Here is a 144,179-nt window from a genome sequence, read left to right as displayed (position 1 = left end):
TTTTCTATTAAAAAAATAATCCATCTGAGAAATACCAACCAAAACAATTTTTTAAAATAAAATGTATTTAGGGAGAGATCTATCACAACTGCATACAGTGCTTGTGCATTGCCTGTGATGGGCCTCGAGGACGGGATGGAAGAAATGATGGGGTTACAGCAGTCCAGGATGGGCTGGGGCTAGGATGGTGCAAGACTGAGGGATGGGATAGGATGGGCTATGGACTACATTTCTCGATCATTTTTTAAAAGCTGAAAATGCAATGTTTCGTTTGGAGGACTACAAAATAGGTAGATGTGAACATCCAAAAGGCCACACTGTTAAAATGGCTGCATCAAAATATTTCCTGTCCATTCCACTAGGTAGTAATTAACAGCGGGACCACGCGGAGGTTGCAGTCCGGTCAGCAATAAGATCGAACTGACTCTCACCTGTGTTTTATTTCGCCCGCACAGCATTTTTCAAAAACCCTGATCACCATATTTTAAAAACGTGGCAGGACGGTGGCCATGGAAGTCAGAATCCGACAAGGGTGTGTAACAACTCACCTGCTGAATGAAGTAGCCCTGAAAATGGATGGCGCTGGAGCGTGGGGCCCTCACTCGCCATTGCTGGCAGTCCGAGAGCGCAGGAGAGGGTCGCGAGCGGCGATGCAGTATAAGACGCGCGGGGCGTAGGCGTCCTCGTGCGTGCGTGCCCCTCCCACCGCCGCCGCGGCTGCCGGAAGCCCCACGGAAGCGGAAGCTAGGCTGCCACTAGTAGGAGGGCTGCGGCAGTGAGCCTTGAAGCCTAGGGCATGGGCCCCAGGTGGAGCCACTGCAGGTGCAGATCTTGGTGGTAGGAGCAAATAAAAAACAATAAAAATTAAAATAAAAAATAAAACCTGTGAAGATTTCAATATAAAATTTGGATTTTAAACTTCTCTTGGAAAACAGAATATTGATACTCTGGGCCCTTATTCTCAGGTGACATTAATTGACTGGATCTGAGTATAGGCTGCCGGGTTTGGGTGGGGCATTCTCCCTTCATTCCACTAGGCACCAGGGCTCCATTTTGGCTCACTTCTCTCATTTCTGTACCTGCCTGCTTCTTCGAGGCACCTCAGTTTGCAAACACCTGCCCCGGAGCCTAGAGCCCTGCGGTGAGGGATGTAAAGATCCCGTAAAGTGAGGCAGCTGCTACTTTTTCCCAAGTATGTAACCATGTGATGGTTCAGTGATGCCACATCTTCCAATTTTTCAAGCAAAGCTGGAAATTTGTATTTTTACGCAAAGCCTTTCAATTTTTAAATACGAGTTCATTCTTTTCACGTTGACAACCAAATAAGACACATCTGTGAACCATCAGCCTATGCCTGCCGGCTTGCCATTCTTCCCTGAACCGTAGGACAGAAGTCTGCATCAGAAAGCCCATGATATTCTAGTTGCCCTACCTTCGCTCCATTTCCAGAAGTGCTGGTGTAGAAGTCAAATTGTGGTTTTCCAAGGGCAAATATAGTTCAACTGAATTCAACAGGCACATTTACCAAGCATTCACCGTATGCAAGGCTCTGAGCTAAGCACCATGAAAAGGGTAGATATACAAATGGAACAAGGCCACATACCACCTTTAAGGAGTTGTCAATCAACCACATCTTTGACACCACTGACAGATAAGTAGAGTGTGTGTCCAGCTACCTTGCTCCCTCATTCCCGTGTTGCTTTTCCCGTATGGAGCTCCCACAGATGCCAGCGTTCTCTGTTACTCTGGTGCTCCTTTCTAATGCTTCACAGCTATTTCTATTAATGCTGCGACTACTGCCATTAGCAGTAACCACTACAACAAGTATTACTACTCCTACAACTACTGTTACCATCGTATAGCGTGTCTTTGTGTTAAGCACTTTATATGAACAATTTCTAATGTTCACACAATCCTAGAAGATAGGTCCTATTAGATCCATTTAACAAACGGTGCAATTAAGTTAATCAACTTTCTTGAGGTCACACACAGTGTTACACTGTGATTTACAATAAGAAATAGATATTTGGTCTTCATCCCCATTCCTGGTACAGAGCTCCTAAAATCTTTCAAATTTCCTGTGATGAGAGCAATAAAAGTGGCTTTTGTTATGTGAAAGTGGTGACTTTTGGGAAGCACCTGAGGATGGGGCAGGTTGCCAGTGGAGTTAACCATGTGGTTAGAAGTTTGAAAATTTCAGTCCACCTCCCACCTGCCCACACAAGTTCTGTCACCTGGAAGGAGAGAGGGGCTGGAGATTGAGTTCAATCACCAATGTACAATGATTTAATCAATCATGCCTATGCAGTGAAGCTTCCATAAAAACCCAAAAGTACAGGTTTGGAGAGCTTCTGAGTGGGGGAAGACATGAAGATGCAGGCCCAGAGAGAGCATGGAATCTCTACACCTTTTCCTTGTACCTTGTCTTCCATATGGCTGTCCTTTTATAATAAGCCAGTAATCTAGTGAGTAAAATGTTTTTCTGAGCTCTGTGAGCCATCCTAGCAAATCAATCAAACCCAAAGAAGGGATCATTGGAACCACCAATCTACAGCCAGTGGGTCAGAAGCACAGGTGACAACCTGGATTTAGGATTGACATTTGAAGGGGGGGTGGCAGTCTTGTAGGACTGAGTCCTTAACCTGTGGGCTCTGATGCTATCTCCAGTAGATAGTGTCAGAATTGAGTTGAATTGTAGGACACCCAGCTGGTGTTTGGAATTGCTTAGTGATGGGGAAACCCCCCCACACACATCTGAATGTAATTGATGAACCATACCACAGTTAGTAATTAGCAAAAATGGACAAGTCTATTGGAGACTCCTGCATCTGAGTGTCAGGACTGATCTTTACAAAGTGGTCACTCTCTCTTGGTCAGGACTGAGATTCTGGAATCTTAGAATGTTCTCCTAACACAAGGGTGCATTAAAATTAACCCAATCACTTTCAGTGCCAGGCTCCACTCTCCTTGCTATAATGCAGCCAGAACGATTGTTGTGAGACACAAATCTGGTCATATCACCACTTGCCCTAAATATTTAACAGCTTCTCATTGCCTCTGTATACACACCTACCTCCTTCATATGGTTTATAAGTAGGCTGACCATATGACCCACTTTCCTGGAATAGCTTCAGTTTTCGCTTGCTATTTCAGCATAATTATTAAGTCTTTCACTCACAAATGTGTCCTGGTTGGTTGATAGATTGTAAGTTCATCCTATTTATAAGACTTTTCATTATTTGGGTTTTGCATATATCTCTAGTCTTATCTCTCACCATTTCCTCCTTAAATTCTCTGTCTGTCTCATTAAATGCCTTTCCATTCTCCTGACATACACTTTTTATCTTCCAGACTATTGCCCATAGTTCTCTCTTCCTGGGCCACTTTTCATCTTCTTTCAACACTGTTCATTCTTTAGGTTGCAGCATAGTTCAGTTACTTGTCTGTCTTGAGCACCAGTGGTGTCAGAGCACCAATATTCTTGCCCTCATGGTCCTTAGCACATTGAAGCTCAAGTATGTATATATGTGTCCGAACCCACCACTATACCATAAACTCTATGGTGGGGATCATGTCTGTTTTGTTCACGTTTTCCCCAGGAGTTACAGCTATCCCATTTACAAAATAGATGCTTTGTAAATATTTGATGAGTAAATGAGTGAATTTGGATATATGAGAATGCCTAGGAGAGTATCAACACATCTAGGCTCTCAAGTGTGGAGTGGGGATGTATAAGGGGTTTAATAGTCAGCAAAACAAGGGGCAGGGCCATCTGTGTCACTGTGAAGTGAGGTACAATGGACTTCACAGTGCCCTTCAGGAATATTTTTTCTCTTTCTGGCTGCCAAAAAAAAATTTTTTTAGTGTGATTTCACCTGTATCAACAAAAGACTGGTGGCTGAGGCATGAGCTCACAGGATACAAATTTGCCTTGCTCCTTTTCCACACCTAGGTCCCTTATTCTGCTAGGGAAAACTCAAAATGAGCACAAGGCATGTTTTATGTACAATTGTAAAGTGGTAGGTGACTTGGTGTTCTTGCACATCCGCTTCTCAGGTCCTGTCCATCTAGGGCACCAGGCTAAGCTTCTGAAAGGGATTCTAAATTTTCCATGAGGATATTCAGAGTTTTGCTAACTGGTTGCTCTCTTGGTTGTATTCTGAACACATTTTTCTTTTCCTTGATTAAGCATGGGTGGGTCAGGGGTCTGGAAACCATGGCCAGTAGGCCAAATCTGGCCTGCTGCCTGTTTTTGTAAATAAAGTTTTATTGGAACACAGTCATGCCTATTCACTTAAATTCTGTCTGTGGATACTTTCTTGCTATGATGGCAGACTTGAATGGTTCCAACAAAGACCCTGTAGCCCACAAAACTTAAAATATTTACAACCTGGCCCTTTACAATAAAACCTTGCTGACCCCTGGCCTTGTGCCCCAATCTGGGACACCTTGGGAAGAATCTAGGAGCTTGCTACTTCCAAGTGTGGTCTGTGAATCAGAGACAATTGCATCCAAAAACTTATTATGAATATAGAAATCTTGGGCCCAACCCCAGACCCATTGAATCAGAAACTGTATTTTAACATGATTTCCAGGTGATTTATGTGTACATCAAATTTGGAAAGCACTTATCTAGGTTCCTCTGGAGACTGAGGAGAACCCTCAAAGAACTCACTCTTGAGAAGACATTGCCTCTAAGATATGCAGAAAGTTTAGATGGTGGCCTAACGTTTACAGGTTTCAGGAGTATCCTTATGCTAACACGCCGTACTTCAGAACCTCAAGGAATAAAACCTCAACAATGGAATCTTAAAACTATGGAAACTGATAAGGTGAATATTTTGGAGCCAGAGAAACTCCAAGCACTCCTCAAATCACACTATTCAGTAGCCACATATTTTGACTTTGAAGGAGGCCAACCCTGAGCATTTTTTGAATCCAAGAGCAGCTCTGGGGGATTAGTGATGCTGGTGAGAAGCAGTTGCTGCTTTATTACATGCCTCAGTGCTCCATTTTATTGCAATGACAAAAATGCCCACTCTCTCTATGTCTATCTCACTGTTTCTGATTTCTTTTCCCCCGTGTCTGTAGTTGGTACTAACAGCTTTGAGGGAGAGAGACAAGGTGAATTTTTTTTAAGTTATTTGTTATCCAAAATGTGTTTTGGTGGCTCTAAAGTGAAAAAAAAGTCACGTGAAAAATGGCTATTTTTCTATTGCTCTTGAGACATCATGCTGGGGATAATTCCTGGAACCCTGTAAGAATCATATTGAGCTGTGAGACAGCGTGGCAGTGCCTGTTCCAACAAAAGAAATAGGTTGATTGCTATCAAACAATGCTTTTATGTGAATACCAGAGAAAGCTGTAGAATATTCTGTAAGTTACTTACTGGCAAGGCAATGAATGTCTCCAATAGCACATGGTGTTCCTCTTTAGAGCAAAAGATATATTGTCCCTCCCCAAACAATTCAAAATAAAATCTGGAGTCACGGACAGAGAGTGCTCTTTTGTTGTGGTAATTGGGCGGTTCTAGTGTGTCAACCTGGGAAATTTAATAAATCTCCTCATCAACTTCATCACGGTAACATTTTGTCACAGTGAGGAACACACAAGAAGTTTGTTTGGTTTGCCTGTTTTTGTTGCTGTTGCTTTGCCCAAGATTTTTATTTCACTAACCTTGGATTCGGATCCTTTGGTCGAAGAGAAAAGAACACTCTAAATTTATTAGCTTATTAATTTGGAAAAAGCACATTTTGTATATTTTGGAATCTGAGAAGAATAGTCCTAATCACTCTCAATTCAGCACTGTAGCATGGGACAGGGTTGGTTTAGAAACCATGCTTTTAATGTCATCTATTTCTGACATTACTGCACTCATTTCGATAGCTAGTCATTAATAAATTTGGTTGATTTTGATATTGTTTTCTTTATCTGACTTTACCATTTCCCTGATGCAGATTCAAATGAGTCAGTTAAAATAAAAATTGTGTCTAAAAGAAAAAAAGAGAAACAGAAGAGATTTGGATACTCCAATATTGCTGGTTGTATAGATTCATTGAAGCAGGCTTTCAGCTGGGCAGGGTTGAGGATGCTGGTCCAAGAGGGTTTACAGACCTAAATGTCAGTTGTGCTCCCAGTACCCTTGAATGACTCAGTGACCCTGGAGCCCAGACACCATATAAATGGATTTAAGATTCTGAACTATAGCAAGTTTTTCTCATCAAATCCCTTGCTGTTATAAATGCAGTCTCCATATCTAGGGAATGAGGACTAAATATTCCCCATGTCAAGGGAAAGCCTACCACCTCTTCTTGAGACAGGCTGTTCTGATCCAAATAAACTCTCTGAATAAGTAGAATTCATGTCTTTCCTTGTTTATTAATTGATTTTAAAAGTTTCTAAGATTCTAGTTCAGCAAATGGTACCTGCTCTGGGCCAGGTCCTACGTCAGCACATGTTTTTTCAGTTACTCCTTACAATTACCTTGTGGGATTAAATATATTGACTCCATTTACTGATGAGGAAACAGTCTCAGAGGGTAAGTATCCTAGCCACTACACCATGCTGCATTGGGTTATAAGTGGGTAAAAAGTCCTCCTTTATTAATTCATTGTCCATAAGTAATGACTAAGGTAACTAATATACATTGTGTCGGCGATACAAAGGTAAATGAGTCACTATTTTTGCCCTCAAGGGGACCCATACCAAATGGGAAGATATGGATTTCATTTTTCAACAAATTTGAGTTGTTGTTTTTGTTGTTTTGAATCTCCTTTATTGCTTTTGCTTGGCTTTAAGAGTGTACTTGCTATATGGCTCGTGCTGAGTAGGACCTGTGTGAATTGGCTTAGGCAGAGCCTTTGCCCTGAATGTTTACACTTCATGACAGATATAATAGACATGGAGATGACTGCACAACTGTAAGGCAATGACAAATGTGCTCATTAGCAACGAGAGCTAACTGAAGAATCTCAAGTTTTGAAAAATAACATTTATCCAATAAGTAAAAATAAACCTTTGAGTATCCAAAATAGAAGCCACTGAGTCTATTTACTAAAGCTCATGTGCTTTATTTGCAGGAAAACAATTCAGGCCCTCACTTTCAACCAGTTTATTCTTATCTCACACAGAATTTTAACACAATTGGATATCTGCTTGCAGCTTATAGTACATTAAAAAAGAAACTTGTTTATCTTTGGGCATTGGCTGAACAAAAGAAGAGATTAGATTATCCCCAAAAAACTTATTAATAATTTTGCTGAAGGCTGATTTTATCCACTGGAACTGGGAGATAGTGCAGAAAATGTATTTAAAAGAGTTTAAAACAAACACATTTGATTTGGCTTTCCCATGAAGTGCATGACTGAGTTTGTCTGTTTTCAAAACCACCATACCTTTTATTGAGAGTAACTGCATCCTTTACCCTTTTGCTCCATTCCCTCTCATTTTTCATTGGTTGGTGTGCATGGCTCTTGTGTGTTGATAGCCCCAGTCAATCATTAACTGCCGAGTTTCTGCAAACTCAATGAGAGTGGCTTTTAATCTTACACCCCCTCACAGTTTCCCATGGACTTGACGTGGAAAACATCAAGCTAGAGTTTCACCATCTTTTGGCAAAACAGTATTTCCTGGAGTCTTGCCTAAGTTGCTTCATGTTGTCAGTCACTAGACTAGGCTTCTCCAGGGAACAGCTACTCTAATAAGAAAGGAGGCCCGGGGCTTCCCTGGTGGCGCAGTGGTTGAGAGTCCGCCTGCCGATGCAGGGGACACGGGTTCGTGCCCCGATCCCGGAAGATCCCGCATGCCGCGGAGCGGCTGGGCCCGCGAGCCATGGCCGCGGAGCCTGTGTGTCCGGAGCCTGTGCTCCGCAACGGGAGAGGCCACAACAGTGAGAGGCCCGCGTACAGCAAAAAAAAAAAAAAAAAAAAAAAAAAAAGAAAGGAGGCCCTACAAGGCAAAAGGAAACAAATGGCCACACTACATTCAGGGACAAAATTGCTAGGCATCTTGGCAATGTGATTATGGATCTTGGCTTAAGAACTTCCATTTCCAGGTGGTACATGAGTTACTTTGTTGACTTGTGAAGTCTTTTTTTTTTTTTTTTTTGAGTATGTGGCTAAATATTTCTGAGAGTGGATTTATAAATAGTATCCGATGATGACTCTGTTCTTGAGAGGGAAAAAGAAGAAGTAAAAAAGGGTACCAGGAGGACTTCATTTTGTCATTTTGAAGAATTATAATATGTTAGTTACCTAAGGAAAAGTGGATCTTTGAAACTGAAGGTGAGATATCAAATATAAATTCTTGTTTTTCTTTGAATAGTGTAGGAAAGGGATGTGTAGTGTTCTTGTCACTTTTAAGAATTACGTAGGTGGACACAGAGTAATGCAGAATCTTGACCAAGGGTAGCAGAGTAAGACAAAAATGGGGAGAACCAGAAATACAACGCAGATCTCTTGACTCATGTTTACATGTTCTACAGGCTAGTCTTGTTTTTATAACTCGTTTTGATAAGTTGCCCACTCTTTAAAGGTTAACATTTTATGACCAAATGACTGAGAAATAGCTGTCTCTGAGTCAGGATGGTAAGAGAAGCCCAGTATGAGGGATACCACTAGATAAGAACAAGGCAAGGAATAATAGACTTGGTATCACTCTCAAAGAATCTCTATGTCTAATGAAAAAACTTATATTTGATTCTTTTTCAGTGCTTCTTCTTGAAATGAGATATTTAAATTTAATGTAATTTTGTATTTAAAACAATTAATAGAATTAGAGGTTTATTTATCTAGTGATTATGTCTAAGACACAAGTGGCCTTAAAAGTGATAAACATAGGGCCTCCCTGGTGGCGCAAGTGGTTGAGAGTCCGCCTGCCGGTGCGGGGGATACGGGTTCGTGCCCCGGTCTGGGAGGATCCCATATGCCGCGGAGCGGCTGGGCCCGTGAGCCATGGCCGCTGGGCCTGCGCGTCCGGAGCCTGTGCTCCGCAACGGGGGAGGCCACGGCAGTGAGAGGCCCGCATACCGCAAAAAGAAAAAAAAAAAAAAAGTGATAAACATAGATGAGACTTACATTACAAAGTTCCTCAGCTGAATTTCTCTTTGACCACTCTGTATAATCACATTTGTATTTTCTAGAATTTTATACAGTTTACAGATGATCCAGATATTTTTCCCTTACCTTTTTCTTTCATAATGTTCAGTTCATAAAATCATCATCATCACTACCACCACAACCACCATCAGCATCTTCATCACTGCCCTTATTATTATTGAGAAGATATTAAGCTCTTGACACATATTAGCTCATTGATATCTCCCAATAATCCAATGAAGTAGGTATTATTACTATCCTGATTTTTCTGATGAGGAAACTAAGGCACAAAAAGTAATTGGCACAAATTTATACAACTAGTATATATCATTGAGGACAGTCTTTTAAACATTATTCTATAATGCTTTAGGCCTAGTGAGACCTTAGGGAAATTTTAATTTAGCCCCTTATTTTGCAAAATGAGAAGCTAAGGACCACTGTGAACTGACTTTCCTTTGGTCAATTCTCGGCAGAGCTTTGATTAGTACGCACATTTCCTGATTTCTGGTACAGGGATCTTTCTAATATTATACTTTGCCCTTATCTTCAAGGTACTACAGTCTTCATCAGAATGTCTACTTCATAAGGGGAAAAATATAGAAACAATAGCACTTTGTGGGCTTCCCTGGTGGCTCAGTGGTTGAGAGTCCGCCTGCCGATGTGGGGGATGCGGGTTCGTGCCCCGGTCCGGGAAGATCCCACGTGCCGTGGAGCAGCTGGGTCCGTGAGCCGTGGCCGCTGAGCCTGGGCGTCCGGAGCCTGTGCTCTGCAACGGGAGAGGCCGCAACAGTGAGAGGCCCGCATACTGCAAAAAAAAAAAAAAAAAAAAAAGCACTTTGCTCTTCCATAAATAAAATGTTTGGTAGGAATGGAGACTTAGTCTATTGATTAAAATAGGATTCTTGGAATATTTTTAGACTCATTGCTACCTGTGAGGTCCTCTTAACCTGGATATTTCATGGAAGGCATAGAATATTAACCATTTTTAGCTTTTAGGGAAGCAATTTTTATCACCAGTGTCCTTAATTATGAAGGGTTGTAAAGTCCAGTTTTCTTATACCCATTCTCTGTAATATCATTCACAAATGAGTCACATTGAGTTACATTGTAAAAACACATAATATACATTTCTCATATCTAAAACAGTGAAGTTAAATAACCACATCCCTAGAATAAAGTTGAACAATACTTGAGTAAGTTTGAACGGGATTTGATTTACCTTCTTCTGTCCTTGGAGAATTTCATAACTATCCAGGAGTAGTTCTTTAGGCATAGGTAAGATAAGTGACTTCTTTTGAAAATGCAAAACTCATTGTTGGTTAATATCTGTTAAATACAACTAAAGATTCAAATACACTGAAGAACAAATGGAAAGCATGCTTTCTGCCAATTAATAGCTGGCATTCTAAAAAATCTGAAAGTGAAGGTCTTCTAGTATTTTGGAGTACTCAGTTGTATTTAATTATGAAAACTATAGAACATGATTCTTCTTATAAACTGTATTAATTACAGAACAGATTTCTGTATGAAATTGAATTAATTTTAAACCTTCTTTGTGGTAAGGAATTTGGATTATGAAGTACCCAAAGGACTTCATTATGAGGCAGCTTCATTTATAAGCAGGGCATCTACCTATTTTGTTTTTGAGCAAGACTCAAACTTATGGGTAAAATATTCCCTTGGGGTAAAGCAGATGCCTTCAGAAGCTGCATTAATAACTATTTGCAGTAACTGTTTATGATTCATGAGCTAAGCAGGGTTATTTTCCTATGGCTCACCAGACCATCTGTAAATTGGCCTGACACAGAGCTTCAAAAGAATAAATAGACAGTAAAAAATTCAGAGTTATAATTGAGGCTGTTTTCTTAATGTGAAATCCCAGTTGTTGCTGTTTTTAACCTAATCAAGTACTTTTCCTTTTCATTGAGGTCTAAATGTTGACTGTAGGTTAATTTCAGCATATAAGCCTTAACATATGGTAAACAAGTAAATATTTATTTTACATACACTTCCTAAGGTTTGAGTATATTGCATAAATTAAGTAAAAAATATGCATGTCATTTTAAAAATTGTCTAAAAATTAAAAATTGACAATAGAGGAGAAAATATGCATGTCCAGGAAACCCAGAAAAATAATAAAGTAATAATAAAATAATAATATATATTATAAAATAATAATATATATACAACCACCAGGTCCCTGACTTCTCCATTTTCTAAATATAAATAAGGTCTCAATGACTTTAATTATATGGATAATTGTTTAATTATCTAAATGTAAAGAGTATATATTTATGATAAATGTAACACGTGACCCTGTACAATTCAAACAACACAGAGATGAATAAAAAATGAGAGTGATTACCTACCACTAGCCTCTGTTTTTCAGGTATTTATAGAGTGTAAAATTCTAGGCTCTCCTTCACAAACACATCTAGATGTGTGCATATACATACACATATGTAGTCTTTGTTTTATAGACACTGGGACTTATTGTATGGTAACGTTTTTTAATCTTAAAAGTGAACAACCATGTATAAAGATTAATTTAAGTTTTTTAACAGCAGTGCATTATTCCATGCATTGCCTTTTAAAAAATTATTTCCTTGTTGATAGATATTGAGGTTACCTTCAACATTTTTTCTATAAAAAAGCTTCCTGTTGAAGATATCCTTGTAAATGTCCCAATAACATTAATCATTACAATTTTAATAAGTAAAATTTATTCTTGATTCAAATTTCAAAAGGTACACATGAGTATATGATGAAAAATCAATCTCTCTCCTACTACTATTTGCCAACTACTCAGTTTCCTTCCTTTTCTTGTGAATCCTTCCAGAGATTTCCTGTGTGTGTGTGTGTGTGTGTGTGTGTGTGTGTACAAAATTTCCCTCCATATATGCTATCATAATCTATATACTCTTCTATACCTTGCTTTAAAAAAAATTTTTATTGGAGTATAGTTGCTTTACAATGTTGTATTAGTTTCTGCTGTACAGGAAAGTGAATCAGCCATACATATACCTATATCCCCTCCTTTTTGGATTTCCTTCCCATTTAGGTCACTACAGAGCATTGAGTAGAGTTCCCTGTGCTATACAGTAGGTTCTTATTATCTTGCTTTTTAAATTCATAATAGATCGGTCTGTTTAAGCTGCTTATTTCTTTTTATTGACACTGAAGTATTCCCTTATATAGATTAGTGTAATTTATTCATCTTATTAAATATTAAGTTGTCCCTTATTAAGTTGTTTCCTATCTTTGCTATTACAATAAAGTGAATATCTTTATATGTATACAATTTTCACCCAGGTGATTGTATATCTGTAGCATCATACTTAAGTGCAGAATTGTTGGATCAAAGAGTATGAGCAATTTTATTTTGAAAAAGTTAAAATTGCAAGCCTCCTTTGTACAGAGATTGTATCAACATACTTTTCAACCAACAATGTATAAGAAATATACATTTTCATAATTAATTTTACATAATGTATTTTCCCTTCAACTCTGTCCAACATAGTTTCTCTTTCTCTCTCTCTCACCATGGCCAATATGGTAGATGAAAATGTAACCTCATTATGATTTTGTTTACTACTTTTCTTTTTTTGGCCACCCATGCAGCTTGTGGGATTTTAGTTCCCTGACCAGGGATCGAACTTGGGCCGGTGGTAATGAGAGCGCAGAGTCCTAAACACTGGACTACCAGGGAATTCCCTGTTTACTATTTTTAAAAAGTATCAGTGAGGCTGAACAATGATTCATATATTTATTAATCATTTGTATTATCTTTTCTATTAATATTTATCTTCCATTTCCCCCAATCTGATTCTTAGATTTTTCTTATTGAGTTACGTGAACTCGTTATATTTAAGGCTATTGGTTGTCTAATAGTGGTGTTGGTTGCAAATTCCCACTCTCTCCTCCCCAAAGTTATCTTTTGTCATTTGACTTTTGGTCATTATTGCAATGCAGAAAGTTTTCATTTATTTATTTATTTTATTTTTTATTTTTTGTGTTACGTGGGCCTCTCACTGTTGTGGCCTCTCCCGCTGCGGAGCACAGGCTCCGGATGCACAGGCTCAGCGGCCATGGCTCACGGGCCCAGCTGCTCCGCGGCATGTGGGATCCTCCCGGACCGGGGCACGAACCTGTGTCCCCTGCATCGGCAGGCGGACTCTCAACCACTGCGCCACCAGGGAAGCCCAAGTTTTTATTTTTATGTAGTAGAATTTATCATCTATTTTTAGTGGTTTCTGAGTTTTTTTTTTAACATTTTTTTGGAGAATAATTGCTTCATAATGGTGTGCCAGTTTCTGCTTTATAACAAAGTGAAGCAGCTATACATATACATATATCCCCATATCTCCTCCCTCTTGCGTCTCCCTCCCACCCTCCCTATCCCACCCCACTAGGTGGTCACAAAGCACTGAGCTGATCTCCCTACGCTATGCGGCTGCTTCCCACTAGCTATCTATTTTACATTTGGTAGTATATATAAGTCCATGCCACTCTCACTTCGCCCCAGCTTACCCTTCCCCCTCCCCCTGTCCTCAAGTCCATTCTCTATGTCTGCGTCTTTATTCCTGTCCTGCCCCTAGTTTCGTCCAAACCATTTTTTTGTTTGTTTTAGATTCCATATATATGTGTTAGCGCACGGTGTTTGTTTTTCTCTTTCTGACGTACATCACTCTGTATGACAGACTATGGGTCCATCCACCTCACTACAAATAACTCAATTTGTTTCCTTTTATGGATGAGTAGTATTCTCTTGTATATATGTGCCACATCTTTATCCATTCATCTGTCAGAGGACACTTAGGTTGCTTCCATGTCCTGGCTATTGTAAATAGAGCTGCAATGAACATTTTGGTACATGACTCTTTCTGAGTTATGTTTTTCTCAGGGTATATGCCCAGTAATGGGATTGCTGGGTCACATGGTAGTTCTATTTTTAGTTTTCTAAGGAACCTCCATACTGTTCTCCATAGTGACTGTATCAATTTACATTCCTACCAACAGTGCAAGAGGGTTCCCTTTGCTCCACACCCTCTCCAGCATTTATTGGTTGTAAATTTTTTGGTGATGGCCATGCTGACTGGTGTGAGGTGATACCTCATTGTAGTTTTTATTTGTATTTCTCTAATGGTTAGTGATGTTGAGCATCCTTTCATGTGTTTGTTGGCAATCTGTGTATCTTCTTTGGTGAAATGTCTATTTAGGTCTTCTGCCCGTTTTTGGATTGGGTTGTTTGTCTTTTTGATATTGAGCTGCATGAGCTGCTTGTATATTTTGGAGATTAATTCTTTGTCAGTTGCTTCATTTGCAAATATTTTCTCCCATTCTGAGGGTTATCTTTTCATCTTGTTTATGGTTTCCTTTGTTGTGCAAAGCTTTTAAGTTTCATTAGGTCCCATTTGTTTATTTTTGTTTTTATTTCCATTTCTCTAGGAGGTGGGTCAAAAAGGATCTTGCTGTGATTTATGTCATGGAGTGTTCTGCCTATGTTTTCCTCTAAGAGTTTTATAGTGTCTGGCCTAACATTTAGGTCTTCAATCTGTTTTGAGTTTATTTTTGTACATGGTGTTAGGGAATGTTCTAATTGTATTCTTTTACATGTAGTTGTCCAGTTTTCCCAGCACCACTTATTGAAGAGGCTGTCTTTTCTCCATTGTATATTCTTGTTTCCTTTATCAAAGATAAGGTGACCATATGTGTGTGGGTTTATCTCTGGGCCTTCTATCCTGTTCAATTGATCTATATTTCTGTTTTTGTGCCAGTACCATACTGTCTGGATTACTATAGCTTTGTAGTATAGTCTGAAGTCAGGGAGCCTGATTCCTCCCGCTCCATTTTTCTTTCTCAAGATGGCTTTGGCTATTCGGGGTATTTTGTGCTTCCATACAAATTGTGAAATTTTTTGTTCTAGTTCTCTGAAAAATGCCATTGGTAGTTTGATAGGGATTGCATTGAATCTGTAGATTGCTTTGGGTAGTATAGTCATTTTCACAATGTTGATTCTTTCAATCCAAGAATGTGGTATATCTCTCCATCTGTTTGTATCATCTTTCATCTCTTTCATCAGTGACTTATAGTTTTCTGCATACAGGTCTTTTGTGTCCTTAGCTAAGTTTATTCCTAGGTATTTTATTCTTTTTGTTGCAGTGGTAAATGGGAGTGTTTCCTTAATTTCTCTTTCAGATTTTTCATCATTAGTGTATAGGAATGCAAGAGATTTCTGTGCATTAATTTTTTATCCTCCTACTTTACCAAATTCATTGATTAGCTCTAGTAGTTTTCTGGTAGCATCTTTAGGACTCTGTATATATAGTATCATGTCATCTGTAAACAGTGACAGCTTTACTTCTTCTTTTCCAATTTGGATTCCTTTTCTTTTCTTTTCTTCTCTGATTGCTGTGGTTAAAAATTCCAAAAGTATGTTGAATAAGAGTTGTGAGAGTGGGCAACCTTGTCTTGTCCCTGATCTTAGTGGAAATGGTTTCAGTTTTTCACCATTTAGAATGATGTTGGCTGTGGGTTTGTCATATATGGCCTTTATTATGTTGAGGTAACTTGCCTCTATGCTTACTTTCTGAAGAGTTTTTATCATAAATCTGTGTTGAATTTTGTTGAAAGCTTTTTCTACATCTATTGAGATGATCATATGGTTTTTTTTTCCTTCAATTTATTAATATGGTGTATCAAATTGATTGATCTGCATATATTGAAGAATCTTTGCATTCCTGGGATAAACCCCACTTGATCATGGTGTATGATCTTTTTAATGTGCTGTTGGATTCTGTTAGCTAGTATTTTGTTGAGGATTTTTACGTCTATGTTCATAAGTGATATTGGCCTGTAGTTTTCTTTCTTTGTATCTTTGTCTGGTTTTGGTATCAGGGTGATGGTGGCCTCGTAGAATGAGTTTGGGAGTGTTACTTCTTTTGTTATATTTTGGAAGAGTTTGAGAAGGATAGGTGCTAGCTCTTCTCTAAATGTTTGGTGGAATTTGCCTGTGAAGCCATCTGGTCCTGGGCTTTTGTTTGTTGGAAGATTTTTATCACAGTTTCAATTTCAGTGCTTGTGATTGGTCTGTTCATATTTTCTATTTCTTCCTGGTTCAGTCTCGGAAGGTTGTGCATTTCTAAGAATTTGTACATTTCTTCCAGGTTGTCCATTTTATTGGCATATAGTTGCTCGTAATAATCTCTCATGATTCTTTGTATTTCTGCAGTGTCAGTTGTTACTTTTCCTTTTTCATTTCTAATTCTATTGATTTGAGTCTTCTCCCTTTTTTTCTTGATGAGTCTGGCTAATGGTTTATCAATTTTGTTTGTCTTCTCAAAGAACCAACTTTTAGTTTTATTGACCTTTGGTATTGTTTCCTTCATTTCTTTTTCATTTATTTCTCATCTGATCTTTATGATTTCTTTCCTTCTGCTAACTTTGGGTTTTATTGTTCTTCATTCTCTAATTGCTTTAAGTGTAAGGTTAGGATGTTTATTTGAGATGTTTCTTGTTTCTTGAGGTAAGATTGTATTGCTATAAACTTCCCTCTTAGAACTGCTTTTGCTGAATCCTATAGGTTTTGGGTCGTGTGTTTTCATTGTCATTGGTTTCTAGGTATTTTTTGATTTCCTCTTTGATTTCTTGGTTTTTTAGTATTGTATTGTTAACCTCCATGTGTTTGTGTTTTTTACAGAATTTTTCCTGTAATTGATATGTAGTCTCATAGCATTGTGTTCGGAAAAGATACTTGATATGATTTCAATTTTCTTAAATTTACCAAGGATTGATTTGTGACCCAAGATATGATCTATCCTGGAGAATGTTCCATGAGCAGTTGAGAAGAAAGTGTATTCTGTTGTTTTTGGTTGGTATGTCCTATAAATATCAATTAAGCCCATCTTGTTTAATGTATCATTTAAAGCTTGTGTTTCCTTATTTATTTTCATTTTGGATGATCTGTTCATTGGTGATAGTGGGGTGTTAAAGTCCCCTACTATGATTGTGTTACTGTCAATTTCCCCTTTTATGGCTGTTAGCATTTGCTTTATGTATTGAGGTGCTCCTATGTTGGGTACATAAATATTTACAATTGTTGTATCTTCCTTTTGGATTAATCTCTTGATCATTATGTAGTGTCCTTCTTTGTCTCTTGTAATAGTCTTTATTTTAAAGTCTATTTTGTCTGATGTGAGAATTGCTACTCCAGCTTTTTTTTTTTGATTTCTAATTGCATGGAATATCTTTTTCCATCCCCTCACTTTCAGTCTGTATATGTCCCTAGATCTGAAGTAGGTGTCTTGTAGACAGCATATATACAGGTCTTGTTTTTGTATCCATTCAGCCAGTCTATGTCTTTTGGTTGGAGCATTTACTCCATTTATATTTAAGATAGTTATTGATATGTATGTTACTATTACCATTTTCTTAATTGTTTTGGGTTTGTTATTGTAGGTCTTTTCCATCTTTTGTGTTTGCTGCCTAGAGAAGTTCCTTTAGCATTTGTTGTAAAGCTGGTTTGGTGGCGCTGAATTCTTTTAGCTTTTGCTTCTCTATAAAGATTTTAATTTCTGCATTGAATCTGAATGAGATCCTTGCTGGGTAGAGTAACCTTGGTTTTAGGTTTTTCCCTTTCATCACTTTAAATATGTCCTGCCACTTCTTTCTGGCTTGCAGAGCTTCTGCTGAAAGATCAGCTGTTAACCTTATGGGGATACCCTTGTGTGTTATTTGTTGTTTTTCCATTGCTGCTTTTAATATTTTTTTCTTTGTATTTAATTTTTGGTAGTTTGATTAATATGTGTCTTGGCATGTTTCTCTTTGGATATATCCTGTATGGGACTCTCTGTGCTTCCTAGATTTGATTAACAGTTTCCTTTCCCATATTAGGGAAGTTTTCAAGTATAATCTCTTCAAATATTTTCTTACTCCCTTTTTTTTCTCTTTCTCTTCTGGGACCCCTATAATGCGAATGTTTGGGCATTTAATGTTGTCCCAGAGGTCTCTGAGACTGTCCTCAATTCTTTTCATTCTTTTTTCTTTATTCTGCTGTGTAGTAGTTATTTCTATTATTTTTTCTTCCAAGTCACTTACCCATTCTTCTTTCTCAGTTATTCTGCTATTGATTCCTTGTAGAGAATTTTTAATTTCATTTATTGTGTTGTTCATCATTGTTTGTTTGCTCTTTAGTTCTTCTAGGCCCTTGTTAAACATTTCTTTTATTTTCTCTATTCTATTTCCAAAATTTTGAATCATTTTTACTATCATTACTCTGAATTCTTTTTCAGGGAGACTGCCTATTTCCTCTTCATTTGTTTGGTCTGGTGGGTTTTTACCTTGCCTCTTCATCTGCTGTGTGTTTCTCTGTCTTCTCATTTGCTTAACTTACTGTGTTTGGGATCTTCTTTTTGCGGGCTGCATGTTCGTAGTTCCCGTTGTTTTGGTGTCTGCCCCCAGTGGCTAGGGTTGGTTCTGTTGGTTGTGTAGTCTTCCTGGTGGAGGGGACTGGTGCCTGTGTTCTGGTGGATGAGGCTGCATCTTGTCTTTCTGATGGGGAGGAACATGTTGGTGGTGTTTTTGGGGTGTCTGTGACCTTATTTTGATTTTAGGCAGCCTCTCTGCTAATGGGTGGGGCTGTGTTCCTGTTTTGCTAGTTGTTTAGCATAGGGTGTACAGCACTGTAGCTTGTTGGTCATTGAGTGGATCTGGGTCTTAGTGTTGAGATGGAGATCTCTGGGCGAGCTTTCACAGTTTGATATTATGTGGAGCCAGGAGGTCTCTGGTGGACCAAGGTCCTGAACTTGGCTCTCCCACCTCAGAGGTGCTGGCGTGATATCTGCCCAGAGCACCAAGACCCTATCAGGCACACAGCTTGGGAATTTCCTGTTAGTCCAGTGGTCAAGACTCAGCTCTTTCACCGCCATGGCCCAGGTTCAATCCCCCATTAGGGAACTAAGATCTGAAAGCAGATGGTTTCTATAGTGACAAGATACATCCACACTGGTGTTGATTGAAAGGAACATATCGCAGAACTAACAGAGGCCACAGAGGATGGATATCCTTGGGAATCTTTTTTTTCTCCAACTTTTCTGCCCTTGGTCCTGGCTTTGGACCCTGCAGTGCCTTGTAAACTGGCTCTCATCCTTCAGCGTGGTCTGGGAGTCCCTAGAGAACACAGAGTTAGACCAAAGGATGAGAGTGCCTTTGTAGAAGTCCACAAATCCTGTAGCATAGTTCCAGCATAACAGGCATACAGCCCTTCATCTGCGGTTGGCAGCACGGCTTGCCGAAATTCGAAGTTCATGCATCTGGTGAGCTGGTGCAGCATCCAAGATATATTTTTAAATAAGCTAAAATAGGGACTTCCCTGGCAGTCCAGTGGTTAAGACTGGGTGCTCCCAGTGCAGGGGGCACGGATTCGGTCCCTGGTTGGGGAACTAAGATCCCTCATGCTGCATGGCATGGCCAGACACCGAATCTGCCATCTGCCAGCACCTTGATCTTGGACTTCCCAGCCACTCCCGTTGTCCATCTTTGGTCAGGCAGGGTGGAGACATGTTCCTGCCCCTATGGCCTGAGGAGCTGCACAGCGACTGCCTGAGTTTTGTTTGATAATTATAAAGTTCATGTCATCTTCCAAGTTGTTTAACAAAATCACTTGATGTTTTTAGCACTTCTACAGATTAATACTTTTCACATTTAGATCTTATGTCCATCCAGAAATCCATATCAAGTTTCAAATTTACTCATACTGATTTAATGCCCAACTTACATGACACAGACCCCTACTTAACTAGATTTGAGGACCTCAGCCACTGTGTTAGTGTCCTTCCGTTGTTTTCTGGATATTCTCATAGGGGTTATTTCATGAACCATCTGATATGAGGTAGGATAATTTCTTGGCTATAATTATAGCTTCTGGAATCAGACAGATTTTGATTTGAAATCTGGTTCTGCTATTTACTAGCTGTGGCATCTTCAGAAAATGTGAGTAGTTGCTGAAGGTCATAGCAGTAATAAGGCTTACATCATAAGATTACTGGGAATATTAAATGAGATGATACATGTCATCCTGATACACTTAACTGGCAATATTTGGAATGATTATCATCAGCAGCATATTAATGTGATTATTAATAATTAATAATAATGTTATTATCGTTATTATCATTAAAGTCAGTTTGCTGGGTAGAACCCCAATTGTGATAGCTTCCTCTGCTGATCTAGAGAGAGCCCAAGTGATGCCAAAGGTAAACATAGTGGGAATGTCATTGTTTAAGATAGTGTCTCTAAACATGCCACACTCCCAGAGCCACACGATTTTAGAGCTGGATTATATGGAAAAGCAGGTCTCCTAATTGTCGACTGCACATTGCCACATGGGCCCTGAAGAACCTGGCTTGCCCACCAAGCTTTTCAAGGAGGCTGAAGACCCACATTCATCTAATTATGAGATTCAAACCCAGACCAGTAGGCCTGGTGAGTAACCGGTATAAAAAATAGAGAAGAGGGACTTCCCTGCTGGTCCAGTGGTTAAGAATCTGCCCTCTAATGCAGGGGACATGGGTTCAACTCCTGGTCAGGGAACTAAGATCCCACATGCAGCAGGGCAACTAAGCCCACACACTGCAACTAGAGAGAAGCCCACGTACCACAACTACTGAGCCCGTGCACCACAACTAGAGAAGCCCTCATGCTGAAACTAGACAGAAGCCCGCACATCACAATGAAGACCCAGGGCAACCAAAAAAAAAAAAAAAGAGAGAAAATAGAGAAGAATAGTATATTTATAATCCTGAAAGAGGTAAAACTTTCCTGGGATTCACAAAATTCAGAAGTTATAAAGGAAAACATCAACTGATTTTAATATTTAAAAGTTCAGAATTTCTGTGCAATAGATGTCAAAATTAAAGTCAAAAGACAATTGTCAACCTGACAAAAATGTTTTGCAACATATGGGCATAAAATCATATCAGCCTTAATATCTAAAAATTTCATGCCAATTAAGATGGGAAAAAACAACGTAATAGAAATTTAAGAAATTACAAATGATTAATAAACATGTGAAAAATGTTCAAATGCAAATTCAAACAGAGATATATTTTTCCCTTAGTTAGACAAACATTTAAAATATTGGTAATAGCCAAGAGCATATAGGTACATTGCAGGTAGAATATAGTTTGGGAGTACCTAAAAAATTATACATTCACTTGAATTGGCAAATGCCACTTCTAGACATATTTTGTACATACATGTGTGCACTAAGGTATAGCATTAAGAGAATTAATTGCCACATCATAAAAAAATATAGAAACGATCTAAATATCCATCAATAGAAGAATGGTTGATATGGAATGCTATACAATGGTTAAAAATCATGTGGTAAATTCTAATAAGGAACAGTTTCCCAAACATACTGCTGTATGGAAATGCAAGTTGCAGAACAAAATATATAGTGTGATTCCAGAAGTGATAAGAAATCCTCCAGACAAAAGTATATATAGTGTATATAGCTATGTAGAAGAATGTTTGGAAAAGTCATACCTAAATGTTAGTTTAGTGTGTTTCTGATAAGGAAAGTGGGATCCTCTGAGGAGAGGGAGGTGGAGAGGTAGGGGAGAGAGTATGGGAAATTTTCGCTTTTCTTTCTCTATATCTCTCTGTGGTTTAAAGGTTTATGACTAGAATGTATTCAAGTACTTGTGTATCTGAAACTTAACAAAAATGACATCATGGTTATCCTTACACAGTACTGTTTGCTGCAAAGTTTAATGGAATAGTTACTTCTAAAATCTCACCTACGATGATTTATGTTTTCAGAATAGAGTTGGAAAACCAATTATGAGATCACAAATAATCAGGGTGTAGAGCAGGATTGCTCACAAAACACTAAATTTAGGACTGGTTTGCCAGCAGCACATGTTTTAAGATAAGGCCGAAATCCTTGTTAGAGCTGGTGCTGGTTATAATGAGGTGATTTTGCCGACAAACTGAACCCAGCCCCATCATACTAAATTCTGCACTGCAGCAAGTAGTGTCACATTCTGGGATGGGTTTTCTTTCTCTGCTGCAATCCTAATGGACTTTTGCTCTTTAACATATAAGGAAAACAGTGGCAGATGAAACTTCCCTGGTATCATTAAAATTGTGAAACTGACTTACAGTTGTTTGGCAAAGCCATTGCATAAGAACATAATTTTTTTGGAAATTTCTTGAGAAAAGACTTGATGCCCTAATAGTCATGAATTTTCTGCCTCTAAGAATGGCCTTTTTGGTTTGTCATTTGTTTTCCTGCTTTTGACAAAGACAGGGGTCCAAAAAATATTTCACTTTCCTCTTGTCTGTACACACTATCTGCATAAGCAAAGCAAGAGTGAAAACACCATGGTAAACAGCAGTGATATTCATCTGTAGTAGCAGGGAATGAAGAGGTCTGTGACAAAATAGTAAGTGCACGCCCCATCCAAAGAGGCAGCTTCGTTCAGTTCCAGCTGGTTGTTATCATGTTGGAATGGAAGTCCAGTGCTGCAGGTTTTCTAATTTTTAAGGAGAAGCCAAAAAAAAAAAAATTCTGAGTTTATGTGGTTATTAAATATTGGGAAATATAAACTATAAATACAAAATATAATGTGTAGCCAGCCCTGTAAAACATGAAAGGCAAATTTAGCTTGTGGGCCACCACTTTGCAACTCTGGATTCATGTCATTCTTTTTGTCCTGAATGCTCTGCCTCACGGGTTCCCAAACATGGCAGTGCAAAAGGATTCTCTATGGAAGTTATTAAAAATCCAGACTATCAGGCTCCATTCAGTGTACTAAACTTGTAATTACATTTTTAACAAGTTCCTCTATTGACTGTATACAGCTTGCCCAACAAGAGCTTTTGGATAGCTGCCTATCAGCTACAATTGGAAGAGCAGATGAAATCCATCTTGAATGCAAATTGCAATCCATTCATGGTAATTGCCCAGGGCACTGATTTGAGGAGGACCGTCTGAGTGTGACCAGGTTCAGTGGGGAGACTGATGATCTGTTAGTGATGTCTACCTTGGGCATAGACAGAGAGAAATGTGGTACATGTGCAGTTTCTTTGCTGACCATGACCAATTGGTTAGGATCTATGCTTTTAAAAATAATATTTAAGTAGTTCCATGATGTGGCCTCACCTTCTTCTCTAGTCTCATCATCTACTATATCCTGCCTCATATGTGAATCTCCAGTAACGAAGTATTTGTTGCTTCCCATATGTGTCGTTCTGTTTCACTGCTCTGTGGCTTTGCTCCTGCACTTTCCGTCCCTTACCCCCTCCTTTTCTGGCCGACTCTACTCCCTGGGTAGGGCTCAGCTTGGACATCTTCTTCCAGAGGAGGATTTTTCTGACTTCTTCTCCCTCCCCCTTTATTTCAGGATGGGTTAAGTGCCTTGTGCTTCCTCATATGAGTGTCCTAAGAATATCTCCATCATGGTATTTGTTTCATATTATTAAAACCATCAGCTTACACTTGACATTTCTTTCCCAAACTTGAAGCTTTCCCATCTTGAATATTTTATTCATATATGTATAAACACACAATGTATCATCAATTACATAACTAAACTACATCTGATATATCTGTAGTGCTGAATTAATGTTTATTAAATTGAACTTAGCCATTTTTACTATGGATAGCCTTATATTATATATATTTGTATTGGAGACTTATCTTTCTTGCTGAATCTTATCTTGCTTAAGGGCAAAGTACCTGGAAACATAGATGTTAAAAAATGTTGAAGCATAGAAGCGCCTTAGAAATTATCTTATTAATATATTTCTCTTGTAATTATACACAAGAGGAAAATGAGGTTAGGAGAGGAGAGAAGCCTATGTGGTTAAGCTTAATTTCTGAAATCATACTGTCAGGTTCAAATCCTGGTTCACCACTTCCTAGCTATGGGAACTTAACTGTAAATTCTGAGCTTCACTTTTTTTGATGTGAGGATGAGGCCAATAATATTAAGTCCCTAAGAGGGATAATATGTTGTTTCAATGAGAAAACCCCTTTTTTATGCTTGGTAAAATTCTTATCATGTTGCAAGCGCTAACTACATGTTACTTGTTGTAGTTTGCCCCTAAAATACATAGTAGTTAGTGAAGGAACCAGAAGAAGAACCCAAGTTTTCTGACTTTCATTCCAGTTATGTTAACAGTTTAATTAATCCTCTACTATGGCAGACTACATGTTTACCAGTTTTGGCACTGGCCTTGCTCCCCAAACACTTAATACTTAGCAAGAGGGCTAAGCAATGAGGGCTTTTTGCTGGAACCTTTAAAAGTAAGTGCAAAGTAAAGGGAAAGCATTCTTAAGCAAATACAAAACAAAATGAGAACAATGACAGAAATTTGGACTAGATGAATAATCAAATTCTTTTTCTCACATGTAATATATTATGCAAAACATCTACATAAGCCACTGAATACATTTCAAGTCAAGTTTGCTTCGGTGGTTTAAAAAAAATCATCCAAGGTGAGTTGAAGGGAAACATGTCTGGCTGTGTCCTCTCAATGACAACGTGCTTGTAAAATGGCAAGCATTTGGGAGTCCTTGACAAAATCATGACAATCCTTTGAGCCATAATCATAGTGAATAGTGTCAATAAATTATTCTTTTAAACATTGTCTGTAGCATTACATAATGTTCAAGTTCTTGTTTTTAAATCAATTCTACAGGATTCTCACTAATCTAAAGAAACCAAAAATATTTTACCATTGCAGTGGGACAACAAATTGCTCATCAATTCAGCTTTGTATAGAATATTCTCTTCAATGTAATGTCTGGCATCCATTTCCTTGCCTTGCCTGCAATATCCTCTATCAAGGCTTCAAGACATTATTTAATGTTAGCCATGCTCACTGGAAACTGGTTAGCTTGATCATATATATAACCAAATAATCAGTTTTTAATAGATGGTTTTAATGGATATGTTTTTAATATATATTATTTTAAAATTAATCTGTTTTAATATATAGCATCAAAAGTTTTTTGATAATTCCAATATTGAAGTTGACAGAAATCACTGTGTTTTTATTGAAAACAATAATGCTTAACTATAGATTTACATCAATATATCGTAGGAACCTAAATCCTTAAAAAAAAGGGGTATATGTTACCTGTGCAGAGTTGAGGCTGGCACAGTACCTTGGTTCTTTATGACAATGTGATCTACGAAACCAATGCTGAGACTGCCCACCTCCAATTCTTTTGTTAATGAGTAAGAACTGTGTCATATTCCTACCAAAGGACAAAAGGGAGTGACTTAGGCCAATGATAATTTATTCCACAGGGCTGGACACATTGCAACCAACAAATTAGAAGGAAGGGGATAATGAGCAATGGGGCAGTAACCAAAGGTGTGTGCTGCATCACCTCTAGAAATCAATTCGAAGAATAGATCCTATGCTAGGATGATGAGTGTTATCTCACACCACGATGGCATTCCTAATGATCAGGCATTCATGTTCATAAACAGCTTGGAGGATAAAGGTGTGCAGAAGTAATAACTAACATGAATTTAGCTGTGGTAGTAAGATACATACCATTTAAAAACTGCTCTAGTATCTATGCAAATATGATACATATTTAGGGAAACTTTTATTATTTCAGGCCACCAACTGGTGCTAGTTAATAAAGAGGTTTTAGTTAATAAATAAGATTAGTATTACACCAAGAGTTTCAGGAAATAATAGTTGTTCCCAAACCTGGCTATGAATCTGAATCCCATGGACTTGAGAAATTCCAAGGACTTGTGGGATAGGTGAAGAGGTGTTAGTATGAAAGGTGGAATGGTCCAAGGTATTTGTAATTTGAGCAATAAAAAAGCTTTGAGATATTCTGTGACCTATAGAGTTTAGAGTAACACCGTATGAAATAAACACGCCTGCCCTGAGCACGCTGGCATTCTTAAAAGGTGAATAAAATGTACTTAGGTGTGAATAGAAACCTTCATTAAAAAAAATGGAACAAACTCACTTGTGTTTGCCTCTATCCAGTGTTTCTTAACTTTCTTGGTTCAAGGGCCTCATTGAGAATCTGATCAAGGTTATGGAACACTTCCCAGAGAGATACACATTTACATATTCACACAATGCTTTGAATATTAATACCCCCTTCTCTAATGTTCTTGGTCTTATTAAAAAAACTGAAACAGCATAACTAATAACTAACAACAGATACAATTGATCAAGTCCTTACCAGTTTTCCAAGTTCTACCTAGGTCTACTGAATTAGAAGCTTCAGGGGCTCAAAAATATGTAATTTCATAAAGTCCTTTTGTTGTTTCTGATGAAATTAATTGGATCCCTCTTGATTAGTCAGAGAAACAAGGGCTTTAGAGTCCGACAAACTTGAGTTAAAAATCAAAACTTTACATTCAATGAGCAAGGGTAAGTCATTTAAACTCTGTCTTAGTCCCTCTCACCTATAGAATGTGAAAGGTAGCTGTCCTCACAAGAGTGTGGTAAAAATAATATGAGATAATGTATGACCGGCTCAGAGCATGCCCCTAGCATATAGTAAGCACTATATGCACCTTTTCTTTATTGTAGGTACTCATAAGGGGCCTGATTTGTTTGCAGTGAGGATATTGTCCTAATATTAAATAATTCCTTGAGATAAAAAATTCAGAAAACAGAAATCGTGATACTAAAACAAAGATAAAATAGCAAAGGCAAGAGCTGCAGATGGCTTTTATTTGAGTCACATAATGTATAAACATATTATCAATGCAGAGCTTCAGAAAACAAAGCTCATTGCTCCCCAGATGCAAGGTCTCATCTTTAACCTTAATTTTGCAAGGCTTTTGGAAGTTTTCCAACTCTTAAAGCTTTTAAATTTTCATGTCAATACAGTGAATTCTTGGTTGTGTGAAAGGAGACACAAGTGTTCAGAATGGTTCTGAATTGGGAAAAGGATAATATAAATCATGTTTTATGTCTAGCAACAAACAAATCTTTGAGCATGATGCAATAAACACTGTGAAGAAGAGTTAAGATTTAGAGATGTACCCAGATTGTTTGGTCAACCAAAAAAGAATATTCTTATTGGAAACATTAGCTTTAAAGAGGATAAAAATGGGGGGTCTGGGTTAGGCAAAAAAAAAAAAAAAAAAGAAGAACAGTAGCGGCATTGGGTGAAATAACTGAGAAAATGGAAAAGGAGGGAACAGCCAAAAACAGGGAGGCAGTGATGACTGCTGGCATTTTAGGAGAGATTTTAAAGTAATTTTGCATAGCTCAGTAACATACTTGGGAGGTTTTCTCTCGCTTCTTAGGTTAATGTATCTTTGATCCATCCAAGGATCTAAGAGATGGGTCAGGAGAGTTAAGGTCAATGATGGAGTGTCCCGAAATAGAATCAGATCACTAAAAGAGCTTAGTGACATTTAGTGACCCATGAGGCCACTATTGTCTCTTAGAGAATCAACATATGAGATAAATATTTGCCCTGAGCTGGTGAGTGTCCTCTCAAAATGTTGAGTGCGGAACCGTGTCTGTGAGTTAGTACTTTCACAGAGAACAGAGCCAACACGAGTTTGCTTTGTTTCCGTGGTCTTTATGTTTTCCACCCATGGACTTCACTGAAAATCTGACAAAAGATTTTATATACCCTTCCTAGAGAAATTGTTTACATTTATATATAAGCACAGTCTTTTGTTGTTTGATCACCACTTCTCTAATGTTCTTGGTCGTCTAGGGAAATATAAACAATGTAACAAGTAATAATACCTTCAATTATTAATTAAGCTAATAATAACTAATAGTTACTATTAATTAAGTCCTTAGTATGTTAAGGACATTGTGCTAAGCCCTTTATATGCATTACCTCATTTAATCCTCACCTTGACCCTCTGAATTAAATAATATTATGGACCCCATTTTATAGATGAGAAAACTGAGGCCTAGAGAACTTAAATAGCTTGCTTAAAGCTCTACAGCTAGCAAGTGGCAGAGCCTGGAATCAAACTGAGGTCCGTGGGGTGCCAGTGCATATAATCTTAAACACTCCTTCATAATACCTCTAATTTTTGTATAGAATTTTTTTATAGGCACTTAAGATCCCATATTCTTAAGATCCCATATTCCAACCTGGGCTCTAAAAGATTAGTGAACCTTCTGAATTTATACATTGTGTGCGTGTGTGTGCAATGTTTGTTTTTCTGGAGATCGATAGCTTTAAGCAGATTCCCTTAGGATACCTTATCTAAAACAGTAAAGAGTCAGTCATTTAGCTCTGTCAGATTTTAGCTGTGGATTAAGTTAGGCCATCATAGAGCCACATATTTGGGCCACACTGACCGTCTTCCCTCCACTTCTGTCATCTCACAGAATTGCTGTTACTGAGTTGTTTTTGGAATAATGCCCTAGTCTTGAATTGAAGAATATTGCCAGAAATAGATGTATAAAATCTATACTGCATTTGCTTTCGGAATATTTTTGAGTATATTTTAAATATACTCAAATATCTTAAATATTTAAACTGTTTAAAAATACCTCCAGTGTCTTCTAAACGAAACCTCAACCAACAAATTACTTTTAGAAGAGAGAATATACCTTCCTTATGAATAATAAAGAAAGTAATGATGTATCCCTTTACGCAAAAGCCAAAATTTCAGACTCGAATCTGCAATCCAACTTTAGTACTTCTGGAGGGGGTCTTTGGCTTGCATACCTGAATTTTATCTCACCCTCAGTTATAGTCATCTACTGTGATTTGTATTTTCCCTTGTTTTGTGTGTGTGTGTAAATAAATATATATATTTAATTCCATGAATTTTTGTTTTTGGCGGGAGAAGGATTTATTACTTGCAGCAAGTAGGGAGAACACAAGGGATCTTTCCTAAAGCAGTGTCTCCATTCCATGAATTCTTGTAAAGCATCTGAAATTCTTTATGGAACACTGAGGAATATAAATTAAAAATTTAAGTTTTCCTCCTTCTTCCTTTTCTATCACTTCATGCCTAAAAAGAGGCAGAGCTTTAAGACCTTGCAAATATTTGTTCTTTAATGCCTTAACCGACAAAGATCATTTCAAGGAAATGATCCCCAGTTAGAGCAAAATAGCAGATGAAAATAATACAAATGCCTTCAATGACAAACACTTTTCTTACTGATTAACTTAGCAGAGGACCATATTTTGCTACCCTCCTCCCGTACAAATATTTTCTCAGGCAAAAATGGATTGCTTTCATTCACGACTGGATTTTCTGAGAAGTAGCAGTATTGTAGCTATTTTGTGTTGTGAATCTAATGAAGCCACATGGTTTAAACCCAGATTTGAAGGGACAAAGTTTTCTTCCGGTTGTTATACTTGAATACCTGAATGTGAAGTCTAGCCCAGTGAAAAGATCAACACACCAGCTCAGGAGCTAGCTAATATGCTGGTATTTATGCATAGAGATAACATTTTGCTCAAGAAAGAACTTTGAATTTTCTGAGTCAGTTAAAACAAGTAATTGGTTAAGAGTCTAAACCTGGTGCCATAGAGCATGATTCTTGAAAACATTTTAGGTCAGGTTGAACCAATTATGAACTCTGCTGGGAGACTGTAAAAAAATCAGGAAAAACTTTAAGACAGCTACAGTGGGTGTCTGTTCTGAAAAAAAAAAGAATATAGAAAATTTTTTCCACTGCCTTGCATACCAAGAGGACTCTCAAATTTTTGCTTCTCACCAAGATCAATCTTATAAACCCTACACTTACATATCTCACTACTGGTTCTTCAGCTCTAATGCCTGTCTCATCATTTCGAACTCAGTATCTGAAGTGGAATTCATACACATCCAATATGACTCTTTTTTAAAGTATAGTTGATTTACAATGTTGTGTTAGTTTTATATGTACAACAAAGTGATTCAGTTATGCATATATATATATATATATATATATATACATATACTTTTTCAGATTCTTTTCCCTTATAGGTTATTACAAAATATTGAGTATAGTCCCTGTGCTATACAGCAGGTTCTTGTTGGTTATCTATTTAATATATAGTAGTGTATATATGTAAATCCAACCTGACTCTTCTCAGTGTTCCCTCTCTGAGTGAATGGCCCACCCAGGGCAGGCATCAGAACACTGAGGGATACATTGAATCATTCCTCTCCTTTCCTGTCTCCCCCTCCTCTTTCAACAAACTGCTCTTTTTTCTATTTCCTTTGTCAAAATTTGTTCCTGCCAAGAGTCTTTTTTCAGCCAGATGACTGAGCAATCCTCCTGGCTAGTGACCTAGATTTCTCTCTGGCCTAGGCACAGCCCATTTTCCGCATTAGAAGCTGGAGTGGTATTTTAACATTTCAATCTGATCATGCCATTCCCTTTGTTGAAAAATTCCAGTGACTTCCCATTACTTTAAAAATTAGGATCCAAATCCTTAATATTGCCTAAAAGGTGCCCACCTGATCTGAATACATCTTCAGACTCATCTCTAGCATTCGGATTTCTCTAAAACCAAGTGCCTACTTGCCTTGAGTCTTTCATACACACACACACACACACACACACACACACACACACACATGCAAGCACTCAATCCCTAACTAATTTCTATTCTACTTTCAAACTCTGCTCAACACACATTCTAACAGAAACTTTCCTTGCTACTTCTGACAGATTCAACCCATTGTAATTTTTAGAGTACCCTATATTTGCCCTTTCTAATACTTATCACAATTTAATTAATTCTGTAACTAGTTTTTAAGATCTTTTTCTTTTGTTTGACATAAATTTCAAAAAAGTAGATGACATTTTTTTTTACACTATATACCCAGTGTCTGAAATCAGTGCCTTGAACAAAGCAGGTATTGGGTGAATTAAGTAATAATTGGTGAACCACCTTGTGAGTTAAGTACAAAATGCCACTCTAAATAGTTAAATGATTTTTACCTTGTGGAAATTATTAAACATTAATGTTACTAACTATTCCTATTTCCTTTGGGAAGAAGTCAATTTTAAACACAATTTTTAGTAAAAACTAGGAAAGAAGATGATGGACATTTACATTGACTGAGTGCTTACAATGTAGCACAGCTTTAGATCATCAAGCGATACTAATTCTAGTGTAATTCTCACAGTTGCCCAGTGAGAATTCATGAGAAAAGAACAGAGACCCAAAGGATAACTTGACCATAGTTACACAGTTATCAAATAGCAGAGATGGCAATAATTCAAAGGTTTCAACAAAATAAGTCCACTTTTTGGAAATAACAGGTCTTCCAGAACCTTGAAGAAACAGATGAAATCAGTTGTCCACTTCTCTGCCTCTCTGGTATAGTCTGAGCTTGATCTCTTAATAGATAGCTGCAGCAGGGTAATGGGACAGGCTACCCTTTTCAGCGAAATGAAATTCATATTTGGTGCTTTTGATTGCAGACTTGACTGTCAGTCATCCACAAAGAGATACCTATGGTGCTGCAGTGGATTGGGTCCTTGCTACTCTGTGTGTGTGCACATGTGTGTGCACCTGAACATGTATCTCTTTTGGTGCTTTTGGTGCTTTGGATTCTGTTATGGTTCTCCTGTGAAGTGGTAAGGTCACACCTATGTGGGTGGAAGGAGAGTAAGTGGTCTCACTTTAAAGAGTTGGATATTACTGGAGTCAATGATGTGATGTAGAGGAGGATTCTCAGAAAAGAATGAACATTTAGCAGGTGGGCTTTAGAAAGGCAAGAGGGAATGTCTGTTGCTCTCTGGGGTCAGCCTCCCCCTAAATAAGATGGCCTCTGCTGAACAGGCCACAGGGAAATGAGTCTGGAGCTGAGGGGGGAAACGCCTCTCTAGGAGACCACAGGAAAGAACATGAACAAATAATACTTTATGAACTATGTTGCCTGGTCGTATGTTCCTATCTGGTTTGGTTTCCCTTGTTATTATATCTGAGCTTCAAGTGGAGTTTGTTTCACTCCTCCAGTCTTGCATCAACTCCAGGACTAGGAATTTAGAGAGCAGTTATGTTCCACATCAAGCTGTAGTATAACACGTGAATTTTTCTTCTATTTATGTCCCCATGTCCCCACTCTCTGGGCCCACATGGTGGTGGTAGAGTTGATTACTGAGTTGTTTATCCATCAACCTCTTGCCTACATGACAATATTCTTTCCATTGAAACCTCAGAAGGTATTAGACTTGAGTTATTGAGCAAGATTCTGGGCTCTTTAGAGGAATATCTTTAGATTCTTCTTTCTTGTAAGTTTCTCCATAGCCCTCAGATTTCCCCCTAATCATTGCTGTTTTCTGAAAGTCATGTAAGAAAAAATTTTTCTTCAAAAAAAAAAAACCCTTAAAGGCACAATATACAAATATACAGCTATATACTAGCCTGATAGAATTTTGTTCATTCTGAAATATAATTTATCAACCAATAACCATACAATTTCAGAACGTTTCTTCTTTGAGTGGGAGGAATGGGTGGGAGATTAGGAGCCCTTTGTGTAGGACAGAGGGGGCAAAAGAGGAATAAGAGAAGCTAGAAATAGCAAAGACCAGCTGGGCTTACTTTGCCTCTTTTCTTGGAGTGAGGCTAATTTACTTTCAACTGGTGGAGTCCATTTACTTTCAACTGGTGGAGTCCTTGTGCCCAGAGTGGGAAGAGATAAGCTATGAGCCAACTTGGTTTTCAGTGATGGACCAAGTATTGGGTGACTTTTTCCCTCAACCACAGCAGTTTCTTAAGAATCTGGTTTCCAGAGAATTCATAAATAGAAGTATCAATGTATTTTACATCTCTATACAATAGATAAGGAGAAGACGCACACCAAGAAAATAATGTACCCCATCTTCCAAAATGTCATGGTTTGCTGTATGTTTGATAATCCTAATGTAGGAGTCACCTTAAAGGAAATGAATGAGTTGATAATGACTTATTATGAACCTCTAAGAGGAGGACACACGTGGGGTCCTATCACAAGATAAGCACCCTACTTGGCAGCAGGTTAGTAAAAGCTACTGCGTCACATAGACAATCCAACAGGAAGTAATTGAGTTTGGATTATTTTTGAGATCTCCCAGCATCCTTCGCATCACTCTCAAATTTACTCCTCTGGTGCTTTGGGCAGTGATGCTTTCTATCATTGTTCTTTTTGGTTTCTTGTCCTGTTAGGTTATAGAAAAATCCCTGACTTCTCAGTTTAGCAACAAGGGTCTCACTCTTAGGGGATAGAAAGTGAGTACTTCTGATAACTATTTTTGGGCTTTTGTCATTGGCAATCTTTTTTACTTTGTGCATTTTATGTTTTACAGCCAAAAGTAAATAACTAAATAAATATTTTTAAAAACCTGATGCTCCGTTCCCAAGCCTTCCTTGAATCTACAGTTAGGGTGAAGAAAGCCACAGCTAGTGTTCAGATGCAGCAGAAGGAGAGATCCTACCAGAATCATCCACTGTCCAGCCTCAGGGTGTTGATGGTGTCAGATGCACTGTCTGTGCCCATTGGGGGACAGGGCAGAGCACTTCAAAGGCCAGTCCCCCTGGGTGCTTATTATGTGCCAAGTTAATTTCAGTTGCCAATGTCAGAACTGCCAGTGTTAGAACTAGTAATACGTCTTAGGTAGCATTCTGTTACATGAACACATTTGTGCTATAAAAAGATCCTTCTGGCCGAAGAGTCCATGAGAATAGATCGGAGAGGAGTGAATCCCAAGGAAGGGGGACCAGTTAGGAGGCATTTTTGACATTTCAAGTAAAAGAAGATGATGATTTGCGGTAGGATGGTCGCAGTGAGATGGAAAGAAGGGAAAAACTTTGAGAGATTTTTTATAAAAGTTAGAATCCATAGGAACTGCTGATTAACTGGATGTAAAAGATGAGACAGAGGGAGGTGACAAGGGGGAAAGAAACAGGGTATTTGTCTGGGGTTAAAAATAACTGTCTTTTTTGAGTGATTTACTCAGGAAGGGATGGATTTGTACTGAGTCATCTAACTCTCTTACCTCCTTGTAACCTCACTCTGGTGGAGTATAATTACAGGCCCATTTTAAGGAAATGATCCAAGTGGTGGAGGCTTGCTTACGTGGAACTGAATCTCTGACCTGCCTTTTATAGATAGAGCCTGTATTGAATGCAGCTAATCAGCTTAGCACACTGACATTAGCCAGTGGAAGAGAAAACAGACAAAGTTTGAGTTTGTTGAAAGACCATATTAATAGTATTAAAAGCATACAAAAATCAGTGAAGCGGGTGCAGTCATTTTGGAAGGTGGTGAAAACACCTAGTGTGAATACTTTACAAAGATATTAAGCTTTTAGCAGTGGCAGTCAAGCTAAGAAACTGTTTGATATCCTCCCATTATCCACGTCCACAGAGCAGGGTCATTAGTTTTCTTTTCTATGAGACCTGAGCTGTCTCATGAGGTATAGACACTTTGAAGGTATATATTGTAGAATCTCAACAAAGTTCCTAAAACACATGACTATTTTCATGGGATAGAATTAACAACAGACAAGAGAAGAAGAAGAACCGAAGTGAAACTAAAATTTCCCAGTGTAAAACTTTCTGGGATTAAGAGATGAGATGAGTGGAGATGAGTGTGTCATGCACTTCTTTAGAGAGAATGTGAGTTTAGGGAAGGAAAAACGCAGTAAAATGGGAAAAGATTAGACCTTGACAGTATATAGCAAATTATCATAGTATGCCTCCTCACCATATGCTTGTTCCATGACAAGTTCATGTTCCAAGATGAAATGAGAAATTAAGATGCATGGCATTCATGATTCTGGAAAGGGTAATAATAAAAGAAACCTGTACGATAAAAAAAAATCCTAAACAACCGCACCCAACCAATAGTCATTTTCAAAGTTCAGTTATTACACATTTACTTGCCTTATTCATTTGGAATGTTATTCTGAAAATGTATCAAATCTTTACAATTTATACCTGTTTCCCTGGTTATGTAAGATTTACTCACCCAAAGTCTGTTTTGCTGATGGGTTATGAACTCCTCAATTATTTGTTGTTTTTGTTTTCCTTTGATGATGAGAATCCAGGAGTCATGATGTAATGTTGCTATGGTAATGAATATGTACAAATAGATGATTAAGGGTGGGGGGAACCTTAAATCTTTAGAAACATATTTGCATGTAAATTTCTTTCCAGTGAAATTTTAAAAAATTTCACATGTAAATTTTTTTCTATGTACAAAAGTATGATAGATGTACTATATTATATCATATCTTGAACAATGCATTTGTGCTGCTTATATTAAGTAACAGGAGTCACTCACTATGCTCCAAGGAGTATTTTCTTAAGAATAGTTTATTTTTAAAGATATTGGATTAAAACTGGATTAATTTCCATAGGTGTGTTTATGTGTGTGTGTACAAATAAAGTATACTCTTAAGTAAAAATTGGGACACATTATAAGGGTGAAGCTCTTTTCTTCAAGCCTATCAGAAATATTTATAATTGCCTAAGAATATACTTTGCCAGCCATTGGAACTCAATACATGCTGAGTGGTTAACTTGTTACTTCAAAGCTGCCATAGAACTGATGTTGGAAGAAGAACATGAGCTTAGGACAGAGGGAAATGGTATTTGGAGATGTAGTTTAATATAATCCTACAAGTTAAGTATTTAGATTTTGACATATTAACCTTTTTTTGTTGTATCACAGAACTTTGCACCAAGATATCAAGAGTTGCTGCTTCCTTCATTGGCTGGCCACATGTTGACTGGCAAGGTACTTAACAACACTTGGCTTTTTTATACTGTGCTTAAGACAAAGGTAATGATCTTTTGCCATTTGAGGAGGATTCATTAGACCAGCACTGTCCAATAGAGATAGAATGCGAGCCACACATATAATTTAAAATTTTCTAATAGCTATATTAAAAAGTAAAAAGGAATAGGTGAAATGAATTTTAGTAATATATTTTATTTGACCCAATGTATCCAAAATATTATCATTTCAACATGCAAGCAATACAAAATTATTAATGATATATTTTATATTCTTATTTTGTAATAAGTCTTTGAAATCCAGCACGCATTTTATACCTACAGCACATGTCAATTTGGACTAGACACAGTTCAAGTGCTCACTACTCACATGAGGCTGGTGGATAACATAGCAGACCATATGCATCATTAGACTAAGAGGAAAGTGTTGAATTTGTTTAGAATATTGAAGTTATTCAGTATCAGACTTCTTGGCATAATAACCTTGCTTTCTTAGAAGATGAGAGCTTTCCAACTTGCAGGGAAATTGCTTACTGTATTCAAGAGACAAAATAAATATGTGGAGGGTAAATACCTGACATTAGCATAATGTCTTGGTTTGACAGTATGTTCACATTCACCACCTTTTTTAATCCTGTCGTGGTTCTGAGAAATAGGGAGGAACGAAGTTCCATTTACTTTTGAGGAAGGAGGCCCTGATCTTTAGGCTCCAAGTCTCATGATCCAGTGGTAGATCACAATCTAGGGTATAGTTACCAAATAATGAGCAAGCCAAGTCAGCCAGTTCTAGCATTTTCTTTTCTTTTTTTAAAAAAAGCATCTGTTTTGTGGGTGTCTGGAAGGGCTCAGGCTTGTCCCAGATCTCCAATTTTTTTTTTTGATTTATTTGTTTGCTTGGATCCAGAATGAAATGAGAACAAAGTCTTTTTATGCTTAGGAATGTTTTGATTCATACAAGGTGGTGGTGGTGGGGGTGAGATCCTCAAGACTGTCACTATCATGCATCAAAGTCCGACAAATATCCCACCCTCAATATCGTGACTCTTTGATTAAGTCAACTGCATACAGCATTTCACCAGAGGTCTTCCATAGATGTGCTATTTAGAGCTAAAGTAGGTGAAGAAGCAAGTAATATCTCTTACTGTCAAGCAATTATTTATATGACAATCACTTTTCAAAGAGGCCCCTAACAGCAGCAATAACACCAGCACTGGATTCTTGGCTTTTTGTGTTGTTCAGTTAAAAATAATCCCATTCAGATTGACATATACACACTACTATATATAAAATAGATAACTAATAAGGACCTACTGTATAGCACAGGAAACTCTACTGAATACTCTGTAATGGCTTATATGGGAAAAGAATCTAAAACAGAGTGGATATATGTATATGTATAACTGATTCACTTTGCTGTACACCTGAAACTAACACAACATTGTAAATCAACTATACTCCAATAAAAATTTTAAAAAATAATTCCATTCACTTTAATGTACAAGCTACATACCTGGATTGAATTTAGGCTAATTTCTATTAATTGGTAATGCTGCCCTTATATTTTCAAACGCAATCCACATGGGAAGCACACTCATTTGATAAGCCCCAGGGATTTAAACAATACTCAAAGTGTCTAATGCAGTACTTTCAATCATTCTTCACCTCCCCTTAAAGCTTGTGTATGATTCCAACCCGCCCCTCAGTTTTTCAACTGCTGAAATTGTACTTGCTAAGTATTTTGCATAAGACTGGTCCTCTACTTCCTTCTAAACCTGGATTCCACATTGCAGACGACCACATCACCTGGTGCAGGTAGTCCAGCTTCGGTCGCCATTCATAGAGGGGTGGGGGTCACTTGAAGGCATCAGATTAGAGATGAAGTTTGTTAAGCCAAAACTATAGGTAGCCTAGGCAACACCTGGTTATTTCCAGGGCTGGACAGAGAGGGCGCCCTTCCACAGACGCGCGCACAGCCAGGACTTGGCGGAGTGAGGAGCCAGGAGGAATACCCAGGATGTTTCAGAGCTCAGTCTAGTTAGAAAACCTTTGGGGCACTGGACAACAAATGAGTGTCGAGACCTGGACGCGTGGACCTTCTGTAGGAGACTATAGAGCGGAGCAACAGGAAGCAACTGCTGCAGGGTTTAAGTCTTCCTGAAGTCTCAGTAGGGCTTTCCCTCCTGTCCCGACGCCCTTCTCAGCGTATCCAGTCTTGGGGACTCCGCGCCACCCCACCTGCTTTCTTTGCCTCCCCCCTGCGCCCCCCCCCCCAGCCCCCACCTCTCTGCGATCTCACTGCTTCTCCTGCGGGCCGCCCTTGCCCGCCAGCCGGACAGCTGCAGGCCCCGTGCGGCTGCCGGAGGGCCCAGGGGGCGGAGGCGCGGCAGGGGCGGGCTCTGTCGCCCCCCCGCCCCCCGCCAGCCGGGCTGCCGGGGCCAGTGGCTGGAGCGCCGCGCACCGCCAGCCGCGGGGGCGGGGGATGGGGGAGGCAGGGGAGGGGGGCGCCCGCGCTGATTAGAGCCAACCGCACACTTCAAAAGGGTGTCGGGCAGTGCTTCCCTCCTGCGCCCCGGGAACTTCAAAGCGGCCCGCGCTGCCCCGGCCGTCGCGCTCGGCTCCGGGGCCTCGCAGCCCGGGCGCGGCGCCTGGTGGCCATGACCCGAGCGTTCGGCGCCGCGCTTCGCCAGGCTCTCCTGCTGCTCGTCGCGGCCGCCGCGCTCTCGGCAGGTACTACAGGCACCCCTTTCTACGCGCCCGCGAGGGTGGGCGTCGGGGGCGGTCTGCGGGTGGGCAAGGGGTGGGGAAAGAAGGTGCTTCGAACGAACTGACCTTCCTCGGGGCGGAGTGCGAAGCGCCAGTTAGATTGAGGGGGCGCGGGATAGGGCGCAGCGTGGGCACCTGAAGTCGGCCAGCGGGGTAGACAGGTGTCTTGGGGATGAAGCCACCAGGAGGGGGCAAGAGCTCCAGGGACGTTGGGGTATGGGATTAGGGGTGAGGTGGGTGACACATTTGGGGGCAGATTGTAGCGGAGGAAGTAGGAGAGTGTTTGTGGGTGTGTGCAGGGCTGGGAGTTGGGTGGCACCGTGAGTTCACTCTTCAGGGGCTTGGGGGACGCTCCGTGCTGAGCTCCGGAGAGCTGAGCAAGGATGACGACGCGGTGGTGGTGGGAGAGTGGGGAGTGGTGGTGGCGATTCAGTCTTGAGTTTTAGGAGATGAGGGATACCTCAAAAGCCGCTGGTGCCAAGCTCTGTAGGCGGGAGTGGGAGCTTAAATCTGCGTGGTTTGCAAGGCACAATGCTTTCGAGGTATGATCTTTACTAAGAGCTGCAGGAAAAAAATTTTCTGGCAAGAGTCCCAGCGTTTATGACAGGTCTGTACTTTGATAGGCTAAATAGAGCCCTCGGCCCAAGCTAGAAATTAAACATTTCTTCATAATGTTTACTAGAAACTGGGGCAAATGCGTATAGTGTGCTATGATGAAAAACCCTTTAACTCTAAAATTCTTTTCATTATCACATTATTCTGGGTTATGGAGAGAGACCAGGAGCAGATTCCTTGCTAACTCATTCTTTAAACATGTCAATCAGACATTTAAGACATTTGCACATAAAAAACCTGGTGTTTTTCCGTAGGGCTGTACTTTGTCTGAAGCTGATTTTGATGCATTTTTGTTTTCTCCGATGACAGTCTGTTTGACATTAATAGCTATACTCCAGGGTAGGTAGTTTTCCTCTTAGTGACATGTGCAGGAGAATGTTTTGAATAGTATGATTGCTCTCACGTGCAGATTCAGTATTTCAGATGGTCTGAGAGACTCACCAAATACAATATTCAAATGAAATTTTGATTGTTGGAAGTGATCAGTTGATACAATATTAGGATGAAAACATTTCAGTTATCTTTGAAAAGGCACAGCCTTTTAGGAAGCAGTTACCCAGAGACTTGTCAGGAAGATGATGGGATAAAGGGAAGTATTTGCATTCAGAGTTAGTAAATTCATCACTGGGAAGAAAAATGACTATGGGAAGGTCTTTATGAGAAAGGGCAGAAACTCCACTAAGTTGGAATACTCAAAGTGCTCTTGATGACTTAATAGAATTTACACACACAAAGTCTTCTGGAGATCACAGTTTTAACTGGACACCTGTGAAGTTGCCTCTGAAGGCTATCTGTACAAACCATTTTTATTTCAGGGAGCTAATAGCTTTGTTGCAGACATTTAAAAAAATAGACTCAATTATTTTTTATCTAGCTTGAAAGGTATATTTTGTTATATGACAGAATCTTTAGAAGATTTCAGAGACCCTGGGCACAGCAACAAAGGAAACACATGCCCTGCCTGCTATGTTCTTAAAAAGGCATGGAAACTTTTGACATTGAAATGTGCAAAAAAGAAAAAAAATAGATCATCCATTCAAATTTGATTGTTTCCTTAAAAATTGAAGGCTAATAAAAATGCCTGATATGGAGATAATGTGGCAATACAGTAGAGAAGTACTTATCAAAATTGAACTTTAACAATGAACTTTTCTATGTAGAATGCAATCATTCTGAAGCCTGTTTAAGAAATTTTACTCCTCTTTGTGTCCCACAGGAAAAAAAAAGTATATTGCAATCTACATTTTTGATTCTTATTTTTTTATACAAATCTGATTATTTGATAGAGGGATTCAAGGTTATTTATTTAGTCTTTTAAGTTGTTTTTCTCATGTGGCTACCTTCATTATTTTTGACCTGGTCACTTTTTTTTTTTTTTTTTGTGGCACGCGGGCCTCTCACTGTTGTGGCCTCTCCCGTTGTGGAGCACAGGCTCCGGACATGCAGGCTCAGCGGCCATGGCTCACGGGCCCAGCCGCTCCGTGGCATGTGGGATCTTCCCGGACCAGGGCACGAACCCGTGTCCCCTGCATCGGCAGGCGGACTCTCAACCACTGCGCCACCAGGGAAGCCCTTGACCTGGTCACTTTTACAAATTGCATTGTTAATCATATTTACCATGTTTTGGAGATGTACATGCCATTGTTGACATGTTATATGAGAAGTTGCTATCGACAGTGACATAGCAAAACCACATGACAGAAAACACTACTTTCCAATTTGGCTCTGTTGAGCACCAAGCCTAGGACCTTAAATATCTGAAGATACTGATGAACCAATAAACCCTTTTTGCTTTGGCTGTTCTTCCCCAGCATCTCTAGCACCTTAAGCATGTCAAGCCTTGACAGCAGAGTAGAAATCATTGCTCCTTGGTGGGAATCTCAGAGGGTAACCACTGGTCTGGTGGAAACTTAGAGAAACTATTTATTGGTCTGGACTGGCTAAAAAAATTAGGCTGCTCTGTGTTGCTCTAATTATCTAGTTTCTGGGTTCCTTGATGTTGATAAGAAAGACCCGACATGACCTCACATTTATCATGTATATTAAACAAAGAATTGCCAGAAAATGCCATGGAGTTCTCAAATTTGAAACTGGACTTGGACATTATACAGATTTACACACTGTATATTTTCTACTAATTTCATGAAACTCCTTTGTCTTCTGGATGGAAAGGATTATTAAGAGTCCAGAAAGCTAGATGCTGTTACTGTAAAGGTGAAAAGATAACTGTTTCATTTAATAACCAGAGTGGGGTAGGGGTTTCAGGTAGTGAGTTGTTTTTTTTCCCCCCACTTAACAGCAGTTAGCAGTTCCTACTATACATTTAAACTGTGCTGGAAGTAAAAGTGAAAGCCTTGGACTGAGTTTATAATGCAAAAGATGGCACCTTTGCCCTTCTATTTTTTTGTTGTTTTTGTTTTTTTTTTGTTCTTTTTGGCTGTGTTGGATCTTTGTCTCTGTGCGTGGGCTTTCTCTAGTTGCGGCGAGCGGGTGTCACTCTTCATCGCAGTGCGCGGGCCTCTCACTGTCGCGGCCTCTCTTGTTGCGGAGCACAAGCTCCAGACGCGCAGGCTCAGTAGTTGTGGCTCACAGGCCCAGTTGCTCCGTGGCATGTGGGATCCTCCCAGACCAGGGCTCGAACCCGTGTCCCCTGCATTGGCAGGCAGACTCCCAACCACTGTGCCACCAGGGAGGCCTGACCTTTTCCCTTCTTTAAGCATGGTCGTTTATTGGTTGATTAACACAAGTGTAGCAAGAGGCTCCCTGGTTCCAAAAAAGAGACTTCTTTGGACTAGGAGAAACTCTGTGCAGAAGTCCTTGGGAGCATATTTCTTCATTGATTGTACTGCCTGAACCTGTTTTCTAGCCTCAAACTTACAGAAGTATAAAATAGAGAGTTCCTCCGATTTTCTACAATGATGCAAAAATACAGGATTCAAGGTGTGAGAGTAAGAGAGGAGCAAAGGATGGCGTCAAATTTTGACCCAAGCAATAGAAGAATAGACCATTAAGTAAGGTGAGGCTGACTGCAGGCGGAGCAGGCCTGGTGAGAGGTGGGGCATGGTGGGGGAGAGCTGGAGCTCAGTTTTGGGTATGTTGAGTGTTAAATGTCTTGTAGGTACTGGGGTGGAGATGTCATGTGAGCAATTGGTTTTATGAGTCTGGAGTTCAGGGGATAAGTCTGACCTGAAGATTAAAAAATCTAAAGCCAAGGGCATTTACAGATAATTTTATTTATTTATTTATTTTTTAATAGAATGTATTTATTTGACTGCATTGGGTCTTCATTGCTGGGCGTGGGCTTTCTCTAGTTGCAGTGAGCAGGGGCTGCTCTTTGTTGTGGTGCACGGGCTTCTCATTGTGGTGGCTTCTCTTGTTGCAGACACGGGCTCTGGGCGTGTGGGCTTCAGTAGTTGTGGCTCACAGGCTCAGTAGTTGTAGCTCACGGGCTCTAGAGCACAGGCTCAGTAGTTGTGGTACACAGGCTTAGTTGCTCTGCGGCATGTGGGATCTTCTTGGACCAGGGATCAAACCCGTGTCCCCTGCATTGGCAGGCGGATGCTTAACCACTGCACCACCGGGGAAGTCCCTTTAGATAATTTTAAAAGACACATTAAATAGAGTCACAGATTTAGTGAATCACAGCATGCCCAGTTAAACTGAATTTCAGATAAACAACAATTAATTTTTTAGTATAAGTATGTTACAAATATGACATGGGGCATACATATATTAAAAATTAATTGCTGTTTAATTCTAGTTTAACTGGGTATTCTGTACTTTTTTCTGGCAACCCGACATTAAATAAATATTGTGGTGAGATGAACTCCTTCAGATATATATGCATTCCCAGCTCTTGCATTAGAAAATACACTTATTTTCTAGTCCTCATCTCTTAAAACTTCTATTCTAGCTTTGCTGCCATCCCCATGTGTATCTCTGAATAGATCACTTCCAAGTCTTGGCACTGAATGTCCTTCTGAGTCAACAGAGGGGGATACCCAGCCTTTCCTAATGTTACATGAGTACCTTAACATAAAAGGATGTGTGAAAAAGAAACAATACTCTCTAGACTCTCTGCAAATGATTTATTGTTACGTGAAAGCAGTTGGTTTTGCCCAAAGTTATGGTCTTTTGAATGCGATTGCTGCTTTCAAATGCATTTTTAGAGTACAGGGGGACTGGTTCCAGGACCCCGGGGATACTGAAATTTGAAACTTGAGGATGCTCAAGTCCCTTATGTAAAATGGTGTGGTATTTACATATAATCTACATACATCCTCCCATGTATTGTACTTTAAATCATCTAGATTACTTATAATACTTAATACAGTGTAAACACTATGTAAATAGTTGTAAATATAGCGTAAAACCTATGTAAAGAGTTACCAGTGCATAGCAAATTCAACTTTTGCTTTTTTGGAACTCTCTGGAGTTGGTTGGTTATATCTGCAGATGTGGAACCTGTGGCTACAGAGGGCCAACTGTGTTTTCCTTTTGAATAAACATTCATGTGTTTCTCTTTAAAAAACTTCTAGGCAGCAGCTGAGATCCAGTTTGTTGTATTTTTCTTGGCAGAACTTGCATCTCTTATTGTAAATAGGGAAAGGTTAGAAGAGAGGAGAACAACTAGAGTCACACAGGACCTGATAATCTGACAGTTTATGGTTCCAGAGCATCTTCCTAAAAGAATGATCTTGAGTCCTTCAGGAGAGGGACAGGGATACATAAATATCAGCCAGAGGATGTTTAGTTCCTGTTCTAGCTAAGTCTTGACCTGCTACCAGATAATTAGCATTGGCTTCATTTTGAGGTTTGCAGGGGAAAAGTGTCCTATAAGTGAACTGTAGGCATGGATCATTAAAAACTCAAACAGATATGTTCACATGAATATAAAGAGTTTGTTTTTAATAAGTAAACAATAGGATTAATTTTCAAATATAAATGGAAAATAGAACTAAATAGGAAAAAAAGGAAAAGTTCTAAGCACAGAGTGTGTATTTATCATTCCTTATCTTTTATATCTTTTTCTGGATTTTTTATTGATTGGGATTTCATGTTTAAAAATTTTCACAGCAAATAGTAAAAATCTCAAGGTTTATCTTTACATTGTTTAAGAAATTGGGATAGGACTTCCCTGGTGGCACAGTGGTTAAGAATCTGCCTGCCAATACAAGGATCACGGATTCGAGCCCTGGTCTGGGAAGATCCCACATGCCACGGAGCAACTAAGCCCGGGCGCCACAACTACTGAACCTGTGCTCTAGAGCCCGTGAGCCACAACTACTGAGCCCACGTGCCACAACTACTGAAGCCTGAGCGCCTAGAGCCCGTGCTCTGCAACAAGAGAAGCCACCGCAATGAGAAGCCCACATACCACAACGAAAAGTAGCCCCCGCTCGCTGTAACTAGAGAAAGCCCGCGTGCAGCAACAAAGACCCAACGCAGCCAAAAATAAATAAATAAATTTATATTAAAAAATTGGGATAATATTGGGATATGTTCATAAATGATATAGAAATTCCAGATAGATGCACAACTATATGAATGTACTAAAGCCATCAAATTACATACTTTGACAAATTGTATGGTATATTATCTCAATAAAGCTGTTCAAAAGTAAATGTAATAATAAAAAAAAGAAATTACTCTTTTGTTAAGGGACCTAGGAATACCTAAATACTGTCTTGGTTCAGCTGTGCCTCTCCTCCAGTCTAAGATGGCTTACTAAGGGGGGCATCTAGAAAAGGGAGGGAAAATAAGGCAAAGTAATTTTTTTTTGTTGTTGCCTGGTACTTTGGCCGCAAATTGCATGGCAGAACTCTAATATTCTCCCTTTTTCTAAACTTTGAACAACTAAATAGCCTAGGATAAAGGAAGGGGGTTTGTGATAAGTCAGAATCCTGGATCCTGACACTACGCTACCAACAAAAGGTCTTGCAATGCATGGATGAAGCCAGAGTGACAAAGCAGGGGACCTCTATCTCCAGTAGCTCATGGTAGTTCAACCTTCATGGCAGCTCTGACAGGAGTTCCAGGCCATAATCTCAGGGGTGACTGCTAAGTGGGGAAAGGTGGAGAGTCTGTGGAGATAGGTGGCTGGTTCTCTTCTATGAGGAAGCAGGTCCTGCCCTTCCCACGCTTGCTATGAAAAGAAGTAGGAGACAGAGTCATGACCATGAGCCCTGTGCCTTTCATGTTCTTTGAAAGCTGGATCCCTGAAGCGCGTGGGTCTCTCGGTTCCCTGGAACCTGAACAATACAGATCACTACTCCTCTCACTTAGGGATCCAGCAAAAAGTAAAAGAGAGGGAGGAGGTGAGTAGGAGTGTGAAAGAGACAAGGAAGACTTTATCTTCATAGAAGCCAATACTCCATTATTTTTCACTCTTTTGCCTTATCATGTGCTCTTGAATTCATCTGCTCTGATTGGCCAACCAGGCTAACAAGGTTCTATTCTGTCCTGATGCTTCCCTTTTTCTCCTCTAGAATAATTTCCCTTTTCTGTTGTTCTCTTCTGTTTTTTTAGAGTAGGTATGTGAAGATGCTGTTTCTTCGGAACTGTTTTAAATTAATCCCCTCAAGAATTCATGGGTGAATCATTCCTTATGACTCAAGAGCCTGGCTTATTAGTTTTTTTAAAACAATTTAAATTAGCCAGTGACTTAAGCATCCCAAATTAGATCAGTCTACTTTTTCATTAAACTTTTCACATCAAGAAAATGATTAGGTTCTCTAATTTTGAAAGTGAAACACTTATATTTTCTTCTAATCTGTTTTATCATTCTTGTCTCATGCTAAGGTAAAATGACAGAGATAGATGCTACATCTCTGTATGCTGATTAAGTTCCTTACAAATTTTTCATTCAATGCCATGATTGAATTAATACTTTGGTCAAAAACCAGATTAGAAAAAAATCTAATCCATCAGGATCTGGACAATCATCATTTTAATGCAAAATGTTTAGTTTCATAAATGCATGCTTATCTTAGAGATGTTAACTCAGAAGCTGGTAATCCTGATTAACACAGCTTTCAGGAGCCAGATTGTTTTCAAAAAGAGCCAAAATATATTAAAGAATATTAACTCATCACATCTCATAACTTTATCTGATGACATTTTCCTGGCCTGATCCCCTAGAAATGTGTTTTTTCCTTCTTTCCATTCCCATTATTTCTCTTCAAGAGTAAAGATCTACACTGTGAACGTTTGCCTCTCTAAAATCATAGTGAGACTGGATTCTCACTCAAATTCCACTTGGAATCAAGCGTGTGTATTTCCAGGAAACAGACAATACACTCTAAATTTGAAACACTGAAAAAAGAATAATTATATGATTAGCAGAAGATTCCTTACAGAATAATAAATGCATAATTGAATGAACCTCTCTCCCTTTTATAGCTGTTCTCTAGATACAGCTGTTCTCTAGATATATTATATTAGCTCTATTATATTAAAAGGCATTGCTTTCTTGCACATAGAAGAAAGTTGACTTTGTTAAAACAGCTGGACCTCTTTAAAAGGATTGAGAGTTACTGTGACAAATCAAGATGAGATGCTCCTTTAGAATTAGTTTTCCTGAACTCTCCTTTGGATATTGTCTTTATCATAGTTTTTCATAGTATTTCCTTATTACCTTTTTAATACCTATAGTATTTGTAATGCTGTCCCTTCTTATATTCTTGACATTGAGAATTTGAATATTCTTTCTTTCCCTTGATCAGTCTAACTGGAGGTTTATCGATTTTATTGATTTCTTTCAAATAAAAAACTTTTGGTTTTATTGATTTTCTTTGTTGTTTTTTCCTTCAATTGTTTTCTGCTCTTATCATCACTATTTCTTTTCTATTATTACTTTGAATTTAATTTATTCTTTTTTATTCTACCTTCTTAAGTTGGTACCTTAGATCAAGAGTTGACAAACTTTTTCTTAAAGGGTCAGATAGTACATATTTTAGTCTTATGGACCCTACAGTCTCTGCTGCAGCTACTTAATTCTGCCATTGTAGTATAAAAGCAGGCATAGACAATACATAAATAGGTGTTGCTGTGTTTCAATAAAATTTTACTTACAAGTGGGACAGCCAGTGGGCCATAGTTTGCTGACTCTTTCTGAAGTCATTCACTTAAGACCTTCCTTCTTTTCTGCTATAAGCATTTAAAGCTCTAAATTTCCTTCTCAGCAACTACTTCAGCTCATCCATAAATTGTGCTGTACTGTGTTTTTGTTTTCATTGAGTTCAAAATATTTTCTAGTTTTTGTGCTTTTTCTGGGACCTGTGGGTTATTTAGATATCTGTTGGTTAATTTCCAAATATTTTGGGAACTTCCAGATCATTTTGTTATTGACTTCTAATTTAAATCCACTGGAGATGAAAATACATCAGCTGTATAATTTCAGTTTTTTTAATTTCTTTTTTTTTTTTTTTTTTTTTTTTTTTTGCTGTACGCGGGTCTCTCACTGTTGTGGCCTCTCCCGTTGCGGAGCACAGGCTCTGGACGTGCAAGCTCAGCGGCCATGGCTCACGGGCCTAGCCGCTCCGCGGCATGTGGGATCTTCCCGGACCGAGGCACGAACCAGTGCCCCCTGCATCGGCAGGTGGACTCTCAACCACTGCGCCGCCAGGGAAGCCCTAAATTTCATTTTTATTTTGTTTCAGAACCTAGCATGTGTCTGACCTGGTGAATGTACCACGTGCACTTGAAAATAATATGCATTCTGTTGTTGTAGGGTGGAGTGTTCTATAAATGTTATTCAGGTCAAGTTGCTTAACATGTTATTCAAGTCATCTATATCTTTACTGATTTTCTGTCTTCTTATTTTATCAGTCACTGAGAGAGGATTGTTGACATCTTCAACTTATATTTGAATTCAGCTATTCTTTTTTTTTTAAATTTATTTATTTATTTATTTATTTATTTATTTATGGCTGTGTTGGATCTTCATTTCTGTGCGAGGGTTTTCTCTAGTTGTGGCAAGCGGGGGCCACTCTTCATCGCAGTGCGCAGGCCTCTCACTATCACAGCCTCTGTTGTTGTGGAGCACAGGGTCCGGATGCGCAGGCTCAGCGGCCATGGCTTACGGGCCTAGCCACTCCGCGGCATGTGGGATCTTCCCGGACCGGGGCACGAACCCGTGTCCCCTGCATCAGCAGGCAGACTCTCAACCACTGCGCCACCAGGGAAGCCCCCTATTCTTCATTTTAGTTTTTCCAATTTTTGCTTCATGTATTTGAAAAGTTTGTTAATGGGTACATACCCATTAAGATTATTATGTCCTCTTGATGTATATTCAGCATTAGGAAACCACTTGCTTTATCCCTGGTAATATTTATTATTATGACATTTCTTTCTTTATCACTGGCAACATTCTTTGCTTTAAAGTCTACTCTGTCAAAATTAATATAGACATCCCAGCTATGCTTAATATTTGTATATCTATCCTTTTTTTACTATTACTATAGCTATTCCAGCTATCTTGTGCTGAATGTCTGCATGTTATAAATTTCCCATCCTCATATTCTTAACTTTATGTGTACATATGTATACATGCATACGTATATATGTACATATACATATATATACATATGTATATATGTATGTGTGTGTTTGTGTATGTGTATAGATGGTTACTTGAAGAGAGAAAATGGTTAGGTATTGTTTTTCATCCAGTCTTCCATACTTGTCTTTTAAATGTAGTGTTTAGACCATATACATTTAATGCATTTATCAATGTGGTTATGTTTAAATCTGTCATCTTATTATGTTTATATCTCTCCTTCTCTTTCTTCCTTTTTTTGCCTTCATTTAATTGACTAAATATTAGTATTCTATATTATTTCTTTTTTTAAAAATTAATTAATTTATTTATTTATGGCTGTGTTGGGTCTTCGTTTCTGTGTGAGGGCTTTCTCTAGTTGTTGCAAGCGGGGGCCACTCTTCATCGCGGTGCATGAGCCTCTCACTATCGCGGCCTCTCTTGTTGCGGAGCACAGGCTCCAGACGCGCAGGCACAGTAATTGTGATTCACAGGCCCAGTTGCTCTGCGGCATGTGAGATCTTCCCAGACCAGGGCTCGAACCCACGTCCCCTGCATTGGCAGGCAGACTCTCAACCACTGCGCCACCAGGGAAGCCTCTATATTATTTCTAATACTAGTTTATAAGCTACATCTCTTTGTTTTTAGTGATTACTGCAAGATTTATAACATCCATCTTTAAATTATCATAGTTTAATCTAAGAACATTATTATCATATTCTTCCATTTATGTCTTCTTGTCCTTTGTGCTATTAATCTCATATATTTTACTTCTAAATATTTTATAAACCTTGGGACAAGTTATTATTTTGGCTTTAAATATTTAATTATATTTATTTATTTATTTATTTATTTTTAGTTTTATTAACTTTTCCATTGAAGTATAGTTGATGTAATTACCTTTAAGTGAATTAAAAAATGAATGTGGGGACTTCCCTCATGGTGCAGTGGTTAAGAATCTGCTTGCCAATGCAGGGGACTCAGGTTTGATCCCTGGTCCAGGAAGACCCCACATGCCACGGGGCAACTAAGCCCGTGCATCAAAACTACTGAGCCTGAGCTCTAGAGCCTGTGAGCCAAAACTACTGAGCCCTCACGCCACAACTACTGAAGCCCGTGCACCTAGAGCCTGTGCTCCGCAACAAGAGAAGCAATGAGAAGCCTGCACACCACAATGGAGAGTAACCCCTGCTTGCCACAACTAGAGAAACGCAGCAACACACGCAGCAACAAAGACCCAATGCAGCCCCAAAAAATAGAAGAAAAAAATGAACGTGGTATTTTGCATTTACCCACCTATTTATCATTTCCATTTATTGCTCTTCATTATTTTGTGTGGATCTGAATTTACAACTGGTGTCACTTTCTTTCAGCCTGAAGAACTTCTTTTAACATTTCTTGTAGCTCAGTTCTGATGACAATACATTATTTTTTTTTTTATTTTATTGGAGTAGATAATAATGTGTTAGTTTCTGCTCTACAGCAAAGTGAATCAGTTATACATATGTATATATCCACTCTTTTTAGATTCTTTTCCCATATAGGTCATGACAGAGTATTGAGTAGAGTTCCCTGTGCTATACAGTAGGTCCTTATTAGTTATCTATTTTATATATAGTAGTGTGTATATGTCAATCCCAATCTCTCAGTTTGTCCCTCCCTCCCCTTTCCCCTCTGGTAGCTATAAGTTTGTTTTCTACGTCTGTGACTCAACTTCTGTTTTGTAGATAAGTTCATTTGTACCATTTTTTTTAGAATACACATATAAGTGATATCATATGATATTTGTCTTTCTCTGTCTGACTTACTTCACTTAGTGTGGCAATCTCTAGATCCATCCATGTTGCTGCAAAATTATTTTGTTCCTTTTTATGACTGAGTAATATTCCATTGTATATGTGTACCACATCTTATTTATCCATTTCTAATCTACTTTGGTTTTCTGGAAAAGCTTTTATTTTCATTTTTCTCAAAATTTTATTATTAAGCTTTTCATACACCGGAATTGAAAGAATTTTATAGTTACTACTGATACATTCACCAACTAGATTATACTTGCTTTGTCCATATACATCCATTTATCTCTTTATTCATTAATACATTTTATTTTTGATGCATTTTTAAATAAATTACAAATAGCAGTACACTATTCTCTAAGTACTTCAGCATGCATGTTATTACACAAATTCAATATTTGCAAACACTTGCAAACACAACACTATTCTCTTTTGATGAAACATTTACATATAATGACATTCACAAGTCTTATGTGTGCATTCTTGGTGTTGAGAAATGCAGTCACTTAATCTTCAAGATGTTAATGTTAAACATCACCACAACGAGTTTACTCACGTCCTTACCCAGTCATTTCTCAATGCCATACTCCCAAAGGCATCTGCTGTTCTTATTTTTTTCACCGTAGATTAGTTTTGGCTGCTGAGTGTGTTGCTTTGTAAATGCCAATTAGGTAAAGTTTGTTGATAGTGTTGTTCACATCATCACATTTTTACTGAGAGGGGAGTGTTAAAAATCTCCTGCTGTACTTGTGGATTTGTCTCTCTCTCCCTTTAGTTCTTTCGGTTTTTATTTCATGTGTTTTGAAACTCTTATTAGACACATACACATTTAGAGTTGTCTGTCTACCTGATGCAATGACTATTTAATTATTATAAAATCTCTCTCTTCATCTCAGTAATACTCCTTGTCTTGAGTCTATTCTCTCTGATATTATTATAACCATGCTTCATATTTGCATGTACATTTTCCCCATCCTTTTACTTACAACCCATCTGTATCTTTATATTTGAAGCACACCCTTTGTATATAATGTTCAGTTGGTTCTTGATTTTTATCCTTTAACAATATGACAATATTTACATTTAATTTGATGCAGATATTGCATCAAATTAAATGGCTAGCCCATTAACATTTAGTGTAATTATTGATATGGATTTAAGCCTACCATCTTGCTATTTGTCTCTCTATTGTTCCTCTGTTTCTTCTATTTTGCCTTCTTTTTGTTTGATCATTTTTGGGGCATATTCCATTTATTTCCTTTATGGATTTAGTTACACTCTGTTTTAATTATTGTTATTTTTACTGTATCTAGAGTAACCTAAAATTAATAATAATAAATTAGGTTACTCTAGACCTAACTGTATTCTTTCTTAATGTTTATTTTGAGTCAATACTGTACTATTTCATACTTCACTCTTTATACCTGACACTTCATTCTTCCTACTTTACTCCCCTCTTTATCCCATGACATCTCCTACTTTAATGTAAAGACCATATAATAATATGATTACATTTACCAATAGTATGATTATATTTGACATCAACCAAAAATTATTAGAAACACAAATAATCAAGGAAAAAACCTTACTGTCCAGAGACAGGGCACTCAATAGAACCTGGTTTAGATATGATGCAGATATTGGAAATATCATACAGGGAATTAAAAATAACTGTGATTAAAAGCTGTGTGGAAAAGGTGAAAAATATGCATGAACATCATTTGCACTCTGAGTGCCATCCCAAGTAAAAGAAAATTGGCAGAGTGAGGCACCTTTATTGATAAAGGCTTGTTTTTTCAAAGGATTAAAGCTTAAATGACAGAGCTTGGTTTATGAGTCCTAAATGGAAAAGGCTTCCCAAACAGGTGTTGAATTCCTCCCTATTCACAACTTGCTCAGCTTAATAGTGCTTCTTGTGCTCCCTGAAGTGCCTGAAAGTTTTTATTTTTAATTTAGTCTTTTTGCTTTGAAACAGGCTTCATTTACTGTGTGCTTTTGGCATTATTTATTTTTTTCAATTTTATTTTCTAAAATACTGTTCTAGATTCTACTCTACCCTGGAGCCCATTTTTATGTTTTAAAACTGATTAGGTGGTTTATTTCTTTTGTTTGCTTCTGTTTCCTGATTTTATGTTTAGTAGAAATAAAGCACCATGTTAGGGTATGCCTGATGAGAAAAAAAATATGCATGAACAGACGTGGCATTTTAGTAGAAAGATAGAGTGTAAGAAAATGTCAAATGGAAATGCTAGATATGGAACATGAGAGGAAGAATGTTCTTGATATGCTTATCAGTAGACTTAACACAGCCAAAGAAAGAATCATGAACTTGAAGATGGAACAATAGAAATTACCTTATAATTATGTAATTTTACTATTATAAAGTCATTACACAAAAGTGGAAGGTGTCAGGAGGTAAAGAGAGAAGAATGAAAAGAACAAAAACAGGGCATCCAAGAGGTGTAATACAATATCAAGTGGCATAACATATGTGTAAATGGAATCAGGTGGAAAAGAGAATGGGATAGAAGAAATATTTGAAGAGATTGATGAATAATTTTCCAAATATAATGAAAGATATCAAATCATCAATCACAGAGACTCAAAGAAGCCCAAGCAGGATAAATATCTCTCCTTCCAAACCCCACACTATTAGACATATCATATACAAATTGATCAGATTCAAAGATAGAGAGTAAATCTTGAAGGAAGCCCAAATAAAATAGACCTATAACATACAAAGGAACAAAGTTAAGAATTAAAGCAGACATCTCATCAGAAGCTATGCAAATCAGAAAACAATAAAGTGACAACTTTAAAGTACAGTATAAAACTGTCAACTCAGTATTCCATACCACATAAAGTTATCCTTTTAAATGAAGGAGAAACAGACATTTTCAGACAAATAAAAACTGAGAATTTATTACCACAAGACCTGCACTACAAGAAATGTTAAAGCAACTTTTTCAGACAGAATGAATACAACATCAGAGAATTGTATCCACAGAGAGAAGTAAAGATCTCTAGAAATGGCTAAAATGAAGATAAATATAAAATAAAATTTTCCTTAACTTTAATCACTCTAAAAGATGATTGACTCTCTGAAACAAAAATAGTAGCAATTCTCTGTGAGTTTATAGCATATGTATGGATAAAATGTATGACAGCTTCAGCACAAAGGATGGGAAGGAGGAAATGGGAATATACAATTGTTAAGTTTCTTATATGTGAAGGGTTATATAGTATTATTTGAAGTTATACTATAATTAATTAGAGATGTATATTTTACAATCAAGGGCAATGCCTAAAATAGTAAAGTGTAAATTAAAATATTAAGGTATAAATAAGAAACCAATAATGTACATAAAATAAAATAAAAAATTTAAAATCCCAAAACATGATGACAAAATGGCAAAGGCACCAAACACAGATGGAACAAATAGAAAGAAACTAGCAAGATGGTAGATTTTAATTCAACCATATCAATAATTATTTAATTACATTAAATGTAAGTGGTTTAAATACAGTAATTAAAAAGATGAGACTATCAAATTGAAAAAACAAACAAGAACTAACTATATGCTGGCTCTAAAAAACTCACTTTCAATATGAGAAATGCACTTTAACTATAAAGACACAAATAGGTTAAATGTAAAAGAATGAGAAAAGTACCATGCAAACAATAATCATAAGAAAACTGGAGTGACTATCTTAATAACAAAATTGACTTCAGAAAATGGAATGTTGAAAGGGATGTTCCATAATGATAAAGGAGATAACTAACCAAGAAGATATGATAATCTTAAATGCGCATGCACCTAAATACAGAGCTTCAAAATTCATGTAACAACAATTGATAGAACTGAAAGGAGAAAAGACAAATCCGTAATTAAAATTTGAGTCTTCAATGCTCCCCTCTCATAATTGATAAAATAAGCAGACCAAAAATTAGTAAGAATATATAAGATCTGAAAAATACTTTTAACCAACTTGACTTAATTGACATTTGTGTAACATTCCTATCAACAACAGAATATACATCATTTTAAAGTGCACATAGAATGTTAATACACATAGATCTTATTGTGGGTCATAGAACAAACCTAATAAATTTAAAAGAACTTAAAATATACAGGGTATTTTCTTTGAACATAATGGGAGTAAACTAGAAATCAACAACAGGAGCCTATCTGGAAAATCCCCAAATATTTGGAAATTAAGCAATAAACTCCTGAATACTCATGGATCAAAGTAGAAGTCAAAAGAAAAATTAGATAATATTTTAAATGGAAGGAAATGAAAACACACATATCAAAAACTGGGGGCTATACCCAAAGCAGTGATTAGAGTGAAATTTATAAGAACAGCAAATAAAGCAAACAGAAGGAAGGAAATAAAGGTAAGAAGAGAAGCCAAGGAAGTTGAAAATAGAAAAAACATTAAAGAAAATCAAGGAAACCAAAAACTTTTTTTGTTTTTAAAGATCAATAAAATTGGAGCTTCCCTGGTGGCGCAGTGGTTGGGAGTCCGCCTGCCGATGCAGGGGACACGGGTTCGTACCCCGGTCCGGGAAGATCCCACATGCCGCGGAGCGGCTGGGCCCATGAGCCATGGCCGCTGAGACTGCGCGTCCGGAGCCTGTGCTCCGCAACGGAAGAGGCCACAACAGTGAGAGGCCCGCGTACCGCAAAAAAAAAAAAAAAAAAAGATCAATAAAATTGGTTTACCTCTGTCTAGATTTACCAAGGAAAAGGGCAATACACAAATTACCAATGTCAGAAGTGAAAGACGACATCACTATAGACCCTACATACATAAAAATAAGGGGATATTTTAAACATTTTTATGCCCACAATTAGGATATTTAGATAAATGAACACATTTCTTTTTTTTAATTAATTTTTTTATTGGAGTATAGTTGATTTATAATGTTGTGTTAATTAGTTATACATATGTATATATCCATTCTTTTTTAGATTCTTTTCCCATATAGGTCATTACAGAGTATTGAGTAGAGCTCCCTGTGCTGTATACTAGGTTTTTATTAGTTATCTATTTTATATGTACTAGTCTGTATATTCCAATTCCAATCTCCCAATTTATCCCTTCCCCCTTTTCCCCCTTGGTAACCATAAGTTTGTTTTCTACATCCATGACTCAATTTCTGCTTTGGAAATAGGTTCATTTGTACCATTTTTTGATTCCACATATAAGTGATATCATATGATATTTGTCTTTCTCTGTCTGACTGACTTCACTCAGTATGACAGACTCTAGGCCCATCCACCTCACTATGAATGGCATTATTTCATTCTTTTTTATGGCTGAGTAATATTCCATTGTATATATATATACCACATCTTCTTTATCCATTCCTCCATCAATGGACATTTAGGTTGCTTCCATGTCCTGGCTATTGTAAATAGTGCTGCAATGAACACTGGGGTGCACATATCCCTTTGAATTATGGTTTTCTCTGGTTATATGCCCAGGAGTGAGATTTCTGGATCATATGGATCCAGCTGGATCATATGATAATATCTCTATTTTTATCGATAGTGTTTTTAAGGAATCTCCATACTGTTCTCCACACTGGCTGTACCAACTTGCATTCCCACCGACAGTGTAGGAGGGTTATGAACAATTTCTTAAAAAGTACAAACTACCAAGGTTACTCAAGAAGTAACTGAATAGTCAGAGGGATTTATTTCATAGCTCAAAGCTTGAAAACTTCTATCAAAGAAGTATCCAGTCCCAGATGGCTTAACTGGTGAATTCTATAAAACATTTTAAGAAGAATAATGTCTATTTCCACAAATTCTTTCAGAATATGGAAGTAGAGTGAACACTTTTCAGCTCATTTTATAAGACCAGTATTACACTGAGACCAAAACTAGGTAAAGACATCTCAATGAAAAAAACCTACAGACCAGTATCTCTCATAGAGATGCAAAAACTTAAACAAAATATGAAATTGAATCCAACAATATAATAACAGGGTAATACATCATGATCAGGTGGGGTTTTACCTGGGTATACAAGGCTTTCAACATTCAGAAATCTGATATTACAAAACAGTAGCCCAAAGAAAAAAAAATATGACAATATCAATAGATGCACAAAACCCAGATGACAACACTCACGTCTATAATAAAAACTCTCACCAAACTAAGAATAGAAAGTGAACTTCCTTAACATGAGAAAGAGCTTTTTCAGAAAACTTACAGCTAACATTGTACTTATCTGTGAAAGACTGGATGCGTCTCACTAAGTGTGGGAACAAGGCAAGGATGTCTGTTCTTACTACTTCTAATAAATACCAAATGTAAAGTCCTAGCCAATGCATTAAGATAAGAAAACTGTATAAAAGTCATATGGATTAGACAGGAATAAACAAAAATTTCTTTATTCACAGATGATTTGATTTTATATGTAGAAAATACCAAAGAATCTCCAAAAAATTATTAAGACCAATAAGTTCTTGTTCAAGTTCAAGGTTGCATGATACACAGTTAGTATAAAAAATCAATTGTCTTTTTATATAGTAACAACAAAAAACTAGAAATTGGAAAAAAGGAACCATTTACAGTAGCATCTAAAAATCCATGTAATATTTAGATATCAGTCTAACAAAATATGTGGAAAATCTGTATTTTGGAAACTGTAAAACATAGTTGAAAGATTCAAAGACCTAAATAAATGGAATGATATACTATATTCACAGAATTGAAGGCTCAATGTTGTTAGTAAGTCAGCTATCTACAAATAAGTCTATAGATTCAGTGTAATCACAGTCAACATCCCAATCAAAATTCCAGCAGGGATTTTTGCAGAATCCACGAAACTTTAAAAAAGAAATTACTATATATGGAAAGGCAAATGAGCTAAAAGAACCAATCAGTTTTGAAAGAGAAGAACAAAGTTGGAATCTCACAATGCCTGATTCAAGGCTTATAAATCTACAATAATTAAGACAGTACATTACTGGCAAAAGGAAAGAGGAATATTGATTAATGGAATAGAATAAAGAAATGAGAAATAGATCCACACATGATCAATTGATTTTTTACAAAAGTATAAAGGCAATTCAATAGAGAAAGGACAATCTTTTCAACAAATAATGCTGGAAAAATAGGCAGAAAAAGAGAAAAAAGAACCTCAAAACATGACCGACATGGTTATAATTGTTAAGTCAGAATGGGTAATAAATGTAAAAATAACATCTAAAACTATAAAAACTTCTAATAGAAAACATAGAAGAAAATCTTGTGACCTTGGGTTAGGCAACATTTTTTAGATGAGACCACCAAAAACATGGTCCATAAAAGAAAATATTGATAAATTGGACTTTATCAAAATTTAAAACTTTTATTCCTTGAAAGGTGCTGCTAAGAGAATGAAAAGACAAGCTGAAAGCCGGGAGATAATATTTGCAAGACACATATTTGATAAAGCACTTGAATCAGAATATATGAAGAATTCTCAGGACTCAATAACAAGGAAACAAAGAACCCAATAAGAAGTGGGCAAAAGACCTGAACAGGTATAAGGAAGATATCTGAATGGAAATAAGCACACCAAAAAATGAGGAAACACTTATTAAAACCACGATATGCCACCGCACACCTGTTCCAGTGGTGAAAAAACCAAAATAAAACAAAACAACAAACAAAAAACAAGATGAAAATACCAAGTGCTGTCAGGAAGGCTAAATACCTAGAATACTCTAGAACATTACTGGTGGGAATATAAATGGTACAACCACTTTGAAAAACACTGGTAACTTTCTATAAAGTTAAACATACACTTTCTGTAAAATGTAGTAATCCCACTCCTACATATTTAGAGAAGAGAAACGAAACATTTCATACAAAAATCTGTATATTAATGTTTATTACAGACTTGTTCCTAATCAGCAGAAACTTGGGAAGTATGTCCTTTAACTAGTGAATGGATCAACAAACTCTGGAGCATTCATTCAATGAACTTTAAAAATTTTTTTTAAATTTTTATTGGAGTATAGTTGATTTACAATGTTGTGTTAGTTTCTGCTGTACAGCAAAGTGAATCAGTTATACATACAGTTTTAGATCCTTGTCCCACATAGGTCATTATAGAGTACTGAGTAGTGTTCCCTGTGCTATATAAGAGGTCCTTATTAGTTATCTATTTTATATATAGTAGTGTGTATATGTCAATCCCAATCTCCTAATTTATCCCTCCCACCCTCTTTCCCCCCAGTAACCATAAGTTTGTTTTCTACATCTGTGACTCAATTTCTGTTTTGTAAATAAGTTCATTTGTATCATATTTTTTTGATTCTGCATATAAGTGATATCATATGATATTTATCTTTCTCTCTCTAACTTACTTCACTTAGTATGATAATCTCTAGTTCCATCCTCATTCAATGAACTTTTGTTGTATGCAACAACATGAATGAATCTCAAATGCCTTCAGGCAAATTGCAGAAGCCAGAATCAAAAGGCAACATTCATTTGACATTCTAGAGAAGGCAAATGTATAACAGAAAACATCATTGTTTGCTATGGGCTGGGGTAGCAGGAGGAGTTGTCTAACAAGCTTTATAGGAAATTTGGGGGGAAATTTGAACTGCAGTTGTCAAAACTCATAAAACTGTATACTAAAAAGGATGAATGTTACCATATATACATTACACCTCAATAAACTGGACCCTACTTCCCAAATTGGAATGCATGTGTATGAACTAGGAAGTCTTATATAAATCAGGAAGTCAGCAGATAGTTGTTCAAATTGGCTAATCAAGAACAGCACTCTATTTTTAGAGTTAATGCCCTAAGACAGTATCCTAAAAACAAGAACAAAAATAGTTAAAAATGGGTGCCTCTGGGAAGTGAGACTGGACAGATCCTTTTCATTTTAATTCTTCCTATACTACTTTTTTTTTATCGTGCATTTATAACATTGATTAAACAAACAAAAAATTAAAAATTACAAGTAATTGATTTACTTTTGTTATATAACTTCCATGTAAGTAAGGGATGTCTGGACATATTAAAATGTTTTTTGTGTGTATCATCTTCAGTCTGTAAAATGGCATAAGGTAAATGAAATCAAATTAGGGTACATAAGGCTGTGTTTCATTCATTAGCAGGGAGTAGTGATTTCTTCTCTTAGCAAAGGAAATTGCAACTGAGGGTTGTTATCCATACACAGATAAAGCCTTTTGTAAATGTGGCATTGCTCACCTGCTTTTTTAGGTGAAAGCATTTGGTTCAACTTGAAAGGTCATTTATCACCTACAAGAGAGCACTTATGGGCTGCTTTGGCTCTTTTTGTTGGTTTACTATAGCATTAAGCTTGCTTATGGAGAATTTTGCTTACATCTGCAGTCTATACACAGGCCCATTAATGCATTAACAAACCTTATTTTGCTGAGTCAGGTTAGAGGTACCCCTTGTTTAATACAGTGTCATGCACATAGTGGGCAGTCAGCATTTTCTTGATTGTCTTCTACACAGTCAGAGAAAGTCACCATGCCGGTTTTGACCCTCTTCTAAGACAAATTAAAAGATGAGACGAAATGGTATAGAAAGATCATCAGACTACGCTAGTTTGTTGGTTTATGTCTTCGAGATCAGGTAAGATTCCAGTGTAGAGTGGGAGTCATTATGTGATATTCATATATCTGAATTTTCAGGGATAGCCCTGCTTTCAAATATGCTAGCCTATTTTCAGAGCACAAATTACAATTTTTGGACTTGAAAATAGAGTTGCTGTAAGCAATGGGGTAACATGGCAGCACACATGTGGGTGAATACCAGACTCTGCCATCAGTGTTATTTTAAAGGCATAGGCAGAAGAGCTGACTGAAGATATCACTATGATATCCTCAGGCACTCCCTATGAACTAAATATTTTAACAGAGCAAAAAGTGATTTTAACAAAACTTTTTTGTTAGTTTCTGATTATAGCATTAATATGCGTTCATTATAGGAAATTAGGGAAAAGTGTTGAAAAATGTAAAAATCATCTTTAGTTTGATACCTCAGAGATAACCACTATTACTATTTTATTTCCTCCTAATCTTTATTTCTATGTAAATTAAGATCATATCCTAGATGTTTTATAACTCTACTTTTCATTTACTATCTATAGTGAGCTACTCTAATTAAATATTATTAAAAACAGAGTATTATGCTGTCATATGGATTATCAAAATTTATTTAAACATTTTGATTTGGGGATATTTAGGTTATTTCCATTTTTCACTTTTGTGAATAATAATTCCACAATGGAAATTTTAAATAAAATTTTGTTTTTTTGATTATTTCATATAAAGGAAGTGGAAATACAACCGCAAAGATCATAAACATTTTTAGGACTCTTGAGACAGATATGTCAGATTGTACTCCCAAAAGTTTGTACCAAATGATACTCCATCAACTGTGTGTAAATTGATCCCCTCTTGTCATTTCTGGTTGTTGTAATTTACAAAATAACTTTAAATAAAAATTATGTCTTTATATTAATTTCCTGTTTTGATTATTAATGAGATTAAAGCTTTTCATGTTTATTGACAGCTTTTCTTTCTCTGTTCATCTTCTTTGTTCATTTTTCTATTGACATATTTGTCATTTTCAAATTTATTTGTCAAACTCAAGAAATCATTGATTGATATGTGGGAAAAAAATTAGTGTAGCAACCAATATGAGAGTTAACATTCTAGATACTTCTACTCTTTGATCATGCTCAGATGTCAAAGTTTTGGGGTTTTCTTAAGACAAAAAAAAGTCTATTTCGAGTTACAGCTGCTGATTTTATCACCTTAGTGCTGCAGTTTCACTACCAAAGAAAAAAATTAATCAAAGCCAGAAAGAGTTGTCAGAAACACTCACAGTTATATTCAAGGAGTATGGTTTGGGCTTTGAATGTTGAGCTCTGAACAGCTTATAACTTCTAACAACAGCAGAAACTTAATTTTTAGGTTTTTTGTTTTAACATCTGTGTGTCAAATGTTTTGTATAAAATATCTCTTAATCACAAAAACCTTGTGAGATTGGAATTATTATCCCTGCTTCCCCAGTGTGTAGTCACATTTAGAGAGGTGAAGAAACTTCCCGGGCCATGCAGCTGGTCTAGCAGTGGCTCAGGATTTCAGCTACAGATGTGGAGTCTTCTGAAGCACAGGATGCTTTCCCTACACCTTGCTGAATTCCCACAATGTTAAACTTAAATGAACAGAGCTAGAAAGATAAGGGTTGTTTTTATTATTTTGCTATAGTTTTTTGTTTTGTACTGTTTATTATACTGGCTTATCACGACAGTAGCAGCAAAACTCAGGACGACCTGCCTTAGACTTTCCTTTTCTTTTGGCTTAATATGAATTCTTTGAGGCTTCTGAGGTCCTCTAATTTCTTATATTTCTTCACTTTTATGTCTTGAAATATACTTGCGTAGCTGAAAAAAGCAAGCAGTTATTTTGTTTAATAATGCTTTGATAAACAAAAGGAAAACATAATTCCAGGGAAAGCCATGTAACCTACCTTCTATAGCAGCTATGATAATCCCTAGAGGTCTGAGAATTACATATATTTTTAAAATTATGAATTTAAAAATGTCATCTCCCACTCATCCGCTCCCACTCCTACCCATCTTCTTTGAATAGAAGAAGGTAATGCTGCCCATTTCATGCTTGTACAATATAAGTTCTTCACAGTATCCAAGCTAAACCTTTGAGTTTTGGGGTCAGTGTTGGAAAGAGGCCCAGTGGGATCAGCCTTAGAGAAAACTTTCCTTTTAAATCACTTGCCCTCCTCTTCCCCTTTCAACTCTTCACTTGCCACTCTATTTTTAGTTAGAGCAGCTTCTTACTTTGTAGTTTCCTTTTATTTCTAGATTGAGAATTATCTATTCCTTACTATATCTGATCATAGAAATGAAGAACTGTGGATTGTGATAAAAATTTTTGACAAGTGAGCCCTTAAGAACGCTGAAGACTTTAATTTTTCAATTTTATTTGCCACTTTCATTCTAAACTTGCAACCATTTTGTCTCTTTTTCTATCTGCATATTCTTTTAGTCCTGTTGTTTGACTATTAGTTATTAGTTACATTTTTCTTTATTGATTATTTTAATTGCCTCCTTTAAATAAGTCAGAACTTCCTTAGCTTTTAAAAGTTTATCTTTGTATCAACTTTCTGTATTTTATTCCATTTTTTATAAATAGATGAAATATTTCACATGTACATATTCTCCTTTCATCACCAAATTCTCTGTGATACTCTCCCACTTGATTTCTATCTTCTCTACTTCATAGAGAGTGAAAAGACAACACTAGCTTTCTATGACTCAGTGGACTTCCAAAGTATGAACTCTGATTATACACTTCAATCTTCAGCAGAACGATGCAATAGTCCCCTGAACAGGTTTCTTCGAGAACTAAGATTCTAGGACAATGACTTCTTTGTTCACTGGGTATGCAATCACTCACATTGCTCTATCTCATACTGCATGGTGGCCATCTATGCATTCACCTCTTGGAGTCATAGATCTTTAGAATTGGGAAGGACATTAGAGGTCATCTAATTGAATTCTTTCTTGGATGGATCAGTTGAGGTCGCAGAAGCCTCAAAGGCCATGTTACTAGAACTAGGATTAACACCCTGCCTCCAAAATACACTGAACTGAACCAGAACTCCTGGGCCATTCTTTTCTTTACATAGGTTCATTTCTCCGTGCAACAGAGTAGCAATCTGTGCTCATCACTACAAGATATTGCTGGAAATCATATCCTTCAGGAGGTGGTTATAATTGGTAATAATTTCTCATGGAAACAATATTAAAATTATACGGTGTGTTCCTGATTAAGAGCTCATCATCAAGTAAATCACAGATTTGAGAAGCAGTATGTTGAACGCTGGTCTGTAATAATTTAAAAAATACCTTCCTCCAAGTTCAATAAATGGACCTAAAAGTACAGGTTGATTAAATACAGTGTTAATATCTGTGCCCCAATACTGGTGGAAGCATTTACAAAGTGAATCTTTGGCAGGTGAGAATTTGCCTAGACTGAGCTCATTGAGTTGAGCCCAGAAGGCCCAGCAGTCTGTTTTCTGAACAAAGAAGTCCCTTGTTAGTCAAACATTGTGCTGTCTCCCACTATTAGCTTTCTTTGTAGCTTGGCGTGCGTGGCTTTTATTATTCAGCTTTATTCAGTTTTTTGGAACATTCCATATTGAATAAAAATAGCACTATGGATGGTTGCCTCTTGCATTTAAGAGAACATTTCTATGTGGATTGTGGCCATTGATCATGAACAAAACAAAGTACAGGAACAGGTTGAACACTCAAGTTCCACTTTCTGATGCACAGTTCATCCCCAGATGAACAATCTGTATCAGAAAAAGACAAAAGAAATGTAACATGATAAAATACAATTACGGTTTTCAACATCTGAAAATTTTAAAAGATATCCTTGATCTTATTAAGATCTGTCCTTAAACCTGTGATTTATGTCCTTCCTTACTTCACTGGTATTATAATTCCCTTTCTTTTTGGAAATGACGGTAATAGAGTGTGGTTTTTTTTTTTTTTTTTAATGTTCTTCCTTGGGAAAGCAAAAATTTAGTTCAACCCTTGATTATTTAGTTCAACCCTTGACTGAGTCCCAAAATTATTTTCAAAATTTTACGGGTGGGTGATATCCCCAAATCTGGTAACCATTACTATCAAGTGTGATTTTATGTGAACATCAACAAAGCAGCTCTATGGGCAATGGGATCTAAATGAATATGCAAATAACAGTAAGTATTAAAGACTTAAATATCTATTTTTCTTTTATTCATTTTATTTCCAATGTCAAATAATAGAAAACTAAGGGTGTCAGATTTTTATGTTTAGTTAAAAGAAATACGGGTTTTAAAAATGCTTGAGAGGGACTTGCCTGGTGGCACAGTGGTTGAGAATCCGCCTGCCAGTGCAGGGGACACGGGTTTAAGCCCTGGTCCAGGAAGATCCCACATGCCTTGGAGCAACTAAGCCCATGCGCCACAACTACCAAGCCTGTGCTCTAGATTCCGTGAGCCACAACTACTGAGCCCACGTGCCACAACTACTGAAGCCCGCATGCCTAGAGCCCATGCTCCGCAACAAGAGAAGCCACTGCAATGAGAAGCCTGTGCATGGCAACGAAGAGTAGCTCCCACTCGCCACAACTAGAGAAAGCCTGCATGCAGCAACGAAGACCCAACACAGCCAAAAATAAATAAATAAATAAAATTTAAAAAAATTATGTATTTTTTCATACCACAATCAAATTCCACATGAATTTAATGGTTAGTGTATAAAAAATCATTAGGTGGAATAAAATATTGAACATTTAGAAAACATCTGGATGGGAGATTTTTCAAGCTTGAAGACAAAGGAGGAAAGTGCCAAGTAAAAGACTGGTAATCCAGAGGAAATATATATATTTTTCAAAACAATGAAGATGGTACATTAGGAAAAAAGCAAATAAAATGAATGTGGGAAAGGTTATATGTGATACATATGACAAAGGATTTCTATCTTTATAGACAGCTCTTTTTTTTTTATTAGTTTCTGCTTTATAACAAAGTGAATCAGTCATACGTATACATCTGTTCCCACATCCCTTCCCTCCTGCGTCTCCCTCCCTCCCACCCTCCCCATCCCACCCCTCCAGGCGGACACAAAGCACCGAGCTGATCTCCCTGTGCTATGCGGCTGCTTCCCACTATCTATCTACCTTACGTTTGGTACTGTATATATGTCCATGCCTCTCTTTCGCTTTGTATAGACAGCTCTTTTATTTATTTATTTATTTTTGCGGTACGTGGGCCTCTCAGTGTTGTGGCCTCTCCCATTGCGGAGCACAGGCTCCGGACGTGCAGGCTCAGCGGCCATGGCTCACAGGCCCAGCCGCTCCGCGGCATGTGGGATCCTCCCAGACCGGGGCACGAACCCGTGTCCCCTGCATCGGCAGGTGGACTCCCAACCACTGCACCACCAGGGAAGCCCCCTAGACAGCTCTTTTAAACTGAGAAGTTTTAAGATTTATCCAAGAGATAAATGGCATGGACAAAAAATTCACCTAAGAGAAAATCCAGAGGAAATATGAAAAAAAAATTTCAACCCCATTAGGAGGGAAAAGCAGATTAAAATGAGATTCAGCTTCCATCTGTCATATTATTAAGTTTTTAGTGAGAATATCTAATGCTGAAAAATGTATTGTGAAATAGGTACTTTCATAAGGGCCAATGGAAATCTTAATTAGTACAACTTTTCTGGAAGGCTGTTTGACAATTCTATCAAGAATGTCAGATGTTGTAATTTTTGGGGCTCTAGATTAGGAAATTAAATTTGGTTAAAAATTAATCCACAAAGATGTTCAACAGTGTTATTTAATTGCAAAAATTAGAAACAACTGCAACGCCTAAAAGTAAGGAAGTGCTATATGCCATCCATTTACATTAATAATAGGTCTATCAATACCATTGAATGACCATAAAGAAGATATTATAAAGCTCATGATATAATGCTGACAGACTTAAAAAGCAGCACTTAAAATTGTGTTTATAGGTAGAATTCAACTGTGAAAAACTCTTATGGAAAAAACTAGAAGAAAATATACCACAATGAGAATATTATAGGGTTTTGAGTTGTGTTATGAATTTAGCTGTCTTATATTCTTCTGTACTTTGCAGTTTTCTACAATTTTTAATTTAATACTTGTTAATTGGGTTTTTATCATACGCCATACCCTCTTCTAGTTGTTGGGGAATATGATGGTAGATAAGGCAGGAAAAGATCCCTGGCTTCATGAAGTTTTCATTCTATGAGGCTGATATAATAAATAAGCTAATTACAGATTTCAGTTAAGTACCAGAAAGGATGGAGAGCAGATGGTCTGGCAAGAGGAGTCTGTGAAGATTTCTCAGAGGTGGTGATGTTCGAGCTGAGATCTGAAGAATTAGAAGGAAAAGAAGAGCATGACAGGCAAAGGGACCAGTCTGAGCAAAGACAATGATGTGGGAAAGAACTTGTTATTTAGAACTATAACAAGGAGACTGGTGTGTCCAGGAGGCTTAGTTATAAGAAATGAGGTTCAAGGATTGAGAAGAATCCAGACTTACTAGGCTCTTAGGTCATAATAATGATTGTGGATTTTGTTTTATCTTAAATGTAATTGGAATCCATTGAGAGTCACTCTTCTCCTAGGCAGAAGACAATACAAAATCTCAGGACTTGAAGGAACAGTTTGATAAGGAACCACTTAGGCTGCCAACGTAAGAAAACTTCTCAAATTCAATAAGAAGTATATGGGAGGGTAGCAGAAGACATGTGTCCTGTGATTAGGAACAGCCTTTTCTTTGACATGATGCTTTGAGATGGGAGACCCCAAACAGAGTCAGTCCTTTTCTTCCTTACATGACTACAGTCAAGGTCTAAAGTTGTAATCATGTATATACTGTGATTTAGGGATTAGTCAAGAGTCTGGATGTCAAGATCAATTCAGAGAGGCTTTGAACTTTCCTCTACTTCCCCAAAATATCATGCTGACATTGAAAAGAACATTAGATTCTCATATGATAAATATAGAGCAAGATAAATCATCTTTAATATTGACTGGAGAAGTTTTGTTGGATTACAAACCAGTAGGATCCACTCACCCACTGAAATATGTGCGTGGATTTGGAGGTACAAACCTGTCCTTCACTGGGTGCTCATATTTCTGACCCCAGCTCTCTATCTATGATAGATAGGGTAACCTAAAAATTACTTATAATGAGAATTGTGACCTGAGCTTAGGGCAGAAGAGGGCTATAGAAAGCTAAAGGGTTCTTTAGAAAGCTAATCTACTTCCTGACCTTATGATATATCGGATGAGGAGTCTAAGATGTGGAGAGGTTGAGAAATTTGTCTGAAGTCTTAGGTGGTTTATGGTAAAGGTGGGCTGAAACCTCAGGTTTCATTTAGTGCTGCTTTATTTTTTCATATTTATTTATTTTATTCTCTTTATTTAATTAATTTATTTATTTTGGCTGCGTCGGGTCTTACTTGCAGCATGCAGGGTCTTCGCTGAAGCATGTGGGATCTTTCATTGTGGTGTGCGCTCTTCATTGTGGCACGTGGGCTTCTCGCTAGTTGTGGCTCAGGCTCCAGGGCACGTGGTCTCTGTAGTTTGCGGCATGCGGCTCTCTCACTGAGGCACGTGAGCTCGGTAGTTGTGGCACGTGGGCTTAGTTGCCCCTTGGCATGTGGGATCTTAGTTCTCTGACCAGGGGTTGAACCCGCGTCCCTTGCACTGGAAGGCGGATTCTTTACCGCTGGACCACCAGGGAAGTCCGTTTAGTGCTGCTTTTGGATTGAGGACATTCAGAATAGCTAATATTAGAATTCAAGATGTGCTGGACTTTTCCTAAATTGAGCTCTACAACTGGAGGTGAAAGCGGTTCACCTAGATAGCATCCCTCCTGTTAGGGTGGTTCTGCTCCTTCTCAGCCATGAGGATGAGGCCTCCTGGAACAGGGAATATAATTGCCACTTGCACAAAGGAATGGTTTTCCGTTGTGCTGGGTATACATTCCTATATTTAAGGAGTTATACATTACTTTGGATACAGCCGGGCAAATATAATTTCTAGAAGTTGAATTTCTGCTTAAAGCTCATTTAGCCAAAAAGTTTGCTTTTATATTGCCCATATTTTATTTGTTTATTTAGCATCTTTATTGTAGTATAATTGCTTTACAAGGTTGTTGTTAGTTTCTGCTGTATAACAAAGTGAATCAGCTATATGTATTCATATATCACCATAACCCCTCCCTCTTGCATCTCCCTCCCACCCTCCCTATCCCACTCCTCTAGGTGGTCACAAAGCAGTGAGCTGATCTCCCTGTGCTATGCAGCTGCTTCCCACTAGCTATCTATTTTACATTTGGTAGTGTATATATGTCAATGCCACTCTCTCACTTCATCCCAGCTTACCCTTCCCCCTCCCCGTGTCCTCAAGTCCATTCTCTACGTCTGCATCTTTATTCCTGTCCTGGCCCTAGGTTCATCAGAACCTTTTTTTTTTTTTTTAGATTCCATATATATGTGTTAGCATACGGTATTTGTTTTTCTCTCTCTGACTTACTTCACTCTGTATGACAGACTCTAGGTCCATCCACCTGAATACAAATAACTTAGTTTTGTTTCTTTTTGTGGCTGAGTAATATTCCATTGTATATATGCTCCATATCTTCTTTATGCATTCATTTGTCAATGGACACTTAGGTTGCTTCCATGTCCTGGCTATTGTAAATAGTGCTGCAATGAACATTGTGGTACATGACTCTGAATTATGGTTTTCTCAGGGTATATGCCCAGTAGTGGGATTGCTGGGTTATATGGTAGCTCTATTTTCAGTTTTTTAAGGAACCTCCATACTGTTCTCCATAGTGGCTGTATCAATTTACATTCCCACCAACAGTGCAAGAGGGTTCCCTTTTCTCCACACCCTCTCCAGCATTTATTGTTTGTGGATTTTTTGATGATGGCCATTCTGACCGTTGTGAGGTGGTACCTAATTGTAGTTTGGATTTGCATTTTTCTAATGATTAGTGATGTTGAGCATTCTTTCATGTGTTTGCTGGCAACCTGTATATCTTCTTTGGAGAAATGTCTATTTAGGTCCTCTGACCATTTTTGGATTGGGTGTTTTTTTTTTTTTTTTTTTTGCGGTACGCAGGCCTCTCACTGTTGTGGTCTCTCCCATTGCGGAGCACGGGCTCCGGACATGGAGGCTCAGCGGCCATGGCTCACAGGCCTAGCCGCTCCGCAGCATGTGGGATCTTCCCAGACCAGGGCACGAACCCGTGTCCCCTGCATCGGCAGGCGGACGGACTCTCAACCACTGCAGCACCAGGGAAGCCCGGTTGTTTGTTTTTTTGATATTGAGCTGCATGAGCTGCTTGTATACTTTGGAGATTAATTCTTTGTCAGTTGCTTCATTTGCAAATATTTTCTCCCATTCTGAGGGTTGTCTTTTCATCTTGTTTATGGTTTCCTTTGCTGTGCAAAAACTTTTAAGTTTCATTAGGTCCCATTTGTTTCTTTTTGTTTTTATTTCCATTCCTCTAGGAGGTGGGTCAAAAAGGATCTTGCTGTGGTTTATGTCATAAAGTGTTCTGCCTATGTTTTCTTCTAAGAGTTTTTATAGTGTCTGGCCTAACATTTAAGTCTTTAATCCATTTTGAGTTTATTTTTGTGTAGGGTGTTAGGGAGTGTTCTAATTTCATTCTCTTACATGTAGCTGGCCAGTTTTCCCAGCACCACTTCTTGGAGAGGCTGTCTTTTCTCCACTGTATATTTCTGCCTTCTTTATCAAAGATAAGGTAAACATATGTGTGTGGGTTTATCTCTGAGTTTTCTACCCTGTTCCACTGATCTATATTTCTGCTTTTGTGCCAAAACCATACTGTCTTGATTACTGTAGCTTTGTAGTATAGTCTGAAGTCCAGGAATCTGATTCCTCCAGCTCCATTTTTCTTTCTCAAGATTGCTTTGGCTATTTGGGGTCTTTTGTGTTTCCATACAAATTGTGTATTTTTTTGTTCTAGTTCTTTGAAAACTGCCATTGGTAGTTTGATAGGGATTGCATTGAATCTGTAGATTGCTTTGGGTAGTATAGTCATTTTCACAATGTTGAATCCTCCAACCCAAGAACATGGTATATCTCTCCACCTGTTTGTATCATCTTTAATTTCTTTCATCGGTGTCTTATAGTTTTCTGTATACAGGTCTTTTGTGTCCTTAGGTAGGTTTATTCCTAGGTATTTTATTCTTTTTGTTCCAATATAAATGGGAGTGTTTCCTTAATTTCTCTTTCAGATTTTTCATCATTAGTGTATAGGAATGCAAGAGATTTCTGTGCATTAATTTTGTATCCTGCTACTTTACCAAATTCATTGTTTAGCTCTAATGGTTTTCTGGTAGCATCTTTAGGATTCTCTATGTATAGTATCATGTCATCTGCAAACAGTGACAGTTTTACTTCTTCATTTCCAATTTGGATTCCTTTTATTTCTTTTTCTTCTCTGATTACTGTGGCTAAAACTTACAAAACTGTGTTAAATAATAGTGGTGAGAGTGGGCAACCTTGTCTTGTTCCTGATCATAGTGGAAATGGTTTCAGTTTTTCACCATTGAGAATGATGTTGGCTGTGGGTTTGTCAACATGATCTTTATTACGTTGAGGTAAACCCCCTTTCCAGAGGGTTTTTTATCATAAGTGGGTGTTGAATTTTGTCAAAATCTTTTTCTACATCTATTGAGATGATCATGTGGTTTTTCTCGTTCAGTTTGTTAATATGGTGTATCATATTGACTGATTTGCATATATTGAAAAATCCTTGCATTCCTGGGATAAACCCCACTTGATCATGGTGTATGATCCTTTTAATGTGCTGTTGGATTCTGTTTGCTAGCATTTTGTTAAGGATTTTTGCATCTATGTTCATCAGTGATATTGGCCTGTAGTTTTCTTTTTTTGTGACATCTTTGTCTGGTTTTGTTATCAGGGTGATGGTGGCCTCGTAGAATGAGTTTGGGAATGTTCCTCCCTCTGCTATATTTTAGAAGAGTTTGAGAAGGATAGGCGTTAGCTCTTCTCTAACTGTTTGATAGAATTTGCCTGTGAAGCCATCTGGTCCTGGGCTTTTGTTTGTTGGAAGATTTTTTTTTTTTTTTTCTTTTGCGGTACGCGGGCCTCTCACTGTTGCGGGCCTCTCACTGTTGTAGCCCCTCCCGTTGCGGAGCACAGGCTCTGGACGCGCAGGCTCAGTGGTCATGGCTCACGGGCCCAGGGCATGTGGGATCTTCCCGGACCGGGGCACGAACCCGCGTCCCCTGCATCGGCAGGCGGACACTCAACCACTGCACCACCAGGGAAGCCCTGTTGGAAGATTTTTAATCACAGTCTCAATTTCAGTGCTTGTGATTAGTCTGTTTATATTTTTCATTTCTTCCTGGTTCAGCCTTGGAAGGTTGTGGTTTCTAAGAATTTGTTCATTTCTTCCAGGTTGTCCATTTTATTGGCATAGAGTTGCTTGTAATAATCTCTCATTATCCTTTGTATTTCTGCAGTGTCAGTTGTTACTTCTCCTTTTTCATTTGTAGTTCTATTGATTTGAGTCTTCTCCATTTTTTTCTTGATGAGTCTGGCTAATGGTTTATCAATTTTGTTTATCCTCTCAGAGAACGAGCTTTTAGTTTTATTGATCTTTCCTATTGTTTCCTTCATTTCTTTTTCATTTATTTCTCATCTGATCTTTATGATTTCTTTCCTTCTGCTGACTTTGGGGTTTTCTTGTTCTTCTTTCTCTAATTGCTTTAGGTGTGAGGTTAGGTTGTTTATTTGAGATGTTTCTTGTTTCTTGAGGTAAGATTGTATTGCTATAAACTTTCCTCTTAGAACTGTTTTTGCTGCATCTCATAGGTTTTGGGTTGTCGTGTTTTCATTGTCATTTGTTTCTAGGTATTTTTTGATTTCCTCTTCTATTTCTTCAGTGATCTCTTGGCTATTAAGTAGTGTATTGTTTAGCCTCCATGTGTTTGTATTTTTTGCAGGTTTTTTTCCCTATAATTGCTATCTAGTCTCATAGCGTTGTGGTTAGAAAAGATACTTGATACAATTTCAATTTTCTTAAATTAACCATGGCTTGATTTGTGACCTGAGATATGGTCTCTCCTGGAGAATGTTCCATGAGCACTTGAGAAGAAAGTGTATTCTGTTTTTTTTGGATGGACTGTCCTATAAATATGAATTAAGTCCATGTTGTTTAATGTGTCATTTAAAGCTTGTGTTTCCTTATTTATTTTCAATTTGGACGATCTGTCCATTGGTGAAAGTAGGGTGTTAAAGTCCCCTACTATGATTGTGTTACTGTCAATTTCCCCTTTTATGGCTGTTAACATTTGCTGTATGTATTGAGGTGCTCCTTTATTTGGTGCATAAATATTTACAACCGTTATATGTTCTTCTTGGATTGATCCCTCAATCATTATGCAGTGTCCTTGTCTCTTGTAATAGTCTTTATTTTAAAGTCTCTTTTGTCTGATATAAGAATTGCTACTCCAGCTTTCTTTTCATTTCCATTTGCATGGAATACCTTTTTCCAGCCCCTACTTTCAGTCTGTATTTGTCCCTAGGTCTGAAGTGGGTCTCTTGTAGACAGCATATATATGGGTCTTGTTTTTGTATCCATTCAGCCAGTCTATGTCTTTTGGCTGGAGCATTTAATCCATTTACATTTAAGGTAATTATTGATATGTATGTGCCTATTACCGTTTTCTTAATTGGTTTGGGTTTATTTTTGTAAGTTTCTTGTGTTCCTGCCTAGAGAAGTTCCTTTAGCATTTGTTGCAAAGCTGGTTTGTTGGTTCTGAATTCTCTTAGCTTTTGCTTGTCTGTAAAGGTTTTAATTTCTCTTTCGAATCTGAATGAGATCCTTACTGGGTAGAGTAACCTTGGTTGTAGGTTTTTCCCCTTCATCACTTTAAATATGTCCTGCCAGTCCCTTCTGGCTTGCAGAGTTTCTGCTGAAAGATCAGCTGTTAATCTTATGGAGATTCCCTTGTATGTTATTTGTTCCTTTTCCCTTGCTGCTTTTAATATTTTTTCTTTGTATCTAATTTTTGATAGTTTGATTAATATGTGTCTTGGCATGTTTCTCCTTGTATTTATCCTGTATGGGACTCTCTGAGCTTCCTGGACTTGATTGACCATTTCCTTTACCATATTAGGGAAGTTTTCAAGTATAATCTCCTCAAATATTTTCTCAGACTCTTCCTTTTTCTCTTCCTCTTTTGGGACCCCTATAATTCGAATATTGGTGAGTTTAATGTTGTCCAGAGGTCTTTGAGACTGTCCTCAATTCTTTTCATTCTTTTTTCTTTATTCTTCTCTTTGGTAGTTATTTCCACTATTTTATCTTCTAGGTCACTTATCCATTCTTCTGCCTCAGTTTTTCTGCTATTGATTTCTTCTAGAGAATTTTTAATTTCATTTATTGTGTTGTTCATCACTGTTTGTTTGCTCTTTAGTTCTTCTAGGTCCTTGTTAAACGTTTCTTGTATTTTCTCCATTCTGTTTCCAAGATTTTGGACCATCTTGACTATCAGTACTCTGAATTCTTTTTCAGGCAGACAGCCTATTTCCTCGTCATTTGTTTGGTCTGGTGAGTTTACCGCTTGCTCCTTCATGTACTGTGTATTTCTCTGTCGTCTCATTTTGCTTAACTTACAGTGTTTGTGGCCTCCTTTTTGCAGGCTGCAGGTTCACAGTTCCCACTGTTTTTGGTGCCTGCCCCTAGTGGCTAAGTTTGGTTAAGTGGTTTGTGTAGGCTTCCTGGTGGAGGGTACTGGTGCCTGTGTTCTGGTGGATGAGGCTGGATCTTGTGTTTCTAGTGGGCAGGACTGCACCTGGTGGTGTGTTTTGGGATGTCTGTGAACTTACTATGATTTTAGGCAGCCTCTCTGCTAATGGGTGGGGTTCTGTTCCTGTCTTGCTAGTTGTTTGTCATGGCATGTCCAGCACTGTAGCTTGCTGGTCATTGACTCAAGCTGGTTCTTAGCCTTGAGACGGGGATCTCTGGGAGAGCTCTCGCCAATTAGTATAACATGGGGTCCGGAGGTCTCTGGTGGACCAATGTCCTGAACTCGGCTCTCTCACCTCAGGGGCTCAGGCCTGACACCCGGCCAGAGCATGAAGACCCTGTCAGCCATACGGCTCAGAATAAAAGGTAGAAAAGAAAGAAAGAAAGAAAAATAAATAAAGTTATTAAAATAAAAAATTAAAAAAAAAGAAGAGAGCAACCAAACCAATAAACCAATCCACCAATGATAACAAGTGCTAAAAACTATACTAAAAATAAAAACAGACCGACAGAACCCTAGGACAAATGGTAAAAGCAACCCTATGCATACAAAATCACACAAAGAAGCATACACATACACAGTCACAAAAAGAGAAAAAGGAAAAGAAAAAAAAAATATATATATATATAAAGAAAGGAAGTGAGCAACCAAATCAATAAAAAAGCTATCAATGATAATAAGCTCTAAATACTTAATAAACATAAAACCAGAAACAAATTAGATGCAGAAAGCAAACCCCAAGTCTACAGTTGATCCCAAATCCACCGCCTCAATTTTGGGATGATTCATTGTCTATTCAGATAGTCCACAGATGCAGGGTACAACAAGTCGATTGTGGAGATTTAATCCGCTGCTCCTGAGGCTGCTGGGAGAGATTTCCCTTTCTCTTCTTTGTTTGCACAGCTCCTGGGGTTCAGCTTTGGATTTGGCCCCGCCTCTGCATGTAGGTTACCTGATGGCATCTGTTCTTCACCCAGACAGGAGGGGGTTAAAGGAGTGTCTGATTCGGGGGCTCTGGCTCACTCAGGCCGGGGGAAGGGAGAGGTATGGAATGTGGGGTGGGCCTGCAGCGGCAGAGGCCAGAGCCTGAGGCGCGCCATGTGTTCTCCTGGGGAAGTTCTTCCTGGATCATGGGACCCTGGCAGTGGTGGGCTGCAGAGGCTCCCGGGAGGGGAGGTGTGGATAGTGATCTGTGCTTGCACACAGGATTCTTGGTGGCTGCAGCAGCAGCCTTAGCGTTTTATGCCCATCTCTGGTGTCCACACTGATAGCCGTGGCTCATGCCCATCTCTGGAGCTCTTTTAGGTGGTGCTCTGAATCCCTTCTCCTCACGCACTCTGAAACAATGGTCTCTTGACTCTTAGGCAGTTCCAGGCTTTTTCCCTGACTCCCTCCCAGCTAGTTGTGGCGCACTAGCCCCCTTCAGGTTGTGTTCATGCAGCCAACCCCAGAGATCCCAACCTCTCCCTGGGATCTGACCTCCAAAGCCCGAACCTCAGCTCCCAGCCCCCACCCTCCCCGGTGGGTGAGCAGACAAGCATCTCAGGCTGATGAGTGCTGGTTGGCACCGATCCTCTGTGAGGGAATCTCTCTGCTTTGCCCTCTGCACCCCTGTTGCTGCACTCTCCTCCATGGCTCTGAAGGTTCCTCCCACCCCGCCCCAGCCCATCTCCACCAGTGAAGGGGCTTCCTAGTGTGTGGAAACTTTTCCTCCTTCACAGCTCCCTCCCAGAGGTGCAGGCCCCATCCCTATTCTTTTGTCTCTGTTTTTCCTTTTTCTCTTTTGCTCTACCCAGGTACATGGGGAGTTTCTTGCCTTTGGGGAAGTCTGAGGTCTTCTGCCAGCATTCAGTAGGTGTTCTGTAGGAGTTGTTCCACGTGTAGATGTATTTTTGATGTATTTGTGGGGAGGCAGGTGATCTCCACCTCTTACTCCTCTGCCATCTTGAAGGTCCTCTGCCCATATTTTATTAAAGCTACTTTCTTTTTCTATTCTATTTTTCCTTACCATTAAGAAAGGAAAATGTTTTGAAATGACCATATGACAAAAAAATAAAATTTTGAAAAGGAATAGAAAGGGTCAAAGAATTTCCATTGCCCTGTCTAGCTTTACTTCACAGACATTAGTGCCAGTCGTCCTTGCTCCTTTCCTGTTACTGTCCTTTTCATATTCAGCACACTGATGAGCTTGAGTTGTTCTTTTTTAACTCAGAAGTCTGCAAATGATGAAAGGCAGCAGGTCAAACCTGAGACAGTTTTCTGAATTAAAAAAATATTTTGCATTTTATGTCCCGCTCCCAAATTAGGGAAATTGAATCACCTAATTTCTGGAAAAGAGGAAAAGGTATGTGTCAGAAATTTATGTAAGGCACTGGCCAATAAATATTTTAGCATATAACCCCCAAATGTAGGAAACCAGTTTATTGAAAATAGTATCTAATTCAAAACACTAATATTCCCCAACCAAATATTAGTAAGAATAGCACACAAACACAAGTGATACATTTGGTTCTTTTTTGTAGTCTTATGAACATTTATTTTCTGGTTGATTAGAAATATGCACATCCTTTGGTTTCATGTGGGTAACAGATGTCTTGGCTTTTATAGACTAATTGGCAAAAAGGGGAAGAAGAGGATAATTAAAAGGGTAGGAGGAGGCACAAGAAAAGTGCAGTCTTCCTTGTGGGGAAAATCTAATAGACCTCCTTATTACGGGTAATTACCTCCTTCTTCAACTTCATTTGCTATCCCTTTCCATATGACTCAAGTACAGTATAATGGGAAAGTATAAAATAAAGAAATGTACCTCTGACCTGTTGTCTGCTACCAACCAGTTTTATCCTGTCATAGAATATTCTAGTGTAATTGATTCAATAGCATAATTTTTTTAAAAAACAAAATATGAATGCATGTCTCATCTCTAATGGCAACCTATGTTTTAATTGGTAACACTAGGGATCTATGTTCAGTCTTGCATTTTTCATTTCTCACCAATCCACTATGTGCAAGACTGAATATGTTTGTAGGTTGTGTATTAGATATACATCTTAGGTTCATTTTAGTTTGCTGTTTGTTCTCTGTCAGTGCTACAGTACAGCCAATTGACTTGGAATAAATGAGGACATTTAGCAATTGTTTGAAGCCATTATCATCAACAAATTCTCAGTTTTGTCAGTGTTTTCCATCATGCAAGATTTAAAGTAAATGTGTCACTTACTATGTCTTAACTGTATCAGTTTGGTCTGTATTATTCTTCTGATTGGTGCCTTTTACTTTAAATTGAAGGAGATTTTTTTTTTTTTTTTTTTTTTTTTTTGCGGTACGCAGGCCTCTCACTGTTGTGGCCTCTCCCGTTGCAGAGCACAGGCTCCAGACGCACAGGCTCAGCGGCCATGGCTCACGGGCCCAGCCGCTCCCCGGCATGTGGGATCTTCTCAGACCAGGGCACGAACCCGTGTCCCCTGCATTGGCAGATGGACTCTCAACCACTGTGCCACCAGGGAAGCCCTGTAATCATTTTTATAAGGAGCTAGTAATGCTTCCAAGAGAAAGTATCAGATTATGTACTTAGAAACTTACACTTAATACAAAACTTAAACAAACTGAAAGGTAAGGTTATTTATACTAGATGTAAGGCACAGGATATTGACTTTTATTTGACCACTTGTCTCCTCAGAAAATATGTAGGTAGAATTTATTTAAAAAGATAATTAGGACAATAAAGATCAAAATATCAGTTGTCCATTGTTAAGTAATTATTAATTTCTTTTTGCTGTATTAGAATTAAATTTTATTCTAAAAATAAAATATTTTCTTGTATATAAAATATAAATTTTATAATAAGTTATGTTTTATTCACCATTGCTAGAAACTGGTGAGGTGAGAGGATGGTTTCTGTACCCATCTTTTTTTTTTTAAATATCAGCTTTGGTAGGATAGAGACAACATTGTTTGAGTAGTCTGATGACTGCCACATAAATTCAGTCACTTGATCTTTTTGAGCCTCATTTCATTATCTGTAAAATGGAGAGAGTGGCAACTAATTCCCATGGTTGCACTGGGAATTATACGCAATGATAAGCACACATGAAACTAACATATGTTTAGTTATTGAGTACTTTATGGTTGTCTCCACTCATTGGACCCATATCCCTTAGTTACTTGCCTTGATTTCCAGGCTAGGCTTCTCATGGAAATAGAAAATTGAAGGAGACTCTGATGAAGAGTCTAGTAACAAATGGTTTGAGACTGTGTGTCAGAAGAGTTATTCTTCCCAACTTCAGCCCCTTAAAATATGAGATTGAAGAATAACCACAGTGGGGTAGGTTTTTTAATTGTAAAAGAGTTTTCCATATTTTGTAATTGTAAATTTCCATAAGTTGTAAATTCATAAAATTGTAAAATGTTGGCACTCTACGAGACTTCAGGATTTCTAGACCCACTGCCCCTCCCTTGGTTAATTTCCCATTTTTCAGAGGAAGGCACTGAAGCCCTATAAAGTTAACTATCTTCTCCAAAGCCAATCAACAAGTGAGTGACAGAGCCAGGACTGGAAACTTGGTCTTTTCCTGAAATCTTTATCTGTACTATCACAAGACCACCCTTCTTTGTGACCACTGGGGATCTAGCCTGGACCATTAAAAGAATAAGAACATTCAACTCACTCAGCTGTGCAGAAAGAGATGAATTTCTTTGTTATGCTTTTTATTTTTATCCTTTATTGGAGTATAATTGCTTTACAATGTTGTGTCAGTTTCTGCTGTACAATGAAGTGAATCAGCTATATGTATACCTATATCCCCTCCCTCTTGGACCTCCCTCCCACCACCTCCCCCATCCCACCCATCTAGGTCGTCACAGAGCACGAAGCTGAGCTTCCTGTTCTTTATAGCATGTTCCTGTTAGCTATCTGTTTTATGTATGGTAGTGTATATATGTCAGTCCTAATCTCCCAATTCGTCCCACCCTCCCCTTCCCCCACTGTGTCCACATGTCCATTCTCTACATCTACATCTCTATTCCTACCCTGCAAATAGGTTCATCTGTACCATTTTTCTAGATTCCACATATATACATTAATATCTGGTATTTGTTTTTCTCTTTCTGGCTTACTTCACTGTATGACAGACTCTAGGTCCATCCACATCTCTACAAATGACCCAATTTCATTCCTTCATATGGCTGAGTAATATTCCATTGTATATATTACCACATCTTCTTTATCCATTCATCTGTCATTGGACATTTAGGTTGTTTCCATGTCCTGGCTATTGTAAATAGTGCTGCAATGAACATTGGGCACATGTGTCCTTTTGAATTATGGTTTTCTCAGGGTATATGCCCAGTAGTGGGATTGCTGGGTCATATGGTAGTTCTATTTTTAGTTTTTTAAGGAACCTCCATACTGTTCTCCATAGTGGCTGTATCAATTTACATTCCCACCAACAGTGCAAAAGGGTTCCCTTTTCTCCACACCCTCTCCAGCATTTACTGTTTGTAGATTTTTTGATGATGTCCATTCTGACCCGTGTGAGGTGATACCTTATTGTAGTTTTGATTTGCGTTTCTCTAACAATTAGTGATATTGAGCATCTTTTCATGTGCCTCTGGCCAACTGTATGTCTTCTTAGGTGAAATGTCTATTTAGGTCTTCTGCCCATTTTTTAATTGGGTTGTTTGTTTTCTTGATATTGAGCTGCATGAGCTGTTTGTATATTTTGGAGATTAATCCTTTGTCCATTGCTTCATTTGCAAATATTTTCTCCCATTCTGATGGTTGTCTTTTCATCTTGTTTATGGTTTCCTTTGCTGTGCAAAAGCTTTTAAGTTTCATTAGGTCCCATTTGTTTATTTTTGTTTCTATTTTCATTACTCTAGGAGGTGGGTCAAAAAAGATCTTGCTGTGGTTTATGTCAAAGAGTGTTTCTCCTATGTTTTCCTCTAAGAGTTTTAAGCCCAGAGATAAACCCACACACATATGGTCACCTAATTTATGACAAAGGAAGCAAGAATATCAATGGAGAAAGGACAACCTCTTCAATAAGTGGCGCTGGGAAAACTGGACAGCTGCCTGTAAAAAATGAAATTATAACACTAGCTAACACCATACACGAAAATAAGCTCAAAATGGATTAAAGACCTAAATTTAAGACTGGACACTGTAAAACTCTTATTAGAGGAAAACATAGGAAAAACACTCTTTGTTATGCTTTTTAAATGGTCTGTGCACATTAGTTCATTCCGTCTTTATGGATTACAATGTATTTTGATTGTTTCATAGGACCACCAGCTTTAACTCCTCCAGTAAAAGAAGACAGAGTCACTAATATTTACATAGTAATTCCTATGAACCAGGCATTATTCTTAGGACTTTATGTAGATTACCTATTTTATTCTCCATAATGACACCATGAGGAGGTATATCTCAACTTTCATATAAGGGTGTGGAAGCACAGAGGAGCCAAGTAATAGCCAAGATTATTACCAGGATTTGAAGGCTTTTGTCAGGTTTGAATCAGAAGGTGCTAGAGAGAGGGAGATTCCACTGTCAGAAGATGCCTGGGTGGATGGATCTTTATTATATGAGCTCTCTTTTATGCAAGGAGAGTGACTTAAAACATTTCCAAATCACCTAGATTTTATATATCTAGCTCTACTGAGTCCCAATCAGTCTACCTTATTAGGTTCTACCATAGCACATTAATATCAACAAAAGATTATATTTATTTATATTGATAACCACTAGAATAAATAGAAGAGTAAGCTATTATGCTTGATCCAATGTTGATAAAAAATGGTATTTTATTTCATGATTGTAAGTCCCTTAGCATGTAGTAATAAAAATGTTTGTAGGGATGGTATTTTACTGTTCAAGAACAATTATCAAAAGAAGAGATAATTTCTGTTGATCACTATGTGGTTTGTTCTTTCTTACACATGCAGTTATATAGGAATATTATCTATATTGCTTACACTGGTATTTGAAGTTGAGTATAAAAATAGCCATTTATGTATCAAATATTTTACAGGTATAAAATCAGCTCCAATTTGAGCAATTAGAAATTTAAAGACTTTAATTTGAGAAAAAAAGATTGTATGGAAAAACGTTGGACATTCAGAAATTGCAGGGTGCTGTTACGATTTAACAAAACCTTCATTAAAGTAATGATACAAAAGGCTTATTCGGCATTGTTCTATTTAAAAACAATTTAAATAAAATTTGAATAAATTACTCACAATCACTGGACTATTCCAGTGGTTGACGTGATGACAGATATTTAACATCAGAACAGAAGTACTCTACCACTTTGAACATGTGAGTTAACGTGGGGTGTGTGTGTATATGTGTGTGTGTGTTTATTAAGTAGGGAATGTTGAGAAAACTTGAGAAGGAAACAGATTAATTTAGCAAAGTCTAATTTTTGAAAGTTTTATTGATGCGAATATATTAAATTCTACTATTGATGTGTTTTGCTCTACTGAATAGATGTGTTCATTAAAGAAAATTGCCTGAAAGTCATGGTCTATGTTCAAATGACTCTCATTCTGAGATGTATTCTTTAGCGAAGAGGGGGAAGTATAATGGCTCGTCAATGCCTTAAAGGTAACTGTGACAATACAATAATGTTAAAGAATCACAGAATATAAATGTGAAGAGTCACACTATTTTTTAAAGCTCTAAATATCTATGGTTAGGTTTGGGTTTAGCACATTCGCTTAACAGTTTAAAGGAGAAATTGTAAATGAACAGAATACACTGGACTGTTCAGTTACTTAGCTCCTGTAACAACACTTATGTGCTACAAGTGATGCTGGACAGCGCCCCTAGGTTGCTGTGTTACTATATCCTAGCATTTCATAGGAGCTATTGATTTAGGAACGAGCTGGTTGAGCTTAAAAAGGAGGGATTTACACCATGGATGAGAAAATTGTTTCAAAATGTAGTAACAACTGAAGAAATTGCTTGTAAAAATATAAGCAATAGTAAATGATGATTGGGCAACCCTTCTGATAAAACACGTTGCAGAGAGGGAGTAACAGCTTTAGCATGTGTGTCTATCTAGTACTATTTAAACCCTCTCTCAAACTTCATAAAGATTGAATTTCTCTATTCAAGTATTATGAAATAAATTTGCATTATAGCTTCCTAAAGCTTTTTGCCTTACCTTTTCCAGGTTTGAAGTGTGTTTGTCTTTTGTGTGACTCTTCAAACTTTACCTGCCAAACAGAAGGAGCATGTTGGGCTTCCGTTATGTTAACCAACGGAAAGGAACAGGTGATCAAGTCCTGTGTCTCTCTCCCAGAATTAAATGCGCAAGTCTTCTGTCATAGTTCCAACAATGTTACCAAAACGGAATGCTGCTTCACAGATTTTTGCAACAACATAACTCTGCACCTTCCAACAGGTAAAGGGTTTATCTTTGTTCATGCCAAATTTAATTGTACTCTTGGAAAGTTATATACACATGATAGAAATCAAACTGTTTTATGTTTCTTTAAATAAGAAAATCTGTTTTACAGTTCTCTCTCTCCCTTTTTTTGGTTTTGGTAAAAATCTCTAGAGCCTAGTTGAGGTTGATTTTTAAAAAATTGCACAAGACTGTCAAAACATTGACAGCAGCATAACAATTTTGAAGAAATCTGTACACATGAGTTGTATTTTTTGAAGTAATTAATGAACCTAAAGTAAAATATAAATTTTTATGGATTCTCTTAAAGGAAAGAAATTAAAATGTATACCAAGAAAAAAGAAGAGAAAAAAGAGCAAAACAAAAATAGTAGATTGCCAACTTTTATGGAGACAGAATCTTTTTTTCATGGGTAACTTCTGCATATCTTCTTTGCCTACACTCAAGTGAGAGCACTCATTAACAGAAAGACAGATAGAATGGAATTTGACCCTTCATTATTGTGCAAATATATTCTTGCCTTTCCCCCAATTTCATGGAGTTTTATCCTAATTTACAAGGTACAAAAATCTTAATCTGGCCTTTTATCAATAATCTGGAGTCTGAAATTTTGGGGGCTAGTAAGAGGCAAGTAATTCAAATTAAAAACTAATTTATGACATGAAAATATCCTGCTTGTAGATTTTTTTAGTATGTTAATATCTATACACAAATACATATTCTTCCTCACAAATGAACATTTACATGTACTGTTATCCAATCTCAGATGTTCATATATCACCATATTCTAATATAGTATTTTTAACCTATTATTATTATTTTTTTAAATAAATTAAACTGTTCTCCCCCTTTTTTACTGGAGAACGTTTATGCAAAAACTTGACATTACTTCTACAAATGAAAAACCAATTTACTTGCCATAAATAAAAGGTAACTAAGTAAATAAACAAACAAATGTACTGACTGCATTACAGTTAGGTATTTTGTATTTTCTTTTTGTTTAAAAGAGAAGACAGTGGTGTTACAGACATACTAACATGAAATGAGTCCTTCTGATTCATAATCAGAAAAACTAAGAGAACTAGAGGAGAAATTCTTGTGTGATTCCATGTTATTTAGTATCATGTTGGTTTTCCACTCCAATTAATCTCAAGAACCCTTAAAAGTCATTTAATGAACCACCCCTAATACTTGTCCCATTCTTTGCGAAACACTACTCTGAAGCATTATCCTATGTGTTACAACCTCAGAAGTCATACTTGGCATATTTCATCCCCCAAAGCTACTAGGAGTCTTTGAGTTTAGACCACAGTTGTTTTGTCTCAGATTCCATAGACCTCCTTGGTTTGATAGTGATCTGGTATCTATTCTGATACCAGAATTTTTCTTTCCTTATATCTTCTCCCCTGGTTTTGGTGGACCAGAGAACCCTAAAATGAAGGTCCCCTATATTTGATGCTAGTCTTCCCATGACCAAGATCCAAAAGATTAAGGAGGGGAAGGAAAGTCTCCATATTAGGCTATGGCAATGACCTCTTTAATGTGTCTTCTCAATAAAGAATTATTCATAAGACCATGTTCTGCCAGTCAGTATGGGTACAAGACAGTACTTTGACTGCAACAAAAGGTCTTGGAGGACAAAATGGTTCACACGCAGTTGGGCAAATTAAAGGTGCTTAGCGCAGCTAGGATGTGGGTCCTTCCCAGCCCAACTCTAAACTCTGTCTAACTACTGAGATGCCTATGTTCTACCTTCAAGTCCACTTGGAAACCAGACTTTCTCTTTAAAAAATCAATTTTATTGAGATATAATATAGATATAATGAAATGCACACATCTTAAGTGTACAGTTTGATGTGTCTTGACACATACATTTATGTAACTGCCACAACATTTCCATTACCTCAAAATGTTCTCAGTCAATCGCCACTTTCACCAGGGCTGGGAAACTGATCTATTTTCTAATAGCTGTAGATTAATTTTTACTGGAGTTTCACATAAAAGGAGTCCTATGGAAGATATAATTTTGCACTTGGCTTCTTTCACTCAGCATGTTTTTGAGATTTATTCATGAAGTTGGGTATATCAGCAGCTTGTTTCATTTTTACTGCTGGGATCCCACTGTATGTTTTGTTCTTTTTACACTTTCATCCACAATGGGTATTCAGGTTGTTTTCATTTGGGGGCTGTTACTAACAAAGCTGCGATGAACAATTGAGTACAAGTCTTTGGAGATATGTTACCTTTCTCTTGAGAAAATACCTAAGAGTGGAATTGAATGGTCAAATAATAACAATACGTTTAATTTATAAATCTAATCTCCCAAATAGTTTTCACACTGCTTATACCATTTTGTATCCCCAACAGAAATGTATGATAGTTCCATTTGATCCATATTTTTGTCAGCACTTGGTATAATCAGTCTTTTTAATTTTGGCCATTCAAGTGATTATATAGTGGTATTTCATTGTGGTTTTAATTTTCATTTCCCTAATGACTAATGATGATAAAGTATTTTTTCTTGTGCACATTGGACATTTGTGTTTCTTTCTTTATAAAGTGTCAAATATTTTGCATATTTAAAAAATTGGGTTATCTTCTTATGGTTGAATTTAAGAGTTCTTTATATATTCTGAATACAAGTCCTTTATCAGATATGTATATTATAACGATTTTCTCTCATTCTGTGGATTGACATTTTGCTTCCTTGAAGGTGTCTTTTGCAGAATAGAAGATCAAAATTTGATGAGGTATATTTTATCTTTTTAAAAATTATTAATGGTTCACATATTTCGTGTCCTGGGAAGTCTTTATCTATCCAAAGGTCATAAATATTTTCTTTTATGTTTTCTTGTAGAAATTTTAACATTTCAGCTTTTACATTTAGGTCTATGTTCAATTTAAATTTAATTTTTGTTATTATGTGAGGTTAGGTGGAGTTTTATTTTTTCCACATGTATATGAAGTTGTTCCCAGCATCATTTGTGGAAAAATCTATCCTTTCAATTACTTTGACCCTTTGAATGAAAATAAAGTGACCATGTATATGTGGGTATATTTCTGGACTCTATATGTCTATACTTATGTCACTATCAAACTTTCTTGATTATTGTAGCCTTATAGTAAGTATTAAAATCAGGTCGTATGACCCCTCCAACTTTGTTCTTTTTCAAAATTGATTTGGCTATTCTAAGTCCTTTGAATTTCCATTTAAATTTTGGAATCAGTTTGACAATTTTCACAAAAATATGATGATGAAATTTTTATTAGATTGAGTTGAATATGGATTATTTGGAGAAAATAGTCATGTTAATAATATTAACTCTTTTGATCCATGAACATAGTATGTTTTTCCATTTATTTGGTTTTTCTTCAGTTACTCTTAGTGTATTGTAGCTATCAGAAAATAGGTCTTATACATATTTCCTTGAATTTATCCCTAAGTATTGCATGTTTTTAGATGCTACTATAAATGGTAGCATCTACCATTTTAATATATCAATTTCTAAATGTTAACTGCCAGTATATGAAAATAAAATTAATTTTGTATATTGACCTTATATCCTGTAAGCTTGTGAAAATAGCATATTAGTTCTAATAGCTTTTAAAAAAATTCTTTGGCATTTTCTACATACAGAATAATCTTATCTGTGAGTACAGACAGTTTTACATCTTCCATTCTGATCTCTGTGCATTTTACTTCTTTTTCTTGTTTTTTTGCACTAGCTAGGATACTAATATGATGGTGAGTAGGCATGGTTAAAAATCCTTGCCTTTTTCCTGGTTCTAGGAGGAGTGCACTCACTCTTTTACCATTAAGTATGAAGGTTTTTTTGTAGATCCCTGTTATCAACTGAGGAAATTTGCTTTTATTGCTAGTTCTGGGAAAGTCTTTTTTAAAATCATGAATGAACATTAACATTTTTCAAGTATTTTCATGGATTTATTGATATTATAACATGACTTCTTCTTTAGTCTACTGATATGATGGATTGTCTTAATTGGCTTTCAAAGTTTACTTATAACAGGGAAGATATGTATTATCTAGCCAGTTAATTAATATGTCTACAAAAAATGCTATGTGACATTTAATTGATATAAAATTTCTTTACATAAACTAAAAATTTGTTTCTTTTAGTGACATGGGTATGGTAAATTGACATTGAATTGAGTAGGATTGCATGTGCAGTCATCTTGTGTTAGGTTGTTCTCTCTGTGAGGCAGCACTGAATGGTTATTAGCTGTGTTTGGAACAGCAGCTGTTGGAGAGGAGTTGGGAACCTCTAGGCTGAGCTGTGATACAGCCAGTGCCAAGAACTCTGCTGTTTTTGTGTCATCAGGTGAGTGTGATTGATATCCCCTGCTCTGCCTAGTAGGAATTTATCAATTTCAAATGTGATCACATGTATATGAAATATATAAAAGCACTCTGAAAAGTAGACAGTGTGATATTTCCATAGTACTTAATACTCTGCATCACATTCGTGGGTAAAATGGTAGAAGAAAAGGTTGGGAGGTGACCAGAACAGGTTGGAGAAACTCTGGGACTTCCCTTTTCAGTTCCAGCTGGAAGCTAAGTGGATCCTTGCGTCTTGGCTCTTTCATTCATCACCCCAGACTGTGGTGTCATTTCTGGATAACTGACTTCATGTAGGTACAGTAACCCACTCTTGTCATGTTTCAGCTGGCTCTTTTCTGTCCTTAGGTCCTGTTTGTGATGATTGGGCTCTTGCTTTGTTTCTTTGTGACAAACTTCCTACCTTGAATACATCTCATGACTTTTTTCTCCCCCCTTCCTCTCCCTGATGGTGTCCTAGTAACTCAGTAACTGGAGATCTGTAGGCACAAACTCTTGCCCTCCTAAAAATCCTCTTAAGTGTTTGATTCTAATTCTTAAAACCTTAGACTAGCAGCTTTCTTACAGCTTTCCATTGTGGCACACAGAAAGAAACACATTTTATATAATTTCCCCCAACCCACATGCACACACATCTGAAACAAGAATTTCACAAAATATTCTTACCCATAAAATGTACAAGGTACTCTGTACTCTTTCATTAAGTAAAAATGCTGATCAGACCCCATAAGTTGTTTACATATTTACAGTTTAAGAGAGACTGTTTTAGTTGTTATTTAAAATGTGGTAATTTTAAATGCAGCAAGGACATTTATTATTTTAATTAACTAGTTCAACAAACTATTAAGAATCTGGTTACTACTTTAATTTACAATGTTTTTCTTTTAAATGGCCCTTTAAAACCTTCTTACCCATTCATTTATAATACTAAATTGGATTAAAGTTGAATTAATTCAGATCATTGTAAGCAGGATTTGATTTAGATCACATTAAATTTGATCACTTGCCCTTAAAAAAAAGTACTTCTTTGTTTCACATTGCATGTGGGTTTAATTTTCAGGAGTTAATTTTTTTGATAGAAGTAATTTTATAGTTTAGTAGAAATATAACATTAGAAAAATTGCTCATTTCCCTGAAGCTTATTGTAGTAGATATCTTTGATGTCACTGGAGTGACCTTCCAAGTTCAACTATTATCACAAATATTTAGAGGGCTTTTTTCTAAGTAAACTTGAAAGGCAACAACCATTTCCAAAAACAGGCATGTATTTGACTAGTGCTTGGAGTTCATGTCTCTACTAATAGTAAATATGTTGTTATTTTCATTATACAAACATACTGAATATTTAAATATTACAATTAAATATAGGCTATGTAAATCAGTTAAGCAAGAGAAACATGTATTTTATATAGTGTAACCTAATTTCTTATTACTGTTTATTTTTAGACCAGATAAAAATAGCTCTTTTAAACTCCAAAAATATCTGCCCACCTTTCTGTATTCTACTTGTCTTGCCCTGACTCCAGTGACTTTAGATCTAGTACTCTCAGGCTTCAGTAAATTTCCTGCACAGGAACTCATGCAGATTGGCCACTCACAGCTTCCTCTGAAATTAGGAGAGAAGCCACTTTGGTGGGAAAAATTCACCTCAAAAATAAATGATGTATTCTTAGCTCTTCAAGATCATTTCCACTTCAATAAAAAAAGGACTTATTTACCCAAATTAGTGCATACTTTTGGGGTGGAGGATGGGGAGGGGGGTTGTTTTCAGGGTAAACAAACAAATAATAAGTGAAAAAGTTCCATTCTTTTGGAAAATGTTCCAAAAGATGTTTGGGGTGTGTGTCCCTATAATGGGTTCTGTCTGTGAGCCCTCTAATAAGTTCTCACAGTTTCTTTACTGATTTTGTGTAAGTTGGGCCTTTTGTATCTATTCTTCAAGCTTCTTAAACTGTTTTCCCTATATTTTCTAATATTTGAGTCTCTGATAATTAATTAATAATATCTACAGCTTCTATGAGTTTGAATCTGCTGACTCATATTCTGGGTGGCTACTTTCCTTGCGTGTTTTGTAATTTTTGATTGTGAGTTCATGTTTTGAGAATCATATCTGGAGGAAACTTTTGATGCCTGTATTTAAAATATGTTCCTCCAGAGGAGATTTATATTAGCTACTGTCAGGTATCTGGAAGTGCTACCAACTCCAACCCATTCAGTGTTTTGATTAGGTTTTTTTTGGCCAACATACACCATGAATTCTGGCTCTAAGCCTGCCTATATGGATGCACACTTATGGTGAGGACCTCTCAGAGAGATTTGGGTTTTCTTTTTGCTCTACCCAAAGTCAAGGTTGAGACAGACAAATAGATGAATATACACCCTGTCTCTCTCTGCAGAAATTTTCTATTTTGTTTTATTTTCAATGTAATGCCATTCATATTTGACTGATTTATACCAGGATCTCTGATCTGACCTTTCACAATTTCAGGAACCATGTTTTATTTCCTGATCTTGTTATATAATCTGATAAACTAAGCACTTAACTACCAAGAACTGGCAGATGCCTCCAGGGTAAATGACAGTCCCAGTGCTCAGATACCTCCTTGGATTTGCATTTTATTTTTGGCTGCTGAGCAATTCATTAATTTTCCTACCAGGTTAATCATATAATAGAAAAAAGAGTTTTTCATTTATATTTTATTCAGCATTTTTGTGTGTGCTGTACTAAGAAGGGCTCTGTGGACATCTAAAGTGTAACTTGGCAGAAGTGGAAACTCCAGGATGGTTTATTTTTGAAATGATGCTGGCATAATTATCTATCCATCTGGAAGAAAACAGGGCTGTACCACAGTGTCATACCATATACAAAAATAAATTACAGCTTGATTAAATATCTAATTGTGAAACATAAAACAAGTTAAATGTCAGAGGAAAATTTAGGGAAAAAAAGGGTTTTTATGACTTTACAGTATGGAAGCTGTTTTTAAGTAAGACAGGAAATCCAACTGCTGTAAAAGGAAAAGACAGATATAATTGACTACAAGCAAACTAAAATAAAAATGAATAATAAAAGATAACATAAATAAAACCAAGATAAGTGAAATATGGGATAGAGATATTTGTAGCATATATGACTGGAAAAAAATAACTATTTAAAAGATAAAGAGCCTCTGTGTCTGTGTGTGTGTGCATGTGCACATGCCTGTGTACATGACAAGGGAGAAAGTGGAAAGAGAGAGAAGGAGAGGGGGTGCTAAATGAAAAATTGGGCAAAAAACACACATGGAAATTTTACAGAAGAGAATCTTCAAAGTGGTCAAGTATTGAAAAGATGTTCAACAAAACTAATAGCTGGGGAGGTGCAAATTAAAACAACATACTATTATTTTCCACCCACTGGATTGGTAAAAGGTAAAGGAGGATGTTTTCAACTAAAAGTATCAGAAACTTAGATAATATCTTAACCAGTGAAGGAGTTCATAGCCTCAGCATGACAAGAAATCTGGAAGTAGTTTCTTTCTATGATTTGTTAACAAAGAGACTCAACAGTGTCAACAGCCTATTTCCAGTTTTCTTTTTATGTGAATTGGTGAACACCATTATTGTTTAAGACATTATTATCTAACTTCTGATACTCTTATCTAGTACATTTTTTTCCTCATGTGTATCTGCTTTTTCTAACAAGGGAAATGTTGGGTTTTGCTATTAGCAATCTCAAGATTCAGGGAAGGCAAAAGTAAAAAAACATGATTTGCTCAGATTGGGTCATCAAATAGAAACTGCCATGTTTAGCAGAATTATCAAAGGTCTCTTTCCTTATTGCAAGTTTAAACCAGATGTAAATACATCTCCTTCTAACCCCAGGGAGGAGGCTTGGGTTTATTACTAAGCAGAGCAGGGGAAAAAAAGAAATAATGGAAAGCAACAACTTTAAAACAAACCAAAAACCTAATTCTTGAGAAGCTGTGGACATAGCATAGCCATCACATGGATTTCAAACCTGAGTTTCCATTGTCTAAGTGGTACTTTCCAGAAGAAAAACTTTTTAAAAGTATACCCAGACTAATAGTGTCCCCAGTTGCCTGCCAGAAGAAAGTTCAAACTCTCTGGAGAAAGGCACTTTAATATTAGGTCTCAAAGAGACACAACAAACGCTTTTTCAAGGACATGAGAAGTACATAATGAAGAACAAGCACTCCAAGCTTACAGAGGTTCAAAGCAGCATGAGCATCAGCCAATAGAAGAGAGCACAAAGTTTCATATATTGGAATTATCAGACAATAATTATAGAGTAGCTATTCTCTGTTTAAAAAAACAAAAGGCAAATTTGAAAACATTTGTTAGAGAATAGGAAATTATAAAAAAAGACCTAACAGATTTGAACAATATTGAAGAAAACTTTTTAAAATTAAAGATACAATAACAAAAATTAGAAACTTAATGTATAGGTTTAACAACAATTTGTATAACAACAACTGAAGAGAGAATTAGGGATCTGAAATACGGGCCGAAGAAACTATTTTGTATTCAGTAATAAAGAAAATACATAATGGAAAATATGGAAGAGAGGGTGACAAATAGAGGAAAGTATAAGAAGGTTTGATATGTGCTTTTACATATACCATGCATATATTACACTAATAAAAATGTTGACATATTACTATCAGGCAAAATTAACTTCAATGAAAAAAAAATTACTAGAGTTAAAAAGTTCACTTTTTAATGATTAAAGTTTCAATTTACCAGGGATTCTTTTCTTTTAATTTATTTTTGGCTGCATCGGGTCTTAGTTGTGGTACACAGGATCTTCGTTGAGGCATACAGGATCTTTCGTTGTGGTGCGTGGGCTCCTCACTGTGGCACACAGGCTTCTCTCTAGTTGTGGCATGCACGTTTTCTCTTCTCTAGTTGTGGCACATGGGCTCCGTGGTGCAAGGGTTCCAGAGTGTGTGGGCTCTGTAGTTTGCGGCATGCAGGCTCTCTAGTTGAGGTGCGCGAGCTCAGTAGTTGTGGCACGCGGGCTTAGTTGCCCCGCAGCATGTGGGATCTTAGTTCCCTCACCAGGGATCAAACCTGTGTCCCCTGCATTGCAAGGCAGATTCTTTACCACTGGACCACCAGGGAAAGTCCCTACCTGGGATTCTTAATAAATTTAAATTTCTGTGTACTTAAGAATATGGTCTCAGACTTTCCTGGTGGCACGGTGGTTAAAAATACACCTGCCAGTGCAGGGGACACAGGTTTGATCCCTGGTCCAGCAAGACCCCACATGCTGCAGAGCAACTAAGCCCGTGCACCACAGCTACTGAACCTGCGCTCTAGAGCCTGTGAGCCACAACTACTGAGCCCATGTGCCGCAACTACTAAAGCCCGTATGATCTAGGGCCCGCATGCCACAACTACTGAGCCTGCGTGCTGCAACTACTGAAGCCCACGTGCCTAGAGCTCATGCTCTGCAACAAGTGAAGCCACCACAATGAGAAGCCTGCGCACCGCGAGGAATAGTAGTCCACACTCGCCGCAACTAGAGAAAGCCCGTGTGCAGCAATAAAAACCCAATACAGCCAAAAAGAATATGGCCTCAAAAATAAAGAAAAAAATAGGGAGGGTGGGAGGGAGGGAGACGTAAGAGAGAAGAGATATAGGAACATATACATATGTATAACTGATTCACTTTGTTATAAAGCAGAAACTAACACACCATTGTAAAGCAATTATACTCCAATAAAGATGTAAATAAATAAATAAATAAATAAATAAAATATTTACAGATCTATAAGGAGAAATAAAGAAGTCCATGATCTCAGAAGGAGATTCACCACTGTCTTGGTAATTGATAGAATAAGTAGATTTTTTAAAAAAAACCAGTGAGACTACATAAGGTTGAAACAACATGATTTATGAGCAACCTAATTTTTAGAAAGTTATAATGTAAATTATAATAGTCTTATGACATATCTGTAAGGAAAATTTCAAAGCCCAAGACGTTCTACCACAAAATTCTGCTAAATTTCCAGGAACAGATAACTGTGTAACTGTTACACAACTCTTCCAAAACATGGACAAAGAGGAAACACTCCTTAACTCCTTTTATGCATAACCTTGATATCAAAAGCCAACAAAGACAGTATGTAAAAAAGAAATTACAAGCCATTCACATTTATGAACATATATGTAAGTATCCCAACTTTAACCTGTAACAATACAGGAAAAGGAATTCTGGGAAGCACAGTACAAGGACAGAGAAATGATTATTTGCCAAATCAGGATAATGATTACCCTGGAGGTTGGGAAAGGATATGATCATGTGGGGTATCTCCGAGTTGGGGAACAGGTAGGGGGTAAGGGGGCTGGTGATCCATGGGGGTTTATAATTATTTTTATGCTCAGTGTATATGTTGTATGCACTTTTCTCTATATTTATTATATTTCACAACAAAAGGAAAACAAAACATCAAGTTTCAAAGTAACTTTTTTTGGCCACACCGCGCGGCACGAAGGATCTTAGCTCCCCAACCAAAGATCGAACCCGCACCCCCTGCATTGGAAACACAGAGTCTTAACAGCTGGGCCACCAGGGAAGTCCCAAAGTAACTTTTGAATATGGGTAAATTTATGAAAATTACACATTCTCTTAACATCCGGAGTTGATATCGGAGAGCTAACCGGCTGAGGACATTATTTAATTCTTTCTTTATAAATTTTTATACTGTTTGTTTTGTTGCAAATGTGTTCTTTTTCTAATGAAAAAAATCTATTGGATCAAAGTCTGCTAAGACTATAAATGTTTCAAAGACATCTAGTTTCCTCCAATACCCATTTAGTAGCAGAACCTAGACTTAGCTAGGTGTATGGCTCTCCCTCCAACTGACAGTATTTTCAGCTACTCTTACTGGTAGGTGTGGCGTAAGTTGTGGCTAATGAGTTGACTGGCAGTGTTTTGGAGAACTTCTGAGAAGACTCATTTAAAACAGAACTGGCACCTCATATGCCATCCTCCATCATGCTGCCTGGATGTAAAGGATGGAGTTTAGCAGCTGCCTTGGACCATGAGGATAATGACTACATGATAAGGATGGAAACAAGGGAGATGAAAGGACCCTGACCAAAAACTACATGGAGCCAACCTGCTAACATTGGACTATCCATCTTCAAATTTCTTTTACATGAAAGAGAAAAGGAAACTTCTATATAGTTTCCTCTGTCATTAGTAGCTAAATCTAATTCTAATGAACATAGAAACAGCAAAACAAGTCATTGAGAGTTCTACCTGCTTATTGGTTGTACCTGACCCACAGACAGGTTTCATTTGATCTACATAGTTTCTGGGGAAAAAAAGTGAGTTTCTTTATAATGTTAAACATTGAGTCAGTATAAAAATCCAGATATCTGGCTTATCTTGAAAAAATCAGAAGATTTGGCATTCTTGAAGTTGGCTGAAGCAGAAGTGACTGATTTCCTTATTGGGCATGAGCTTTCCTTGTTCATTCATTCACTCATTCAATACCTATTGAACTTATATCCACTGGCCTAGAGTTCCTACTCTCAGTAGTTTAGTATATTTTCTATTTTAATATAGTTGAGTTATTCTGTTTAATATAATTTTATGTCTGACTTTCCTTTCTTATTATTAAAACATGTCTTTCCTATGTGAAGGAATCACATTTTGTTGCTTGTTTCTTTCATAGTGGGTTGCATTGTGATTTGTAACAAATGATTTCTGGTGACTCTAGGTGACATCAGAGACATGCTCAGAGAAATAGTGGTGATGTCAAATAGCATCAAGAACATTCTAAAATTGTCTATGAAAATTCATCGAGGATAAGGTCAGGAAACCTGGGCTAGAGAAGCCTCTTATATATAGGCTTAATTTTTATAGGAACTGCTATTTACTTTATGCGTGCACTAATTACCACCCTTCATATGGAAATAGAGTATTCAACAAAAACATTCAAGTTCTGGGTATCTTTGTTCCCATTTTGCTACCAAAACATACAGTACTTGAAAGGGTAAGTGTAATAATAATTTCTGATTTTTCCTTTTGGAGTTCAATACACTATTTTAATACTATTGTATTTTTGACTAATTCAAATAATTAGTTTCAATAAAGAAAATACATGCACAACATTAAAATGTGGGTACTTTCCTAATTAACCTCAGTACAATTTTCACCTTCCTGTTCTCAATTGTGTAAAGAAACAAAGAACAATTTATTATTCATATCAGCTAGGGTAGATGAACAATGCATATTGTTAGGCACATGTCTAAATTAGACTTTAAGGAAAACTGAAGGATTACATTTGAAGGAAGATAAAATGTGAAAACATTAGAATTGAATTTATCAAAATTAATCATTTTAAAGCATGCTATAATTATAAAAATTTGCAGACTCAGGTAGTGAATATTATTCTTTGGGGAGCTGAAAAGTCTTGCTATCTTAATCCCTTTTAAAAATCCATTGTTGTCTCAACTTTTATGGTTTTCTATTTTAAATGTAAATTCATTGCTCTAGGCAGTGTAAGGTGACATCAGCATGCTGAGAAATACTCATGGGACCCCTTGTGGAATTGTTCTGCCACCACATGAACAAATCCATTTGTAGCTCATTCTCTGAGGATTCCCCACACACCTGACAGGTGTGCCAGACAGGGATTTTTTTTCCCCATAAGCTGAAAGATGCTATGATTTTTACATTTTGAAAAGTCTATGAAATATAAACATACAAAAAGTCAAACTTGTACTTTAAATGTTTAATATAGGAAACATTTCTTGTCTCAAGGAACAAGTACACTGATTTTAATTATGAAATTTTGTTCATAGGGATTCATAGGAAATTGAAAATAAAATTTATAACCAATTCTAAATTGAGGGTTTTACATGATGTAAGCCCTACTCTTCTCAGTTACATAAATACTATTACCTGTTTACTCAAATATTTTTCAGGTGATTATCATATACAGGATGTTGAACTGGGTCAAAATATCATTATCTCATGTTAGTCTTTTCCAAATGGACAAGCTGCTTTGTGTGAATGTGTTAGCTGAGGGAGAAATTCTATTAGCGTGAACTTTAGGACAGAGAAGTGTAACTTTTCTTTGTCGCCAATATTTTTAAGTGCCTTCTTTGAACAACGCCCTCAGCTATGAGATAGGGTGCTTCTTCCAAGGAACTTTCATTTTTCTTAAGTAAAAGTTTGGCTTAAAAAAATTAAAATATTCTTTGAGTAATTTCTATCTAATTTCTTTATAGATATGTATCATTCAAGAATACACACTACTATATATAAAATAGATAATCAACAAGGACCTACTGAATAGCACAGGGAACTCTACTCAATACTCTGTTATAACCTGTATGGGAAAATAATCTGAAAAAGAATAGATATATGAGTATGTATAACTAAATCACTTTGCTGTAACACCTGAAACTAACACAACATGGTAAATCAACTCTACTCCAATATAAAATAAAAAATTAATAAATAAAAAAAAGAATATGTGTTTTGATGACAGATTAAGAAACTGATCTCTGGTGCGTGCCCTAAACTTAAGAAAAACTGTGAAGCCGATTTGAATTCTTCCTACGTTGTATTAATCTCACATCTGCTTGAGTCAGAGTTCTTCCTACCCCTTATGCCAAAGATTATACTCTTCAATCTAACATTCTTATTTCCTTAATATATAAAATCATTGTTATTTTTAAATTCAGGTGCTGGTGGACAAAAGAAGGTTTGAGACTTCTCAGTGTTCCTCCCAGAAAACTGGCAGCACAAAGGGAACTAGCCAGGAAATATATATATATATATATATATATATATATATATATTTTTTTTTTTTTTTTTTAATTTTTTGCGGTACGCAGGCCTCTCACTGTTGTGGCCTCTCCCGTTGCATAGCACAGGCTCCGGACGCACAGGCTCAGTGGCCATGGCTCACGGGCCCAGCTGCTCCGCGGCATGTGGGATCTTCCCGGACCGGGGCACGAACCTGCGTCCCCTGCATCGGCAGGCGGACTCTCAACCACTGTGCCACCAGGGAAGCCCCCAGGAAATATTTTGAAGTGTGGTGCTCTCTGCCTGTTACACATGCATGAACTCAGGCCAGATGTAGACCTTGTATACTAGTAGCCATTTATAGACTGAGCACTGAATGACGGAATGGCCCATCAATACCTCATCTGGTATGGTTAAAAGGCAGAAATAATTCTCATGTTATTTCTGTCACTGTCATGGCTCAGTTGGATCTCTAGATTAGAAAATATTCTGCCATTGTTCAGTACTTGAGGTTCATGTTGATCAGAAACAACCTGTTTGACAGGACTATTCTCACTCTGTGAAGCAGGGGGACCATTTGCTTCCCCCTATAGTGAAGCATGTTGGAGGGATCTAACCAAATTAACTTCTAACTGCATTTTTCCTGGTGGCATTTATAAATATAAGGGTCACTGTGAAGAAGTAGGAGGCTAAGACAAGCTCTCGTTGGGGGTGGTGGTGGTGGAGGACTCCCTGTAATCAGGAGTAAAGAATTACATGGAAGTGTTAGACAAATAAAACTGCGTTTGTGACTTAACTCCTTGGACCCGTTCTACTTCCCATGTGTGTGCTTCACACATGTACAGTTTTAGTTACAGATTCTTTATACTAGACTGATTCATCATGAATGGAACTCTTCATCATGATCTTTTTCTTATCTGCCACATCTCTCGCTCCTACATAAAGTTTTCTCCATATTTTTACCAGCCAAATTGCTTTGGAATTGTACCCTAGATGGGTCATGTATCCCTTAGTAGATTTTAAATTCCACAAAGATGTGGACTGTGCCCCACTCTCTGTTCCCCATCCCAGAGAGTTGTTCTCAGTGCAATATTATACACACCAACCCATTTGGTTCCAGGATTTGAACCAATTTAGTAAAGCAACAAGAAATCAATTAGAAATGTATTTTCATTACCATAAGGCAAATGTTTGAGATAATGGTACCCATATTTCTGGGTGCTTTGAAATGGCAGGTAAAGGAGAAGATTTGGGAGATTTCTCATTGCTTAACATGTCACTCTTTTTGACAAAAGAAATCATTCCTGTTGAGCTAATTAGCAAGGTAGCTTTGAATATCTTAGAGGTAATGTATTTCTTTTTTCTATTTCAGCTGCACGTATTATTTCCACACTTTCCCCCCAGAGACCTGTGAACTAAACAAAAAGTTCTTTAACTGAAGTCAGAGGTCATAGAAGTTTATAGGGTAGGTAGATGGACTGTACATCACCATGTCATTCAGTTGTTCCTAGTGGCATTTCTTCTGGTGCCAGGACAGAAACAGACCTATCAGAAAGCATCTCGAGCAACACTGTCTTTTTGGTTGCTTTATTCTGAGAACATTTCAAAGCCACAAGCTGGAGAAACAAATGCTTCCCTTTTCCTGGGGTGGGCGGGGGGCGGGCGGGTGATAGGGAGGCAGTTGAAGACTTGATATTTATACATTCATGGATTCAACCTTGCAATAATAGCATCTTTTCACTTGGGGAAAACTTTTGATAAAAGGATTAAGAGTGGTTCAATGCTAAATTAGTTTGTGGTTTCTTTAGGGGTGCTTTGGACCCTCTTAAATTTATGTAGCTACTTGCTATAGCAACTTTTGGGAAGGAAGCACTAACCTTGAAATGGTTCATAAAAATTCACTTCATCTGGATGAAGACCTCTGTTTTCTTTGCTCAGATTTGTTTTTAAACAGCTGTCCAACCAGTATATATCTTTTCAGTCACTATATCCTTATTTTCTGTACATCGCTCCATTGTAATATATCAGTTTCTAGTCAGTTGAATACCATTCAAATACAGTGAAGAAATATACCTTTAAGTTGAACACAAATATACTACAGGATTTTTGTGTTATTTGAAGCCACTGATCAAGTCTACATCTCTCCTCAGTTCTAAGGCATCTCCTCCTATTAGCATATACTAAAGAAATAGAAATTAATTAATATGAAGGTCATATAAATCTCATAAACATCAATAATTTTTCATACTTTTAATAAAGAAAGAGAAAAGGTCAGCAGGGGAAGAAACGTGGAGATCATGCCCACATTTTCTCATCTTTTTCTTTTCATCTTGAGAAGTTTGCCTCCCTAAAGCCAGAAATAGGAGGTGGAGAGGAGGTAACAGGAACTGTCCTGGGAGAAGCTGAGGCATCTAAACTGGTTCTGAACTTTATTTGGGCAGTAGTAACCACCACTGCTTTCACAATCACCAGTTCCACTCCTGTCTCTAGGGAAAGCTGCAAATTCACAAAAATAATTTTTAAAAATTTCTCCTTTCTTTCCTTTTTTCTTCCTTCCTTCCTCCCTCCTTCCTTCCTTCTTTTTTCCTCTCCCTTTTTATGTTCTTACCTTCTTACAATCTTCTGCCTTTTGTATGATTCCCTCCAGCTGCACAGAATCTTCCACCTCATACATTCCCTTCTTCCTGGCTTGTTAATACCTCCTTCCCCTGCATCATCTTGGTTTAATGGACTGCAGAACTTACATAGGGGAGACTTTTGTAAGCTAGACTCTCATCCATGTGGGCTAGTGCTTGTCTCTTTTTTCCCAGTCTCTTCTATTTAATTTACTAGAGAGTGAATAACTAGAGTTAACAATGCAGCACTCCCAGACCTCACTTTTGGGATTAACGTATGCCACCATGGAGCTGCTTATTCCATGGAGAAATCACCTCAGTTGACATGGTCTCAAAAATTGGAAATTATCAAATAATAAAAGTTCTCCTGGGACTTCCCTGGCAGTACAGTGGTTAAGAATCCGCCTGCCAATGTAGGGGACACGGGTTTGATCCCTGGTCCAGGAAGATCCCACATGCCACGGAGCAACTAAGCCCATGCACCACAACTACTGAGCCTGTGCTCTAGAGCCTGCGAGCCACAACTACTGAGCCCACATGCTGCAACTACTGAAACCCGCATGCCTAGAGCCCTGCTCTGCAACAAGAGTAGCCACTGCAATGAGAAGCCCGCGCACCACAACGAAGAGTAGTCCCCGCTTGCTGCAACTAGAGAAAGCCTGTGCACAGCAATGAAGACCCAATGCAGACAAAAAAATAAAAATAAAATTATAGAAATGGAAAAAATATTTTAAAAAGCAAAAAACAAAAACAAAAACAAGAGTTCTCCTACGATCAAGAATGTAAAATCTGGGGCTTCCCTGGTGGCACAGTGGTTGAGAGTCCACCTGCCGATGCAGGGGACACGGGTTCGTGCCCCGGTCCGGGAAGATCCCGCATGCCGCGGAGCGGCTGGGCCCGTGAGCCATGGCCGCTGAGCCTGTGCGTCCGGAGCCTGTGCTCCACAACGGGAGAGGCCACAACAGTGAGAGGCCCGCGTACCGCAAAACAAACAAACAAAAAAGAATGTAAAATCTGTTAGAAAAATTAATATTTTCATCCGAGATAACTTATTAAAATGTATTCTTTTTTTTTTTTTTTTTTTTTTTTTTTTGCTGTACGCGGGCCTCTCACTGCTGTGGCCTCTCCCGTTGCGGAGCACAGGCTCCGGACACACAGGCTCCGCGGCCATGGCTCGCGGGCCCAGCCGCTCCGCGGCATGTGGGATCTTCCGGGATCGGGGCACGAACCCGTGTCCCCTGCATCGGCAGGCGGACTCTCAACCACTGCGCCACCAGGGAAGCCCTAAAATGTATTCTTAACTGCACTACTGTCTTTTTCTACCATGACCATTGGGTGTAGACAACAGTTTTCTTCATTTGTCTCCTGTAGAGATTACAATCAACATTTGGTTTAGAAGATAGTTTTACAAATGTTTGCCTTAAAAATTGCTCAGTGCTTAAGGAGCTCTTTCTGGATGGTGTTGCTAGCCTTTTTCTAGCTGAGTCATCTTTTTTTCTTACTAACTCGTTTCAGTAAATTGTTCACAAAAGTAGAAACATTGCCCATCTGTAATAAACATCCCTGAGAGGAGTAGCCATCACCAGAGCAGTGCACTTTTATAGATATTATTCTATTTTCAGGCTTGCTGACCTTTCGCCTCTTTATTGGTTGCCATAGTGATGATCTGAGCTCTGCTTAATAGAGCTTTACTAAAATGAAGACAATCAATAAGCTTTTTAACAGTAATGTTTATATTGATAGTTCCTAACAACATGTATCAAAATAAAATTTAGCCATATAAATGTATCCAGTAGTGGAGTTTTATTTTTAAAAACATGTTTAGGTACATGTTTGTGTAAGTTGCAAATGGTTAAGTACATTCTGTGGCTTTCTTAGAATTCCTGGAATACCTTTGTGAGGACATAAAAATATGGATGCAACTTGAAATGTAGATTTGAAAGATTATTATGAAGTGGATTATAAAACTTTTTTATAACAGCAAACTTCAGAAGTGCAACTTCCATGGTTAATGATTTCTCATTCAAAGTCAAGTCTGAGATCTCTTTTATCACCTTGTCCTAAGAACACTCAAGTCCAAGCTGTCCTCATATGCACCTGTACAACTTCTAAAGATTTCAGAGGAATCCTGCAACACTCAGGAGAAGGAAAGTTGGTGATCTGCCAAAATTCACAAAGTAGAAGAGCATGAAATATGTTTGTTTCCAAAGTTCACTTAACAGTTTTAAATATTTTACTCATTGGTAGTAGATAGACTACTATTTTTAGGCTTATAGTGAAACTTTTATGAACACATCTTTGAGGAATTTGATTCTTTTTCCTTTAGAATTAAATAATATTTGTTTTCAAATTATGTTCACATATTCTGGTTAACATGTTGTAAGTAAAATTCAAGTACATTTAGTATAATAAGCTCTCCTGGGTTGTCATTACCAAAAAGGAAGTCTGAGGAGTGACTTAATTCTTCCTCTCATTAAGAACTAGCATATGTTTTTTGGAAGAAATCAGATAATAAATAAATGAATCTATGATGTGCCAGGTGGTGATAAGATCCAGGAAGTTAAATAAAACAGGACAAGGGTATAGAGAGTGAATGGGGAGTGAGAAGGAAGTACTATTTTAGATAGAGTTGTCAGCCAAAACCATCATCTCTGCCTGCATTATTGCATCAGGCTTCTAATTGGGTTGTAGGTATTTTCCAGGTAAACATCCTCGCCGCAAACATTTTTGCAGCAAACAGTTTTTGCCATATAACTAATTGGCTGTAAGGTAATTTTGCCATGAAAGATGAAATAACTGGTTGACAGTTTGGTTTCATGTCTCCATTGATGGAGTGCTCCTATTTTTATATTAGATAAACCTTAGCCCTCATAATGGTCTCTACAGTGATGAGTAGGTGTGGCGGTCTTAAAATACTGGATGATAACAATTATATCGACTTGATAGAAAAGACGGTAATAAATTACTGGAAGTGTGAAATAAGAGAATGTAAAACAAGATTGCATACGATACTAGAAAATGATAACATATTGGCTTGCAAATCCTTCGGTGATTTGAAGGTGCAGAGTTGAACCCACATTTCCCATGCACCTTTGGAATGTCTATCAATAGACGTGTGACAATTTGCCAAGAGCAAACAACAGCATAGAGGCTTTCATAAAGCAATACAAAGCTCAGTTACAAGTATGCATCCTAGCATTTGGAAACTGATACCTCTCTTAATTAAGGAATAAATTTTAGCGAAAATGTGTGATGCTGAATGAGGAGACGAATCAACAAGCAAAAAAAAAAGGTATAAAATACTATGAACGAAAGACTTGGAAGACAAGTGCTTAGGTACAACTCATTAGATAAAATTAGTTATTTATGCAGTATCACCATGAATCTCTTACACATTTTAAATGTATTCAAATATTTTGTATTTCACTATAAAGTCTTTTAAATTTTGTTATTCATTTTTCACCGTTTCATTGTTTCCTTTTTAATGTCACCTTTATTTTTTGTTATTTTATCTTTTACAGCAGTATTGCCTTATGGCCAAGTAGTTATTCAGCAAAAATGTTTGCGGCAAAAATGCTTACCATGAAAATACCAGATACGTTGTAACTGGTTTCTTAGCTTTTACTTTGTGCCCCTAGTGTCTGTTCACACCACGGTCACTCAAGATATAAGTTAGATCCTATCTTTTGTCTGTTCAGAACCCTGTGCCAGCTTCCACTTGGAATACAATTCACAGTCCTTTTAGCCTTCAAGACCCCACATGATCTTTTTCTTTTTGACCTCCCTGACCCCATTTCCTTCTACCTTTCTCCTCATTTACTGCACTTGAGGCAAAGATTGTTCCTGAACACTCCAAGAAGTTCTCCACCTCAGGGCACCTTGCACTTGCTTTCCTTCTGCTGGGAACATGCTTCCCTGAGATAATTCTCTTGTAGCTCCCTGCCCCCTCCTCAGAGTGGCCTTCTGTGACCAGTCTCTCTAAAGTAGTGTCCCACCATCACTTTGTCTCTTTGTTCTGCTTTCTTTTTCTTCATAGCACTTATGATCTCTTGCCTTTGTATTACATACCCATCTGTGGTTGTATGAGAACATAAGCACCACAGAGCAAGGATTTGGGCTCTCTCACTCACTGCTATATCTCCATCACCTGGAATAGTGTCAGCATATTGCAAGAGCTCAGTAATTATCTGTGGCTAAAAGAATGAATGTGCCTTAAGGATGGATTGCTGAAAAATGGGGAGAAAATAGTAATAAAATGTCAAATGGTTTGGAGGTTTTAAAAAGGATCGCAGGTGCTAGTGCTTTCCATGATCCTAATTCTATCTTCCATTGTCACCTAGCAGAACGGAACTGCAACTGCATCCTCACTTCAACTCCCTTTCCCCGCCTTTGCTTTTATCATAGAGTCTTCACCAACTAACATGAGTGCATACTGTGTAGCTGCACATTATAGATGTAAAATTTTGGTGATCGCATTTCCAATTTCTAAAATACTTAACGTGGGTTAACATATGGTCATGTTCTTTCTTTTTTTGATTACAGCATCACCAAATGCCCCAAAACTTGGACCCATGGAGCTGACCATTATTATTACTGTGCCAGTTTGCCTCCTGTCCATAGCTTCACTGCTGACAGTATGGGCATGCCAAGGTCGACTGTGCACCTACAGAAAGAAAAAGAGACCAAATGTGGAGGAGCCCCTTTCTGAGTGCAATCTGGTTAATGCTGGGAAAACTCTAAAAGATCTGATTTATGATGTGACTGCCTCTGGATCTGGCTCTGGTATGTGCCTATTGTTCATTTTTCAGTAAGAAAAACTCTACTTAAAAATAACACCCATTTTAACAAAAAAGAGCCCAAGTATTATTAATTCCATTGTTTAAAATGCTTGATATGGTACATGGTAAATTCTGGCATGGAAACTCCTTTCAGGATTTGATGAAGAGTAAAAACTGTCCTGGCCTAAAGAATGAAGTCTTCTCAATTGCTTTTTGTGCCTTTAGGTGTTCAGATTCTCATTTTCACATGCCTTCAGAATTTATTTCTGAAGCCAGAAAGAGGTTTTTTTTCTCTGCCCTCTCCCACATTATAGTTAGTAATAATCATTGTTGCTGTCTTGGTCATGTTTCATGGGCACAAAATAGTTACGGGGCTTAAGCAGTTGAGTTCTGGGGAAAACATATTAGTTATGCAAAGTAGCGTTCTTTGCTTGTGATTATAAAGGTCTTTGGAATCGGTAGGCAACCCGTGGGATCAAGAATGTGGTCTTAAAGCATAGAAATGGAAGATGAAAGGGAGCAGCACAGCGTTCCTGTGCTGGCTTGTGCTCCTAAGGTTATAGGACAACTCTTTCCCTCTTTAATGGAACTTCAGAACCCCTGATGAAGCAGTTCAAAATACCAGGCTGTATTATGGCTTAAATGAGCCTTTCTCATAGCACAAAGCATCTGAGGGCTTTTTGAGTTTCTGGTGACAGAAGAGCGTTGACCCCCGACCCACATCCCATAATAACAAACTCCCTAAAATGTCAGGGGACTCCCAACTTTCATGTATAATTCCAGAAATCCTGTCAGCATGTGGTGTTGCAGAAACATGAGCTAGGGTAAGCCTAATTGAGTCACTTCAGTCACCCCTGCATCCCATCTTGCTTTGGATAGATCATTAAGGGTGATTACCCCAAACAGATTTTGAGGAACTCCCTTGCCCATGGCCTTTGGGAGTGTCCAGGCAGGCACAATTAACAAGGGCAGATGACAGAGGGTTGGTAGCATCTATATGGGCATCCATATTTAACAAGAAGCAGCTTTGGACTCAGAAGTATTTATCAGAAAAGAGAGGCCTAGGGCTTCCCTGGTGGCGCAGTGGTTGAGAGTCCGCCTGCCGATGCAGGGGACACGGGTTCATGCCCCGGTCCGGGAAGATCCCACATGCCGCGGAGTGGCTGGGCCCATGAGCCATGGCCGCTGAGCCTGCGCGTCCGGAGCCTGTGCTCCGCAACGGGAGAGGCCACAACAGTGAGAGGCCCGCGTACCGCAAAAAAAAAAAAAAAAGAGAGAGAGAGAGAGAGAGGCCTAATTATGTCATCCAGAAAGCCCAGATAGTTGGCTGCTTCTGGGGGCAAGATCGCTTGCTCACTGACCAAAGCCTCAGTGTTTACAACATCATTGCACAAATCAGGTGGCATGTTTTCAAAGGAGGAATACTGGAAAGAGTTCCTCCAAACTGCGAAGTTTATAAAACTGAAATCCAGATTAAATTGTTGGATAGAAAGTTGGCATTTTTTCTTTAAAAGTAAAACTTACTAGGATTTAATACTCTTTCCTTCCTTGAGTGTTACCTTTTGGGGGCCACTGCACCCTAACTTCCTGAGCCCTGGCAACATTCTAGGCTCAGAATATAGGCACAGAAAGCTCTGATTTGTTCCAAGTTCCTTGAAACCTTATACAATTTATTAAAAGGTTCAAGTGATTAAATAACCATCTATTTAATCCCCACCAAACCTTTCAGTTCGTATGAAGAGGTAAGGCAGAAATATGTGTTTTGGAGCTACTTCTTGACTATACTTTAGATTGACCAGGATTTCCCTTTCAAATAAAAGTAATGGAGATTTTATAACTGGAGACTGGATATTTAGTTTAAGAAAGCGGCTGTGAGCCAGGGCATAAAATCAAAAATTAACGTTGTTTTTTGGTATTTTTGTGCATCTTGAAACCTAAATCTGGACTTATTGACTGCTGGACCCTTTCCTCTTTAGATTATTCTAAGTTCTCTCTTAAAAGAAAGCCGTAAATATACCCAAGCATGGATGATCTCTTTAACGATCAACTTATAATAGCTCTAGGCACTTTTCTCCAAAGCCAGCTGCGTATGTTTGCCAGTGACCACTGGCTAACAGTAATGGATGGCCATACTGCCTTTGATCATCAGGGAGAACTGGTCCAGGTGTAGCAAGGCTTCTGTCACAAAAGCTCACCCATAGGAAGGAAATCAGGAGTTCTGCTTCTCCTCTGGTTCTCTTCCCTGGACAGCGACCTTAAGCAAGAAGCAGCTTTGTGAGATGTTGAGAGACAAAAATTATGAAGCATATCCCTACCTGGTGAGGGACAGATTTCAAAGGGATATAATGTTTGCAAGAGAGGAAAAGGGACTGGTGTTTGACTGGATGGTCTTTGAGAGATCATGGTGTCTCAGATGGCTTCTAAGAGGCTTGGTAGGTTTCTGCTTTCCTGTCATGATATAACACTACTGATGGATGGTGACATTTCCATAAGTCAGGCATCAGCTTCTACAGCCCCTGGTAAAAAAAGAGTACCATAGCAGGGAGAGCCAAAGTCCATGTGTCTTCAAAGGAAATCTCTAAGTGTGTAACACAAAAATTACTCAGATTATTTTTGGTGGTTGCTTTGAAAGATGCCGAAGCAATTTTCATTGTTTTACTGCCTCAACTTAATTGCTGTGCTGAGTACCTTAGATGAAATCCTTCTTTGTCCCCGGTCTGCGGCATTGATTATTTGCCTAATCAATTTGCAGTTTGAAAACGTTGGCTTCTCTAGTTCTCTAGCCAATTGTTGTTGTTGTATTGTTGGTATTGTTGTCGTTGTCATTGTCGTTGTGATTGGTCCTGGTGATGCTTTCGTGAGTTTGTGTGTGCAAGACGAGGGGAGGGAAGAGAGAGAGATTGAAATTGTACTTTGGCTTAATAATTGTTAGTACAACTTTCATTGTGTGGCAAGTAGTGAAACTGACTATGGCTTACAAAAATATCCTGGATAGTTTGCTGCTAGAAATCTTTCCAGCTGGGGAGGACTATAATCATATCCACTGAATGGTGAGAGCATAAGAATTTGGATTGAAAAACAGTGTTTTAGTTGTAGGTCGGACGTCCACTTATTCCTGGGCAAGTTTTTAACTACCACACAGCCCCAATTTTCTCATCTCTAAATGATAAAGTTAAACCAGATCATCTAAGAAGAACTTTCTGGCTGTGAGGCTTTGTGACTAATTGTTGAGATCCATAATAGCAAATTTATAGTCTGTGCTTATTTAGTCATGGTGGGTGGTTCTCATGAACATGAGAACATCTGAATAAACTGTGGCTCATTTCAGGAGTAGAGGTCGAAGCCTACAGGAGCTTACAGGGTTGTTGCTATAAGGGTTTCCCAGCCACCTGAGTACAATGACAACTAAACATGACTTTCCCGAATAAATTATACTGTGACCTCTTTAGCTATTTTCCTCCTAATTATAAGAGTAATAAATATTTATGGAATATTGTGGACATTAAGTAAATGAAAAGAATTAGAAAGGAGAATATCACAATTTTCTTCACCCCGATTCCACTAAATAGAAATACCCATCATAGCATTTAGCATATATTCTTTTCAGTCTTTTTCCCGTGAATATTTTGAATAGCTAGATACACTTATTTAGATGGATAGAATTTGCTATGCTATTTGTCTTTAACAAAAGTATTTTTTCATTTAACAAAGTATGGTTTTTATTATAGCCGAAGTACTTTCCTATGTCATTAAGAAATAACTCTTCTTAAACAGCATCATTATTTTTGGCTCTAAGTAATCCATCCTTAGACATAATGTTAAGGGCAAACCATTATTGAGCATGTAATAGGCCAGATACCGTGCTAGGTGCTTAACATGCTTATTAATTCTCAAAGTATCCCTATGATATAGGTAATATTATTGCCCACAGGTTTTCAGGTAAGGAAGCTGAAGCTCAGAGAAGTTCAATAATTTGCCCATGATTACCATGTGGCACAGATGAAATCTGAACCCAAACCTTTCTTATCTGTGGTCTCAACCTCTGCACTGTACTTAACAATTTTTCTATTATCAGACACTTTTCCTTACTTTTTCTGTAAATAATAATATATTAAATATCTTGACATAAATTTTTCTGCATTTTTCGTTAAATCTTTGGAATAGAATTCTAGAGGTAAAGCTATTGGTTCAAAAGAACCTAAACATTTTACATACATTCAGAATATATTTTCTTTGACTTTCTTTTATTCCACAGAAAATATTCATTTGATATTTTCTATGACTGTACCTTGCTTTTAGTGTAACATGATTGCCTCACTTCATCATTGAATTCGATTCTTCTCTTTCCAATTTTAACTTGGTTTTTAAAAAAATTCATAAAGAATTTTCTGTTGTACTAGGAATCATATATTTTATTTTAGAGGCTAACAACTTATGCTTTTTAACCTTTGTGTATTTAATAAACTGACTGGCTTCAATGTGCAAATCAGAGAGATTTGCAACAATTTTGGAAAATTAGATATCTGCAGTGGCAGGCTATATTCAAGAAATTTTTGTTTGTGAATATGAGAAGAGAAATCATAGTAAGAATTTGGAGTACTTTTTGAGCATGCTTTGACTAAATTAAAGTTTGGTATAATGGTGCTTATTTCTTCAAAATCAGTAAAATTACTAAAGTGGTTAAATGTTTGCTTTTTTATGTGAAAATAATGGTCATCATGACAGTTATATTCTGGCAATTACTTGTTTTTAATCATCAATTTCATCTTTTCTTTGGTTAGGTCTGCCTCTGTTGGTTCAAAGAACAATTGCAAGGACGATTGTACTTCAGGAAATAGTAGGAAAAGGTAGATTTGGTGAGGTCTGGCACGGAAGATGGTGCGGGGAAGATGTGGCTGTGAAAATATTCTCCTCTAGAGATGAAAGATCTTGGTTTCGAGAGGCAGAAATTTATCAGACGGTTATGCTGAGACATGAAAACATCCTTGGTTTCATTGCTGCTGACAACAAAGGTATTTTCAATCTAATTGGGTCCAGCAAATAAGATATTATGTCTACTATCAGAGGAGAATAAATAATCTCTTTGTTTTAATAAAATCTATGTAAAAGTCTGATTTCTTTTTTGAGGAAAGAAAATGCTTTCCTCTTCTCCACAGATAAATGTGCAATAAATGTAAAACATAGCAGGGCAGACGAGTGATATGAAGTCATGATGACACTATAGCCAGCTTGATATTTAAAATATTTGATGACAGGTATGGCACAGGAACTAACCAACCAGAACAGAACCCTTTAGTTGCTGGGTCATAAAAAGATCTGGAGGCATCTTGGGGGTTCAGGAGTTGCTTTGGGTGTCTAGGGCAAAGGAATACCATTGGATGTTTTGAATAGCAGCTGTTAATTAAACAGGACAGAAATATTTCAATATTTTGATAACTGGTACAAAGATACCAATGAATGATAGTTGAATATTCATCTTTGTTAGGACTATACTTTCATCTGTACAACAGACCTCAACTCCAGGACTCTAGTTTTCTATAAACATTATTAGAATGGTGGCAAGCAAGATAATTTTAGTGATATTAATGTACTTTGAGTATGGTTTATATCGTGAGGTTTAATATTAACAACCCCAGATAACACTGCTTTATGAGATTTGTGGAATAAGACAGACCATCAACTTTTTGGTATTTAAATCAATAGTCATAAAATTTTGTGTATATGCCCAGTAATCAGGGAATAGATATAGAGTTTGTGGATTACCTATGCTCTCTTTCTTCTTTTTGCATAGCTTTTACTCATTCAGCTGTGCAACAATTCCCTTAAAGGGAAACAGGGAACAAAGGTGAGCAAAACTTGATCCAGTCAATTATTTTTTTAATTTGAATCAGTAATACTCATGAAGAACTTTGGAGAGGTGGAGATTATAACGTCTATCTAGCCACAAATTATCTGTGGCTACCAGAAACCTACCATTACCCAGGAAAAATTTAAATCTATGGTTATTTCTATTTAATATAAGCTTGATCATGAAAGTATTTATGATTAATTAGATGGCCAAAGAGAAGTTTAGTGTTATTATACATTTTGGCCATAGTTATGTCTGCTGATGATTTGTCTTTTCTGATTTGCCAGGGAGAAACTGAATAAAGCCAAGTAAAGCCAGGGAGAAACTGAGCTTAAAAAAGAAAAAGGGGGCCTCCCTGGTGGCGCAGTGGTTGAGAGTCCGCCTGCCGATGCAGGGGATACGGGTTCGTGCCCCGGTCTGGGAGGATCCCATATGCCGCGGAGCGGCTGGGCCCGTGAGCCATGGCCGCTGGGCCTGCGCATCCGGAGCCTGTGCTCCGCAACGGGAGAGGCCACAACAGTGAGAGGCCCGCATACCGCAAAAAAAAAAAAAGAAAAAAAAAAAAAAAAAAAAAAGAAAAAGGTTCTTTCCAAATTCTTAACTATACTATTGAAAATGAAACATTTCTTATTAAACTGTTAAGAACTTTTACTTTTCCTTCATAACATTGAGCTAAACTATCTACTGGTTAGCTTAATTCGCAATGTTATGAAAGCAGTAATGACTGCAGTTATATGGATCATCCTGACAGAGCTAATTTAATAATGACATTTATTGGATTATAAAACAAAATGCACAAGAAAGATCACCCTTGATTGTCTCTTCTTCAGTTTAACTGGTCTACCTGTGTCAATGGCGTACTTGTCAGTGGCTTTGATTCCAAGTGGTCTCTAACATCACTTTCATTTTCATGCATTTCTATATCTTTTGCAACATTTACAGTTTCACTCTTTAGTTTAGTCAACTGTCTGACAAAGACATTGATACGAGAGGGCAAAGTTAGCCACTGGTGTTAAGCAGGGAGAGAGGTGTAAGTGTTAGTTTTATATGTGGTCAATTTATTAGTGAACTTTATCATGTTATGTTGATTTTTGCATTCCTAGGAAATGTTGTCACTACCTGGATTTGGAAATTAAATACTTGGATAACCAGGAGCTCTTGTACATAAAGCACTAGGTACAAAAATTCCTTAGCAGATGTTTTTTAATTATAGTTCCCTTTCACTGAGGATCAAAACTGGTCAGGACTTCCCAGGGCTATTGTAGACATCTGATTCTGAAAGCTAAAGCTAAGTCTAGGGACTCTAATACCTAGAAAAATTTTAGGCTAATTTCTCTTCTGCTAAAAATCTTTTATAAACTGGATTAGCTTTGGTTAAATAAGGTAAATTATTTGAAAAGGTCTAGTAATTGTGTTTGGCACTTATATTAAGCTTTTAGGGAAATCATAAATTTCATATTTTGAAAGATGAATAATATGAACATCCTTGGAATGTTAGAGCTTTTATGATAGTAATAATACTTTGTGTAAATTTGTTATATTTCTGTTTTTTATTGGTACAATCTTTCTTAAAAGCTCAAGAATAATTTATAACACAACGCTGAGCCTAAATGCATCTCTCAGTAGTTTCTGCCATAATGTGGTTACTATTACCAGCAGGTACTGATATAGAGGGAATAAGAAAGGAGTAGTTCAGTTGGTAGAATCACTGCCTCACGGCTTCCTATAGCGATGGTGGGTACATGTAACAGGTTCTAATATATCAATAGGAATTCATTGAGAATTTTCACCCTACTAACTTGGACAGCAAGTATTATCACTGAAGGAGTTAACTTTGCTTTGTTAACAACACAGATTTACTTTAAACACTGACATTTGTTAAAAGCTTTTGGCTTCTTTCTCAACATAAACTTACAGCAACAAAATAACTTTTTCCCGTTAGATAATGGAACTTGGACTCAACTTTGGCTTGTCTCTGAATATCATGAACAGGGCTCCTTATATGACTATTTGAATAGAAACATAGTGACAGTGTCTGGAATGATCAAACTGGCACTTTCAATAGCTAGTGGTCTGGCCCACCTTCATATGGAGATTGTTGGTACACAAGGTATGTATTTTCTTTATAATTATTTTTCTCCTTGAATATGAGGATAGAAACACTAAGTTGTATTTTAGTGTTCAGCTGTGTTTTAGTTTATTACAAACAATTATCAAATGTAAAGAAACACTAAAGGTATTTTATAAAGCTGAAGGTTTTGTCATGATATAGCCAACTCTCATCTACATACTTGTCACTTTGTATACTATCCATAATAATATTTTTATTCCTAGTGGCTCTATCTTTGCTATTTACCATATGTACCTGAGAGATCTTGCTTTGGTGGCAAATGCTCTATTTTCAGAGAATACAAATGATTTAACTTTTGATAACCTTTGATAATTAAAATAATTAGAAAGAGTTATTCTGACCTTTAAAAAGGACTTATATATCATGTACTTGAACTCCAAATAATACACACTGTCTTATCTGTTTATTGAGTTAATAGAGAATTGGCTCTAGAAAGTCAGTCTAGTCACCGTAGTGCTTCTCAGATTTGGATTCATGATCCCTTTAAACTCTTAAAGATTATTGAGGACCCCAAAAGTTTGTATATGTGGGTTATATCTATTAATATTTACTATATTAGAAACTAAAATTGAGAAATTTTAAAGTATTTATTAATTTACTTAAAGTATAATAATTAACCAATTAAATATTAAAATAAATAACGTAATTTTAAAAAGTTACATAATTTTTGTAGTACAAAAGCCAATCTAGCTAAAATAATGCCATTTTACACTTTTGCAAATCTCCCAAATGTCTGGATTTTCATACCTGTTCTTCATTCAGTCTGTCCCAGTATGTTGTTTTTGGTTGAAGTATGTGAAGAAAATGTGACATCACACAGATATGTAGTTGGAAAAGAGCCTTAAGGACTCCCAGGGATCTTTGGGCCACATCTGAGAACTGCTGGTGTAGGGTGGTAGAAGTCTGAAACTTGTTTTGTAAGAGAATATTTGCTATGTTCTTATGTGGACGTAGTAATGCTAATACTTTCCCTACTTATTCAGCAAATATTTACTAGTGGTTACTAAATGTCACCTAGTGTTCTGAGCATTGGAGGCATGGTGATGAGTAAGACATAGCCACTGCCCTTATGTAGCCTACAGTCTAGTTGGGAGGGACAGATAATGCATATGAATGAGTAAGATTATTTAGATAGTGATAAGGGCTATGAAGAAGGCAAAATGGGATAGTCTGATGCAGAATGACGTGGAATGTAGAATGGGGGTCAGGGAAGACCTTTCTTAGAAGATAACATTTGAGCCAAGTCTTCAAGTTGACTCCTTTCAGAGAGGTTCAATCTCCAGTAACGAAAAAAGTGAATATGTTTACCTTATGCTTCATAGGTAAACCTGCTATTGCTCATCGAGATATAAAATCAAAGAATATCTTAGTGAAAAAATGTGAAACTTGTGCCATAGCAGACTTAGGGTTGGCTGTGAAACATGATTCAATAATGAACACTATTGACATACCTCAGAATCCTAAAGTAGGAACCAAAAGGTAAGATAACTTACTTTGGTAGCATACTGAGACTTATGACTGCCCCATAAACATGAATGCCTGGGATATGTGTATAGGGAGGTGGGTGGCAAATCCAAAGTGGGAAACCATTAGGCCCAAGAAAGGAAGAAGTCTTCTCTGGGTCACCGAGAAATCAGTGGCACAATGGTTATAAAGCAAGAAGAGTTGGCATTTGATCATATAGAAAGTAGCTATTTGTGTGGGGAGTCCAGTGGAAAGGAATGGTGGAAGTGATGGTGATATATTATTTTTAGTGTGCCACATCTGAGAATAGTTTTCCTACAGAGAGGAGGAAAAAAATGTTAGCAGTGTATAGCTCCTCCAAGGCCTTTATATCAATACTTCAATACCTCGTAAATGAACTGAAACTCAGGGCTAGTTCTATACATTCAGGTCCTAACAACAGATATAGAATCAATACACTGAACTAGATAGGTGATATAATATATATATCTATATGATATAGGTGATATATATATATATCTATAATATTCTCTCAATATTTAAAGATATTATGTAACATGTTTACCTATAGTTGTACTTATCCTTAAGTCTCCCCATTTGATGTGTATTAAGGTAATATGAGTTTGGACACAATTCCCACTTTCAAGGAACAGAATCTCTGAAAGTTAAGAACAAGCATGATTTATATAGAGCATACCACACGTATGTCAGGACAGGCCCATTAGTAATGGGATTCCTGGTGTTTTCTTATTATAGCCAGACTGTGGCCATATGGCCAACGTACTTCTGTTTCCTTTCATTTGAATTTCAGGATCTGTGCTACTTTGGCATAATTCCAGGTTTCTTGACCTTGAAATCAGAAATAACCAAAACAGTTTCCTGGAGTTGTTAAAGGCCCTTGAGAGTAGAGAATTTCTAAGCTGGTATAGTTAGCCTACAAGCCATATTTGAGATTCCAGGCCAGTCCCTCTGAGTCCTTCACTTTGTTCCCTGGGAGACTTTAATGGGGCCCCAGAAACACTTCAGGACAATTTATTCAGACTGGGCAGCCCTAAGGGACCTCTTCTTTTTTCCCTTTAAAAAGCAAGTTTTAACTTGTCCGTCAGGGAAGCCTGGGATGCTGGATTCCTTCAGAGAATCTAAAGGTTTCAAAAGATTGGGGAGAGTGTTGCATCCTCACCTCAATATTCTGAGAAATCCTCGAAACATCCCTAAGACAGCTAGGCTCAGTCAGGTCCCAGGGACTGTAGAATTTTTGACTTAGTCCTATTCAAGCAAGGCTGTAATTTTATTGGATCCAATATATAATATGAATATATGTCTTGGAGCCAATGTATAATAATATTGTTCATTCAGAGCAGGTATTTGTGGAATGATGCTGAGCACTGTGTTGGAGTACTGGGCCCACCATGATGAATAGAACATACTCCTTGCCCTCAAGGAGCTTTCTTGGCTACAAACTACTGGAAATTGAGTTCCATCTTTCCTATTGAGTGCTTTCCAAGTATTTGGCTCCTGGCCCACAGGCTTTAACACTAGGATGATCTCTAGTTCTATTTAAAATGTTTTTAAATTATCGTTCAATAACTGTATTATTTAATTTTATTCTATTATAGTGGCTCAGATCAACCTGTAAATTTGATGTAAACTGCCTTAACATATTGTATATCAGGATTTATTAACATTGTGTTTTACTGGACTGCTATAAAATCATACACAGAATCTGAAGTGTGCATGTTTTTGAAGGTACATGGCTCCTGAAATGCTTGATGATACAATAAATGTGAATATCTTCGAGTCCTTCAAACGAGCTGACATCTATTCTGTTGGTCTGGTTTACTGGGAAATAGCCCGGAGGTGTTCAGTTGGAGGTAAGATTTTGGAAATATTCTTTGTGTCTGCCTTTCCTTGATGCTCTAATTCAATGCACTATACTGAATAGTTTCTAAATATTTAAGAGATTACCTTTTGGCGATATCTTTCCAGTGGCAAAAGTGGAGCATTTTGAACAGAACGGAGATTTTAGGTTGTGATTACCGCTTAGTTCTCCTGATAATTCTGATTTCCATAATAATACTTTGCAAAGCACTTGAAAATTTTCTTCTTTGAGCTGTATTCCTATTTTATATCAGAAATGAAACCCAAGGAGGCTAAATGACTTGCCAAGGCCGCAGGACTTAAATTGAAGTCTTCTGGTTCTCAGGCTTTTCTTGTTCATTTCTTTCCGGTGATGATGTATGTGTGGGGATTAAAGTGGAGGGCAGAGGTAAGCAAAGACTAACTTCCTGACTCTACTGCTCCCAGCAGTTTAGAGATTAACAATGAGAGGAAGAATTTGGGAAGATGAAACCCTGAAAACGCAGTCTGATGAAGTTGTTTCATCAGTGGAGAAAAGTTAAATCCTGGTAGAAAATGATTTAGATTTTTCAGTTTCAAGTGAGACAGACTTAGTCCTAAACCTTGGTTTAGCAACTTCCTGAATGTCTGACTTTAGATGAGTTATATGGTCTCACTTTCCTCATCTGTAAAATGAAGATAATAAAACTGACCTCTTGGGCTTTAAGGATTTAATGGACTAATTCAATTAATTCATGTGAAGCTTTTTGTATAGAGCCTGCTCATAGTAAACATTCAATGAAAGAACTGTCATTATTAAACCACTGTCAGTTTTTGCATTTTGTATTGATGTCATTTTGCCTTATATCAATCTCATTTTTTAAAAAATGAAAAGCTTAAAAGTTTAAAATTATATTTGAATGAGAAAACATACTTTCCCCCTTTTATTCCTAGGTTAGATAATAAAATATTCAGGAAGATAAAACTATTCATAGAAGCAATAGACTTAGAGTGGTGCAGAAACAGAACATGGACACTGGAATCCCCAAGCCTGGGATCGAGTTCCAGATCTGCCACTTACTAGCTATGTGACCTTGAGAAAATTCATGACACTCTTTGCGCCTCAGTTTCCTGATTCTGTAAAAATGGGATAATATGGTACTTTCTTTATTCAGTGCTTTTGAGGAATAATTAGTTAAAACATGTAAAGGGCTTAGGAAGGTTCTTGGTAAATAGCAAGATTCAAACATGTTATTATTTTTTTAAATTTCATACTGATATTTGTCTAGATTTGCTTTTAGATTTTTGTCCTTAAATTTTCTTCAACAGTTGAAATGGTAATTTAGTTAACATGATTTGAATTTCATTTTCTAAATTATGCCAATCTTTTTTTTTTTTTTTTTTTGCTGTACACGGGCCTCCCACTGCTGTGGCCTCTCCCGTTGCGGAGCGCAGGCTCAGCGGCCAAGGCTCACGGGCCCAGCCGCTCTGCGGCACGTGGGATCCTCCCGGCTCGGGGCACGAACCCGTGTCCCCTGCATCGGCAGGCAGACTCCCAACCACTGCGTCACCAGGGAAGCCCTAAATTATGCCAATCTTAAATATTTAAATTAAAAGAACTATAGTTTAATTCAATTGATTCTGTAAGGAAATTCTTGAACTCAAGTAACATTCTGATAATTAAAGTCAAATCTTTGTCTATTATTTGAGACTCTTTAACTATTAACCTTCACGTTGAACTGTTCATCTTCAAATACCTTTGGCCATTTCTCTGGAACATTCTCAGATCTAGTAGCTGTAAAATCCAAATGTAAAAAACTCAGGTCTTAAAAGATTGCCTAACAATTTTCACAAAGAGAAAGCTATTGTGTTTTGAAAAGGAGAAATATACTTCATTCATGGAGAAATATACATCATTCACAGATCAGTGAGGCTTGCTATAAATTTTGTAATTAGGTATTACTTCTGAATTGCACAATGGCATTTTATGTAAATCAAAATTTACATGATTTTCATAATATAAAATTATATTTTTATAATTATTAAAAGTTATGTAAATGTAACATATTTTATATAAAATTATATATGTATAATTATATAAAATTATATATTTTGTACAGTAATTACATATACTTTTGTCTCATATAACTTATTTAATTATCAAAATTATATAAATTTTCATAGAATAAAATTTCATAAACTTATATAACTATTCAACTTAGTGCTTTAAACTTATATCTTTGGTTTTACAATGATACATAATTTTAATAAACCTGATTTTCCAGTTTTCCAGGGTACCACTTGTGCCTAGAAAACTTAATTGGTATTATTTTGAAGTAAACATCTTTGTTTATTATTCACACTGGGAAATTTATTATGCAACTTTTTTATAGGAATTGTTGAGGAGTACCAGTTGCCTTATTATGACATGGTGCCTTCAGATCCGTCAATAGAGGAAATGAGGAAGGTTGTCTGTGACCAGAAGTTCCGACCAAGTATTCCGAACCAGTGGCAAAGCTGTGAAGTAAGGCTATGTTCTTATGTATATTTTTGCCATTATAATTTTGAGGTAAGTATCAGGGTGGATTTTCAGAGGCTATAGTCCTTCTCTTTATCTAGGCATCCAATTCATTTCATGTATGTAGGTATATGTCTTCATATAAGCTTCAGAAGGATTTTATTCCCTTTAGCTGTCAGTATCATAAGACTAAGTTATGTGGCAGGGACAACCTTGACATCCCAGTGACTTCACACAAGACTTTATTTCTTGCTATGCCAAGTCCCCTATAGGTTAGGCAACTTTCATTGGAATCTGTGCTCCCTGTGGTGATTCAGTAATCCAGGTGACTTTGATCTTGCGATGATGCTATCTCAACACATAGTTTCCAGAGGTCTAGATCAGGAGAAGAGAGGAGCTGGAGGGTCACACACTGGCTCTCTAATACTTTGGCTCAAGTGACACATTTCATTTCCACTCATGATTCATAGACCAGAACGAGTCACACAGTCCCATCCAGCTGAAAGGGAGCTGGGAATGTCAGGAACACAGGCATATTTGGTGGGTAGTCAATGTCTGTGCTACACAGAGTATTACAATTTCAGTCATCCTTAGAGTCAATAAATTATTCCTAATCCCTAACTTGCTGAAGTTTGAGTTTATTCTCTTCCATCAGAAAAGCTTCCCCATGGCAGGGACCATTGTTGTTTATCTCCTCATCTTGAACCACACATGTAGTAACCATCATAGAGCAGACATATTGCAATGCTTGTTCTGCCTGTGTGAAGAGAGAGACTTCTCTAGCTCCCACAGGAAGTAAAAGGGAAGGTGGAGGAAAGACTATAAATCATCTAACTAGTTCCACAACTATTTTAATGCTTTAATCTCCCCCATCCCAACTATGACTGTTTGTCTTCTGCCATATTTAAATGTAATGCTTGAGGCGATTTTTTAGGTGACATCTTTTAGTTTTGGCTCTGTCATATGTCATATCTTATACGGTTACTTTTTCCTTATTTTTCCTCTCCTTCATGTTTCACTCAACTCGTTTCTTGTTTAAGGCAAGATTTATGTCCTGATATTTCTATTTTGTGTAGATAGCTTACCTATATACTCATTTTAGAAGCAGAATTTGAGGCATTTATAAGCAAATTGAAGTTAAATTAAAATTTTTTCTGATATTAACCATTTCATGCATATGAGAGGATATTAACATATATGTAAAGTTATATGTAGAGATAATAGAATTCATGACCAAGTTTAAAAAATAGAACACTTCCAATACCTTTGAAGATTCCTCACCCCTCTGAGAGACTACTGTTATAACTAATCATTTTATTATTGTTTTGCTTTGCTTTAAAATTTAGCCATACATATATATATATATATATATGTATATATATATGTACATGTATATGGCTAACTTTTGTTTATTTGTGAAATATATTAATGACACTTACTATAGATATTCTTCTTAATTTTTTTTTACTTTACCTTATATATTTATAGCTATAATCTGTTTATTTTCATATCTGTGTAGTATTCCATTGTATGGATATAGCACAATTTCTTTTTTTTACTCTACTGTTGATTGTCACATGTGTGATTTTTAGTTTCTTTTAAAACAATACTGCTGTGTCTGTGTGTAAAAATTATTTCTTTAGGGTATAAAACTATAGATTCTTTTGGGGTGCCTACATAGATGATCATATCCCCAAATAATGAGAGTCCGGAGACTCATACCTTTCTTATTGCAGTTTCTAGGACTTCCAGTATAATGTGTGAAAGTTATGATAGTTTGGCCCCTTAAAACTTTGCATGTCTTACCTTTGACACCTTTTTTTATATAGGTTTTGTTTTCTTTTTAAAATTTTCTTTGTTTTTTGTTCTGATTCTGTGAAAAATGCCATTTGTTTGTTTTGTTTTGTTTTAAATATAATTTTGCTTTTTACTTATGTTTAGACTTTTCTCTTTGCTTTTTAAAATGTACTTTATTTTTAAAATATTTTATATCATTTAATTCTAGCATCTAATGTTTTGATAGGTTTGATTTTCCTGTTTGTTGTTTTGACTAACTCTTGCTTATGATACTTTATTTCCTCATCTTCTTGTGAATTTTCACTATGAGCTCAGGCTTACTGCAACATTTTAAGGCTAAGGTTTGATTTTTTTCTTTACCAAGATGAAAGATTTAGACAATTTTCTTCACAAAGTTCCTTCTAAGACCAATTCATCCTTACAGTCTGGACTTTGTAAATGTCTTGATCTGACACCTTCTGTGTGCTTTGGGCTGTATTTCCTGTCTTTCACATATGGTCCATCAATTCTGAAATTCTAGACTGTGAGATCAGCAGATGCCATCAGAGCAACACCTTGCTTCAGTGATTTCTTATACCTCTCTGGATTCATGCATTCTCATTGTTTTCCCCTCTGAATATTTATCTTATTTATTTACCAGTCCACTTATACTGATTTTTTTAATTCAAAATTTTTGATATTAGTATTTAGATCATTATTTTATTGTGGCATAATTTACATATGATAAAATGAATAAATCTTAGTATATAGTTTGATGACTTTAAAAAAATGTATATGTGTGTACTTACGATCCAGAGCGATACCGGGAATTTCCAACCCATCCCTTATCCATTTTTGTCTTTCATGTCCTTTCTTAGAATATTTTAAAAGATAGTCATTCTACCATATTCCCAGAATTTTCAATTAAAAGAGGATTAATAGCCTCCCTCTATAGGATTAATATCTGTGTTTTGACAGGATTTTAAAAAATATTTTAATTCCACTACAAAAATTTTAAAGAAAGTTTATGTATTCTGAAAGCCCAAGGGCAGAAATTTTAGCTTTTTTATACATAACATATATAATTTCTTAATTGAAAGCATGTTATTTTCAGGCAGCTTGAAGGAAGAGGAAAATTTTCATAAAATGCATACATAAAATGCATTAAAAGATTAATTATGTTTCAAAGATTATTGACCATCTCAAGAAGATAAAGCTATTCAATTGATTTCACTTACTGTAAAAGGATGTTGTATAAGGTGACCATATTCTCTTTCCTAAAATTACATTCAACAGAGTAGGTGGAAGACAAATAAACAACTAAACACTAAACAGAAAGGATTAAAACAAATGAAACTGGTCCATCATTTCACATTATGCTAATCAAACATGACCTTAAAAATGGTAGTGTAATTCCATAAACCAAAATGCCACTGAGCAAAGGCTCCCTATCATCTCCTGTAGCTACCTTCAAGGTTCACAAATGATGGCTTCAAATCATCTAGCAGATCAGTGGGCCTTGTGCCTCTGCCTGAAGCCAGAGGAGTTCGCCTGGTGCCTTTCTGAGAGGAGACACCCGGCCTGTCTGAGAGGAGACACCCTGGTCTCCCTAGGAGAGGAGGTGCCCTGGTCTCTGTTTGAGGGGAGACAGCCTGGGCTCTGTCTGAGGGGAGAGCCCTGGTCTTTCTATGCTAGAAGTTGACCTGGTCTCTGTCTGAGGGGAGAAACTTTTTTCTCTGTTTGAGGGGAGAGCCTGGTCTTTTTCTGAGAGAAGTCATCTTGGTCTCTGTCCATGGGGAGACACTCTGGTCCCTCTCAGGGGAGATGCCTTAGTCCTTGTCTGAGGGGAGACAGTCTGGTCCCTTTCTGAGAGGAAACGTCCTGGTCCTGGTCTGAGGGTAGATGTCCTGGTCTCTGAGAAGAGACACTCTAGTTTTTTTCTGAGAGAAGTCACCTTGGTCTCTTTCTGCGGGGAGATGCTCTGGTCCCTCTGAGGGGAGATGCCCTGGTCTCTGTCAATGGGACAATACCCTGGTCCCTTTCTGAGAGAAGTCACCCTGGTCTCTGAGAGGAGACGCTCTGGTCTTTTTCTGAGAGAAGTCACCCTGGTCTCTGTCTGGGAGGAGAAGCCACGGTCCCTTTTTGTCTGGAAACGCCCTGGTCCTTGTCTGAGTGGAGACGCCCTGGTCCCTTTCAGAGGGGAGACACCCTGGTCTGTGTCTGGGGGGAGATGCCCTGTTCCTTGTCTTGGGGGAGACACCCTTGACAGGATTTTTGAAGTGATTTGGCCCTGATCTCCTTCTCATATTGATTTAAGTTTTCTATTTCTGTATCAGAGCTTAGCATCGATTCCTGTGTTTGTGGTTTTTCTTCTCTTGTACTGTGTTTTGTGCTAAAGACTTTGATATTTTCTCTCTTAAAGGCACTCCGAGTCATGGGGAGAATAATGCGTGAGTGTTGGTATGCCAATGGGGCAGCCCGCCTAACCGCCCTTCGGATTAAGAAGACTATTTCTCAACTTTGTGTCAAAGAAGACTGCAAAGCCTGATGATGAGAATTGTGTTAAAAAGAAACCTCTCACATCTTTCTTTCTCATTTTTCCTTTTTATGTGAATTTTTTGGCCTTTGTTTTGTCATCGTTGCTGTTGTTCTACCTCAAAGATAATGCAGTGCAGTATTTAAGTGCCCAAAGGCACCATGAAAAAATAACTAAAGTCAAGTATGGGCTGGAGTTGACTTCATCCACTCCCCATGTTGTCTTTAATTTTATTTTGAAAAGCAACACATCAACTCATCTTTTTATTTAAGAAACATACTACAAAAGTGTAAAATAAGCTATATGAAATAATGAAAGTTATTAAGGTTTTATTTTACTTGAATCAGGAGCACATGAATGAATAGAAAAGAAAATATAAAAGCCCATTGTTTTTTCCTGAGATGAAAACACGTTTATTAAAAATGTGGACTGGAGGATGTTATATCTAAACAAAACTTTAGATCATAGAATCTGTGGTTTTCTCTTTAAACAGGATCTTTTAAAAATTAAATATTGCTCTGAACTTTACAAAACATGTAAAAGTAGTGCTGCTCAGGTGGAAGATGGAAGGGAGATCAGATCACTTTCTTGGTTTCTCCTTCCGTGTTCTCCTCTTCATAATCCACCATCACAGCAGACCCTGAGGCAAACAGTTGGAAAGTCACAAGGTTGTTACTTTCTCTTATTTTCAAATGAGACACCTGACACCTTGAGACATTGACAGATGTCCCAAAGTCACATAGCTAGTGATAGAGCTGTCACTAGGTCCAAATCTTATGATAATCCACATGGTAGTTAGCTAGCTTCCTACTTTCCCTTTAATTCCTATAGTATTTTTTCTCCCTATGGAGAAACAACATCTTTCATGATGGAATTTGTGGTTTAGTTAAACGGAAGACAAATTAAGTTATTTTGCAGAATCATAATGGATCTGTATGAACTCTCAGGACAATATCCACTGACATTTTCCTCATAGAAATTCCATAGTCACCCTATTTGTTAGATGAGTTTTAATGTTCTCTGAATACTTCCAGACATTAATCAGTCATAAGGTCATAAATTGTCAGAGATGTCTTTAAGATGTATTGCAGAGGTCCCTACTACTTTTGTACATATACATTTAGAAAGAGAAGAACAGAAAAGGAAGAGGCTACTAGGGGATATTTTGAGGAAAAATTAAGAAAACTCTTAAATGAAATATGATAACCAAACCCAAGCAAGGGTTATCAGTAAAGAGATATTCCCTTACCTTTTCAAAATGAGCAATGGGTACAGAAGGCTCATGATAATTTTGCTTCTATTCTATTTCCTGTGGAGACAAAAGTGATGCATTCTGAATAATACATGGAACATTAAATATTTCCTTCAAATCTATAATTCTGCTTTGATGAAGGAAGATTTAACATGGTATCGTTTATTGTTCTAAAACATTGTTTCCTAAACTCTGTTCCTTAGAATGCTCTTCTGAGATGCTCAAAGACCAAAAGTGTTCTTTGATAGATTTTTAGAAAGTGATACGGCATATTAGTATATTATGTGCTTTGAGGAGTCTAGCAGTAAAAAAATGTTACTTGAATTTCTTTAAACTGGATTTTCCAAATTATTTGACCAATGGAACTCTTTTATAAAAAACAGGGGAAACCTTTTACTAGCCCACATTTTAGTTTCTACAAAGCATGGCTTGGGTAACGGTGTTCTAAAGGATATACCTGTGTATTATCACATAGAGCACAATCTAGTGATTACACTTCATTCCACTATGGAAATGTGTTACTAAACCCATCTTCATTTGACTAGGATGAGATATCAAAGGCAAAAATCTGACAGCTGTGGTTTACATATACCTTCATTCTCATTCATGCAATTATCCATTCATTAAAAAATGTGGGGCACTGCATATCTTCCTTGCCACAATTTTGGGTTCAACAGGAAAATTAAATGGTGGATAGGTTCTGCCCTCAGGGATTTTAAAGTCTAATTTGGGAATTGGAACAGGGATGTGGGTGTGTAGGGGAAGTAAATTGACAAATGTGAGGATGTTTTGAATTCTATATGACCGTGGGTTTCAAAAATTGCTCTCAATTTGCAACACATTTAGAAAGTATCTTTATTGGTTATTCGAGACAATCTAAATTATGTAATCAATTTTTTAAAGTGCATATGGGAAGGAATTCTAAAAAGAGGTTCTGTGAAGGAGTAATCTTGCTTGTGCTTGTTACCCTGGTTTCTCATAGATTGTTTCTGCATATGTGAGAATGAAATTATTTATTTACTATGATTGTACTATAGTTTCATAAAAACAAGAGTAATATTTCCTCTTTTATTCACATATGATGGGTGAATATACTTATTTAATTTTTGAGAGAAGGTGTTTTATAATCTCCCATTTTCCTTGACATTATGTTTTATAATCTATTTGAAGTTGTCCAAATATAATTCCATATTTTTATTGAGTCAACTTCCACTCTAGAGAAATCTGTACATTTTGAGATATTTTTCTTGTTTTTGTGTTTGTTAACTATAACTCCTAAATGAATAGTCTTATATTTCAATTTCCAAATGCATTTTTAAAGAAAGAGGGTAGGTTAACATAAATTGTAAGAAAAAGTTAAAAGTTCTAATTTTTCCTTAACTTTCAGAATGATTATAAATAGAAAATGCTCATTTACAGAAATATGATACAGTTTAGAGCATTAGGCAAATTTACTGTATATAACCTATGCTGTTAAACTTTATATTATTTCTTTTTAATGGAGTCATTGTGTAATATTTATTTCTTTTGAATTGTGTTACAAGCAAAAAATATTCTTCTTAGGCTCAAAGTGTCAGTGTTCTTTGCTCCTTTCAAATATTTTGGCTTTGGGTATAACATGAAGCTTGGGAAAATGCTATTTATGAAATTTCAGTACTGTATAAAGTGGTGATGGGATTTATATGCAGCATCACTTCCTTAAACTAAGGGAAACATCATTTGTTGTCAATATTTCAGCATGAACTTGTTGCCTTATAAGCTAAGCATTTAAGTGTGTAATTGGTACAGATTCTGTTGTGTGCTTTCTTCTGTCTAAAATATTTGGCATGTCACATCTAGAATTCTTAATTTATGTTCTGACTTGAAAGTTAAGTGAAACATGACTGTGTCGTGCACTATTTTAGGTATAGCACTTGCTTCTCATCTTTATACTTTCAATTAACTTTGCATTTTAAATTTCCATGATTATATGAAAATAGTAACCTGATTGCAGTGTCTGAAGACTTCAAAACCAGCTTTTATCTTAAAATGAAAATCTACAATAGATTCACTAGGTTAGACGTTCCACAAAAATTTATTATTTGTAATATTTCTACCTTAGTAGAATTATTAAATAAAATAAAAGAAAACTACTTCTACTATGCTGGAATTTTGCCACCATATGACTTATTGGGGCAGAGAAAACTCAGGGCTATCTTAGAATTTATGCAAAAGTACCAGGGAAACTACTTAGCAAATCATCTGAAGGCAAGGAGATCACATTTGCCATTATATAAAGTTCAACTTAAAATTACTTAGCAGGGAATGGTTTCTGATTAATTGTTTAAAATAAATACGGAAATGTAATTCATTTACAAAAAATTATTTAAAATATGGACATTTTATTTCCCACCAGGAAATTAAAAATAGCAAATGAGTGAAGGTGATGGCAGTTGATGTCTTAATAATTGTTCCTTTAAATAAATTTACAAGTACAACATTTTAAGTTATTTGGAAATGTTTAAGAATTAGTATCTTAAAATGGTGTCATTGTGGTTTTTGGAGAGATTCTAAATATTTTTTCTTTTGTGAAACATATTCTTCTATGTTTGATAATGTTTTGTATTAGCTTCCTCCACAAGCTAATACCTACATGGACTTGATGCATTATTTGGTGAAGACACTAATCCCTTTGCTCCTGAGGGCTTCTTCTAAACAGAAAAAAATGTCAGTTGGAATATAAAAATTTCATTAAAATGTTAATATTAAATAGAATTTCTACAGTATAGACAATTTTCCAAAGTGTTTTGATACAAATTTTCAGATATTTGGCTTTCTTTTCTCCCTCTAGCTTTTCTTTTATGCTTCATTATTTTTCTCACCTCCTTTTAAAATATTCCCTCACTGTCTCCCAAAATTATCTTTAGTCTCTAATTAAAAAAAAAACTAGCTAATATTTACCTTAATCATTTTACTATTTAGCCTTCTAATAAAGAGATAATCCCTTGGTGGTCTAAATTATTTTAGAGGTGTCACGGACAAAAACCAAACCCAGTATTTGGGAATTGTAAAGGATGTAAGAGATTTTATAATTCAATTCCCATATTTTGTTAGATGAAGAAACTGAAGATCAGAGATAAACGACCGCTAGTTATTAGCAGAACGAATGTGAGAAGCCAGTGGTGACACCTACTACACTGCCCTGCCACATCCAACATTTACTAATTAAAAAATAATTAGCATCCATCTACACCTACGTTGAATGTAAACTAACATGCCATTTAATGGTGATGATCAAATCCCCCTTCTCTTTTTATTTCTGCTAAAATATTCTGCTCACTAATGGTGAGATCAGTGAGAAAAACTAAAATAGGCTAAGGAAGAGTTGTAAAATAGCTGTCCAGCTAGGTAGGTGACCACTGGAGTGCTGAATAAAATTTAGAAATTGTGAGAATATAGAATTTCTTGGTGCAAGTAGTGATAAGAGATGCTTCATGACTTCTTTTTATAAGGATTGTTCTTTCTCTATATGCACTGGAGTCGGAGTGAAAGATGATTTGGTAGTTGAATGTGGGACCATGTGTAGTAGCACATTATCTTACTTCTTTCTTAGTTTCTCATTAGTTCATCCTCGGCATTCACATTCTTTCAGTGCATTAAAAAATATCTTTGCTGGATTTCATCAATTCCAATCACTGTTCTTTTAGTATTCTAGCTCCTGTCCAGATTGCTACACACTGAACCTCTTAACAAGATTTTAATTTCCCATATCCACATATGAGAGCTTTCATCTCATGACTTCTCTGGTACTTTTTCATTTGGCATTATGGAGAGTGTATTTGTTAACGGCAGAGAAGACTATCTTTTAAATTTTAAAAAGACTAAGCAGTCTAGGTATATTCTAGCTTTTAGCTAACATACAAAGGATGTCTACTTTTGCCTGAATGATAAATTCCACCTAAGACGTGGATTGGACAGAGAATGTGAAATATATGTCCCATAATGTGATTGCTAAATTTCTTTCTGCTATATTTCATACTATTGCTTTGTTTTGCTTTGACTGTCTTTTAAAATTAAGCCATTATGCCATATGGTTTGGAATATAATATTATATTGATTTTAGGTAATAATCCCCATTTAAAAAGTCCCTCTATTAATATAACTTCCAGGATACTTCTGAATTAAGTTGTAGATTAATACAACATTTAGGAGAATATGAGCTCTATCTAATCCTAGATTTTAATATTTTCAGATATGACTAATTTTTTTTTATCATTGGTCAATGTTATCCTACAAGAAGTTTTTCTCTCCATAACTAACAGTTTTAACTGCTAGATTTTTACTCTGGGCTACATGAACCTGAATACTAGCATAGCCACTAAGAATCCGACTGCATTAGGGAAATTAACCTTATGCTGAGTGTCACCAGATCCAGCTGGGCGTGTGCTTTGCTAGAATCCTCTCAGCTGAGGGGTAGGTAGGGGCTGAACTCCAACCTGCAATTGCAGAAATATTTTTATAGTTTGCAGAAAAGCACCGTATTAGCTTATATAACGTTAGAAACGGGCCTGCTTACAAATCTTCAGAAAATGAGAACTAAAACTTCAAAATGGTTCCTGATATCTGCAAATTGAGAACTTGGAAAAAAAATACTTTAGATTTTCATCCTACATTCCCAAGAGAGCAAAAGAGATTGCATGTTTATCTTGTTGTTTTAATTTTTCAACCCAGACAATAGGTAGCAAGACACATGGACCCTAATTTTTATATCTCCATTGAGTTTTTAATTCCACGCCCAAACCTATTCGCTGACTTTGCCTTTAAAAAGGCAATGACATGCCTAAATTCTGTCTAACTAATGCAGGATTAGAGTGATATTTACCAATATCTCCATTTCCTCCAGTAGGCTAAATACAAGTAGTTAAATATTTTTAAAAAGCCAACTATTTTTTCTCTTTATATAAAGTAAGGTTTTTAGCTAAAATACTAAATTCTAGTACATTTCCACAATGACTAGTGTTAAGCTTTTGTACTCTTCTGATCCTAGACTGGAGAAAATTATTCAAACTTAATCTGTGTTTCAGATTTTAAAATATCCTAAAAAGAGAAAATTAGATTCAGATCTCAAAAAAAGTAATTTTGGATTGACTTTCAAAGTACTAATACTAATTATACTTTTCTTTTGGTAGTGTGACTTTTCTTATACCTAAGAACATATTACAAATGTCAAAACCATTGCATTTTGACATTGCAAAGCATGCCTTGAACTCTTGAACTACTGTGAAAAGAATCACTGTTGTAAAGACGTTGTAAGCTAGCTGAAATTCTTAAGAATGTAAAAAGATATTACCTTTCAACAGACAGGCACAAATGAATGTATATAAGAAATATGAAGAAATAAATTAGGTTTTAAAATGAGAAATAGGCAATAAATTGTATAAAATATATGTAGATGGAAATTTTAGTAGTTGCAATTTAATCATTGATGCTGAAGAGAATTCCAAATTCCAAAGAGAAATTAATGATATTCAGAGGTTTCATTAATTTCTAGCTGGTGGAAATATGCATTTTATAGTAATATATGTATACTTATTTTGTTTAAAAATAACAGTATTTTAGAATTTAGTATGAACTCAGTGATAGCCTTCATACCAAATGTTTAACTTTACCAAAAGCAAGTCATAAAAGTATTTATTTTAAAGCTTTTAAAAATATTATTGCATAACTTTCAGTTGCCTCCAGATGTAAATAGGTATCTGCCTAAATGTTATATTTTTATGTATGCATTTTCCAAAAATGTATTGTTTTGTAAAGTGGCAAAGATAATAAATTAAGCACTCCTTGAACTTGTTTCTGTGAAGCATATAGAGCTCTATTTTAAATAAAAATGAAAAGTGTCATATTCCAGTTTCTATACAATTATATTCTATTATTTTAAAATCGTATTTATATTTGCATGCAGTATATGGAGGGGGTTTGGGGAATTTAAATGCTGGCTCCATGGGCACTGGAATTTTCCTTCCTTCCTTCCTGGAAGTGACACTTGCTTCTTCAACAGCTATTTCTCTACACGAGACTTAGGAGAATAGCCTTTGTTTTATTTTTCCTGTAGAGTAACAGGAAAAATATTTGAGCTGGATTGTCCTGCTTTCAAGCCTAAAATAGCTTCCTTCACACTTAAAATAAAAGCCTAACACTCACGAGGTCTACAAGCACCTTGGGCATATGGACCCTGACAACCTCTCTGCCTTTATTTCCGGTATCCCCTTATCTCCAGCCCCAGCTGTTCTGGAAATGCCTGATCTGGCTGTTCCTTGAACTTACCCTACACATACCTGTTTAAGGGATTTGCTCTATTTCCTCTGCCTGTTCCTTCTCTACACATTTGTATGGCTTAAGTTTCTGTTCGAAAACCATCATAACAAACAGACCTTTCTTGCCACCTTTTCTAGAGCAGCACCCTTTGTCATTCTATCCACTCGGTCTGTTTTATTTTTCTTTAAGTCATTCTGCATTAGCTGGCATTATATTATATCATGTGTCTTGTAGTATATAGAATCATGGTGACTAAATCCTTGAGCACTAGAATTAGGGGTAATTTCAGTTAAGTTTGAAGATGTAGTTTTAAAACATTAAGACTAATATATATATATTTTTTCCTTACATCTTTATTGGAGTATAATTGCCTTACAATGGTGTGTTAGTTTCTGCTTTATAACAAAGTGAATCAGTTATACATATACATATGTTCCCATATCTCTTCCCTCTTGCGTCTCCTACCCTCCCACCCTCCCTATCCCACGCCTCTAGGTGGTCACAAAACACCGAGCTGATCTCCCTGGGCTATGCGGCTGGTTCCCACTAGCTATCTATTTTACATTTGGTAGTGTATATATGTTCATGCCACTCTCTCACTTTGTCATAGCTTACCCTTCCCCCTCCCCATATCCTCAAGTCCATTCTCTAGTAGGTCTGTGTCTTTATTCCTGTCTTACCCCTAGGTTCTTCATGACATTTGTTTTTCTTTCTTAAATTCCATATATATCTGTTAGCATACGGTATTTGTTGTTCTCTTTCTGACTTACTTCACTCTGTATGACAGACTCTAGGTCTATCCACCTCATTACAAATAGCTCAATTTCATTTCCTTTTATGGCTGAGTAATATTCCATTGTATATATGTGCCACATTTTCTTTATCCATTCATCCGATGATGGACACTTAGGTTGTTTCCATCTCCTGGCTACTGTAAATAGAGCTGCAATGAACATTTTGGTACATGACTCTTTTTGAATTATGATTTTCTCAGGGTATATGCCCAGTAGTGGGATTGCTGGGTCATATGGTTGTTCTATTTGTAGTTTTTTCTTTTTTTTTTTTTTTTTTTTTTTGCGGTATGCGGGCCTCTCACTGTTGTGGCCTCTCCCGTTGCGGAGCACAGGCTCCGGATGCGCAGGCCCAGCGGCCATGGCTCACGGGCCCAGCCGCTCCGTGGTATATGGGATCCTCCCAGACCGGGGCACGAACCCGTATCCCCTGCATCGGCAGGCGGACTCTCAACCACTGCGCCACCAGGGAGGCCCTCTATTTGTAGTTTTTTAAGGAACCTCCATACCGTTCTCCATAGTGGCTGTATCAATTCACATTCCCACCAGCAGTGCAAGAGTGTTCCCTTTTCTCCACACCCTCTCCAGCATTTATTGTTTCTAGATTTTTTGATGATGGCCATTCTGACTGGTGTGAGATGATATCTCATTGTAGTTTTGATTTGCATTTCTCTAATGATTAATGATGTTGAGCATTCTTTCATGTGTTTATTGGTAGCCTGTATATCTTCTTTGGAGAAATGTCTATTTAGGTCTTCTGCCTATTTTTGGATTGGGTTGTTTGTTTTTTTGTTATTGAGCTGCATGAGCTGCTTGTACATTTTGGAGATTAATCCTTTGTCAGTTGCTTCATTTGCAAATATTTTCTCCCATTCTGAGGGTTGTCTTCTGGTCTTATTTATGGTGTCCTTTGCTGTGCAAAAGCTTTGAAGTTTCATTAGGTCCCATTTGTTTATTTTTGTTTTTATTTCCATTTCTCTAGGAGGTGGGTCAAAAAGAATCTTGCTGTGATTTATGTCATAGAGTGTTCTGCCTATGTTTTCCTCTAAGAGTTTGATAGTTTCTGGCCTTACATTTAGGTCTTTAATCCATTTTGAGCTTATTTTTGTGTATGGTGTTAGGGAGTGATCTAATCTCATTCTTTTACATGTAGCTGTCCAGTTTTCCCAGCACCACTTATTGAAGAGGCTGTCCTTTCTCCACTGTACATTCCTGCCTACTTTATCAAAGACAAGGTGACCATATGTGTGTGGGTTAATCTCTGGGCTTTCTATCCTGTTCCATTGATCTATCTTTCTGTTTTTGTTCCAGTACCATACTGTCTTGATTACTGTAGCTTTGTAGTATAGTCTGAAGTCAGGGAGCCTGATTCCTCCAGCTCCATTTTTCATTCTCAAGATTGCTTTGGATATTCAGGATCTTTAGTGTTTCCAAACAAATTGTGAAATTTTTTGTTCTAGTTCTGTGAAAAATGCCAGTGGTAGTTTGATAGGGATTGCATTAAATCTGTAGATTGCTTTGGGTAGTAGAGTCATTTTCACAATGTTGATTCTTCCAATCCAAGAACATGGTATATCTCTCCATCTATTTGTATCATCTTTAATTTCTTTCATCAGTGTCTTATAATTTTCTGCATACAGGTCTTTTGTCTCCTTAGGTAGGTTTATTCCTAGATATTTTATTCTTTTTGTTGCAGTGCTAAATGGGAGTGTTTTCTTGATTTCACTTTCAGATTTTTCATCATTAGTATATAGAAATGCCAGAGATTTCTGTGCATTAATTTTGTATCCTGCTACTTTAACAAATCCATTGATTAGCTCTAGTAGTTTTCTGGTAGCATCTTTAGGATTCTCTATGTATAGTATCATGTCATCTGCAAACAGTGACAGCTTTACTTCTTTTCCAACTTGGATTCCTTTTATTTCCCTTTCTTCTCTGATTGCTGTGGCTAAAACTTCCAAAATTATGTTGAATAAGAGTGGTGAGAGTGGGCAGCCTTGTCTTGTTCCTGATCTTAATAGAAATGCTTTCAGTTTTTCACCATTGAGGACGATGTTGGCTGTGGGTTTGTCATAGATGGCCTTTATTATGTTGAGGAAAGTTCCCTCTATGCCTACTTTCTGCAGGGTTTTTATCATAAATGGGTGTTGAATTTTGTCAAAAGCTTTCTCTGCATCTATTGAGATGACCATATGGTTTTTCTCCTTCAATTTTTTAATATGGTGTATCACATTGATTGATGTGCATATATTGAAGAATGCTTGCATTCCTGGAATAAACTCCAATTGATCATGGTGTATGATCCTCTTAATGTGCTGTTGGATTCTGTTTGCTAGTATTTTGTTGAGGATTTTTGCATCTATGTTCATCAGTGATATTGGCCTGTAGTTTTCTTTCTTTGTGACATCTTTGTCTGGTTTCGGTATCAGGGTGATGGTGGCCTTGTAGAATGACTTTGGGAGTGTTCCTCCCTCTGCTATATTTTGCAAGTTTGAGAAGGATAGGTGTTAGCTCTTCTCTAAATGTTTGATTGAATTCTCCTGTGAAGCCATCTGGTCCTGGGCTTTTGTTTGTTGGAAGATTTTAAATCACAGTTTCAATTTCAGTGCTTGTGATTGGTCTGTTTATATTTTCTATTTCTTCCTGATTCAGTCTTGGCAGGTTGTACATTTCTAAGAATTTGTCCATTTCTTTCAGGTTGTCCATTTTATTGGCATAGAGTTGCTTGTAGTAATCTCTCATGATCTTTTGTATTTCTGCAGTGTCAGTTGTTACTTCTCCTTTTTCATTTCTAATTCAATTGATTTGAGTCTTCTCCCTTTTTTTCTTGATGAGTCTGGCTAACGGTTTCTCAATTTTGTTTATCTTCTCAAAGAACCAGCTTTTAGTTTTATTGATCTTTGCTATCATTTCCTTCATTTCTTTTTCATTTATTTCTGATCTGATCTTTATGATTTCTTTCGTTCTGCTAACTTTGGGGGTTTTGGTTCCTCTATCTCTAATTGCTTTAGGTGCAAGGTTAGGTTGTTTATTCGAGATGTTTCCTGTTTCTTAAGGTAGGATTGTATTTCTATAAACTTCCCTCTTAGAACTGCTTTTGCTGCATCCCACAGGTTTTTGGTCGTCGTGTCTCCATTGCCATTTGTTTCTAGGTATTTTTTGATTTCCTCTTTGATTTCTTCAGTGATCACTTCGCTATTAAGTAGTGTATTGTTTAGCCTCCATGTGTTTGTATTTTTTACAGATCTTTTCCTGTAATTGATATCTAGTCTCATAGCATTGTGGTCGGAAAAGATACTTGATACAATTTCAATTTTCTTAAATTTACCAAGGCTTGATTTGTGACCCAAGATATGATCTATCCTGGAGAGTGTTCCATGAGCACTTGAGCAAAATGTGTATTCTGTTGTTTTTGGATGGAATGTCCTATAAATATCAATTAAGTCCATCTTGTTTAATGTATCATTTATAGCTTGTGTTTCCTTATTTATTTTCATTTTGGATGATCTGTCCATTGGTGAAAGTGGGGTGTTAAAGTTTCCTACTATGAATGTGTTACTGTCGATTTCCCCTTTTATGGCTGTTAGTATTTGCCTTATGTATTGAGGTGCTCCTATGTTGGGTGCATAAATATTTACAATTGCTATATCTTCTTCTTGGATTGATCCCTTGATCATTATGTAGTGTCCCTCTTTGTCTCTTCTAATAGTCTTTATTTTAATGTCTATTTTGTCTGATATGAGAATTGCTACTCCAGCTTTCTTTTCGTTTCCATTAGCATGGAATATCTTTTTCTATCCCCTTACTTTCAATCTGTATGTATCTCTAGGTCTGAAGTGGGTCTCTTGAGACAGCATATATATGGGTCTTGTTTTTGTATCCATTCAGCCAGTCTGTGTCTTTTGGTGGGAGCATTTAATCCATTTACATTTAAGGTAATTATTGATATGTATGTTCCTATTCCCATTTTCTTAATTGTTTTGGGTTTGTTATTGTAGGTCTTTTCCTTCTCTTGTGTTTCTTGCCTAGAGATCCTTTAGCCTTTGCTGTAAATCTGGTTTGGTGGTGCTGAACTCTCTCATCTTTTGCTTGTCTGTAAAGGTTTTAATTTCTCCATCAAAAATGAATGAGGTCCTTGCTGGGTAATCTTGGTTGTAGGGTTTTCTCCTTCATCACTTTAAATATGTCCGGCCAGTCCCTTCTGGCTTGCAGAGTTTCTGCTGAAAGATCAGCTGTTAACCTTATGGGGATTCCCATAAGGGAATTGTGTGTTGTTGTTTTTCCCTTGCTCCTTTTAATATGCTTTCTTTGTATTTAATTTTTGACAGTTTGATTAATATGTGTCTTGGCGTGTTTCTCCTTGGATTTATCCTGTATGGAACTCTCTGCACTTCCTGGACTTGATTAACTATTTCCTTTCCCATATTAGGGAAGTTTTCAACTATAATCCCTTCAAATATTTTCTCACTCCCTTTCTTTTTCTCTTCTTCTTCTGGATCCCTTATAATTCGAATGTTGGTGTGTTTAATGTTGTCCCAGAGGTCTCTGAGACTATCCTCAGTTCTTTTCATTCTTTTTTCTTTATTCTGATCTGCAGTAGTTATTTCCACTATTTTATCTTCCAGGTCACTTATCCATTCTTCTGCCTCAGTTATTCTGCTATTGATCCCTTCTAGAGTATTTTTAATTTCATTTATTGTGTTGTTTATCGTTGCTTGTTTCATCTTTACTTCTAGGTCCTTGTTAAGTGTTTCTTGCATTTTCTCTCTTCTATTTCCAAGATTATGCATCATTTTTACTATCATTATTCTGAATTCTTTTTCAGGTAGACTGCCTATTTCCTCTTCATTTGTTAGGTCTGGTGGGTTTTTATCTTGTTCCCTCATCTGCTGTGTGTTTTTCTATTTTGCTTATCTTACTGTGTTTGTAGTCTCCTTTTTGCAGGCTGCAGGTTCGTAGTTCCCATTGTTTTTGGTGTCTGTCCCCTGTGGCTAAAGTTGGTTCAGTGGGTTGTGTAGGCTTCCTGGTGGAGGGGACTAGTGCCTGTGTTCTGGTGGATGAACCTGTATCTTGTCTTTCTGGTGGGCAGGTCCACGTCTGGTGGTGTGTTTTGGGGTGTCTGTGGACTTATGATTTTAGGCAGCCTCTCTGCTAATGGGTGGGGTTGTGTTCCTGTCTTGCTAGTTGTTTGGCATAGGGTGTCCAGCACTGTAGCTTGCTCGTCGTTGAGTGAAGCTGGGTGCTGGTGTTGATATGGAGATCTCTGGGAGATTTTCGCCATTTGATATTACGTGGAGCTGGGAGGTATCTTGTGGACCAATATCCTGGAGTTGGCTCTCCCACCTCAGAGGCATAGCACTGACTCCTGGCTGCAGCACCAAGAGCCTTTCATCCACATGGCTCAGAATAAAAGGGAGAAAAAGTAGAAAGAAAGAAAGAGGATAAAAGAAAATAAAATAAAGTAAGGTAAAATAAAATAAAGTTATTAAAATAAAAAAGTAATTATTAAGAAAAAAAATTTTTTTAAGTAAAAAAAAAAAAACAAACGGATGGATAGAACCCTAGGACAAATGGTGAAAGCAAAACTATACAGACAAAATCTCACACAGAAGCATACACATACACACTCACAAAAAGAGGAAAAGGGGAAAAAATAATAAATCTTGATCTCAAAGTCCACCTCCTCAATTTGGGATGATTTGTTGTCTATTCAGGTATTCCACAGATGCAGGGTATATCAAGTTGATTGTGGAGATTTAATCCACTGCATCTGCGGCTGCTGGGAGCGATTTCCCTTTCTCTTCTTTGTTCGCACAGCTCCCGGGGTTCAGCTTTGGATTTGGCCCTGCCTCTGCATGTAGGTCGCCGGAGGGCGTCTGTTTTTCACTCAGACAGGACTGGGTTAAAGGAGCCGCTGATTCGGGTGCTCCGGCTCACTCAGGCCGGGGGGAGGGAGAGGCACGGAGTGAGCAGCGAGCCTGCGGCGGCAGAGGCCGGCGTGACGTTGCACCAGTCTGAGGCGCGCCGTGCGTTCTCCCGGGGAAGTTGTCCCTGGATCCTGGGACCCTGGCAGTGGCGGGCTACACAGTCTCCCCAGAAGGGAGGTGTGGAGAGTGACCTGTGCTCGCACACAGGCTTCTTGGTGGCGACAGCAGCAGCCTTAGCGTCTCATGCCCGTCTCTGGGGTCCGCGCTGGTAGCTGCGGCTCGCGCCCATCTGTGGGGCTCCTTTAAGCAGCGCTCTTAATCCCCTCTCCTCGCGCACCAGGAAACAAAGCGGGAAGAAAAAGTTTCTTGCCTCTTCAGCAGGTCCTGACTTTTCCCGGGACTCCCTCCCGGCCAGCCGTGGTGCACTAACCCCTTCAGGCTGTGTTCACGCCGCCATCCTTCTGCCTGCGCTCTGACCGAAGCCTGAGCCTCAACTCCCAGCCCCGCCCGCCCCGGCGGCCGAGCAGACAAGCCTCTCGGGCTGGTGTGTGCCTGAGGGCACTGATCCTCTGTGCCGGAATCTCTCCGCTTTGCCCTCCACACCCCTGTTGCTGTGCTCTCCTCCGCGGCCCCGAAGCTTCCCCCTCCGCCACCTGCAGTCTCCGCCTGCGAAGGGGCTTGTAGTGTGTAGAAACCTTCCCTCCTTCACGGCTCCCTCCCACTGGTGCAGGTCCCGTCCCTATCCTTTTGTCTCTGTTTATTCTTTTTTCTTTTGCCCTACCCAGGTACGTGGGGAGTTTCTTGCCTTTTGGGAGGTCTGAGGTCTTCTGCCAGCGTTCAGTAGGTGTTCTGTAGGAGTTGTTCCACGTGTAGATGTATTTCTGATGTATTTGTGGTGAGGAAGGTGATCTCCGCATCTTACTCTTCCGCCATCTTCCCCCTCTCTAATATATTGTTTTGCACAGTGAGTAATACTGTATGGGATGCATTAACTCCCCCTGCCCCCAGAAATGTCTGTAATAAAACCCAATCAAGAATAGTTTAGCCAATTTCATAGTGGCTGTTCCAGACTGACATTATGAGAAAATTAGGTTGTTTGGTTTATATTTCCAACCCTACAAAGAGTTTTCTAGGACTTAGCATAAGAGAAGCAGAACCCTGCATGGGTTTTATTTTTGGTGTGGGTTCTGAAGTTCTTTTGCTTCTTCATTTTTTTTTTTCCATTTGGGGGGCAGTTTTGTTGATGTGTCCTCGTTATCTTGCATTAAGTGGGTACTAGCCAGATTTACAAGCCAAATATTCTTGCTCAACAATCATTAAATTAGGTTCTCATCTGGCTTCATCATTAGCTTCTTCTTGGAGTTGAGGAGAAAGGCAAAATATATTTATTTTACATCAACCTAGATGGTGAAACCTATGCAATAAATAAAACAAGTGGTTTAGTTTCAGCAGCACTAGTGTTAGTATTTTATCCTCAGCTCTAATTTTGTAATAACTTTTTAGCATTTGATATTTTAGCACTAATGTGTGCAAAAGTTGAACATTCATGCTGATGAAATGATTTACCTAATGAGTGAACTTAACAATTGAAGAGTTACCTTCCTTCCCTTAGGATGGATTCCTGGAGATCAGGGAATTACTAAATCCAGGCTGTTTTATGGGATGTTCTAGAAGAGATTTATGACTTTTATGACTTTTAGAGGAAATAAATGTATGTTCAGTTAAGGAGGGTTATGAAAACTTTAATTTGAATAGTCTCTTTACAATTATTTAATGAGAAACATTTTTCTATAGTTTTTAAATGCTATATCTAACAATGTTGTAATTACAATCACTTCTATAATTAAAAGTTAAAATTATTTTCCTCTCATATATTAGTCAACAAATCTTTATCGAATATTGCTGCTGCATAGTATCGTAAGAGTCATTGTAGGTGGTGCTAAGAAACCAGTAAGCTCCTGCACTTAAAAAGATAATCTATTAAGGAAGACAAAGCATGTTCATGAATTGCTATCTAGCCTTAGAAGCTAGTAATACAGAGATGTCATAAGGAAGAAAATTATTAAGGCTGAGTGTGGGTACAGATATAGAATGATAACAAAGACAAAGAAATGAAGTATGAGTTAAGCTGGAAGAGGCAAGAAAATTACTGAGTTGATACTGTAAGATGGGAAAGATCTGTGTAAGTGGAATAAACAGAGAAGTCCTTGGTAGGAAAAAATATCTGAAAGTCAGGAATGCTCATGGCAGTGAGTAACCACGGAACTAGAATGGAAGATCTGATGAGGTTCAACATTTAAACTTGATTCTGCCTTTGAGGGAGACTGAAGGGTTTAAAGCAGCAAAGATAATGGGACGTTGGTATTTAATAAAGGCAGTAAAAGAGTTATCTTCTTAGGAGATTTATCAAAGTAACCTGAAAATCCTACCATTACCTTTCTTCCCTAATTGGTCAATATTTAGAGAGAGCAGACAGGTGAAGAATTTCAAGATAAGCTGTACGGTTGGTGTCATGTAGGTGTCTTTATATGGTACTTTTTTCCTACTTTTTACTGTGCCTTAAAAGAAAAGCAAATTTTATTCACAAGGAAGAGAAAAATTAAATGAAAAATTATTAAAGATAATTAAAGATTTCATCTTTAGTAATTTACTTTTATCACAAATATGACCCAGGGTATTTTAAAACACACACACACACACACACACACACTCACACACACAGAAACAATCATCTTATAAAGTCTTTCTTGTAATTTTATCTATGCGTGAAGAAATTTCCAGGTGCCACTGAACTGTGTGCAGTAAATTTCAAATATAATCAAATTCGGTTTAGAAATACTAATGGTGATTTCATAGAAGAACACTTGCTTCAGCAACTTAGGAAATTACACTTGATTTTCTTTTGAGTGTTACTCAATTGTGCTTGAAATTGTTCATTTGAACTCTTCTAAACAAGAAGCAGGTGGTTAAATGTGGGCGCTGTTTAACATTTACACAAAACATTCCAAACACAATGCACTTCTGCCATTTGAATCTCAACCAGCTCTTGCTTCTCTCTCACAGCCTGTCCTTCCTAGGCCATTTGATTTGACCTCACTACATCCCTGAAAGGAGAAGTTGTTCAAAAGTAGTTACCTGCTAGGAAGCATTAGACTATTTTTACAATCTTCCAGCTAAAGCTTTTAATGTGGCAACTGCTGGTTACTGAAGCAGTTTAGGAAAAAAGGAACTGCTGAGTTTGCCTTTTATTTTCAAATGGAGAAACACAAGGTGACACAATCACGAGATACAAGTGAACCAGAAACAAGGAACTACAGCCTAGTTTTCTGCACAGAGCAAAAACAAGACTTTCAATTCTATACCGCAATCTGGATCTTTGCTTTTATATAATATGTGAACTAGTTTATAAAATGTGCTTTTCTCTAAGTTAGCTTTTCCTTTATCAGAAATGCATGGGTGATATCATGAACCTCTTACTGAGAAGCCATTTGCTGAAGAGTACATATTAAATAGCCCAAATTTATAATCCAGTAGGAAGATTACATTCACAGAAATTCATAGAAATACGTAGACGTAGCTATTTCTTTATTTCTTCTTTCCTTTCTGAAACAAACTTCTGTAGGATATATTCTCTGTCCCCATCTCCCCTCTCATCCATTCCTCAGCCCACTGTAATAGACCTTTTTTCTCATTGCTCCTCTAAAGTATCCTTCTCTATGCTCAGGAATGACCGTATATAGCCTAGTGCAGAAAACACTTTACCCTTTTCTTTCTTAGTCTTTCTAGGATCTTTGACACAGAATGTCCTCTCCCAGAATTATTTTTCCTTATTTTCTGAAATCATTTTCTTCTGGTTCTCCTACTACTACCTCTTTTTCTCTTTTTCAGTGTTCTCCACAAAGTTTCTTTTCTCTGTGTATCCCTAAAATGCTAATATTTACCCAGGATTCTGGCTTTGGCTCTTTTCAGCCTAAAAATTCCCTTTTGGTGATCTCATCTGCTCTTTTTCTTTAACAAACCTACATGTTTGTTCCAGACTTCTCTTCTAAGATCCAGTCCTAATTTTTAGTTGCTTCCTGATGTATCCACTCTGATGTGCTACAGTTACTTGACTCAAATGTCAAAATGTCCTTTTTGTATCTGACTTCCTTTGCTTAGCATAATGTATTTGAGAATCGTTCATGTTGTTAGATGTATCTGCAGCTTGTTCTTTTGTATTGCTGGGTGCAATTCTGTTGTATTAACATATCACAATTTGTTTTTTTGGTTTTTTTTTTTGCTATACGCGGGCCTCTCACTGTTGTGGCCTCCCCCATTGCGGAGCACAAGCTCCGGACGCACAGGCCCAGCGGCCATGGCTCACGGGCCCAGCCTCTCCGCGGCATGTGGGATCTTCCCAGACCGGGGCACGGACCCGTATCCCCTGCATCGGCAGGCGGACTCTCAACCACTGCGCCACCAGGGAAGCCCCACAATTTGTTTATCCAGTTACCTTTGGGCATTTGGGTTTTCCAGTTTGGAGCTATTATGAATAAGTCTGCTATGAACATTCATGCAAAAGTTTTATTGTGGATATGTATTTTCATTTCTCTTGGGTAAATACCTAGGAGTGTAATTTCTGGATCAAATGATAAGTGAAAACCATTTTCCAAAGTATTTGTACCATTTTATACTCTTCACTGTCAATGTATGAGGTAATAGTTGCTCCCAACTTTTTCATTTTAGCCTTCCTAGTGACAATGCAGTAGTATCTCCTTGTTATTTTTTAAAATTTAATTATTTTATTTATTTATTTTTGGCTGCATTGGGTCTTCGTTGCTGGGCACGGGCTTTCTCTAGTTGTGGTGAGCGGGGGCTACTCTTCGTTGCGGTGTGCGGGCTTCTCATTGCAGTGGCTTCTCTTGTTGCGGAGCACGGGCTCGAGGCACACAGGCTTCAGTAGTTGTGGCACACGGGCTTAGTTGTTCTGCGGCATGTGGGATCTTCCCCGGCCAGGGCTTGAACCCGTAACCCCTGCATTGGCAGGCGGATTCTTAACCACTGCACCACCAGGGAAGCCCTCTTTGTTATTTTAAATTGCAATTTTGTGATGGCTAATGATATTTAGCTTCATTTCCTGTGAGTATTGACTCATATTGGGAGGTATGTTAAAATATTTTGCCCATTTTAAAATCGGTTGTTTGTTTTCTTATTGTTGAGTTGTGAATGTTCTTTATATAGACTAGGTACAAATATTTTGTCAAAATGAACTCATTTTCTTCATGACAAACCTGTGCTCTTGACTATGATTCTCTTGTTCCACCCAGTAACCAAGTTCTATTGTTTCTAGTTCCTTAGTATGACTATTCCTCCTCTTCATCTTTATGCCACTACTGTTTTAGCTCATTTCTACTCTTTATGTTGCCTCCTTTTCAGGTAACATTAACAATAGTTCTAAAACATAAGTATGATGACTCTAAGTCATAAAAAATAGGGAGCAAAATCTCATTCTCCTTCTTTCTACTTATCAAATAGGAATAAGCAAGTTCTATATACTTTGACCAACAGATCATTGGAAAAAAGAACATCTTTCCAGAAGTTGGCAGTATTCTCCCTTTGCAGATGACATGTTGTCCTTGCTACTGGAATCAGTCTTCTGAGCTCAAATCTAGTTTACAGATAGTTTTGTCCTGAGTTGTCCATACTCCAAATGGTTTCTATCCTTTTAAACTTATTATTCAATGTATTGTTTTATGGTCTGGAATATGGTTTATCTTGGTGAGTACTCTGTGTGCACTTGAAAACAATACGAATTCTGTAGTTTTGTGTATAGCGTTCTATAATAGTAAATAAAGACACATTACTTGATAGAGTTTTCAAGTCTTTTTAAACTGTCTGATTTCTATTTTCTATCAGTTACTGAAAGAAAGATGTTGAAAACTCCAAACATAATTGTGGATTTGTCAGTTTCTGCTTTCACTCAGTCAGTATTTGTTTATATATTTTGAAGCTGGTTTTAGGTGCATTCACCTAAATTTTTATGATTTTATGTCTTCTTGTTAATGAATCCCTTTATTATTATGAGATATCTCTTTTGAAATCTCATAATATTCTTATTCTGAAATATGCTTTGTATGATATTAGTAAAGCCAATGCAGCTTTCTTATAGATTGAATTTAAAGTGGATTTCTTGTAGACAGCATATAGTTGGGTCTCACATTTTTAGCCAGTCTGATAACCTCTGACTTTACAAAATTGGAGTGTGTAGACCATTTATATTTAATATATATTAAATATATATAATTATATATAATATAATTATTAATTATATAAAATTATAAAAAATATAAAATTATAAAATTATAAAATATAAAATATATAAAATATATAAAATAATAAAATATAAAATATAAAATATAAAAAATATAAAATTATATATAATTATATAAAATAATAATTATATATAATTATATATAATATATTATATATTTTATATATATAAATACATATATATATTAAAAAATATATATTATATAATATAAATCAATATATTTAATTTTAATTTATTACCTTGCTATTTTTTTGTAGTTTTCTCATCTGTTCTTTTATTTTACTTTCTTTCTTCTTATTTTATTTTGAACTAGTTCACTACTTTCACTGTTCTAATTTATTTCCTCTATAACTTGGCGACAACTCTTTTTTTTTTAAGGGATCACTGTAGGTTTTACAATATGCAACTTTAATTAATTTATCATAATCTACCTTCAAATACTGTCATATCAGTTTACATATAATGTAAGAATTTTACAAAATATATTTCTATTTTCTTCCTCCTTTGTGTTTTTATTGTTGTACAATTTACTTCTATATATGTTATAATTTCACAATATATTGACTTAATTTTCACTTTAAATGGTCGGTTATGTTTTAAATAAATTAAAAATCCTTAAATGAGCACTAGTTTTTCATCATATTTACTATATCTGATGCTCTTGATTTCTTTGTGTAGATTTGAGTTTTAATCTGAGGTTATTTTCTTCAGTCAGAAGATTTTCCCTTAACATTACTTATATAACACCAAATTCTCTCAGCTTTTGTTAATCTGAAAATACCTTTCATTTTTGAAGAATATTTTCACTGGACATAGAAATCTAAATTGCTTTGTTTTGTTTGTCAGCACTTTAAAGATGTTGTGTTATCTTCTAGTTTTCATTATTTCTGATAAAAAAGTCAGTGGTAATTCTTGTCTTCTTCTGTATTATGATCTTTTTTTGCTTTTTTCTTCAAATAAGAGGCTTCAAGTATGTTTATATTAGACAACCTCATATTGTTCCATTGGTAGCTGAGATTCTAAACATCTTTTTTCTGCTGCTTCTTTTCTGTGCTTCAGTTTGATTCATTTCTATTGCTTATGACTTAAAGTTTATTTTCTCTTTCTTTTGCATTTTCCAATCCGCTTATATACCTTTCTAGTGAAATTTTCATTTCTAATATTATGCTTTTTTCAGCTCTAGAAGTATCGTTTGGATTTTTTATACACCTTTCCTTTTCTCACTATTTTCATGTGTACTTTTATGTGTCCTTGAGCATATTTATAGTAGCTGTTTTAAAATCTTTGTCTTCCTTTGGGTCTATTTCTTTTAACTGATTTTTCTCTTGTTTGTTGATTATATTTTTCTTCCTCTTTGCATGTCTAGTAATTTTTTATTAGAAGCTGAACATTGTAAAGGCTACATTTAGTGAGTGTCTGGATTTTATTGTCATCCTTTTAGGAGAGTTGAAGTTTGATTTAGAAGGCATTTAAGGGGCTTGGAGAATAGTTTTATTCTTTCAAATCTTGTTTTCAAGATTGTTTTGTTAATCTAGCTACTTTTGTTAAAGTAGCCTAACTCTAGGGCTAGTTTAACACTATTACAAAGGTGTGACCCTCCTGGGATTTCAACTGAATGCCCCAGGTTTCAG

The 144,179-nt window shown here is 37.1% G+C and overlaps 1 protein-coding gene across 3 annotated transcripts; it reads left to right on the top strand.

The window, feature by feature from the left end:
• Window positions 1-38,456: 38,456 nt before the first annotated feature.
• On the top strand, window positions 38,457-121,986 carry ACVR1C (activin A receptor type 1C; the record flags this gene model as incomplete). 3 transcript variants are annotated; one of them, XM_082630315.1, is made up of 9 exons in its annotated part: window positions 38,457-38,529; window positions 82,110-82,340; window positions 103,630-103,869; window positions 108,647-108,877; window positions 111,656-111,823; window positions 113,167-113,323; window positions 115,055-115,179; window positions 117,538-117,668; window positions 121,861-121,986. In XM_082630315.1, 9 exons carry the CDS (start codon window positions 38,457-38,459, stop codon window positions 121,984-121,986), a joined length of 1,482 nt encoding a protein of 493 aa, XP_082486441.1. The 3 variants fall into 3 exon arrangements, with proteins under 3 accessions (XP_082486441.1, XP_082486442.1, XP_082486443.1); XM_082630316.1 differs by lacking the exon at window positions 103,630-103,869; XM_082630317.1 differs by lacking the exons at window positions 103,630-103,869; window positions 108,647-108,877.
• Between the last annotated feature and the right edge of the window lie 22,193 nt (window positions 121,987-144,179).

This window comes from Mesoplodon mirus (genome assembly GCF_964341445.2).
Source record: "Mesoplodon mirus genome assembly, chromosome: 8".
NCBI lineage: Eukaryota > Metazoa > Chordata > Mammalia > Artiodactyla > Ziphiidae > Mesoplodon > Mesoplodon mirus.
This window is presented reverse-complemented; position numbering and strand designations above follow the sequence as displayed.